Source organism: Chamaea fasciata, unplaced genomic scaffold, assembly GCF_029207755.1.
Source record: "Chamaea fasciata isolate MVZ Bird 193981 ecotype frontalis unplaced genomic scaffold, bChaFas1.0.hap1 SCAF_2, whole genome shotgun sequence".
In the NCBI taxonomy this organism is placed as follows: domain Eukaryota; kingdom Metazoa; phylum Chordata; class Aves; order Passeriformes; family Sylviidae; genus Chamaea; species Chamaea fasciata.
This window is the reverse complement of record NW_027094087.1, coordinates 90,480,692-90,624,870: the sequence shown is the minus strand read 5'-3', so window position 1 is coordinate 90,624,870 and position 144,179 is coordinate 90,480,692. Positions and strand designations below refer to the sequence as shown.

The 144,179-nt window shown below is 37.7% G+C and overlaps 2 protein-coding genes across 3 annotated transcripts; one reads left to right on the top strand and one right to left on the bottom strand.

Moving 5' to 3' along the window:
• Positions 1-25,675: 25,675 nt before the first annotated feature.
• Positions 25,676-26,410, bottom strand: LOC136285776 (bcl-2-binding component 3, isoforms 3/4-like). Its single transcript, XM_066177304.1, has one exon. The coding sequence runs from the start codon at positions 26,408-26,410 to the stop codon at positions 25,676-25,678; it is 735 nt and encodes a 244-aa protein (XP_066033401.1).
• Positions 26,006-143,878, top strand: ATP11A (ATPase phospholipid transporting 11A). 2 transcript variants are annotated; one of them, XM_066176749.1, is made up of 30 exons: positions 26,006-26,447; positions 83,349-83,471; positions 94,397-94,486; positions 95,597-95,677; positions 97,193-97,300; positions 100,079-100,207; positions 100,704-100,807; positions 103,455-103,505; positions 105,001-105,065; positions 105,450-105,531; positions 106,736-106,886; positions 108,070-108,267; positions 110,716-110,889; positions 112,267-112,430; positions 112,719-112,790; positions 114,268-114,341; positions 114,577-114,680; positions 116,395-116,576; positions 117,063-117,314; positions 119,161-119,335; positions 120,572-120,674; positions 120,935-121,080; positions 121,696-121,755; positions 123,355-123,482; positions 125,168-125,303; positions 131,013-131,078; positions 131,362-131,465; positions 132,934-133,099; positions 137,259-137,363; positions 139,643-139,729. In XM_066176749.1, exons 1-29 carry the CDS (start codon positions 26,409-26,411, stop codon positions 137,346-137,348), a joined length of 3,417 nt encoding a protein of 1,138 aa, XP_066032846.1. In that variant the 5' UTR covers positions 26,006-26,408; the 3' UTR covers positions 137,349-137,363; positions 139,643-139,729. The 2 variants fall into 2 exon arrangements, with proteins under 2 accessions (XP_066032846.1, XP_066032845.1); XM_066176748.1 differs by lacking the exon at positions 137,259-137,363 and having other exon boundaries at positions 139,643-143,878.
• Positions 143,879-144,179: the final 301 nt, after the last annotated feature.

Genomic DNA, 144,179 nt, shown 5'->3' with positions numbered 1-144,179 from the left:
ATCCAGTCAAGAAGCAAGTAGATAGCTTAGATGATTAGTTACATACACCAGCGAATGCACATCAAGATACAGAGTAAAATAATATTCATGTACTGAACACTGTTATTTAGAGAAAACAAAACACAAATACTAAACAATGTCTTTGATATAACAGCAAGCTGATCAGGAGCTTCCAGAGCTCATTACAGGAATGTACTAAACAACAGTTAGCTTTGTTTACTCTACAATACAGAAAACTGACGTTAATTTTGGATAGATGTTTTTCACCATTATTCACTCAACCAGATCATGCATTTTTGAAGGCATAAGCAGATTTAACTTGAACATTTCAAACAGAATTAAATGTAGATGTCACTTAACGAGTCCTTAAAACATCTTACGTCAGTGTAACAGATCAATTTTAGGTACAGCTGTCAGCTAAATTTAGGAAACAAAATTATTGACAGAGTTTACTTTGTAGTTCAAGTTCATTTTCTGTTGACTTTGTCATCATCTGTGCATGATTGCTGCTTCTTTTTTCCAGAATAGGACTGTTCTGTTCCAACGTCTTTTGTGCTCTAAGATGCCAGCGTAGAGCTTCAGTATTTGTTCCAGTAAACAGATTCCTCCAGCTCAATAACACTTTTCTCTTGGTTTGTTTGATGAGGCCGAGGTCAGGAAACAAAAGGATTTTGTTCTCTGGATACTGGATATTGCATTGCTAGAGTTGCTTTCAGCAGTCTATCGTGTTCTCCTATTTCAAACTTAGATGAAATAAAAACACTCCCACTGTTGCTCACAGTCACGTTCTCCTCTTTGGTATTCCACATCACTTTTCCCCATAAAATATGTTTTAACCCAATATCACTTCCCAGAAGTTCTGTTCGAGTTTAATAATATTTGAAATAGGATCTATCTGGCCTTGGCCTGTACCAGAGGGGGAACAAAGGTTCTGCACAACTCCAGACCTCTTTTGGTTTTCAGTTGCTTCCTCCCTTTTGTCTAGTGACACACATTTCACAAAGGAATACAGACACCCCAGACACCTTCTCTACCTGCAGCCCATGAAATTTTAAAGGCACTTTAAGGCTCCTTACTTCCCCTTATCATGGAAATACAAGCCCTCTGGAAAAAAAGTGGAACAGACATAAAGGGAGAGAAACTATTTAGCTATCTTACTATAATCTACCCACATCTAATGGTATCTGAACTCAGAGCTCCACAGTACGGGCACATGCTTCTGATACAGCCCAGACCACACCATGGAGTGGCCTCAGTATATACTTATTAGCTAACTCTTTGTGATGCCTGGTTTGCCAAGAACTTTCTCAGAAAGTATGTATCTGGAAGCAATTATTTTAATACCCTGAGTCTTTACCAAAAAACTGCCTGTTAGGATAGATAGAACCACACTTTCACTACAGCGATGCACAAAATTAAACCTATAATCATTCTAAACAGTACTTTAATGATATTTCCTATACTTAAAAGACATAACGCTAACTGAAAAAAACCACAAACACACAGTCAAAGGCAACCTCACCAACCAAAGCATTTGTACTTTGATTTTTTAAACACTTGACAATAAACAACCATCACAATTTTATATGTAGTTTCTCTTCACAAATACCATCTTCTTTTCCCATTACAGTTTGACAATGGATTGTCAAATGGACAAGTTTGACTTGTCTGCTGCAAGTAATCATTTACTATATTCTTACATCAGGTGATAGCAAGCAAACCCTTCCTTAAAATTCTTGACAGGATTTCTGTCCAAAGAAGCCTCTGTAGCAATGATGTCAGGTGTAGCTCTGTGCTAAGAAAACTGTGGAGAGTAGGCATTGCATGCACTGAGAAACAGCTACGGGCACACCATTAGAGTTCTCAGAGGGGTGTGGCTGCTCTGTCTCTGGACAGCACGGGAGTTATCCCAGGGAGTTTCAGCAACAACACTCCCCCTTCCCACAGGCTGAGCACTGCTCACATCCCAAACTGTCGACAGAGCTGAGGGCTCTGGACAGCAAACTTCCTTTGCATTCAACAAGCCTGCTACATATTTGGACAATCTGCTGTGTGTATGTTTCCGCTGCAATGTTCTGTTGTTCATTATGTGATCATGACAAAACAAATTTAAATGGATAGTTACAATAATCCATTGCCATTTATTTTCAGAAATTTTAGCAAATACGTGTTTTTGCATAGGCTTTTCATGACACAACAGATTCATAATCTTATGTTCCCCTGCAGGCAAAGGCTTTCTGGCTGAAAAACATCTCTGGCTTCCAACTGGAGAAGCAGGCAGAAAAGAAAGGAACATTTTAATTCCCTTTTGTAAAATGCTGTGTCCTTGTGTTAGTCTTGAGATCTACAAGGTACTTGGGGAATATGCCTTTTAGACATTCATCAACTTCTCTATCACAAGATTTATGGTCTCTCTCCTTAATCTCTACAATTGAGGTATGTTAATCTTTTACATACATCAGTATATAAAGGTGTGGATTGATTAATAATTTCTCGGAAATCAAAAAGGACAACAGCCTTTTGTCTTTCCCAGACTTTCCTTTTGACATGCATGCTGACCCATAGCATAAATGTCTCAGCATCCCACATCACTAGAAATGTACTTGTTCTCATGTGAATTTTCAGACTGTTGTGCTGAATAACATTGGTGAAATGTTATGTTAAGGTCCGAAATTTTCATGTTCTGAACAGCTATTGTGTGTATTCAGGAGAAGAAGAAAAAAAAATCTGACCAATAAAAATAACTTGCAGGTAAAAAGTTCAGGAAGGAATTATTTCTTCAGATTGTCTCTGTACAAATATGAATAGATTTTTCTGGATATGTATTACTCTATTATTTTAGCCATTTGTATATACTTGTTATGCTTCACTAATAGGAAAAGTAGGCAAAAATATGGACAAATTAAAAGACCTTTAATTAGAGGTCATGGACAGACCAGTTTTGATGACTCAGACACAAGATGAGCAAGTTTATTTACGGCTAGGAAGAGCTTCTCATCTGATTCACATAGTCAAAAGCCATCTTTATATATATATAAAGTCCTTGGCCATTTTCCTGGCAATGTACAACTGCTGCCACAAAGACTCTAGCTACGTACCACGCAAGTTGATTTAACATTTTATGGCACTGGGTCTCTACTTCATGTTGTTTCACAGTCTAATTTAATCCTGAATCAACTCCATGTGCTTCAGCATAGTTTTTATCTCTTGTGCAGAGGATGGATATGGGACATTTTGCTAGCTTAAAATTCTGCTGTGACCTAGTCCTCCTGAAAGGAATACCTCTTAAGACAGACAAGTGTCTGGGACTCTCTTCTTGCTTTCCTGTCCTTACAGACAAGTTGTCGTCTGCCAACTTGGCCCTTGCTGCTCACTGACAGCCCTGATTAGGGGCTGGTAGAACAACACCACAGTTGCTTCAAGGACAGTGAAAATGCTTGCAAAACTGATGGTTAATTATATGCTTGCATTTTCTAGGAATTCTTTAGAAAATAACCTCAGAGCAAGACATCCAACATTGTGAAAACAATAACACACAATGTCTACCACATATAAATGTATTTCTGGGATTCCTACAAACTGCTTAGCTGGTAAACTACAGTCATGCTTTTGTCTTTTCAGAGATAAGACAAGACTGAGTGAAGTACCATTAGGTTTAAATTGAAAATTAAAAATATTTGAGTAAATCAAGGCATTGCTATGGATAAGCTTTTACTGTCATGAAATGTTGTACAGTATTTTTTTTCCATCATCATGATGAAGGCTGACGGTACTAATGGGGTAGGCTATGAGAAGAAAAGATTTAGAAGTCCTTTAGCCCATCCCAATAAATCTATCTCTGACAGATATGAACAGACAATCTCTAACTTAAAGAATTAATAAAGCATGCTGTAAAAATGTTTATGTATTTATAACATGCCTGTTTGCATCTGCAAACTGAATAAAGTCAAATAATGATTCAAACTGCCAACAGAAGAACCTTTGCTTAAGTCTCATTTTGAAATATGTCTGAAAACAGTCAGTACCAGTTAGGATTTCTTAACTGCCAGGGGTGACAGGTATCTATTATTGATGGAAAAGATGAGCTGTGGCAGAGCCATCTCTTAATATGGAAACACTGATCCTCATTCTATTCATTTGGAATGAGAATTGCTCATAAAAAATGAAAATGTCCTGCTTCAGCCTCTACAAGTCTGAACCCAATAAGAAAGATATTGCATTAAATTAATTTTGAACACCTTCCCATGACTATTATTATATGACTTTGAAAGAACATATATCTATCCTATATATTTTGGAAGACAACATATTAAATCCTCTTCTGAACTATGTATTCCTTCCTGTCTTGGCCACATGAACACACACACCCACACTACTCTAGCACAGTTTCATTACTCAGAAATATTTATCTCAGTCTAAAAATAATCACAACAAGCCTCTCTGTGAGAATAACTGTATTTTATTATTAGAACCTAGAGGAAAATATAATGCATCTTACATGGTTCTTCTAACCTACCAGTGTTTAGTTTTCTTAAAACATAAACTAACAACAATTCTTAAATTTTCAATATTTTAGTATTGCAATTCATCAAGGTTAACTTAGCTTAACACCAGTACAATTCCACTTTCTGAATGACCTTATTTAACATCACTGTAAATGTGGTGAAAGAAGTTGTCAACTCAGCACAGATTACTTGTAAGACAAGGTGGAAATTCCTCAAAGGACCAGACTGTTCTTTTCCACTAAAGGAAAAATTCTGTCATGGGAGTCAGTACCTGCAGGACTTTCCCCAGGTTAAATACTTTATACCTTTTTCTGAAGGAATAGCAGGGTTCTAGCTCTCAGCTTCCACAGGAGTCTGTGGAAGCCCAGTGAGATTTCATAAGAGCCGTATGTCTTCTTGTTGCTTGTCTACTCCAACCTAGAAACACAGTAAAAGGACCAGCTGTCCACTACAGATTTGTGCATAACTGCATGTCTTTAAGAACTTCTCAGTGTGGAAAAGATATCAAAGGAAAAAAATACATCATATGGCAATTTTATGGACCACTCTGTACCAGGAACAAGGTAAAACACATTCTATTTTTCCTCTAAAACTATATTCTAATGATAAAAGTTTAGCAAAGTACAGATTAATTTGAGGAGATAATTTTGAAAAACTTGACTTTGAAACACTACATTTAATCACTTGTGCAAGTCTTGTCCAGTTAGCCCATCATAGTATCCTGAGATTCAGTTCTTTATCTAGGATCTAATTGTCGAAATATGAGTAGCAACGGATCCATGTTTCAAAAAAGAAAATCCACATATTCATTATACAGGATTGTTTGATTGTCTTACAATTTCATATCAGCATACTGAATGCACATCACTGAAGTGATTGAACTGAAATGAAGATGACCATAAGTGTTGTTAAGGTAACTCTTGCACCTAAAAGTTCTAACAAAGAGGAGAAAACCCCTTCTGGCCCTTTTTCCTTAGAAAGTCAACATTTCTTGCCCAGGATTTCTGATGCTGAAAAGTGCTATTTGAGTGCTCAAATTATGTTAATAAGATTTCTTCATGTATTAAACAGACAAAATATGCAAGAGGGGAAAAGAGAATCATATCATGTGCATATAAAATAATTAGCAGGCTTAGCTGTGGGTATCATTAGTAGCAGGTGTTAGATGGTTTCAAGTAGAGCTATGTCTTGAACATTTAATTTAATTCCTCCTCTACATTATATTTATGATTTCCTATTCACCTTCACTCAAAGGCATTGCAAAAGTCAGTTATGATGCTTCTGTGGCATGAGATGGATAGAACAGGTCTGCTATTATAACTCTAGCATGATTTGTGATCAACTTTAAATCAAGATTGCAATCACTTGCACTTAAAGGATATGTAGATATGGCACTTAGGAACATGGTTTAGTCATGTACTTGGCAGTGCTGAGTTAATGGTTGAAATCGATGGACTTTTTAAAGTGTCTTTTTGAACCTAAAAGATTCTGTGATTCTATGACTTGATTACAGCTAGTAGCATTCCAGAGTAGCACAGCCTTACCTCTAAGAGTTACAAGGATTTACAGAAATTTTCTTGGATTGTGTTACTGTTTAAGATTATCAAGATCGAAGGAGTTTCTCAGTGCAAGGAAATAAGAGTTGCCCTGGGATGTCATGAAGGTGCACTCACTCAGAGCATGAGTAGAATGCTTTAATCAGGGAGTAACTTGAAGTAGTTTAAACCAACTTTATGTATGTGACATACAAATATCTAGACCATAAAACTGTACGATGCAGCTTGGTACACAACCTATCTGTATGATAGGTAAACAAAATTTATATTAGGAAAAAGGTTAAAGTGGCAAATATCAGCTAAAACAACGGATGACACACTGACACTTAGCATAATTTAAATGCAAGATGATAAAATATTTCCTTGAAAGACAGCTAAAGCAGAGCAAATATTTGAAATTCTGTTCTATACAGTAGTCTCCTTTAAAGACTTAAATGGGTATTCATATAAATTAGAAGTAAAAATGAGTAATTAGTTAAAATACACAGTCAAATTGTCAGTTGTCATTACATCATTATATAAAATGCATTAGCAGGCTCCATTAAGTTTCACCATTTTGGCATAGCTTTCATAATTCCTAGATTTTTTTAACTGACACAGATGTCTATAGAATGCTATTCATGCTAGGCAGCAGTGTATAAGCTATAGTGGACAGAATAAAAAACGTACATGATTTTATTAAATTTTTGCATAAAATATTATTTTTGTATTAAAGTATTGTTTTTGTTGCCTTTGCCATTGTGTTGTCTTTTCAATGAGTATGACAAGTTCTAAAAATATATATCCTAGAAAAGAAAAATTTTCTCGTGGATGAAGAATTCAATCTTTTTCTTACTAAAACCAATATTCCAAATAACCATGTTTATTTGTCCCTAAAAACCCCACCATTCTCTCAAATGTCAACATATATTTGATAGTACAGGACAGATCTGACTTTACTGAATAATTGTATTTGATATTAGATACAAAACTAGTTGACATTACATAACAGTAGATGTGATTATTTCTTACTCTATTACATATAACATACTATGTATTTTCAAATGTAATACTTTTCAAATATTAGGAAAATAAACTGATCCATCTAAAATATGGTTGGTTTCAGTCTTTATAATGGCCCAGATTACACATTCCTATAGCAACAATATAAATGTTCTCTGTTTTTAAAAAATCAGAGTTAATATAGAAGATAAAATCAAGATGCCTTAGTCTAAGACTCTTCGGCAATTCCTTGTTATGCATATTATAGAGCTTCTATCACATGATTTTAAATACAATCTTCAGTGATCTAAATATCTATTGACTTCTTAAGTAAGTATAAAAATCAGTGCCAATGGCATGAAGTTACTTTGAAAATGGCTTTAACCTATAGTTACCCTGAAGGTTTATACTCATTTGAGATTCAGCTTCTTCTGAAGTAATGCCAGGAATGCAAATATGATAGACTTGGTCTTCTAATATCAGCCAGGCACACAACCCAGGGAATAACAGATTCTACATATTCCATAAATACATGTCTTCCATAACTGAAGACAGGGAACCCCATGTTCCTAGTGTTAACTGAAGACAGTACTTTCTCCTGTACCAAAATCTGTTGGACTTGATTGTGAGAGCAAGGATGCATTAATGTAAAAGTGCAGGAGGAAAAATAAAAGAATCTTATGAGAAATTTAAAAGTAGTATTTTTCACTCTCAGTAATTATGGCATCAATAACATTAATATCAATATCATTAGATACATTGTGGTCAAAGAATATTGGCCTAAAAAGCTCTGACCAAGGTTACATTTGTTGCACAGAGGATGCTGAGACAGGGTCACCTGCACAAAGTGTTATTGTCAGGGGCAATCACTCACAGCTGGTGGCTTGCAGTACTTCTGATGTTGAGCGTTACTTTTTTAGTAGAGGAGAGAGAAGGACAAAAGAGGAAAAAAAGAAAAGCCAACTGAGAAGAGGAGGGGTGGCAGATCCTCCGAAGAGCACCCTCCCCTGGGCAGCTGGTTCCGCCGCCATCCCGCTTTCCCTGCGGGGATGCCCTGGGTGGCCTCGGGACCTGCCCCAGCCCTGTGACATTGGTTGTTTCTGTGGACAATGTCAGCGCTGATTAGGGCGTGCAGGGAGTGCTCTGTGCCGACTGCTCTGTGCACTCCCTCGTGGGTCTCCTCGGGTCAGCCACACACCACAGCTGAGGGGGAGAGATAGGACAGGGAAGGGTCAGTCTCGGCCACTGCGGGTCACTCCTCAGGAGAACCACCACCACCCCAGCACCGTGTCTGCTGGGGCGAGCCTGTGGGAACAACAGCGTAAAAACAGCCACGTGGGGCCAGCGAGGGAAAAGGACTGAGGCTGTGGGACAGCCTGAGGGCAGGAGCACACAGCTGGGAGGAAAGGCAGCGTCCAGAAGGGCCAACAGAAGACCCTTGGCAATAGAGAGGGGAAGGTACCCAAGGTGCTATGCAACACTGGGGAACACAGATTATATAAAATAAGTCTATCTACACATTGCCGCACATTCTAAAGCTTTTTTTACATCCGCCTTACATGATATAACAGATATAAGCTAAACTGCATAAAACACCTGGGTGATCCTTGACTGCACGGAATTCGTACATTCCATCACAGCCATCTTTCCATACCCCTCCCAGCCTAAGTCAGAGGCATACCTTCTTTCTGTCTACCTGTGCTAAAACCAGCATACAATATGTTGTCTGTTTTTTCTAGACTGAGCAAATTTAGCACCTTTCCTCAGAGGCACAAAGTCCATTTAACACCACTCTGTCTCTTTTTTTGTGACATGTCAGTTCTCCTTAATAAAATGGCAGAATTCAAAATTATTTATTGTTCAATAAAAACAGATGTAAAGAGTTAACAGCTAGTTCAAATTTATTTCTGTATCTCACAGAAGTGTTTTAAATTAATGTACTTCAGAAAAATAAGAAATAATCATGAGACACTTTAAGATGGATTATTGAGGTGTAAAACATTAGCCTAAGATTTGGCATGTCACTGTTTATATTCTGCCTCAAAGACTTCCTCTATAACCTGTAATAATTCATGTGGAGACAAAATCCCAAAGAAGTTCAGTGCCTGACTCCCATGGGATCTGATCTGAATCATACTGTTTATATCCGTATTATCCCATAGGACAGAGGGTGAGATTACAGCCAGAATATTTCCTGACAGAGTTTTGTCCCTTATCTGCCTCACTCAGTAGCTGGTTCACGACCACCTTGCTCGAAGGATGAGGCTGCATGGGCTCCAGAGACCTACAGACCCCAGCTGCCTGTGCTACATGTGGTGTAGGGCCACTGCAACTTCCACACCAACCACACACTCCTTGGCTGACGTGTCCATTCTCCATCAGCCACAGGGCACACACCGAGAAGGGCTGTTGCTGAATATTGTCGTGGACTCAGCCAGGATGCAGAGGTATCAGCATATCCAGCTGCACTTGGGGTTCCCCCAGCTGGTGTCTGCAGTGGAAATGTCTGCATATAGACAGGTGACTGCAGGGAAACACATCCATCTGGTCATCTGAAAGCCTTCCTGAGCTCCCTGCCTGTGGTGGTCAGATCTTCATTGATTATAGCAGGAGTTCACTTCGTTCAGGTGAAAATTCTTGCAGTTCAGACACTGAAACATAAGTCAAATTGCACTCCTAGATTTCATGCCATGGTGTACACTTGCATTTGGAAAATCTGAACTAAAATCAAGACATAAAACAACACACAAAATGCATCACAGATGTGTGTTCTCAGTTCCCCTTGGCAAGTGAGGAGAAAAATACTTCTTCTGCCTCACAGTGCTGTTTTATTACAAGAAAGAAAAAATATGTTACAGGCAATGGTACAAAATAAAAATGTACTAATAAACTTCCTCTTTATAGATAGAAGGGACAAATATTTTTAGGAAGGCATTGAAATTGCTAGTATATTTTCTTAGTCCTTGCATGTTATGTAAAAATTTGTCTAATGCAGATTTGGATGAAAACAACTGGTTACCATTCATCGATTTTTCCAGTAGAAGTCTATTCTTAGGCAGCTATAGTAGAGCCTGAAATTACAGTCGCAGAGTCACAGAATGGGTCAGGTTGGAAAGGATCACAGTGGGTCATCTGGTCCAACCTCCCTGCTCAAGCAGGGTCATCCCAGAGCACAGGATTGTGTCCAGGCAGTTCTTGAATATCTCCAGTGAGGGACACTACACAGCTTCTCTGAGCAACCTGTTCCAGTGCATGGTCACTAGCACAGTGAAGAAGTTCTTTCTCATGTTCAGGGGGAACTCCTTGTGCCTCAGTTTCTGCCCATTGCCTCTTGTCCCCCTGCTTGGTAGAAGAGCCTGGTCCATCCTCTTGGCACCCTCCCTTCAGATATTGACAGAGATTGACAGAATCAGTTCTTCTCAAGGCTGAACAGTTCTGATGCTCTTGTTGACACTGCTAGGAGAGAAAAAGCTAAGCAGTCTAGACAATTTCAATGCATTCTGGATGGTATTTTTAGTATGATATCATGTGTTAATGCTGGTTGAACCTTTGATTACATCCTCTAGCCCATGCCCTTGTAACAAGATACTGAAGAAAAAGCGCTTTTTTGTTTTTTGCTTTCTTGCCTAACACCCACTGGAAAACACCAAGGTTCAGCATCTAAGGTTTTAAGATTTAATGTTTTAAGGTCTTACCCTGTTAGAAATTTAGTGCTGTTTCACTCCTGAAACTGTTCTACTTGTAAATCCAAAATACAAGAGTATGATACAAGTTTTTTGCTCAAGAAAATGCTCATTAAAATACTGAATATCTTGTTAGTTTAGAGGAAACCGTAAGCAAAATACACCTATTCTGAGCTCCATGTCATTTGAGGAGGTGGTTAAAAAAATCATATATTCTATTACACAGAAATATTTATCTTACTTCCCTGGGTCTTTCTCTTGATGGCTATCAATTTTAGAAAACAGTCTTTAAGGGAACTTTCAGACTTAATATTCAGATTCCCTAAGACTTCTAGTATCAACCAAAGGAAAAAGGCCTATGGCCTATAGTATTCAAAGGCCCTTTTATCCCAGTCCTTTCTACTCTGAATAATTTTGAAGATGAATTGTGAGAGACCTCATCACCATATCAAAGATGTCAATCAGAGGTTCTTCGGAATTTCACTAATGCAATATCGACCAAGAGATATAATTTCGGTGAGGAAAAAGATGTCTGGATTTTTTTTTTATCACTGTATCTTTTGCAGTTTTACCCATGTCTCTACTTAGGGTCCTCTCTGCCCTTCTCTAAGCTCTAAACAAATTCCCCAATTTCCCTTCAATAAATTCAAAGGTTTTAGGGGTCCCTTTGATCTTGCCAGCGCCTGGCTGAGCATAAAAGCGTGAATGCTTTGGATTCTAATTTGCATGTCAGCTATTCTGGCTTGATATATCAGGTAGTATCAAGCTCAGTCTGCCTTTGAAGCAACACTGTTTGATTTTCTTTCATAGTTTAGCTAGATATGAACTGACAAATTTAACTTAGCCACAGAAAGGCAATGGCTAGGACATAAATGTATTAGACCTCCTCTGCTTTGTGGAGTGTCTGGTTGATTTGCTTTAAAAATTCTTTCTAGTGAGGCCTTACTTGGATTAGTGTACAGAGGTGTGTCTGGTTTCCTTCTGTGTTATGTTGGAACTTTGCAGGAAATAGCAGATCCTGGTCCTGCTTGTTCAGGCAATCATTTACAGAATTACTCCTTCTGAACTGTCTGCAAGGGAACAGATAAAGAAAATGAGAGATTCTGGCTCTCACAAGTACTAGGTTAATTACAACTCTGACCTCTCCTGAGTACCTGTAGCCTTCACTGCTACAGTCCATGATTTTCCCTCTCTTTCTGTCTAGGCTTCAGGCTGTTGTTCCCATGCTCTATCTCAGTGACTTCGGCCTCTCTATACATATCTCATTCCTCCAGTTCCCTTTTCTTTGGATGATAACACAGCAGTGCACATCACCTTCAGCATTTATAAGTAATAGAGCATGGTGGGCAAGGAAGTATGTAAGAGAGACAGAATTTAAACTAATGAAGATTTTGCACAGGTCATAGTAGTTTCCCTATGTGTGGGGATCCTTCTGGTCTACGTATTTTCTACCTCTTTCAGACCCTCCTCCTGCTCTGTCTGGGCAACATAATCGGCTTCCTAGCACATAAACCAATTACCTCCCTATCAATGGAAATCAACAAGGCACTGGAAAAGCATTAACCCACAACGAGGTTAGTAATTGCATTAGTAGTTTTTTTGGTTTTATTTATTTAAACCAGGCATATTTAGCTATGGTAAAGAATCCTTGTTAAATTGTTACTTATTTAGGCCAAACTGCAAAGAGACATACAAATCTCATGAAATTCCAGGCAGGGATTGCTACCCTGACTTTCTTGAAGAGTTTCTATGCTGTATGACAGAAAACTGGTAAACATATAAAATCACACCCAACTGAGAGAGGAATGATCTCAAAAAGTCACAAAAGTTTAAATTACAGAAAAAAAAAGGAAAACCTCAGTAGTATGCAGAACAGTGAAGATACCCTCATTTTGCTGGTGATACAAGCATATTTTTAAATTGGTTTCATGAAACTGTAGTTTGGGTGAACGGGCAGAAATTTCTGAACTGAATTCAATGATCTAATTTTAGTCAAATATAGCTGAAACGCCATACATGGAGCACAACCAAAATTTGTGGGTTTGGTACATCTGGACTTGTGGACTCAACATGAAACACTAAAAAATGTTACCTTGAAGAAAGCAGTCCCTTAATAATCATAGAATCATAGAGCCATTTAAGTTGGAAAATACCTTTAAGATCATTGAGTCCAACAATTAACCCAGCACTGGCAACTTCACCACTAAGCTGTGTCCCAAATGCCACATCTGTGTGTCTTTTCAACACCCTGGGCAGCCTGTTCCAATGCTTGACAACCCCTTCAGTGAAGGAATTTTTTCTAATATCCAATCTAAACCTCCCCTGGTGCAACCTGAGGGCATTTCCTCTTGTCCTATCACTGGTTGCCTCGGAGGAGGTGACACCCACCTGACTACAGCCTCCTTTCAGGTTGTTGAAGAGAGTGGTAAGGTCCCCCCTGAGCCTCCTTTTGTCCAGGCTAAACAACCTCAGCTCCCGCAGATGTTCCTCATCAGACTTGTGCTCCAGACCCTCCCCCAGCTCTGTTGTCCTTCCCTGGACAGGCTCCAGGCTCACAGTGTCTTTCCTGTAGTGAGGAACCCAGAAATGAACACAGGATTTGAGGTGAGGCCTCATCAGTGCTGAGTACAGGGGGACAATCCCTGTCCTGCTCCTGCTGCCCACACTATTGCTGACACAGGCCAGGCTGCCATTGGCCTTCTTGGGCACCTGGGCACTGCTGGCTCATGTCACAAGCACCCCCAGGTCCTTTTCCACTGGGCAGCTTTCCAGCCATGATCTTTCTGCATTGGCAACAGCATGCAGGATTAATAAAATTCCATCAGTATTCCTAGAATATTATCATAAAGCTGACTCTTTCCTTTTTTATTGTCCCCACTATATAGATTCATTTTGGCCTCTTCCTTTCACATGAGAATCTTCACAAATTTAGCATCAGATTTTCCAGCATAATCAATCATGACAGCATCCTATAAATCATATTAACACAAAGAAAGATTTTTCCAGGGACTGAAGTGCCTACTAGATGCCAGAAAAATGTTCCTCCCTTCTTATTGTTTCCTTCCATCAGAGATTTACATTTGGTAAGTGATCCTGTAAATCTGGCCAAAAGTTTCATTGAGCTTGCAAACCTGGCTCTGTAATGCTTCTAAGGGCTGTGATCTCAAACCAAGAGCATCCTAGAAAGTCACTCCATTCCTCTCTCTACTGTGGAGACAGATTTTTGTTTATAATCCTTTTCCACAAATAGGACCAAAATGGTGTTTTGGGGCATTTCTGGGGTCTCCTTTCTTGTTATTTAACATTCCAGATTATTTTGCTGATACAAAAGATGACTTTTACTGGACAGATTTAGAGAAAACAAGCCATTTTGACATATCTGATTGCCCCTAACTTCCCCTCCCCCTCCCATTTCAGTTTACTATTGTAGTTTAGGACAGTCTAAGAATTTGTTCATCTGTTGAACAGAAGATAAAAAATAATTAGCATGGCATTTGGTATATTCTGCAGCTTCTACAACTGGAGTCCCCTTCCTCACCCTCGTCAGGTTGATGCTGAACCCTGCCCTGGAGCAGATCATAACAAAAGTAATCCAAATGTGATAGACACAAATGATGATATTGTTGATTCCTACCTGTCACAAAGAACACATGTTCAGTGTTCTAAATATGACATCTAAGTGAAAAGAGCATTATTATGTTACTTTACAGCTACTTGCCCCTTACCACTAAGCCAATGCTAAGTACCTGAAGCTTGCAGGGATATATCTCCTGTTTGCAATGTGCTGTGCAGTTCCAGGCTGGTTTGATTTTTTAGATATAAATGTCAAGGGCACAAAAACTCAAGCATGATAAATCGATTCCTTCATATGTGCCAGCATCAAATGTATGAACAATCCACTCAGGTCTGAGGGGTAACATGCCAAATTTTCCAGCTTTTAATAAAAAGCCGTGGCAGCCTATCAGCATAGGAAGAGTAACGTTTAAGCTTATTGAAAAAGGAAAGGATATTTCATCAGAAAGCACTTTTTTTACCTTAGTCATAGAGGAAAGTTCATTGTCTTTACCTTTTCCTGAGCAACATAACAGGCTACATAAAAAAGTGATATGTTAGGTTTTGTCAGCAGTGACTGAAACACCTGGAAACCCTATACAGTGCAGGACATTATGCAGAACCATATCATTATATCACAAAAGGAGCAAAATTGCAGGGCAAAAAGGAAGCACAGTTATGTTCTTCTCAGCAAAAATAATACTTGAGTAAAAGCTGCCATAAGTACTATCTATTTCAAGTAATAATGTTTATGTATTGGAATAAGAGCATCTTTGAAACTGTAATGGAAGTAGGGGGGAGGTTGTGTCACTATTTGCTCTTTCCTATTTTTCCACCAATTAATATTAAATAAACATCCAGGCTTCTAGACAAGGCTTTCTAGTGCATTTCTAAAACATATGCATATGCAGCACCTCAGTAGTTCCTTAGGCCTTTGAAGATGACAATAGTTTCATTACTAAATGTTCTTTTCTTGCAATATTTAGTTATTTTATAGCATTTTATTTATGCCATGAACACAAGAATAAGCCAAGTCAATATTCCTATTTCAAGCAGTTTCCAGTTTCATGCAGCAAAAATGCCCAACCATGCTTTCACTGTAAAATAAAGTTTCTTAAAAAATTTCCATCAGAGTACTTCACTGATTCTCACTGAAGTGCAATTACCTGTTTACTTTCTGTATAAACACAGCTAAATATATCCTGATACCAGCAGATGCACAAACGTGAGATAAAATGTTTGTTTGCTTTTAACATTTTTCTGAGTGTAACATAGTATTCCCACAGCCTTCTTTTGCTCGCTGGCTGAGACTGAATAGAAAGTCTATGACTTAACAAGTGCTTTTATTATCCAGGGTTTCAGTGCCATTAAGAGCTTTTCTAAAAACTACAGAGCTGTAATGGGGCTATCCAAATTCTCTTTAGGCTCGCTAGCATAAAGCATACTGGCAGCAGTCTACTCATGGAACTCAGACAACATATGCTGCTTCTTGACTAAAATTAGCTTTTATGTCCCATAACCGTAACACTTAAGGGATATGTAATACACTGTAGTAATACAGTTTCAGCTTCTGTATTCCAATTCCTTTTTAGCAGCAAGTTCATTTCTACAAATAGTGTAATTCATATGGATTTGCATTGCATCATTCTGTACGTGTGCTATATATACAAATATGTAATGCATCAGGCACGGGCTATGCATCATTAGAAAGGTGCCATGATTTTGTATTACTCGGACTATGTGTGTGAGTGTGTGTGTATACAGTGACTAGTACTAAAGGGCCTCACTGTAATCATGCTGTTAAACAGAAAAAAGGAGTTTGTATGCATGCGGCCATGTGGACATTAATAAATAATTATGTCAGGAATTAATTGATAAGAGCTACCCACCTTTGCTCTCTCTACTCCCTTCCCCTCATCTCTCTTCTCTCTGGCTAGCAGTTGCCCAAGACTTGGTCAAATTTTTTCGTAAGACTTTGTTTCTATCTTCGCTCTCACCACCCCTCAAGCTCAAAGTAGCTTTACAGAAATGCAAGAAGCCATTCAGATTGATTTGGTGTGATCACCATTAGGAGCAAATTCATCTGTTACCCACGTGCCAGTCCACCAACGTCAATGGGACTGCACAGTAGCAAGCAAAGATGGGAAGGCAGTCTAAGGGCTAAGTACTTTAAGGAAGGAATCCCTGACTCATGACCTTAAAGCATGGAAGCCTTCATAAATCACTTATCCCTCTACTGGGTTCTTAATATCTTGCCTTTGATGATTAACCTGAGCCACCTTCTCTTTCCAAAGGGGGAGGAAGGGCATAGCAGGGAAGAGTGGAAAAACTGACATTTCCCTTACTCCCCTCCCCAAGCAAGATGGAAAAATAAGGCAAAAATTTGAAATTTCTGTTTGCTCATGGGCTTCTCAGTATAGAGGAGGCAAAGTAGTTGCTAATTGTAGAACTCAATTCAATAGCACTATGAAAACACAAACAAACTCTTCCATATCCAACTATAAATCAATACCCACTATAGGACTCATTCTAGGAATGTCACACAGGCACATGCACTCCACAGTTCATTGCATCAGGGCAGGCCTGTGCCACTCAGGACAGAACTCCTACTTTATGTGGCTTTGAATCACAGCTCCATCTCCATGTAAAGGAAAATTCAGCTACATTCATCTTTCTGGCATATCACTATAGATCATTTATAATGGTGGCCTGATTTTAGGCAGTAAACTGCCAGTAAACAATTATTTGAGGAAGCAAAGGAAAGAGGCATACTCAAAAAGTCAGATGGTTTTTATTCTCTCCTTTCACCTGGGGATGTTAAAGCTCTAGTTGTAGAAGATACCAACCATGCACTTGTCACAGCTTGGCCCTTCCCTCCCAGCATCAGCCAGCTTTGCAGAAGCTGTAGCATCAACATGGGGCAAAGCAAAAGCAATCTTAACTGTCTTAAAATCAGTCAACACTGAATGGATGCTGCAGGACTGCCCTAGTAGACATGTCTATTTATAGAGTACCAAATAGTGTTGGTGGCACTTAATCATAGTACTTAGCTTACTACCGATACATCCGTCTTAAATGGTTTCTGGTCGTATTATCCATCTCCACTGTAAGTTCACTGCTATTAAAAACTATCAATTCCCCTGGATTAATTCCCAGCTAAGGATATTTTTTTTCTGTCCCACATTCTAGGCACTAGAAAGTTAAACCTTCTGTTAGAAGCTCCTGCCTGGGTCCAGCGGAGACTTTCAGCTGTTGGCAAGGTGGTAACTGATGTCCGTTGCCAGGACAGCCTACTCCAGCAAACAGGCTTTTCAGGTTAGAATACAAAGACAGGAAGAGCTTTGGTTTGCCTAACGAGAACTTAGGACCAGTTACATGGAAACATGAGTTTCCTCAGAACAAGCCACCTCAGTCTGCACAGACTGAACATCTCATGAAAGACTGCTGCTTTGCAAACTACACCCTCTTGATAAAATCTTTCCCTCACCAGCCTTTTCACCCTGTGTAGCTGTTGATTCCCTTTCCTTCCTACTCAGCTGTAAGTCAGGCAGGCCTCCTTTCAGAACTGATGGCTTTGGGAAGCATCATGACAAGGCATGGATGCCATCACTACTGTTTATTACTCCTTGTCTATTTAGCACACAGTCCTTATGCCCATTACATGAAATAAAGTGAGACAGAAAAAACCAAACTTGCAGGAGAGCAAAAGCACACAGTGTCTGTGGGCAAGCTACTTTCATAGTCACACAAATCTACCTCCACACTCTCAGCAAGTCACACAGATTTTGTCATGCCTAAAAAATTTATGCAGACCAGAGCTAGATTTGCCAGTTTATACATCTGTCCACAGAGAATATCAGCCTCTATAAAAGTCTGGCTCCCCTTCCTGCTCCCCTCTAGAGGATTTAAATGTGTGGAATATTAAAGGAGAGTATGGAATTGAAACTTCTGTAATTATATATAATATAGAGGTATTTTACAAGACAATAGGCTGTGCTCTGGAGAGGAAAGATAAGAAAATGAAAAAGCTAATATAATTTTTATTTTTGCCCTTTTATGCAACTAGTTTATATCTTTATAAGCCCTTTTGTAAAGATATAAAGATTTGTGATAGTACATCTCTGTCAGGAGGAAACATTCTTCCTGGAATTATTGCCTACTTAACTAAAGCAATTTTTCTTAATGTACAAATGTCAACTGGAACAAACTTGCAACAGCAACTATATTAAAATTACAGGCAAACTCTTACATGAAAAAAAAAAAAAGAGCAGCGGCTGTGGCCATTACGCATTTCGCAGCAAGTGACACGATGGAATTGAACGTTGTCATGGTTGAAAGCTTCAGGGATCTCACACACTTCATTGAATCCATCTACAAAATGCTAAGTCTCACCACGTTCCCCCACAGCAAGATTCCCAGGCCACAAAATGCTCATCATGCCCAGCCTCTGCAGTGCTCAAGGAGATGAGACAGACATAGCTGCAGTAAGGGAAAACATAGCAGAGTCTTAAAGAACTACTTCTCAATTGAATAAGCTGTCACCATAAAAGCACTTCTGATACTTGTTACAGGCAGATGAAAAAACCATGTATAGACCATTAATACTGAACACACGGCCAAAAATTACTTTGAAAATATGTACTGGAATACTGGGGTTTTTTGCTAATCTGAGAGGAAATACTGATGCTTTTTGGACAATGGAAATGAAAGAGGTGCAGTCTGTGTCACTGTCACCTGGGATTTACCTACAGAAAAAATAATGGACTGCAGCTATCCTACTTCCCTTCTACTGCCTGTGAGGGGTCATCAGGAGGGGTGAAGAAGTGAAGAAAGGACCCTATTTTGGACACTGCTGCCACCACCACTCTACTACCATGTCCACTCCCAGCCCTTGAGCATGCAGCTTCCAAGAATAATAAAGAGGGAAGGGAAGAGAGACGACACGAAGGCACATGGGCAGTGGGACAAGTCAGAATGCCCTAGGCCTGCAGTGCTGTGTCCCTTTCTCAGGAATTTGTCCTCCAGCTAGCTGTAACTTTCAAACTGGAAAATCTGATGACTGCATGACTGCATCATTATTATCTAAGTGAAAGGCTCGTTTTTGTAGTGTTTAATATTTCTGGTACTTTATGCATTGATTTGTAGTTACTCATGCTTCCTAAATAAACAGTTATAAAACAAATTGAACATTGTCAGGAGAAAAAGCAGATATTCTTTAGAAACCTGAACCACAGCTTTTTTGAAGCCCAGAATGCTGATATTGCTATATTTAGTGCCTTACTTGGTGGGAAAGAGCAAACCACTAAAAGATTTCTTCCAGCTTCGATTGAATGCTACAGCAAAACAAAAGTAATTTTACTGATGACATTAAAGTAGCCAGAAAGTGATATCCTTATTATTTACTACCCTTTTGGATGATCAGCTGCTTGCTTTTATGGCTATAAAGTATTGTCAAAAAGTATTTCCTAACCTGGAAGTGTGTTATGATAAATACTAGTTGTACTAATTAGTCCATCTGGTTATTACCATGGAATGTGTCAGGAATTTTCACACTTTTAAAAAAGTTATCTCTTTTTTCTTGATACTTGGTGGGGGGAAAGTAGCCTCAAGACATGCAATTTATTTGGAATTTGACAGTTTCATAGTGTAGAACTACTACACAGTTAGACTGTCTGACCAAAAATGTGTAGAAGGTGAAAAAAAATGTCTATAAAGGTGGGAACAAGACCTGTGAAGTGCTACCAAAATAAAATAGCAAATTAATGTCCTTGTCCCTTTAAGATACCAAAAATAAACCACAGTATTTTGCTCATCTAAATCCTGATGCTGCACTCAGTTCTACAGTCACAGGAGTCTGACTGTGGGGAGTTCTCTGCTGGATCGAAGCGCTGAGGTGTAAAACAGAGACATAAGACAAGACTAACATTAATGCAAATCCAAAGTGAAGAGAACACAAAGTTCACAAAGCAGCAAGGACAGAATACTATTGGAAAAACCCATAGATTCCCATAGCACTTTCCTTTCTTCTGTTTATTTGCCAACCATTTGTATCTTTTTTCTCTTTGATTGTGCATGGCTGCCCCTAATGACGTTTGTCACTATTCCAACAACAAATATCTCTGGAGGTACTTGTGCATGGTGTTTGAATGAGAAAGCAGGTGAGTGAACAAGGAAGTAAATGGAAAATCACATTAGTAACCATAGCAGCCAACAGCACTTCATCCCAGGAGCAGCTTCCTCTGGTGGAGGCTGGGCTTCCTCTTAATGAGTTTCATAGACCATTTCACAGTGATGGGGCAAGTCTTCCAAATGGTCCATGTGACTGTTCTGTGTCACTAGTAAGACCTTCCTGACTCCTGTGCCTTTCCTGATGAAGAGGTTTACTTTGCAGCAGCCAGGGACTGGATCTCTTTCATCAGGTAAGGCAGATGAACAAAGCCTGGCTGTAACTGCAGTTGACTGCCTGAGCTGGCAGAAGATGGCAGCCAAATTATTTTAACTGATGCACATTTGTTTGATTGCATCTGTTTAGAAGCCATACTCTGTTCTTTTAGAGGATTTTGTTTAGAAACTATTTAACAAAGGTCTTTGTTAGCAAGGATGTGGGAATTATATGTTGTCATAATGACAGTGCCTTTAGCTTTTGACTATAAGAGAAGTTATGCATAACTGCCAGAGGTTAGAAACAGAGAGGTCGAAGAGTCAGAAATGTCTCCTTCACGCATACATGTTTTCTGCGGAAAAAAAACCAGATCCAGACAAAAAAGTCAAGCAAGAATGAAGTGACCTTCAATGTCCAGTGCTTTTTTGAGTCTCCCTCTGTCCTTTGGGCTACTCCTACTAAAATCATCACCAGAGAGGTTTGATGCTGGTCATTTTATTTGCTTTGTCTTCAACTTCAGTTTGCTACCTGCCCTGGGCAGGTAAGTTGTCCAAGTACCACAGTAACTGTTAATTATATTCTTCAAATGAAGTACCTCTGTCACAAACTCCAGGCAATGAAACGTTTTTAACAAAAAGCATATTTGGTATTATTGTTGGTATCTCTTTTCACAAATTATTGTTGGTAATTATTGTTGGTATCTCTTTTCACAAACAATATTCAGAAGGATCTGAGAAAATACTATTTCAATAGATCAAAACACAATCATCTGTTCACTGAGGGAACAATTTCTCTTTAGTATAAATTAACTAGTTTAAATATATGGTGACTCAGGAATGAGAAGAAGTTGTTCTTTTCATTAACTTTTCAGAAATATGATAGATGGAGAGACACAATTAAGAAGTGATATATTTATAGGGGAAAAGCCAGGAACACTGCAGGATAAACAATTTCACTCAAAGCACATACCAATTTCAGAAGCAGATAAACTGCATACAATTAAGAGCTTTTCAATCTCTGCCATTTCCCATTCCTCACACTATTCTCACACATGCCCAAGCCAGTTCTTATCACCTGCATACAGTTTTTTCAAGAAGTATTTAGTAACTTTAGCCAGAACTACTAGAGATAAATAGTCACTACCATAATAGAAAGCAGGAACATACTGAAATCTAGAAAAAAATCCTCTGACATCTACTATGTTATCTATTAATACTGTATCACAAGCATGCCTGTGAGAACTGTAGCACTTAATTGGAGCCCACCCTTAAATCCTGCCTTTCCCACCTTTCAAAACCAGGGTGTGGACTAAACTGCAAAATATCTATTACTGCCTCAAGAAGAGTATCCAGCATGCAGTGAGCTGCTGCCCTTGGATCAGTCTCAGCATTTTCACTGCAATTATGAAAAGGAGTAACTCAATAAGGGCTGCAAAGTAACAGAAAATACAGCTGTATATAAGAAAAGCAACTCTTTTGCACACTAACTTATTCACCTTGATTTCTAATGCTATTTAAACAATGAGCAGGATGTTTCAAGCCGAGCTGTGGTGACAGTAAGTAAATCAGAAGGGGTGTGAGATTCTGTGTAGTAAGATCTAGAGAATGTAGTAATTCAGCTGGGCAGGTAGGAGAACCCTGAAAGGCTAGTAATGGACCACAAGGAATCAATCAGAATAGGAAGGAGAAAGACAGCAGTAACAGGAGGTCAAATCTGCAGTCAGAAAAGACACAAGAAATTTAGAAAATACAGCATGCAGGAAACTTTTAAAAATTTTAGGAACTTTTAAAATGAGAAATGAGGAGTGAAATAAATGTGATGGCATATTCAAAGATGATTAGTTTAATAAATTGCTTAAAGTAAAACATTGCATAATAGGCAGTACAGATCCATGACCAGTAAGATCAAGGCTCCTCATTTGGCTTGACTGCTAAGTCACAACGTGACCTTTAGCAGGTCACTTCAGGATAGATCCAATAAAAGACTCAGGCACCTTAAGCCCGACTTAGGCAGATTTGATGTACCTAAGTCTAAAAGTGTGACCTCAGCACCCTCCTCAGTTGCACACTGGAGAAGCTTGTCACTCCAAAAGTCAAATATATGTGCTGTGTAGTCCTCACATGCGAAGTTTGTCCTTCTGCACAAACACAGCTCAGGTGGCAAGGTCCTGTGCTAACTTTCAGTGTCCTACCAGGGCTCTCCTATGGGTTGCACATTTAGGCACCCTTTTTGTGGAAATACTGGCACAAAGGACTAATGTAGGCTGGGATTTCACCTCAGTATGTCTCCAGAACCCAGCTGTGCTCCTTTTCTCTCTTTTTCCTGGCAGTGTAGGGAAGGGCAGAAAAATGGCTCAGCTTTGCTTGAGCAGTAGCCTGGAAAGGGCTGTATCTGAGCATGTCTGCCCTGGACTGAGAGTCAGTGAGGACAGGAGCTTTGGTCCCCTTTTCACCTCAGGGAATGCAGCCAACCTACAAGTGGCTTCCAGGCTCTGGATCTGAGGAAAATGCTTCTTGCAGCCCCATCTTGGTCACCCAAGCTGAGGAGACAGCAAGGAGTTCAGAAATATCTTCATGATGGTCATGCTCAGAACAGAACCGTTGTTAACCGTTTCCAGCTCAGCAGGTGAACTTCCTTCCCTTCAGAGATGCTCTGTGAGGTGCACCAAGTAACGTGGGCATCACACAAAGGGACACCTAATGAACTGAAAAAAATATATTGTAGCATCTGGATGAAAGAAATGACTGAAAGTATGAAAAGAAAGAAAACTTTAGAAAGCAACTTTCTGCATAATTTGAAAATTTGCTTTCACTCCAAATCCAGGTAAGAAGCAATGTCATTAAAAAGATTGGACAGATTAAATGGTACTGTTTGAATAAAAGCGGAATGACTTGAAAAAATATTACAAAATGTGACTATTCCATAAGTTCTTTGATATTGGAATAGCTAGACAGAGAAGTATGCTAAAAAGCAATGTAAACAATTTCCTGTTACAGCTTTGCAATCTGTTTTGAAATTATCACTTTATGTTCATGAACTTCTGTAGTTTTTTTCTTGGTAATAAACTAGTTTCCTGAAGACTCGTGCACACAGAATATTATTTTAATATGTAACTGTTCTTGTAAATAAACAGAAGATAAAGCAGTTTTGTGTTAACTCATGCAGGATAGCTAATTTTGAGGAAAAAATCCTGTTTTTTCATGGATCTTTTTTTTATTTTCACCTTTCCATTTCAGTGATGATTTCTTGAAGCTCAAATGCAAGTACAGAAGCCTATGTCACAGAAGTGTGAGGTCTGTAAATAGGAGCAGGAAAATGGGAGGTGCTGCAAAATGAATATTAGTTGTAACCAAGATGAAAACTGGGGTTTAGACCAATGTCCCTTTAAAGTTTGAAGAGCAACATTAGCTTGACCACAGTGCATTTAGTGTGCATTAAATTATACATTTTGCAATGTAACCAGCAATAAAAACTGCTGAATTTATAAAATGCACCTACATTAAAGGTGACCTGTAAAGAAACAGTCACATGTTCTTTCTCTTAGTATTTATGTAATGATCTCAAATAGTTCAGTTTCTATTTTTTCTATGTGTTTGTTGTATTAGAAATTTGTGCATTTTTTGTGGTAGAATATTTGATGGTGTCCAGAGAACTACTTAATTGTGACAAAACAAAAACCAAAATAAACAAAAACTTCATGTTTTAGCCATGAACTAGACAATAAGGAACAGCTTACGTGACTGCTGCCAAAGAAGGGAATGGATTTTCAGAAGCATAAAATTCTGATTTTGTTAAAATCGACGTTTTTAGTAAAAGATTGAATTTTATAAAATTAGTAAGTTTCAATTAATTTTTGAGAAAGTATTTGATTCGGAGCCTTCATGTTATATTAAGTTGTACAGAGTAATCTGAGACTACATAGAAGATTCCTGCAAACTTGAGCGAGTTCCTCGGTATGAATGGCATGAAGAAAAAAACAGTTGCAGAAAAGAGAGGCCTAAATACCTAAGAGGTGTTGTCTCAGGCATTTAGGGTGGGGGAAAAAAAAAGGGGGGGGGGGCGGGGGAACGATGATACGCTTCTACTTCTCTTTCCTGCGCATTTTTTGCCGAGTGCTGCTTATCCCTTTACCCTCCACCAAGTAATTTCTACTGTTTGCGGGCTTAGCAGGGCTGTGATGTTTGGGGTAGCCACCGTTCAGAGGCTTCTTGATCTGTCTCTGCCGCGCTCTACAAGCGGGGTCGGTCCCACCTGTCGGCTCCGGGCTCCCCGCCCGCCGGGCCGGACGCGGGGCCGGGCGGAGCGGGGCTCGGACCCCGCGCGGCACCGGGAGCACTTCCTGCAGCCCGTCCCGCAGCGCGGGCGGGAGGAGGCACGCCGGGCTCCGCCGGACCCGCACGGCGGGGCAGCGTCCCGGGAGGCGCCGGGGCGGGCGGGGGTCGGCGCCGTCCCGCCGCCGGCACCTCCGCCCCGGAAGGGCGCGGCGGCCGCTCCCTCCTGCCCGGGGCGCGGAGCGGCGCAGGTAAAGGCGGGGCGCAGGGATTACCCACGACCACTCCCTGTCGCTCCACAGCGCTCCCAGCGCTCTCCATGTCCGCCCAGTATCACTCATTGTGTCCCCACATTGCTCCCAGTACTCCCAGTGTCACTTCCTAGCTCGCTCTAGTGCTCCCAGCAACATTCCCTGGCTCCACCCCCGTCCCCCCATGGTCCCCGTGCCCATGGCGGGGGGGCTGGAACGAGATCATCTTTAAGGTCCCTTCTAACCCAACCGAACCCATTTACAGTTATGAGTACTCCCAGCATCGTTTACTGACTCCCCTTAGTGTTCCCGCTTTACTCCCAGCATCACTTCTGGCTTCCGCTCGGTGCTCTCATGCCATCCCAGGTCTTCCAGTATCGCTTCGTGGCTACCCTCAGTGCTCCCAGTTCCCCTCCTACTACTCCCAGCGCCACTCCCTGGCTCTCCACCAGTGCTCCCAGTTCCCTCCCAACGCACCCAACATTAGTCTCTGGCTACTCCCTGTGTCTTCCCTTCCCTCCCAGTATCACTCTCTCCAGTGCTCCCAGTATAATGCACACTGGCTCACCCCAGTGTTCCGGCCCATTCCTAGGCACGGGCAGGTTTCCCGCCTCCCCCCGCCGGGAGCCGGCACCGGCCGCTCCGGGAGCCGCGCGCGGGACGGGACGGGACGGGGAGCGGGCACGGCCTGAAGCGCGCGCGTGCCCGCCCCGCGTGACGTGCGCGCCGCCGGGGCCGCCCGGCGAGATCAGAGCGGCGCGCGCCGGGCGGGGGCCGGGCCGGTACCGGGCGGGCCCGCGCGCGCGCGCGCCGAGCCCGGGGAAGGGCGGGGGGAGCGGCGCGGGGGCGGCCCCGGCCCCGCCCGCCGGATAAAGCCCTGGGCGGCGCGCGCGGCGGGCAGAGCGCAGCGGGCGGGGGGCGGGTGAGCTTTCCCGGCAGCGCAGTCCCCTCCGACCGCCCTCGGCGGGACTGTAGTGGCGGCGGCGGCAGCGGCAGCGGCGGCAGCGGCAGCGACGGGGGGCATGTGGGGCCGCGGGGCGCCGCGCCGCAGCGGCGGCGGCGAGCACATGGCATAGCCGGGGGACGGAGGCGAGCGCCGGGCCGGCGTCACAGCGGGTCCGGCGGGGCGAGCGCGGCTCTCTGCATGTGGCAAGTGAGGAGGCGAGCCAGGGAGCCCGGCGGCACCGGCGAGCACCCGGCGGCGCGGTCCTGAGCCGCCCGCCCGCCATGGATTGCAGCCTCCTGCGGACCCTCGTGAGCCGATACGTGAGTACCGCCGGTGCCGATCGCCCCCGGGAGCGGGGGGCAGCCGCCGCCGTGGCCCCGGGCTCGCAGGAAGGGCTCGGTCGGGAGTTGGGCGGTCCCGTGACCGGCTCGGCGGCCGGGGAGCCTCGGGGCCGCCGCACGTGATGCCCGGTGCGAGCGGGGATGCAGCAGCGGCGGCACCGGGTGTCGTGCGCTCCCCGCAGCCCGCCCGCCTCACGGGACTGACCTTCGCTGAACCTCAGCGGCTTGACCTGAGTTCAGAGCACTGTAATTTGCAGTGCACTGCGATACGTAGTTAGCAGGGCATATAAAACCTCTAGCTCTCCAGCTTTTTTTCTTTTATTATGTTTGCTTTTGATTTGGGTTTTTTTCCCTTTCTCTTCGCTATACCGTTTCAGTCAAGGGACTTTTTTGTCGAATTGTCCAATTTAAGTCTACTGACGAATGGTCGGAACGGTCCCAAGTTTTTGTAGGTGTGCGTAGTAAGATTCAAACACGCCAGACTTGAGAGTGCTCCAGGGCAAGAGGGCTCATGTGGCTTGTTGGTCAGCGTGGAAAACCCCACCCGCATCGCCCGAGAGAGCAACTCGGCAGCACATTAGAATGGGGGCCAAGTGTAGGCTGAGGTGCGTCAGTGAGTGTGGCTCCAGTTGCATGGAACCCCTAATAAATGCTCAGGATAATGGCTTAAACAGATTAGCAGAATGCCTGTAAGTATGGGGTTGTTCAGTGCAAGGCATGGGCACCGCAAATACCAGGAAATGGCAAATTAATGCTTTTGGGTATAGAAGTAATTTTAAAAAGATAGAGATAATAGGAATTTTCAAATACAAATAGCTTATCTTTCTATGCAGAAAGTACTTTTGCCTTGGTCAGAGCACTCAAGTTTTCTCACTTACAGTAAATACGCTTGGGTTTGTGTGTGCCAAGAGCTGTGTCCACCTAACACAGGCTGAAGTCTGTCTATTTGAAGTATAAACAAAGAAAAGTAGGAGAGATGAAAATTTATGCTCTTGTTTTCTTCCGGTTTACAATAAGATATATGTGGGATGAGGAGAGAGTGGAGAGGTGAGTATTGAAAGCAGCTATGTCTGTATGGGTCTTTAGAAAGTGGTCCTAAGAAAAGGAAGAGAATACTCCTAATAATGTGTAGCAACAATAAAAATGAGAAACAATAGTCTCTATTGATATAGAGACCAGGTGAGTTGTGCTGAGGTCTGTTTGGAAAGAGGTAGGATCACTTTGGGTGTAGAGTTCTGTCAGTCCTGATCTAACTGTTGGATTTAGTTGAAGATTTCTTTCTTTATGTGTGCTCACATCTGGAGCCTGTACAAATGGTGTGTTCATTTTGCACACAGCAAGCACACTGTTAAATCTCTTCTGCATAACGTCGTTGCTAACCTCTTCCAAGGCAGCCTTAAGCATCAAATGTGAAGGAAGTGGGCTTGAGAGCAGCTGCAGTAAAGATACATGAGAAACAGTATGTTGAAAGTAAGGGGCTTGTGCTCTTGTGTTGTGGACTGTCACCGCCCTCCTGCATTGCTGATGAGACTAACGCAGCAGTCTAAAAGATAAACTAAACATTTTTATGCCCCATGTGAAGAAGGCTGCCTATTGCCTAGGTCACACAGCCTTCTATACTGTTTGTATGCCGATAGGTTGTGCCTAGGTAATTGCCTAGGATGGTCCGTGCTGCCTTGTATATTTTCACCTGTTGCTTCTTGTTATTTTGCTTTTGCTCAGTGTCTTAACTTTGAAACCTTTCTTCCACAGAAAAGTGATTTTAAGGAAAAGGGGATGTAAGTAAATTTGTGTTCATTTCAGTGAGACTGTTGAGGTCTGGCAACCTTATGTCTGTGTTGTGTGGCTTTTCTCGTCTTTTTTTGTATCTCCATGGTTCAACTACTTTTGTACATCTGCAGCAATGTAAATGAAAAGTACTTGTTTGACCACTGGACCTGAAACTGACTGCTCTGCATGAGTAGCAGATGTACAAGTCAGGGGTATCACTCCCGAGTTGTTCACCAAAACTCTGTATGCACCAGCCAGGCACACAAATGCACAGGTGCTTGTCACTTTCCAAACTGCTTTTAGCAAGGGAGACAAGGCAGCAGCTCTTCTGTGGGAGATCTGGAGTGGATAGTTGTCTTGTGTTTATTCCAAAGTGAGCTCAAACTTGGGTTTAGTTAAAGTCGATATAAAAGCTTTTTATGATCAGGGTCTTAGAACTATGAATTTTTTGTTCAGCAAGGAACAAAATCTCCTGGACTTGTTCAGCTGCAGGTGTTTCCTAGAGGAGCTGGTCTCTGGATTATGCTGAGAACCTTGGCTGGTGCATCTGGAGATGCTGGGTTAGCTGGGAGCTCTTACGGTATGATCTCAGGAAAACAAATGGTTGTGATGTGATGTACTAATGGAGACTTCCAATAGGCTGGTTTCTAACAGTTCTGTGTCATTACTTTTCTTTCTCAGTCCTGTTTGTTGTAGGACATAAAGGCATAAGTTAAATACTAGGGGGTTTGCTGTGATTGGGAAGGTCCCTCCCATTCCTCTTTACTGTACAGTTTCTGTCCTGAAGTAGTGCAAAATCAGTGCATGTATTTCCAAGGTCCTGTGGAAGAATGGCATTGACTGGATGCTGTCAGCTTCCTGGTTAGCATTTTCAAATATTTACTGTTTTACCTGTATTGAGCATCCTTTTTATATCTTTGTGGCATTGAAGAGTTTAGTGATGTAGGTTGAATAAAATGTATGTTCAGCTTGCTAGTCATACTGTACTTCATATCTCTTCACCAAGAGATGATATCTTCTCTTAGGTTAGTGGGAATTGTCTTTGTCTTACTAAATTTTTAAATTGATGTTCTTTTGTATTGCCTCTCTAGATCATTCGGCAAATTTTGGGTTCTTTTGACTTCACCTCTTACTTCCTGTAACCATTACTGCAGCCATACTCAGTTTACAGGACTGATGGCAAAAAGTAACTTTTTTACAGAAGAAGTGCTTGTTTCACTGCAGTACAGCTGACATGAAGTTCAGTTTTCCAAATCCTGTGATCTTTCAAGCTGATAAACAGCATTGTAATTTTCTGATTTGTGTCTACTGAGGTTAATCTATATATTTCACTGCTTTAGGATGTGTATGAGCTATATTAGAGGCATCTTTTAAGTAACATAATAGAAACACCCTAATACACAGCTTTGCTTCTACATGGAATCATAGAAACTGAATCAGTCTTCTACATTAAGATAAATAAGATAAATTTTGACACCAAAATTTTTATTATTTTCCAAATAATAGAAATAATGGCTGTGTGTGAGTAGTATGAGTATTACTTGGTGGGACTACTTTTTGTCACATATTCTATAAAAATGTAACCTTTTTCATAGGTGTTGCTTTTGCATCAGACAAAACGCTTCCCTGTCTTCTCCTTGGATTCCCCAGAGGATATATGCTGCTCCAGGGAGGGCAGCTGCACAGCCAGAAAATACAGAATTAGCATGGGGTATCCTGTAAGTGTCATGCAGAACCTGCTTAGTAACAAGAGAAACTTGTTAGCTTAATATTAAGCAGTGCACTATTTAGGGGAAAAAACAAGATACGATGGCAATTAAAACTGCCTCCATACAAGATTAGCTTCTGTTTTGTAGTTAAATTATTTAGGACACTGTAGATATCACTAGGTCATCTGCTCTGCCTGTGTTAATGCAGCTGCTTTAATTTTCTTTGATCACTTTTTTTGGCTGGTGATAGAACTTCTGAAGTCTGTCCTCATCACAGTCAAAAGTTGGTTAATAATATTTAAACAGGTTTTGGTGACGTCTTTGAGAAAATAAACACTTTCCTTAATAAAACATAGCTGTATGTCTTTTGTAGCTGTTTATGGTTGAATGAATGGATTTGATGGTCCTGAATGTTGTTGATTTGAATAAATCTGGGCAATCTGGGAAGATGTTGCTTTTCAGCACACGCCTGTTTGGACAGTAAATGATTGCTGAACATCTTGTAGCCTGTAGTGATGGTCTTCTCTATATTTGTAAGACAGCTGGCCGTGGTCACTAAAAGCTCCTGCCCAGGTTGATGGCTTTAGGTTGTACAGTAAATGCTACCGGTCAGAGGTCTGTATTACTGAAGAGTTTTGCCTGTATTATGTAGTATATTTAGAGATCTTGCTACTTTACTGCTTCTCCTCTTTCAGGTTCTTCAGTTACTTTAAGATTACAAGTCTGGATCTTAAGTGTTTATTACCTGTGTAAGTGTTTCTAAATGCAGGTGGTAGCAGGTAAGATGTGTTTCCAAAAGGAAGAGTGGTTTACTACAGCTTAGGCCTTTGGGGAGCTGCTGGCCTATTAGTTGTGCAGGTATTTCTGAAAAATCTCTTTTTTGGGAGGCTGGAATAAATTGAGTTTACAAATGGATGCTCTATTTTTCACTTTTGTAGAAGTGGGTCAACTTTAATCGTAGTTTGAGAAGACATTTGACTAGCCTAATCAGGAAGTTATGGTAGGGATTTTTAACAAGTTCTTAACTAAGTTTCATGACAGCCTGTGACTTTTCATCATTGATTTAGATGGTTTTGTTGCTTTTGATTTGCGTTAAAGTTCTAAAGCTGTTATCTGATTACATTTCCTAAGTATTTTACTTGTGTCTGTAGTCTTAGTAGACCTAAATCAATATTGAACTTGAGTTCATTTATTTATTTATCTAGCTTTGATGCAGTAGAGGTTGATAACTGCTTTGACCTGAAAGTTGGTGAACTTGTAAGCCTTGGTGCTTTATAGTCATTTATGTCGTAAAGTACAATCCGTTTGTCAAGTGTTTCAGATGACCTGTTGTTTTGAATCGAAATTTAGTTAGTTCATTTGAAGGTGTTTGCTTCTGGCTTTTGCTTCTGAATTTATTCAGCCTCCTTTGCACTCTTGCAGATGAGTGTTAAACTGGTACTGTCTGTGTTTCTCAGTCAAGGTTCCTGTTAAACAGTTTTCTTCTTAGTCAAGTAAATTGAAAGCGTTATGTTTTGTTTTTAAGTTCAGAGGTATAATTTGACAAAATCTGAAGCTGTTTTAAACTGTATGTAAACACAGTTATAGGACTGACTTTGTCTGCTAGCTGTGTTGTGTGTACAAAAGATGCTCTTGGTAGGATCTGTATATGTATTCATGGGTCAACCATTAGTAACTTGCAGCTTTTAAGGATTTACATCTATTCCTGGTATGTAATCCATTTTTATCTCTTGTGCAAGTCTGTGTGTCACAATGTTTTTCTGAAACTTGAGACGCTTCCCATCTCTTAGCTCTGCTTTGCTGCAGGTACCAGTTCTTCCTGCTGTGGAGGGTTCAACAGAGGGCATCAAACTGCATGAGTAACTTTTGAATTCCTGTTTCCCCAAGCACCACTGCTTTGTTGTTTGCCTAATTGCCTTTTTCTCTTCTTTTTTGGGGGGCAGGTATCTGTGTGGAGTGTTTCCTGCTGACTTTACAGCAAGTTATTTTAAAAAGGCTAAGTTTCAAAGCTTTACTTAGAAATTAATTCTGTTGAATGTGGCTGACAGAATTCGTCACTCCTGCAAATTTATCTCTTCATACTGGTAATGAGTCTTGTGTTCATTCTGGTTTGTAATGTACTCTAAAGGTATTTCAGTATTATCTGGTGCCCCCAAAGCCCCTAGATACTCTCCCTTCCCCCATCAGTTATTTATTGCTGGAGGGCAATAAACACGGAGAATTGCATGAGCTCTATTTCCCCTACCCCCACCCCATCAATTAACTAATTTACACAAGGAAAACATGATTTCCTTTTTCTTTTGAGAATAAACAAATGAAAATAGGACATTGCATATGTAAAACAGTTAACTTACAGGAAGTCAGTGTACATATTACATGCTGGTTGCTATTGACTACAAAATATTACTCATCTGCACTCAGATGTTCTATGATGGTAGAAAACATTGCTTTTGGAGCATCTAAATTGTTAGAACTGTTTCAGTGACTTAAAATAGATCAAGAAGTTTTGATCTTTTTTTAGCATCAAAAACCCTGAGATGAGAACTGTATAGTTGCTTTTGTCTCTTGATAACATGTTGTTTGATTAAAAAAAACCTTCAGTATTGTTCCGCTTTTGTGCATTTTCTCAAGCACCACTGAGTATCAGTTCTGCAAGCCTTTGAAAAATTATTTCTGGGAATAGAAAGTACCACATAGCACATTTATAGCTTAACATTTCTGATCACCATTTCTCATTGATTTTTTTTTTTTCTGTCATACAGTAGTGTTTGAAACAAGAAAAGTGACAAGATGGAATGGGATTTTCTAATGCGTCTGCTTTTTAAATCCCCAACACTTGGAAAACAGTGACTGGGCTGACAAAAAGCATTCCGCAAATACTGTGGTGGGCTGCTGTTGATGGTGTTGAGATGGGCATAACAAAACATCTAACTAGGTTTAAGTGTGACTGGAAACCCATTGTGGTTTCTGAGGTGCTCCGATGGGATTTACTGTGGGATGCCTGCTGCATGCCATGTGCAGGTGTGTCAGGGAGCAGAAACAAGAGAAAACTGTGTTGCAGAGAAGACTGAGCAGATGCTTTAGAACCTGTTATGCAACTGGATTCAACTTTACTGGGTTTTTTGTTGGGCTTTTTTTTTTGGTTCTTGTTGGTTGAACAGAATAGTCTGCCTCTCCTCCTAGAAGTCTTTTGGACAGATGATATTTTTTCCAGAATTAATTCTGCTTATTCTAGTGACTTAGCACTACACAAAATATATATTATATTTATCTGTATAATTGTTGAGGGATATTTCAGCTGGAGTTCATCTTGAGCTGTGAAGCAAAATGACACTGGAATGCTATTATCTTCTCTGCTATAATTACCATGGCAACAGCTGCAGGTAGACAAGGCAAACCAGGGTTTCTTATTCTATATCATACGTACACAAGGTGTTTTTCTTCGCTCTCAGTAATGACTCTGTGAAGCCTGTGGCACGGACTCTTTGAGTCATCATTAAAAGTGTTTTGTTTGGGGTTTTTTTTCAATTAAACTTGGATTTTAATTTTGAAAGTTTTAAGTACTTGTGATACAATATTAAAAAATGCACTCTTTATAGGAAGAAACTGGCAGCCTAGCTTGGGTTGTTCTAGGAGACTGAGGAGGTGGGCCAGTGGCTCTGGATTTGTTTGGAAGATCACAGAAGACCACAGGCTGGTAAATCACCTAGATATCTTTGCAGATCTGAATGTTAATTTCTATTCTTGGGACAGGGATGAGAGTATTGTCCACCTTTTCCATAGCAAGAAGCTATAAGGGTATTTTAATGTTTCCAGGGACGAAAATTACTGTGTCACAGTAAGAGTGGGTGTGAACACAAGCCTATAATGACTGTGTGTTGGGGTTGGTTTTTTTCTTGTTACTTAAATGTTCTGTATTGCTTCTCCTGATACCACCTATTTCCCTCTTTATTCCTCCATCTGCATTCATATGAATTCATGTGCAGATGGGTGCACATGTGCTTCCATAAACTGTGTGCTATTCATTTAGCAATGTCAAAAATTATGCCAAGACTTACCAGGGATACAGATGTGTGTTGGTATTTAAAAAAAGGGTCTTCATATGAACTCTTTTCTGATTACTGAGGCGTACTGGGAAAGTGTGTTTTGGTATACTTCTTATTTTACTACTACCATGGAAGCTTAAGAACTTGGAGATTTGATAGAGACATTTTTCCATTTATTTTGTTCTTCCCTGTAGACTAATTTCCCTTTTTGAAATAGGAGAATCTGTTTCCTTCATTAATCATTAAACTCATCTAGATATGGGCCAGGGTGAGGGGGGAATAGTGTTTCTTTTTCCCAGTGACACTCACTAATCTCTTTGCTTCAGTCAAAAGAGGATTTCATCTAACCTATTTTGAATAGAGGATTAAGGACAATTAGGCTCTTCCTCTGCTTCACCATTAAGATGGGATGTTGTGAAATCCTCTGAAAAGAACATCTGCTGATGTGCCATTAAAGTTTTGCAAAATTTATGTTAATAGTCAAAATAGTTGTATGCAGAAGAAACCCCTTGTGTATGAAGTACTTGTCTGGAGATGATTGGATGGATGGATTGGGGAGAGGGAAGGAATACTGAACTGTTTGCCCAGTGTTTTTGTCTCTAATGCTTTGAACTTACAATGTGGAGTAGACATGCAAATGAACTGAAATAGATTTTTTGTTATCTGAATTGCATTAGTAACTTGCAGTTCATGCTTTGCATTTCACATAGTTCTTAGCTTTTTTTCAAAGTCCTATTAATGAGTGGTTTGCACCAATTATTGTAATGAAGTACAAACGCTATCCATTAGTTGTGCTTGTATAACTATTTTATGCTATTGTAAATAGCTTCTCTTGTGATCAGTCTGAATCAGCAGTGGCATTTGATGGCTAACATTGATACTTCTCTATTTGTCAAGAGGTTGTTAGAAAATAAAACTGGAAAATGCTACTGTTATTGGAACATATATGATGTGCATGAGACAGTATAAGGACTGCTGTGAAGGAAAAATGGCTGTGTATTTTTGAGAAGTTTGGGCTTACAATTTTATACTGTAAATGGTAGAACTTGGTTGCCTTCCATGAAGCATGGATAGTATCCTGTGAAGCTGCAAAGAAGATGGTTGAGTGATACTTGCCTCTGAGAAATTGCACTTGCAGTCTTAATTTCATTACTAGCAGTTGCAGGTAGGTTACTGAAACTCATTGTTTCTTTAGATTTATTTCCTGCAAAACACTATAGAGAGTTGACTCTAACCCTATTTTTGGGATGGTAGTATATCTGAAGAAGGGTTGTTGAGAAAAAGCTGGTCTGTTTACTTGGTCTTATTCTTGAGGTGACTGTGAGTTGAATAAACTGTGACTTCCCAGGCTGGCATTGTCCGTGGTTCATGAATGAGTGGGGTGTTTGGCTCTAGGATCCCAAAGCTCACTTCAAGGAGAATTGGGTTCTGTTAAAATATATCTGGTGTCTTTGGCTTGTGGCTGTTGTCATGGAGGGCATGCCTTTCACTGGATGAATTTTGGGAACGTGTAGGAAACATTGTTGGGGAATTTGACATCTACTTAGTGATTACTTTTTCAGAGGAGGAAGACATTATTTAGAATTTACCTGCATGAAAGTTCTTAAAAACCAGACTGCCATTTAGTCTTACTATGAAATGTGCCTCTGTAGAAATACACTCTTTTATTATGTGAAATACAATAGGTATGAAAGAGGTTGCTGTAAATGTAGGCTTAAAACAGTTTATTGACTGAGCTGTGGCGAAAAAAGTAAACTTTTGTGCTGGTATTTGCAGAAGTATAATGGAAGTAAGTTCAGGCTAGATCTTTTGCTTTGGTTGAAAAGACTCCTTACATTCTAAGCAGATTTTGATAGATTAATGTTAGTCCTTTAGTTTAATACTCAGCATTTTTTCTGTAAACATGGAATACACTTACATGCTGCTGTTATTTATTGGTGTGTTTTGTGTGTGTTACAGAACAGCTATAAACTACTTCCTGTTAAATTGTGTAGTTCATTTTTATTTGGGGTTTTTTTTTTGCATTTTTTGGTTTGGTTTTTTTTTGTGGAATTACACTAACGGTAACCGTGATGCTTAGAGTTACCTTAATCTTTCGTATTCTGACCTCCTCACCATCAGTATGAACTTTGGAAAGCTTAACTCTGATAAATCACACTTTTTGCTCACCTAGGCTAAAAAAAAAAAAATCAAAGATTTCTCAGGTAACCTTAAGTATTAAAAACATTATCAAGTTAATTTAGTATTTAAAATTCAGTATATAGATTTAAAACTGTCTTACACTGTTTCTTTTTAAAGAATATTTAGTATTTTTATGCTTTTTAACCAGAAATTTATCAGGCTTTCAATTCCTGACTGCCTTAAACAAGCAGCTTTCAGGGTTCTAAACAAATCCCCTATATCTCCGGATATTGTTGGTACAACAGATGCATAGTTGAATATATGGTTGGTGGTTAATATCATAGTGGGGAGGATGGGGGCAGGTGGGCTAAAGCTAGGCTAAGAAGTTTGTTTAATGACAATTATTGAGCACAACTACACAATTCCTTCACCTTCTGAGATTTAAAAAAAAAGGCACAAAACTAACCCACAGGGTTACTGTAACTTCACCTGCATGTTAATCTCCTGAACAATGTTAACTGACTGCTTGCTATTTACAGCTGTCAAGTGACCAGATGGCCTAATTTGGTAGGAGGTGCCTGTGGATTGGCACTAAGAGGGAAGAAATGAAGAGAAAAATAGAAAAAAGCTCTCTCCTTAGCCCAGAACAGCATGATTGCTTTAAGCTGATCCATGAATATGAATATGTTGACTTCTTGATGCTGTAAGCTTTTCTCTGACATAAGGAGGTTATGTTTCCATACTCGTTGGCTGTAATGACACAGAAGCAATAGGAAAGCTTCACATGCTTTTGTGAAGCAGTGCACAGTGAATGCAGGCAGGTATAAAGACGTGTTTATACAGGGCAGTCTGGATTGTGGTTTTGCATCTCCTGCCTCTTTGAGCCCAGGAGGTCTCAAATTTAAAAAGCTTACCTTTTTTTCTTAAAGGAGGTTCTTAAGCCTCTGACTTACTTCCTAAGAAGTGAAGAGGTTACCTTGAGCATTTTTATTCTGTTATTGATATTTGCTGTAACTTGTTTAAAGATCTTTTATGGCAGCATATATATAAAATAAGTCTTTTTAAAAATGGCTTGAGGCTAGACTTCTGCTGGGCATGTAGAATTAAAATACCAGTGTTACTTTGCTATTTTCTTGCAAACTAAGGTATTTTAAGATGAAAATAATAATGTCTTTCCACAGGCATTTGCTTTCTTAAATGTTAAAAATGGTGACAAAAACCAAACAAAGTTTGCTTGAGTTGTGGTAATAGTTGAGTCATTGAGAGAACTGCAAATACTTGCAGACTTTTATGGTTAGTAAGGCAGTGCTGTTGGCTTTTCTTGCTTTCTCCCTCTGCCTGCAGTCAGACCACTTAATTCTGCTTATAGTGACTATTTCTTGCTGCAGAATAGCAGCTGCTTGGTTATGTGGTTTGTGGCTGATCTTTGACAGGATATGATAAAGGGAAAAAGTGCTACTGCACTGTCAAATTCATAGTTATGTCTTGGAGATGTGGAATGGAAAAGGAGGAATGTAGGCTTTCCAGCCCTGTGGACTCCAGCCCAGGGAGCTTTCCACCTGGCACTGGGCAGTTAGGTCAGCACAGGAGTGAAAAAGCATGTTTGTGGGGCTGCTGGCTGCAGGCCACTGCATCTTGTCACTTCTTCCTTAAACTGATTAAAGGTGTGATCTGGACTTCCCTTCAGTTTCCTGCAGTATGTGGAAAAGACCAAAGCACAAGTATTAAGCGAGCTGCGACAGTGGTGGATAGCTCCTGGAGTCTTGCAAGAGCTGTCACAAGGGACTCTGGCTGCACAGACAGGTTTGTGCTTTTCTTTTCCTCTAGGGATGTGCTGTTGGCTCGTTCATAGAGACATCTGTTTCAGTTTGCTGAGTGACAAACCACTGGGCAGTGACGATGTGTGTGTGGGTGCATTCCTGGAGAGACAGCTCTGTTCCTCTGGATTTGAAACTGAAATGGGTGAAGCAGTAGCAAGTTTTGCTGAGAGGGAAGGAGTGCTGCCAAGTGCCAGAGTTCTAGGTAGTGCTTCTAGCTGGAATGAAGTGACATCCCAGAGTGCTGACTGATGAGTCAGGGGCTGATTTGGCAAGATGCTGACATCCATAGAACACTTCCCTGTTTTGTGAGTAGCAGCTGGCATCAGAAAAGAAGTAATTGGGAGAGGGGTGGGAGTTAACAGTTTGTGTAAATGTCAAGAAGCTTGGGGATTTATAGAATGAGAAGTATGTGGGGGGCTACATACTGGAGGGAATGTTTCTTAAAAATAAACCAACCGGAAAATAACTCCACCTTTTTCTCCCCAGACTAACTCTCTGATATGCATGCGCTTGCAGCACTTGTGTCATATGACTTGACCTTCCTGAGGTTCTAAGTGCAGTCAAAACATAGTGATGTGTGGGGGAAATGGAACAGCACTTAAATGCCTAATGTTTCCTCCTGTGTTTATGACACCGTGTTTTATTGAAAGAAGGATGCCAGTGCAGGAATACTGCAAGATTGTGAAAGTCTATAGCACAGGCAGCTGTGGGAGACTGGTATCTTTGGTTTAATGTGAAGACTAGTGTCAAATGCTTAAAAATCAAGGTTTTCTTTTCATGAAGACAAGGTATACACAATCTATTTTACTAATGATATTTGGAATTAATTAATTCTGAATAATTACTTAAATCAGCATTTCTAAAACAAGGAGCAAAAAATACTTGTTAATATCAGGCAAGTCTGAAAAAGCTTCATGGTTTTTACCTATTCCAATAAAAAGTGATGAGATGATCTGGAGAAATCCCTTCTAACCTGCATTGCTCTAATTCTAAAATAAGAACTAGTGACTTCTGCTTAATTTAAAGGAGAAAATACTCTTACCTCTTTTGCAGCCATCTTGGTTTTAATCTCTGAGCCTTTGGTAGTAATAAGACATTCTAAAGTTGAAAACAGACTCTGTGGATAAAGCTGCATAACACCCTTAAGTGATAACCCAGAGGCTCCACAGCAGTAATTAGACTGTGTGGTGCGTTTATTCATTTGTGTTTTAAGATCACTACAACAGAGGTTCACAACAACTTCCCTGTGTTTATCTGCTCAATAAAAACTACTGTAGGTGGAACTGAGGCCTTCATGGCTGTGCACCTGACCAGGGTAAGTTATTTCTCCTAGTTCCTCTTCTTCTAGTTAAAGACAAATGATTGCAGTCAGCCTATACATTGTTATTATCATCACCATTCCCTACTCTTTTTCACTCATATTACAAAACCTTTTTCCTTCAAAAATGGATTTTTCTCAAAGTAGTGAGTAATTTGTTAAGCTGTCTGATTCATGTGCCTTAATCCAGATGTTCATAATATCTAAGGAAGTCCTAGCCTGGAAAAGGATGGTAGCGAGTAGCTAGGCGGAGAGGGAGCGGTGGATGGGAAACTCTTTGAGAGCTACATGCATATAACTTACTTTGAAACCTGCTGTTGTGTAAGTGTGACCTGAGAGGCTGGAAAAGAAAAGCTACTAGACTTTAATTAGTAACAACTAGTGTGAAAATGTTTGTGCCCTTGAGACTTTAGCTGGCCTGTCTCAGCTTTCAGGACAAGATCGTTGTCACCGTGGATCACTGATGGGTGCATGTGCTCTGAGGAGTTACTCTGGAACTCCATCTAGGTGCTGAAACTAGGTGCTGTTTAGTTTGGAGAGTGTGGGAATGGTAAAATGAAGATAGAAAATAACATCAACTCTAGACAGTGTTATAGAGTTACTTATGCCATGCCATTAATATAGAAAAAATACTGGGTCATGGCAATGGGCATGTAAATAAGCTGTTCTTGAAAGACTTCTTACTGGGTCAAGAGATGACAAGTTTTGGAAAGGATCTCAGGCCTTAAGTTGAGGAAGAAGTGGTGAAGGGTATCTGACTCTTCAAAGCGTCAGGAAGGAAGGAAAGGAAAATATGAAAGTAAAACCGCCTTGATCTCAGTGTAGTTGACATGTTCTCTTCAAATAATTTGGGTTAATGCAATGAGTTTCTATGTCTGTTTTAAAATATCGAAGAGAGAAGAATGGTGAAAGAATATCCCATAGAAGAGTGGGAGTCCTTGGCTGAAAGAGAAACTTGAGTACTTGATATCATGTGCTTGAAGTCACGTGTTATAATGTGTCCTCCTGTGGTTTCTCAGCTGGTGGCTGAGGGAGAGCACGCTATAAATACTTCTCTGTTCTCCACTTATGTGGTCAGTTGAAGCTTGATCAAACTTTTATTTAGAACGTGACCACTAAGTTGGCAAATTAAGCCAACTTTCCTGCTTCTGATTTGAGTTTACTCTTAATAAAAAAAAGGCCAAGTGAATCTACCTGCTTGTGCTAAGTATTTAAAATTTGGATGCTCTCCTAAGAGGCATGTTCTAAGATGATCTGAAAGTTTGGTAGACTATTCCAGGAGGAAGATTGTTCTTCTTCTCTTTGGAGTAGACTTTTGAAGAATTAATGATACTCCTTTGGAAAGGCCGAGCCCAGTACAATCCATTTACATAAAACAGACTTTGCTAAAAATGTTTATTTTTATTAACAATGCGTTAAAACATCTGGTTTTATTTTGCACTGTTCATGGATATTTCCATTAGCCTTTAAAATACTGAAGACATTCCCGAAAAGGCTTAATTCTGAGCCTAAGGTCAGAATAGATACCAGAAAGTATACAACCCTTGCTCTGGAGGGCATCTAACAGCCTCGCTTGGCTTGCTAAAGCTCTTTTTGTCCACCTTTTGCTTTCTCTGCAGATAGTTCAGGATGCTCTGTTTTTCCATGCTATATGTCAGAATAATGAGTTAGTCTTTAAGGCCAGATGCATCCTATTCCAGTGCCTCAATTTCCCTTTAGTGCTGCCTCAGGTAATCTTACTGTGCTTCCTGTTTCTTCCATAAAGGCTTTCTTCAAGGTCTTTTTCTGCTCAGATTTCCTGGTTCATTGCTCCACAGTTTTTATCCTCCCTGAGCCCAGATTGTGCTAGGAGGGTGTCTCTGCAGTTCTTTGCCCTCCTTATCTATCTGCTTGTATTCATCTCTGTTGGGAAGTTACAGGAAACAACACAGTGAGCTCCAAATGAGTTCTCATGGCCTAACAGAAACATCGCCTCCCTCCTCCCACTGCTCTGGGACATCTGATCCCCAGCTGACCAGATCAGCTGTTGCTGTGTGGTGGAGCCTTAAACAGGAAGGATAAATTGACCCTTGCTTTCTTTGAAGATCCCGCTGCTTTGAGTATTTGGAAAACTACAGCCAACAAAGCCTGCTTTTGTTATCTCCCTCGAACTGAGCTGAAGTGTATGACTGAAAGGATTATGCCACGCTAGGTTTCTAAATATATTTTTGCACAACATTCTTACACTAAAAAGAAGAACACAATGATAGCTATCTCCAGTAATGACAGGAGTACCTTCTCTTAGTGGACATCAGTGCCAGAACTTTATTTTAGTACCTTTGAAGTCATTAGTACAGAAAACAGTGCTGCAGCTGTCTTGGCAGGCTCTACTAGGAAGAAGTGCAGTTCCTAATTTAGTGTGTATCTGATTGATGCATTTGAAAGTGGCAATTCAGCCTGGCAGCAAAAGAGGATTGAAAGCTGGTGCTGAGCACAGTAGGGTTTAGCTTATGGTAGCTCAGGGCTACTGCATTCTGTACGTAGGGGAAATGTTAGTGTGTTCACCCTGTGCCCTCAGAGAAATGGATTGTAGGCTGGTCAGTGTTGCAGCCTGGCTGCTAGTTGCTAGAAGGAGTTGGAAAATAAAGGTCTATTTTGAAATAGGTGCCTTGCTGTCTTTGAGGCTTTGGAACTTTGACTGACCTACTCTCTGCGAAGCAAGTTTTGTACCTGGGAGAACCACCTCAAGATGTTCCCAACCAGCATGTCCAGGTCTGGTTTAGATTTTGCATTATCTAAGTAATGATCTGATTCTTAGGCTGGGGAGCTTTTGTGAGGGCACTGGTTGCTTTTGGATCACTTCAAATAAAACTTAAAATCTGGAAGCTTTTTCTTACAGGTGCATTGTTTGCAGGAGCAGTGATACATAAAGCTGTCTTGTAGCAGTTTTATAGAGACAGCAAGAGCCTGAGGGAAGCATGTTCCTTTGGCTTCTTACTAGAGATTCACAGGGAAAAATGGTTGCATTGCAGTGTGTGCTGAGGCCTGCCAAACCCCAAGAATTGTGGTTATTGCAAGATGTATCTCTTGACTGCAATAAATCTGGAAGTTGCAGTGGGATTGCTGTCTAATCATTGTTCTGTGTGCCTGTTGCCTTGACATGTGGCTATATGACTACAGCCAGGACAACTGTGGAAAAAGCTTGGTGAAAAAACAGATTTAGTATACACTGAGGCTTTCCTTGGGTGACAGGGGTGTTGAGGAAAGTATATTAAATAAAGGCTCCTGCATTCTTCGTCTTATGGCTTTTTTTTTTTTTTTTTGTAGATGTAACACACGTAGTTAGTTTTGTTAGGTTTGCTATTCTGAAGATAGAAATGTTGCTGGCAGAGGAGGATAGATACACTTTCATTGCATGCATGGAGTTGGTAAACACTTGTGACCTTTCTAGGTTTGTAACATACACCAATGGGAAGCTTGGGAAAGCATTGGCTGTCTTTTTGCTTCACTAAAAATGTTTTCTTATTTTTTCTTTCAGGTAGTGACAAATGTCCATTTTATGGGAAACTCTTGGGTGCACATTGACCTTAAAGGAAAGGGTTAAGCTGTCTCACGAGGCTGCTTTTTGTCCTGGAAAGAATCAGCAGTGAAAGTTAGGCTGTCAGCTTTGTTTGCATTTCCCAGCTATTGTGCACTTGCCAGCAATGTTTTAAATGTAGCTTCTGTATTTTTCTAATGCATAATATTTGTTTGCAGTGGTTTTTGTGAGGATGCCAGAACAGCCATATAGTAAATATTTAATAAGAATAGTAAAGATTTCTTGTTCTCAACGGGCTAAGTTCTGATCTAAAGGAAGTGAATCTGCAATTTTAAATTATTTATGAAATGCTGCACATAAGGAGATATGGTTTGTTTGCTTTATTATATGTATATGGCAGGAGTAAAGGTCTCAGTTTAGTTAAGACATAAATGGTGTGGGTGGGTTTCAGGCATGACAAAACCCTAAGTAATCCTACTTTTATGGCTGTGAGGGATATATCCTCATCCAAGATAGTACCTGTCGTACAGGTTGGATGATGGAAATTCTTCTGTATCTCTCTACTTCAGCTGACTCAACTTTTGGAGACCTTGCTTTGTAATCCTTTGTCTGAGAAGCATGAACTGTTTGCTTGAAAGTCTTAATAATGAAACTGTCACTTGTGCTAAAAAATTATTTTTCAAGTATGGCAGACATGTCTATCAACTCTCATGGGAGCATGAATTTCCCTTGTGCTTTATTAGTATTAGTAGAGAAATGATTGTTGGTATATCTATAACTTTTAGAAAGGAAAGTGAAGCAGGTGTGGTTGATGCTTTGAGCATCTAACAGAACATACAAGAAGTATTCTTTCCTCTTTGTTCAAATGCTAAAGGGACTAGGGAAGAAGTGAACAGATGTAGTGAGGTGTTGAAGGTAAAGGAGACTAAAGTTGTTACCGAAGAAAAAATAAAAGAAACCAGTGCGGGTATCCATCTGTCCCGAGACATAAAGCTTCAAGTGCAAGTCCTTGGGTGTTTAGTCAGTTGAGACACCCTGTATGTGTCCCTTCTGCCCTCCCTCACCATTACTGTTTGATTTCTAATGTGTGGAGTGAAGAGTGTGAAAATAGAGGAGAAACGTGAAAATTTCTGAAGATTCTGAAGTAGGGGGTTACTGCGTTTTCACAGTAAGGGCCAAGTTTTTGCGGAGTTTCCTCTCTGGAAAGAGTGGGCTTGCTTTCAGTATTACCATTTTCACAGGTGTTTGGATGTTGGGTTTTTTGTTTGTTTTCCCTGGGGACCACAGCTCTTTTCAGGGATAATAAATATTTATTTCAAAATGGAGTCTGTGCTAATGGTGGGAGACATGTACTGAGATGGCCTTTACCCAGTTCACTATAGACCTTTAAATGTAATGCTGGTCTGGTGAGAGGCTCCTGTAGTATTTAGAGCATTAAAAAAAGAAAAAAAAAAAGAGCAAGATTGCCTGGCAAACAATTAAGGCCTGTACGTGAGAGGAGTATAATACTTCTTTAAAGTGAGAAGCTTAGACATGCTTTTTAACGTACCTCAGCTTTGCAGTTTACTTTTGATGTTGGAATTTTCTTTTACTTGCTGGTATTAATTTTCTCTTTTGCTTATTGTGCTCTGAACAAGAAACTGAGTTGTCTTTTATAAGATTGAGTGTATCTGAAATAAAAACACATTGTTGTATTTAAAAATACATGAGTATGTAATTCAATTTTTAATATAAATTATCCAAACTCACTTCTTTGCAAATGAGGAAACAGATTCAAAGTAGAAGCCATGGAAGTTAAGCTCCTTTAAAAAAAAAATCCAGTTCCTGCTTTTTTATTGAATCTCAGTGGGTTTGCAGTTCTCTCTTCCTCTGTTTTCTGTTAAAATAAACCCATTCTGAAGCCCTTAGTGTGTGCATATATCTGGCTGGCTGTCTTCCACTTCTATAGAGGGTGAGCTTTCAAAATAGTAGTTTAAGGCACCAACATTATATTTGTATTCAAATAATGCCACCTCTGAAAATGCTGATAAATACTCTGTTTTATGAATATGAGGGTGTTATTTTTTTAGTTTGGGCAAAATAGAGTAAATTCTTGCTATTGAGAATTTTTTTAAATTTTAGAGTATAAGGTAATCTTTATAAATAGACATGAATATTATCAAATACGTTATTGCAACATTACAAAGGCTTTAACGGTGGGGGTTTTTAAAATCACTAGGTTTGGCTTAAATCTACTGTGGTTTGCTTTAAAGTGTCTTGATGTCTTTGAGGGGTTTGAAATGGAGCCTGCGAGTTAACTTTCTGCAGTTGCTGTGCATGCTTTAATGAAAGACACAATAGTAGATGTGTGCACATTAGTATTAGTGGACCTGGAAAGAGCTACTGGACTTCCTGTGTTCTGAAACATTCTATGAACTAGAGTTGACAATTTACTTTACGCTGTTTCCTTTTGGGGCAATAAAGATGTAATTGTATACTGTGAGTTCATGGATGTGTGTATGCAAACATACACATATAAAACTTCTTGTGGAAACAAACTGCATGTTGTAGATACCAAGGATATAGGCGCTCAGAGGAGAAAATGAAATGTGGGAGCTGTTGCTATTGAAAGTCTCCGTAGTCCTCTTCGAAGTACCCCTTTCCAGTTCCCGTATTTGAATGCACCAGTTTTGCTTCTGAAATAATTTCTCTGTTTCCCAAATGATAAAATGTGTTTGGTGTTGTTTTGCATGCATTTTTTTAAAGTTGCTTCCCATGTCTAATGCAGAAAAATCAAACGGCTTTAACAAAAGAAACAGCCAATTTCTGACTCATGTCTGGTTGAGTCCACATTTGGGTTTTTCTGCTTCTGTGTCTGAGCTTCTGAGGAACCTGTTTCCCTCCTGGGTTTCATACTCAACAGTCTTTTATAGGCAAATGTTTGCAGTTCTGTGCTGTCCTTTCTTGTCTGAATTTTGAGACCTCTTCCTGGCTGTTAGCATGCTCCATTACTTTGATCCTTTTCTAGGAAGGTTTGTTATTTTCTCCAGTTTGGAGGAAAAGCCTGGCTCTTATGTAGGAGCCTTTCTGTTCAGGACTGCCTGAAAGCCTACTTATCACCTGGTAAACTAACAGCAGAAATTATCTGACTTAAATTGCTTGTGATTCTTCAAAGTGCCAAAATGGGTTCTCTTGTAGAAAATAAAGTCTTGAACCACTCATGATATTGAGCCAAACATAAATCCCACTAGTTTTGCTCTACTTATATGCAGAAAAACTTCAGAATATGCTCTTCTTTCAGTGGAACCTTTGGGGGTTTTTTGTTGGGTGTTTGTTGGTTTTTTGTTTGATTGTTTGTTTGTGATTTTTGTTAGTGTGAGTTTTTTTGGGTTTTCTGTATTTGTGTAAGGTGATGGTAAGAAAGGAACACTGGAGTAAAGTACTACTCTTGCTCAGTTTCCCCTCTTCTTATTTCAAGGAGTTAAAGTTACTAGCTTAGATAACTTTCTGATTAAAATAGCATCCTAGAGAAAGGGTAATAAAGTAGATTGTTCCAAAATGGTTGTCAGTAAACCATGCTTTCCAGCTATAAACAGTATTGTCCATTTAGCAAATGCTTTTCTTGTATGTCTTAGTACTCTTGAATATTTTTGCTTGACTAATTGCAGGTGCATGCAGGCTTGTATTGTCCTTGAGATGTCTACGTGCTTTCTGTGTTCTAATGTGGGTCATGTATTTACCAGTTCTGATATAATAAAAACAGTTGTCATGGAAAATTAGTAGGTAAGTGAAGACTTACACTTGGGTATGGGAGGGAGCCAAACCTTAAAAATAGTGCGAAAGAGTTGTTTGTCAGAGCATATAATGTCATGGACTTGGACTTCAATTTCATACTTCAACTGTTTAAAGTGTTGGAAGAATTAAATACCTGGCAGTGTTAATCAGCTTAAATGTACATTTATAAATTACACCTGAGAGAGTGCTTAGACCCAGTTCCATAGGTTCTTTGTTAGGACCCTTACTGAGAGATGCTGTTCCCTGCATGAAGAAAACTCTTTCTGAAACCGAGGAGTCTGGAGGGTATTGGGTCATCAGGAAGTGTGAGAAACTCGGGGAAGTAAGGATTGTTTTTCTGGTTGTCTCTGCAGAAGTCCCTGAAGGCTCCTGTTGCAGCGCAGTTAGTTTGAGGGATGCCTCCCTGATGTAAAGTGTTTTGTTCTCTTGATTAGCAATATTGCCATTTACCACAGTGCTAACATTAGACTACTACTACAGCGATATATGATAAAAGCCCAATCAGTAGAAGCAACTGCGTGGATAGTAATGACTCCTTCCTACAGTGCCATATTTATAACATTGACGACCTGGAGTAATGTGACTCTTGGACTGATATCGCTGCAGTAGAGATGGATATAAATGAGGAAGGAAGAAAGCGTTGCCTGCATAAAGAAAATTTTCTAAGATCGATACAAAGTTTCCACTCTTTTGTATTTTCCGAATTTGGTAGCACTGTGAGGTACCATGTCATTTGGTAGGAGGTACAAAGTTGCTAAAGTATAGTTAACTAAATTATTTGAGCTTAGAATAGAGCTTTGGTAACTTTCTTGGCAGTTACTGCCCTTTGTTCCACTTAGGAAAAAAACCCCATGTTTTAATCTTAGAGGATAAATCCCTCACAATGTATTGTGATAGTACATATAGATGTTACCCTACTTCTGTGCATTTAAAAAGAAAAAAAATCCCTTTTTACTGTCAAGGTTTCAGGATGTGCCTCTGATGTAATGTCTGCTTCTTGTGTGTGTGTGTTTGAAGCTTTTATATTGTGGTGCATCCTGTATGCTGCTGTTATGCATTGTGGAAAGTAACTTCACTTTCTCCATTACTGATGCAGCTTTCTAAAGTCTTTAGGAAGTGCCTTGCCTTTCTGTTCTCCAGCAGCGATACTGTCTGTGAAGCACCCTTCCTTTTAACTGGTATTACACACTGGGTGAGTCTGCTTCAAGGGAAAAAGTGTTGCTCTCATTTCTCCAGTCATCAGGCCTGTTACTGAGAAAGTGGAGCTTGACTAGTGTCTCCCAGTGGCAAGTAAACATTTGTTCATGGAAATTTTTGGGTCTGAATCTGAGTTGTTCTTAAATTTTGGGGGGTTTTGGGTTGGTTGGTTTTTTTTTTTTTTTTTTTTTTTGTTGTTGTTTTTTTTTTTTTTTTGTTGTTGTTGTTTTAGTTTTTTTTTGGTTTTTTTTTGGTTTTTTTTGGTTTTTTTTTGTTTTTTTTTTTTTTGTCTAAGACAAATCTAAGACACCAAAAATAAAGGAAGGACACTCAGTGGGGTCTAGCATGCAGGTTATACTTCTCAAGAACAAGTTTATACTGGTTTAAATCTTGAGAGTAAATGGCAAAAGCAAAGAGTGAGTTATTACATCAGGTCACCCGGGCATCTTAAAGCTGAAAATGGCATGCAACTAAGTAGCTTTACTTTCCCAAGAGACCTTGAAGAATAGAGTGACTAAAAGAATAAAACTGTTAAATATTTGGGTAGCAAGTGTTATTTTGTTATAAAACAAGATTATTAATATTTGTTTTGGTATTCTTACTGTGTCGAAGTTCGTAGTCTAAATTGTAGGAAGGCAGCTATTTAGCTGTTCATGCAGGGTTCGTAGGAGGATCAGCCATTATGTATACAGTTGGTATCAGATGAATTAAAGCTTTGTAGAAACAAACATGTGTGATGCCCCACCCCAGTCCAATATGTAAATCATTTAATGCATTCAAGGATTCTTGTAATTTTGACCTTGGGAGATTAGATAGGTCAGTACTGGGCATACTTGAAGATTTACCAAGGAAGTAAATGCTAGTGTACTGCTGTCTCTGTTTCCAGATCTGGTTGAGCTGGAGGAGTTTTTTTCATATGCAATGTGAACAGAGAGTCCTAGATGGGATAAAGAACTTAGCCAGGGGTCCCTCAAACCTAGTGGTAACAGTGAAAACTAGAATTTGTCCAGTGAATTCTCTCAGTCAGACTAGACTTTCTGATAAAACTGATAGCCTAAAATGGAGGTTTTAATCTTTCAGCACCATCTGTTGTGCAGGGCAGCAGCAGGTGGTCTGTCCGTGGAGAGGACTGGCAGAAGTGGTTGGGTGTGCTGCAGGGTGGGTGGAGCTCTGGTGGCAATGAAAGCACTGTGTGGTTATTTGCCTTCTACCACTTGATCCTTACCTGATTTCCATTCAACCACTATCCAGATGTTGGCATTGAGAAGTCTATATTTAGAAGACAAGCTAAGAAAAGATATCTTTGCCTAATGTTGTCAAATTATTTAGTGTGTTTGGGCTGAGATTTCAGATCAGCTGCAGGTATCTTAATTTCGCATTTTTACTACTGTCACTTTCTTTTAGAGGCTTAGGCAAGTAACGCAACTTAAGCATAGGATGTCTAGCTTTGATTTCCAAGATTTGCAAAGGTAAGTGGTATGATATTCTAATTGCTCATTGCACGTGCATCAATATATCAAAGTTACTACACCATTCTAGTCTCACATATGCTTTGTCTTCTTCAGTGGTTCTGGGATTATCTGCATGCAATACCTCTTGAGGTTGGTGATAAGGTGATGCGCAGCTCAGTTGGAACATCATGTGGGGAAAAAACTGAAAAAAGCAGAGAAAGCTTGTATGAAAAATAACTAAGATTTCCCTTCTCCAAAATCAAGTAGTTGATTTTAACTAACAAATGAAAGCAAATTCAAGCTACTACTTTTTAGCTGTTTGTATTTGGGGAGAGCAGCACATCTTTGGGCTTACAGATTTCCTTAAGGGACCTCCCTACTAGGTGAGCACCTGAGAGTCGTGCAATTCATTGTTTTAATTGAAGTGCCTACAGTAAAGGAGTCTGCACTGGATGGGGGAGCAGTCCTCTGCTGCTTCTGTGCACATGTTGTGCAAGGGTTGTTGAGCAGTCTCTGGCTTTACTCACCTTTTAGGTAGTGCTATTCAGATTTCACCTTTTTTTTCGTGTGACTGTTCATGATTTCACTGGCTCAAATGTAGGTTTTACGTGTTGGGGCATGCTGAAGTGTGTGTATCACCAACTATGCTTACAAAAGTGTTTTTTTCCATTGAAGAGGAAAGACATTGCTTTGAGCAAAGCAGAAACTGGCAGGGTTGAACAGTGTCAGAATAGCAGTGAAACTCCTCTAATTTTGAGGCTAAGGGTTCTGTTTGATTGCTTTCTATACCTTTAGATACTCTGGTATTTCTTCTAATCACTAGAGAGTTGAAATAGAACAAAAATGAAAAATTGTGGCTAAAAAATTTAGTTCTGTTTAACAGCATATTTATTCCAGGTAGTTTGCTAGTCATGATAGTTTTGAAAACGATAAAACCAAGTAGCCTTCAAACTCTCAGAAAAAAAAATCATGCTTAAAAAAATGGACAAAGACTCTAATTCTGTGTCCTTCTAGGAGCAATGACTATATAATCTGACAAAAAAATGAGCATACTGTAATCTAATATGTCATTTTTGGTGTAATAAGAAAGCTATTCCATGCTCTATTTCCTTTCATGCTATTAATAAGGGGCTGCCACATTATATTACTTTGTTCCTGAGCTGTGACTTAAATTTTTCACCCTTCAAGCAGGCTAAATGCAGTGATCTGATGCCAACTACATTTATTTCATATGCAAAGTCAGATGAAGTGACAGAATAGCTGCAGGTTATGAAACTTTGACATTTCAAGAGGATGCAACAAAAGGCATCAGACTTTGATAGCTAGTAAGCTAGATCAGAAATGTCTAACGGGATGTAAAGGTTGCACTGCAGTTTAATTTGATGTGTTAATAAATGGAATGCCAATCATTTGCTGTGTTCATTTTTAATTTGTTAAAGATTACCATTTTTAATGGAAGCATATATCTAAATATGTAGAAAGCATATCCCACCTAGAGAGCATCTGAGCCAAAATCAGTTTGAGACCATAAGTGAGGATTGCCATCTGCCATATTCTTGTTGAATTTTGGGCATTTGTTAACACCTGCTGTCAGTGTAGGTAGCTTTGTCTGCTGTTTTGTTTCAACCAAGTCTGATTTTCTCAGGACTATTATGATAAGATGTGAGATTATAGAATCATTTAGGCTGGAAAAGATCATAGAGTCCAGTGATTAACCTTACACTGCCAAATCCACTACTGTACTGTAGTAGAGTAGACCCCAAGAAGTTCATACAAACCAGTGTGCAGACAGGTGTCTCAGCTTGCCAATGAGAAGGGCTAAGCAATGATGATAGAAAAGGGGAGTTGAAAGAAGCTGATATTGGGCAAAAGACATGATTCAGGTGAGCGTCAAGCTTTTTGGGCATTCTCAAGAGCAGTCTAGTAGTGTCAGAGAAGATGAATGCAGAGTGCCTGGGTATGGTGAACTGGTGGTGATGCTGCAATGTTTTCATGGAACACATGGCTGAGAAGGGGCTGTCACAGGGCAGTGTTTGAGAAGCAGGATTGCTGAATGATGGTGTTGAACTGTTGGACCTCCCAGGAACTGGCAAAGCGGCTAAAGGTTTTCAGTGGAGAACTACTAGAGAGTGTAGAAATGAGCAGTGAATAGGCAGGTGAATTAAAAATGCAAGGATTCCGTTTTAGTCCCTAGGATTGGAGATGTACTCTGCCTGTTGTCAAAATCTGTAATGAAATTTGAAATTAGACTAGCTTTATTGTAATAAATTTTCATTCCTTATACTGAAGGCTGTAGAAGGAAAGGGGTTTTTATTGATAGTGTTTCACTGAGTGATGAAAGGCCAAGTAAAATGCTTCTGTCCTTTATTTCTTGTTGCCTCTTTTCTGAATTTTAACATATTGCTAAATTAAGTCCTCTTAAATAGTATATTAAATGGTATATAAAAATAGACAAGCTGATAAAGCAAGGCATCTTGTATGCCTTGACCAAAATGCTGTGTTCCTTTTGAAAAAGGTAGAAGACTGAAATAACTATTTTCAAATGAGCTTACTCATGCTATAAGTGTTTTGAGAGATTTGATGGGAGAGAGGGAAGCAAAGAGACTGCAGTATTTGGGTGTGAATATGTAGGAACTGCATTACAGATGAGTTGCTTTAGTAGAAGGATGCTATAAGATTTAGGAAAATAGGATAAAGTAAGATGTGTTAGTTTAAATAGATTGAAGTACATCTTAAAAGGAGAAGGGCATTAATACTGTTGCTATTTCGTTGACTGATTGTGTGTAGCTGTGCTGTTTATTCAATAATCAGAATATTGACAGTTATAAAAATGAAAAAAAAAAACAAAAGGAAGAAGTTCTGGTGAAAGTAGTACAGTTCATTTACTCAGGACAGAGGAGGAGAAGGAACAAATCTTACTACTGAATGTGATGGAGACAGTATTTACTTCAGCTGTCAAGGATGGTTTTTGATTGTCTACCTTGATGCACAAAGAGGAAATGTTAATGTTAGGCAATGCAGGAAGTCTGATTTGAGATGTTACTTGGCAGTTATCTTGAAAAAAGTTACCTGTGTTGTATTGGTTTATGGTGTTCCTGTATGAACAAAAATACTCTCAGTTTTTTAAAATAAGACTTATTCTTCCCCCTTCCAAAAACTAAGTCAAGCCTCAGACTCAGTGAATCCAAGAAGAAGTGAAGAGGTAGAGCTGTGAAGGTGAGTCTTGCATGTCAAAACAACAGATTGGAGACTTGGAAGTCACACGTGTCAAGAAATAAAAAACCAGTAAACCCAACAGGTTAAATAGAATGAAAAAAGCTGATGGTAGTAATCCTTCAATGAGCAGGACTGTTTAAAGAATGACAGGTTTAAAATTAAAACCCTAAGATAGTTACTGACATCACTGAGAATGGGAAGAATGTGAGGAGGGCTGTGGTCTGTTCAGTGGCTGGCACATCAGGGAATTCTTATGGAAGGTGCTATTACAGCAGACAAGCCACAGGAGTTTTTTGCAGAAGTGTTCACTGTTGGAGGACTGTACATGAATTCTCAGACTGAAGAATTTTTTACAGGCATGGTCAACAAGATCTTTTTAATTAATGTGTTGAGAGGCAATCAGCATAAATAAATAAGACATTGTGCAAACCAGTTAAAATTTACTCAAGGTGTAAAATACCTCAGATGTGTAAGTGTCTTAAGTTATTTGTCAGAAGTATGTAATCTATCACTTAAAACAGGCTGTGTGTGCCTGAGGAATGAAAGATGCAAGTGTGATACCATAGTGACCTAGGAAAGAGGTAGAACTGAGTTCTTCAAGAAAGTAGAGTACCATAAAAAAAATTTAAACACATCAAGTTAAAAAAAAAAAAAAGCCTTTTTTAGCTAGAAGTCATGCATCATAAAGCAGTTAGAATCCTTGGAGGGCACAGGGAGGGTGAGGAACAAGTGTATGGCTGGTGTAATGCACTTCGATTTATAAAAAGCTTTTGACAAGACCTCCTGCCAAAGGCTTTTAAAGAAAATCAGCTGCTGTGGATTAAGAGGAGCCACCTCCTGTTGTATTAATAACTGGCCAGAAAATGAGAAAAAGGTAAGACTAAATGATCAATTTCCACAGAGGTCTTTCCAATGGGATCTTCAAGGATATATGCCCTCAGCAAATTCATACATATTCTAGACAAAGGAACAAAGTGTGCTGACATTCAGCTAGGAATGCAAAATCACACAATCCAAAGTTAATTGTGAGATGTTAAGAAGAATTTCAAAATAGACAGTGGTTCCTTCCCAGGAGTAAAACCAGTAATGGTGACTGGGATAATTGCCGTGGCCTGGCTTTTGTTTGAGAGAAGGCTAAGCAGGATTGAGTGGTGGTAAGAGGAAAGTTTGTGGGTTAAACTTAAGCATGAGGTTTTTCTGGAAAAGGGACCCAAAGGATGTGCTTCTGTACCCTCCCCCCCCCCCCCTTCTCTAGCAAGTCCCACCACTTTATTGTAAGATAATTTCCATTATATGGATTACTGTATGATACTAAAAGATGTTTTGCAGAGGAGATTTTATAGAGGTCACAGAAACTCTTAAAGGAGAGTCCTGATCAGTTTAAGAATTAATGCTAATTTTTAAAAAAATAAAGCACTGCAAATATAGCTGACTTTTCAAGGCTGTCACGTAGAGTCTGTAATTCTGCTGAGTGGTTGTGTCCTGTGTAAAACTTAGGAAATTTGGGTTTCTATTAACTACATATAGGAATACAAAGGTGAACTAACTTGGGCACATGAACTTGAAACCTGAAAAACATCATTCTTAATACAGGCATTAATCACCTACAGCCCTGATTATCTACTTCAGGAGAAGCAGTAGTGAAAATTCTTTAAAACAGGAGCAGCTTAAATTTGGTCACCTTCCTCCAGGCCCAAAGTAACAGCTTTGGTCTTCTCTTCAGAGACCTTGGTGAGTGTTTCTGGGTCGGGTTAATGGCTACAGCACTGCGGCTTATGTGAAGAATGCAGGTGTTACAAATTCAGTTATGAAGATATTCCTGTGTGTCACCCTGAATGACTCACCTAATGGACTAGGAGAATAGTTGCCTCCCTGAGAGTTGTGGTGGTTGATGACCACCTACTGTAAATTGCTGTCAGGTATTATGGGTAGTAGAAGAAAAAAGCTGATCATCCAATGTAAGCTGCCAGGACTAATTTTCATTTTAAATTTGATGGAAAGGACTGAGGTTATTAACCCTTCCTTTCATTTTCCCAAATTGCTAATAGAAATTCCTGAACAGTTTTTAGTGAAGTGTTTAAAGGGAGATAAAATGGGGGTCACTTTTAAGTGGGGGGGAAAAGTTCCTAAGTAAGTTTTACTTTGTCAGAGACAGTCTAGCTATAACATTATGCTGGTTTTGCACATGGTTTGTTGGTGGTGGGGGTTGTTGTTGTTAAAATTTATGCTGAGGCACATACTACAAAATTACAAAGGGAAATCGATGCAAATTAAGAATTTTATTTACTGAGTAATAAATTCTATCACAAGAGGGTTGCTTTTGAAAGATTGTGGTTTTTCTCCTCAAATTAAAACCTGTGGGAAAAAAATGTAGCTGAGACTTCTGTTATGCTTGAATCTTCTAGAACTGAGTATCACCTCGAATTCAGTGAAATACTAGCTTTTCTCTGTGTAGAATGAATCATTTAGCAATAAAACCTAGATTTTTGATATTGCATTTTTAAAAAAATGTTAGTATAATTTCCTAACTTAACGTTGTTAAATTGGATGTCTGTTTATTGTTATAAACCTGTCTTTGCACTTAAATTTTTGTTGAACAGAGAGAATAGTCAAATTTTGTGTATGGAAATGAGAGTTGACTACCCTCTCCTCTTAATGGCTGATGCACTGGACTGTATATCTTAATAGTGAAAGTCACCTGAATATTAAGCAAGCTAAATACTACAGCTATCTCAAGTTAATTTTTTTGTGAACTCTTGTGGAGATTATCCTATATAAAGAAAGCAGCTTTTATAAAAGCCTATCAAATGTTTCCTGTTTCTAGTCATGGTTGGACTTTCAGAGCATTTTGAAGAACAGTACTGCCACAGCACTGCTCTTAAGCCTTTGAATATATAGAATGTCTTCAAGGCTTTCTGTAGAGAGGAATTTTTAAACTCCAGCGTGGAACAATCTAATTCATACCAGGTCCAGATTTTTTGGATTAAAATGAAGTTTTGTGATCTTAGTCCTGGTTGTTTTTATTGCAGAAAAGACTTATGAATATTTCTGGGTGTAAGTTCAAGAGTTCATTGTTATTCTGCAGTTACAACTTCAAAAATTATTCTTATAGGAAGATTTTGTTGGTTTGTGCAAGAATTTGTTTGGAAGTAAACTATTACAGGATTAGGTCTGCAGAGGGAAGAAACAGGTTCTCCTTTAGGGACTATAACTGTTGAAAGTAATTTCTCTTAAGGTAAAAATGTTTGACTTCATCTCCAATTTGTATGCACATGCCAGTCTTTTCTCTAGGCAAAATGCTCCATTTAATCAACCCCTGATAATTCCTCATTTGCTGGAAATGCTCAAGTCTGTTTAAATACTTAGAATTCATATTGTTTTATTTGCTAAATCTGACAGTATACTGAAACATGACCACTAAATTGCTTCTGTTCATTTTGTCTGTCGTTTTTTGTGGTTTACCATTTACATAGTAAGCTACTTAAGCCCTTTTTCTACTTAAGGATTGTTAAACCAGCTAATGCTGTGTAATGTGGGTCACTGGCTAAAATGATGTGTACTACTCAATTATCTGAACAGAAGGAATGATATGAAGAGAGGAAAATTGATATACTTTCTGAAAAGTAGGGGTTTGCCAGTTTTTGATTTCTTAATGCTTGAGATTTTTTTCCTTAAGACATTGCATGTATTCAACATTTGAGATTTAAACTTAAAATATCTTCCTGAAAGGACAAGCTTCAGACTTCTCTTTTTTTTTCTTTCTATAACTAAGGATAAGTCTTGGTGATTCTGTCAAGTTTAGGTGGCTCTGTTATTGGAGGAAGGAGGTTTGCACGATGCTTTGCTCATTCCAGTGCAGCAGAAATTGTCTAGAGAATTGTGTAGTTCATAGAAGGATTAGTATTTCCCAGTTAGAGAATATAGTCTCAAAGCTGAAATCACTACTCTCTAATGTGTGGAAAGAACATGGTTTCAGATTATTTGGGGAACTTCTGGGGCCTGTTTTTAAAATTAAGATACAGGAACATCTGTGCAAATGGATTGCAATATTTGTATCAGTGCTTATGAATGAAAAAGCTCTTCAATTGTGGCAGAAATCATATTACATGCTTATTTCCACAAAAGAGAAAATGGCCATGGAAAATGACAGATAATCTTAGAGATGCTTATGAAGAATGAAATAAATACCTCATCTCTGTATTGTTTGAGTGTCAATGCTGCTTAGCAATTTGCTAGTAGAGCACATCTGTCTTAAATGGATTTCTGTCAGGAACAGAATTCTCTATTTGTGTTGTATGTAGCTCCCTTCTCAGTGTGGAATCGTATTTACCAGGAACTTCATTTTAGTGACATTGAAGTGTGTCAGATTTATTTCAGAAGAGGCATGTTTTTTCAGAGGACTTCTGCCTATTTGCTGTTTTCATTTTCATCACTCCTCTTTTCCTTTAGTATTTTTTTTCCCTCTTCATTACAGCCTCTCTTGCTTCTTGTACTCTGTTATATGGTGCTATTTTGCAGATATTAGTGTTGCCTGGAAGGACTCAGGAGTTGCATGGGAAATGTGGATACACTGATTTTCTTATGCTCAGGGCATACTTCACCTCTTTGAGATTCTCTTCCTCGACATTAATGCTTTTGTCTCATTCTACTCGTGATGTATTTTTGTTCCTGTGCCCATGCTAACCTATTTTCTTTGCTCGGAACATATTTTGTTGAAGCTGGATTTGAATGTTATGGCTATTTCTTCTTGTTTCAGAAGAGCAAAATTCTTTCCTCTGATGTTTATCTCTGGTGAACAGTCATGTCTGAAGAGTTCTTTACAGTGCTAATAAAATCAGGCAGGATTTTGTGAACTTTTGTCTCAGCTGAGTACTAAATAAGCTTCTGTAGAAATGTATTGAGATAATTTTTATATTTATTGCCATGTCCTCACAGTAAATTTTGTGTGGTTTTGCTGTCTGCCCAGGTGCCTTTGTCATATGTGTTAGTACTATGCCAGGAGTCTGGGTGCCTTACATACATATGTTTGTGTTTGCAGTTAAGATAGAATTTAAAGCCTCATTTGCACTTCAAGACAAATTGTGACACAGCTGCTTTGCAGAGACTGTGTGCAGTCAGCCTCATGTTAGGTAATCCTTTGGTGTAAACTCACCTTTCTTAATCTCCTGTGCCTTTTGTCCCCTCATTTCCTATGACCTAAGAGTTGTCTGTCTTTCAGTGTTGAACACAGTTCAGCTTTGGCAGTATGGGGTTCATTATACCCAAGGAGCCATCAAGGATGCCTGGCTGTGATTCTGTTAGCAGTTACTGAGTGTGGTCCTGAAGTTTAGGGATCACTAAAACTTCAGCGCTTGCTGCCTGCAGCCACTAGATAGATGGTGTTTGGTCTGTGAGTCAAATACTGTTAGAAGCTGTGAAATAACTCAATGTGGCACTTAGTGCTGTGATCTGGTTGATAAGATGATGATCAAAGGTCTCTGACTCTGATCTTGGAGGTCCTTTCCAACCTTAAGGATTCTGTGATTGTGTTATTCTAAGCCAGCTATAAATATTTCTAGAACACTGGTTGTTTCTCTTGCTTACGGTTAGGCCATTATTATAGTGGAGACTTTTGTGAAAAGTTGAGTATGTTAATATTGATATGACAGCCTCCCATTTATGGGTCTATCCAAGGCTGAACTGGTTAGCTTTCTATTAGCCGCAGCTTAAGAAGTTTAGACAGCTGTGCCATTTTTTTGCTGTGGTTTCCTTCACCAGAATGACCTGTTATACATAAAAAATTCAGTGAGTAGAGCACACACCAAGTGCCTCTAAGAAGCACCATCACCTTCTGATTCCATAGGAGATATTTCTATGGAATTGCTCTCAGTTTCTTATTCCTTATCTGTATCTTCAGGCAGCAGCTGTGTAGTCAGAAGCAAGATCACTTTGGCTGTGCTGACACTATGACATAATGTTGACTTGATCATACTGAAGTGAGAACAGAAGTTGCTTCACTTTCCTGTGTTCAAGGCTGTGAATGCTCTTAGCAGGGAATTAGGAGGGAAGAACGGGTTGCCTTACAGACAGTGACGATTGTTTGCATGTTGCTTCTAGTTCGTCACCTTTTCAGGTCTAAATATGTTTTGTAGAAATCTGATTGCGAAACTAAGGTAATTACAGCGTAAGTGTAATTAAGGAAGATGTTTATGAGACTTCTGACATTATACATCATCCCAATATAATACTGTGGGGATACTCCCAGTTTCAGGCACTGTTTTCGTGGGCAGGAGTCCACTGGTACCTTATGGACAGGTTTTTGTTTAAACAAAGAGCAGCTGTGCCCTTGGACTTGTTTTTTTAACTCTGGGCTTCATTGTTCAGTTAAATACTGCCACTTAGCCAGGAACTTAAAAATAATTTCGATAAAAAGGTTAAATTTAGCTGTGGTGGCTCTTATCCCAGTAGAGTATCCTCAATGGTAGGCAGTGATATTTTAATGACTGTAGTTATTGTGCTGCAGCTTGAAAGCTTGAGCATTTTAGGATTGTACTATTCTTTTAATGTATTTTGCTGGTTTTGTTTCCAAAGCTGTTCCATAGCAATTAGAAAAGGCTATCCTATTTCTTAGTGTTGAGGTTTTGTTAATGTAGGTGTACTGATCTTCAGCTTTGAGGCTACAGACTGCTAGGCTTAGATAACTGAAATAAGCAAAGTCCGAGCTTCTTCCATTTGTTTGACAAGTGCATTAGTTTTCAGTTCAGACTATTGCCAGTTCTGTTGACTGCACAATACGTATATCCAGTAAATACACATCTACAGGTGTAGTCATCTGTCTTGTCATGTTTGTCAGCAGCAAGTCTTCTGGAGTGGAAGAACGTTTTAAGTATAGACTAGATAAGCAATTCAGTATGTTACAGTTGGTAGAAATTTTCTAGTAAAACAGACGGCAGGTGAGGTTTTTCTAAGCCCTGTTCTGAAGTGCTCTCTGTAGACTTATTTAATAAAATAAAGTCTCATATTCTTTCAAGTGAATATGTTTCTTTAATGAAAAATATTTTAGGACTTAACATATTTTGGTGGAATGTTAACACATTTTACAGTGGAAGAAATATGCAGATTGGTGGTGACGTAAAAAAAAAAAATTCTCAGTGGGAAATGATGTTTTTGTGAGCAAATGATGAGCAATACCTTCCCTCTCCCAGTTGCCTTTTGGGTTTTATTCTTTCATATAAAGTTCCATATTCCAGGCAGCCAGGCAGCATTTGTGTAATCAGTTTTCCAAGTTCAAGAGTTGTTTGAGCTTTTTTCCTCTGTTGGAAAGTTATTGTTATCCCTCTTCAAAAAAGAGCCTCTTCCAAGCAACCAGAATTTGACTACTTTGTTTGGAATCTTCATTTTCAGTCAAACTTTACAGACAATTTGTGTATATCTGTTCATAAACAAAATGTTTGTTTAGTTCTAATTCCTTTTTATTAATTTGTATTTTAGAGGAAAACACACATTTTTCACACTTCAATGTCATGGATTCCTAAGTTTTCCTCAACAAAGAAGGGTTAGTTTCTTCTCATCACAAAGGCAGTCTGATTATTGATACAGACCTGCTGTCTGCCTGGTTTAATTTGGATTGGTCTTTTTTAAAATAAGGAAGACCAGGATAGTACTTTTAATTACATGCCACCCATGCCCTGTAAGATGTTATCAGGACACTACTTTTTTCCTCTGGCCCTCTCCCAGCTGATGAACTGCCAGTTCATAGCCACAGCTTTTGCTTTTAGTCCTTAGAAGTGGTTCAGTTTATACTCTGTATGATTAAATTCTACTGTTTTTTTTAACTGCAGTTCTCAAGGTTTTCCAGTACAATATCCCAGTCCTCCTTTGGTGTCCAGTTTGTGTTGTCATCAAAATTTACCACTATTCTGTAAAATATTCTTGTGGTTGTTTCTGTACAATGATGTGGATGATCCTCACTTTGCCCAGCCTTAGTCCTGTTTAGTCCCCAGCTGTGGGTCTACTTTGCTTTACTGGCCAGTCTTGCATGCTTGCTGTGCTGGGTGTCATCCAGACACATCGCAGCTTCCATGCTTTCATTATCTGCCACTTCCCCACAAAAAAGCAGATTTGTTGTTCTACTCTGAATTTTATTTGGTTCCCTGTGGAGGGCAATGGAATCATAAAATGGTTCAAGTTAAAAATGACATCTGAGATTGTAAAGTCTGACATTAACCCAGCACCACATAATATTGTATATATGTATTTCTTTTGTTCTGGCTCAAATGAAAAGATAACAGACTTAGAATCTGTTTGTGGAATATAAACACCACCGTCACTACACACACACACACGGGCATTCCCCTACACACCAGCCCATGTAACATTCTTAATCATTTTTAGGGAACTATTACGGAAATAACACTTTGAGCTGCAGTGCAGTGTTGGTCCTGCTGCTGGGTTGATCTTGGACCTAGCTCATGGTTCTGTTGCTCTTTAATAAAGAATAGCCTAATAGCTACTTTTATGTTGACTCACACTGATCCCAAGCGGGAAGGTTCTCAAGGTAAGGTGTGTTTATGATCAGATTTTTGTTCTTTTGTTAGAATTGCATGTCAGCAAAGAACAGGATGAGCCAGCTTAGTTTTGAGAGCACGGTGTGAGACTTGATTTTTCAATGGAAGTCTTTTGTCAGTATGAATGTGGAAAAATCCTTTCCCAGGAGGAAGACAATAGAAAGCAACTTTTCATAGCTGAAATAGGTAATATAAACAGTGGAACAGGAGAGAAGGGTCTTATTAAAATGTTGATACATTTTAGGAAAAAGAGTTCTCATACATGGCAGCCTTGAGAGAACAAAACTTAGAGATGGAACTACAACAACTGTTTCAAGATCTTTTCATATGTCTTACAAAATAAACTCTTTTCTCTTAGATTATGGTGTTTGCTAGATTATGGTGTTTGCTTTATTTCCCCTTCTATATATCCGCGTTGTGGCAATTTAAACTATATTAAAGATGGAGCAAGGGACACATTGCATAAGAGGTTGCTGCTTGTTGTATTTCCTCTGGGTGACTTAACAGCTTATGCTATGACTTACTTTTCTTTCATGGAAGCGGAACCATTTTAATTAATAAAACATTTTTGTCTAGAATAATTCTGTATCATTCCCACCATAGTTGTTTTGATCATGTTCTTTTGAATACGGTTAAGAATAAGGCTGTATAGGAAATTCAAACCCTGATTTATTTTTTTTTAACTTGACAGTGTAGCACTATATTTAATATGATAATCTGAGTCAAGTTTTCCTTTGTGATGCCCTAGTGTAAAACCTGCAGTATTTGCAATTTGCAGATCAGTAGATTGCTTTTTCTCTTTTTGCCAATTTTTTAAAGGCTTTACTATTAGTGGATATTAGTAGATATCTTGTTTGTTCCAACAAGTCTTATTTTCTGGAACAGTTGGTGCATTGTTAACTTCTAATCTCTTATTAGCAGAACACAGAAACTGAAGTTTGTAATTCCAAGTACTTGGCTTTCCCAAGAGGAAAGAAGCCAGCATAGTCCCACAACAAAGCATATTTTTTTGTTTATGTTAACATGGAGTGAAAGGGTAGAAACTTTTTTAGTTTTCTAAATGAGCAATATTTAGGAAATAAACCTATGAACAATAAAATAGCACTGCACTTATCTTGAAATAGGACAGCGTCTTGTGCCTTTTGGGCTAAGAAGGCAAGCTGCGGTGTCGTGAGTGAAGGATGGTAGGGCATGGGCAAAGCTTCTCAGAAAGAACGTTGCTTTTTCCATAGTATTGTCATAAATATATGAAAGTCAGTTACTACACTGTAAACATTTTTGGTTATGAGCTTTATCTTCTTTACTGCTTCAGAGTTAGTAGTTTAACTGTTGAGGGAGGGAGGCATTTATTCTTGCATATAGCAAGAAAAGTCTGAGATGCAGATTGCTTTACATCAGTATGGGTAGGGTTAGGCACATTGAGAGAATCTTACAGGATTTTTTTCTTTTTGGTTGTTTATGCCATGTTTAAATGAAGATGGTTACAGTTAGGAGTAACCATGTGTTATGTAGAGAGAAGTAATGATAGGGGAAGTTGATGTGGTAATTGCTTATTTTCCACAAACAAATTGAGATGTGTAAGATTTCTGAAGCCCTTAAATACCTGACTTCAAGAGTGAAGTATTTTTGCTGATTGGTATGTGTCCTACATAAAAGGAAGGTTTTGGTGATGGTAAAGTGGTTGTCAAATCACTGTTTATCCTAAAATCACTTGATTTTTGTCTCTTTAGCTTATTAACTTAGGTGTGGTGCAAAAAACTTATCAGTTACATGGCTTGTTTTATGCCTTTCGTGATGTGCAGTGGAAAGTTGCCTATGCAGATTTGGTGTTACTTAGGTAAGTCACTCTGATGACTTCTGGTTCAGTGAGGAATGAGAATGAATATTGTGTCATTGACTGGCTTTACAGTAATTTTAAGTGAAGAACAGTATCAGATTTAATTTTGTCTAGTAGTATATAGATTCCTAGTAGAGGTTGGAAGCGATGCTGACAAGTGGAAGACAAAAATTCCTTCTGTGCTTGAGGCTTTTTGTGCCTTGGGCTTTTCTTTGCTGTTGATCTTTTCCTGGGTATAGTAACAAGCCAAATGCAAGGACTGAGGGAAGCATGACATAACATGCCCTTCCACCTACCTATGGTAGGTCTTTATTCTCAACAGGTCATGAGGAAGATTACCCACGTTTTGTCAACTTCAAATATGTTTATATGCCCAATGTGTTCAGAACCTTTAAAGCTTTACATAGAAATAGACATTGAGCAGACAGGATTTACCAGGCAGCATAGGACATAGCTTGACAAAATCCATTACCCTTCTGAATTTACAAGGTGTTAGCAGTGTTTCTGTAGAAATCTGTGACCAGACCACTTTTCCCCCTTTGCCTTTTTCTGATGGGTTTCTGTTTATGCTTGAAAGTTGGATATTGAAGATCTTCCGACCTTGGAAACTGGTCCACTTGAATTCTCTAGAGCCCAGGAACCTTTAGATCCTGCTCTGAGGTTTACTTGCTCAGCATGTGTAGTTCTCTTCCTGTTTTGTTTTGATTTTTCATTTCTCTTCAGTTGATTGTTTGGCTTTATGAAGGAAATGAAGGAACCATTTGTAATAGGCTGAGCTGAACAAGTTATTTGTTTGAAATGCCAGAAGCTGATATGCAGTCTTGGTTCTTGGCTCTGTCTGGGAGTGGGAGAAACACAGAGAAGTTCACTTCAGCAGATCTAAGTGATGATGATGAAATCGATGAGGTTTTTTCTTAGGATTAAAACAAGGTACCATGTGTTTGCCACTCTCACAGTAATTACTAAAGCTCAGAATTGGTGTTTAAATGATTGTAGAAAACACTTGTAAAGAATTACATTGTGTATTGGTCTAATTCTTAATTCTGAACAAACTGAAATACCTTATAGTGCGCTTTTTTTTTCCTGTTCCATTTCTCTGAAAGGAAAAAGCAGCAACAGCTTGTGTGTGAAAGCACCTTTGTTATTGTATTTGGCCCACAAGATGCAGTGCTGACCTGTAATCCTGGTATATTGGTATTGAATGTCATTCTAGGGATGTTTAAAGAAAAAGTTGAACATTTTTAGGGAGCTGGAACAAAGCAAGTGTCTGGAGAGAATGCAAGTTTTAAAATGTTGCAAAATAGACATCTGCTAATTGATTTTTCAATTTTGGGTCTTGGAAAAGTGGTAATAATCTCTTTAAAACAGCCTCATGTAGCTTTTATTTGATCTTATTAGCATCATTGGAAGTAATTATTGTAATTAGAGCTGTGATCTACTCTCTTATTGGCATACAGTAGAATGGGAAAAAATAATTAAAGTAATAGATTTGTTTTGATTTATTACTTGCTGTAACTTGAAGGAAAAGTATAGACCTTATTTATTTATTAATTCCAAGGAATTGCCAAGGTGATTTCTTTTCTTAGCCTGACCTTGTTCTATAGCCTAGAGAATTTTTGAACTAAGATGATGGGACAATCCAATACATTACATCATTTGACTGAATTTAATGTGGGCTCCCTGGAGTGGAACTTCTTAAATCAATAACATTAGTGCCACTCATTTATAAAGGAAATGGCACAAACCAATAATGACAAGCTAGCAATAAAAGAGGAATAGCCTTTTTGGAGGTATTTCAAAAGAATAAGCATGTTCTTTGATGTTCTGGTGTGTGATAATTTCAGAGACACTGGAACTACTTAGCTAATGTTGAAGAGACCAAATCAGAAAGCTGGACATATGTTGGCTCTGTATAAAATGGGAGAGATACAAGATGTTTGCAATATGATCAAAGATACTATCCACTGTTAAATGTATAGTACTTTAAAGTAACACACAATTCCAACCCACCTTCAAGCCTTAATTGAGGGAGTTCGTTAGCTTGTGGAAATGTGAGTACCAGTACAAAAAACAAAGACAGTTGAAGAATAGTATAAAGACATTTTAAAATGCTGTGAGTACAGAGTAAATGTATTGTTTTAAAAACACAAACCAAATTGTACAGTTGTCAGTTGACTTAACTGTGATTCTCCTTAAAGGAGAGGACTTTCAAAGTGTAGTAGTTGCTGATTTTCCCCCAGTTTTACCATAGGAAGTAAAAAATGGTTAAATCAGTGCAACAGCTATTATTGGCATTGTCTTTTTCAGATGCTGAGAGGAGGCTGCATTGTTTCCTGTTCTCTTTTACAGTACTGATAACTTAACTGATTCAGTGGTGTGAACTGGTCCACAATATTATAAACGCTTAGAACTAAAAACACTAATACATTAGGCAATTAACAAAGTAGCAGTAAGGGACTAGATTGTGTTTTGTCTGTCCTGTGTAACTTGATATAAACTCAGTTTTAACAGGATACATAATTTAGAGCAAATATGGTTCCAGAGATCAAGTCATTCCAGGAATTAGATACGGGAAAATTAGATACCTGTCTTCAGAAGATCAGAATAGCAAAGGAGAAGACACTTCTGTGTCTTTCAGCAGCAGGAGGTTGTTGTGACAATCATTCTACAAGACTGCATCCCCAGTGCAAATCAGTATTTTTTGTACAGGTTGTCTCACTAGGATTTTTTGTTCGTCACTAGATGAGACCTTCTCGGGTAGACGACTTTCCTATCTCCATGCCTATAAATAAAGTTTGAAATTCATTCTCTCTTCAGTGCTATATTTTTTTTAGAAATTCTTCATTTGCTTTCACAGCATCTTACAGAGATGTGGCAAAGAAGCTTTCTCAGCTGATACTAATCTTAATCTTACCAGGTATGCAATAAGCAGCTTGATTTGTGTTGCTCAACCCTCTCGGTGGTGATGGCAGTGCCATGTGGCCATTAGCTATAGAAAGGCCACTGAGGTGGCTCTGCTGTCACAGGGAGGAATTTTATCATGTGCCAGCAGTTCTGTATTTTCCATGTCTTTTTTTTTCCCCGAGAGAGACTTTATGAAATTAATGTGCCTGTACAGTGGCATCTGTCACATGTTTGAGGCAATGGTGACTAAGTCACTCGTGTGCTTGGGGCTGCCAAACAAGGATTAGATCTCCTGTAAGTGGGGTCAAGGCCAGGGTTTGGCAGACCCTGCCAAGTCATGGCCTTCTGACACTGTACAGCTGTGGCCACTGTGGTGGCCCCGGGGACTGGAAACTTCAGTGATGTTCCATTTTGTCTGTCAGGCCAAATTTTAGAAGCACATATTCTGCTAAACTGCCTGGCAGCTGTGTGGGTATGGCAGAGGTGGAACTTGCTGATTTTGCTAGACTTTCGAAATAAGTTGTTTGGAAAAATACATTTAACATAAGGAAATGGTGTATCATATGAATCAAATTCCTTCAACCACATGTGTACACTTCAAAAACTCTTCCGTCAGTGGAATGTGAGTGCTTTAGAGTGTGTGGATAGAGCTGGAGCCTTGTGAGGTTAGAGCTGGAATTGTTGGTTTGCTCGTTTGCCTCTGCAGCCATTTGAGAGCAAACCATCCCCTCTTTGTCCACATGCACTTGTGGTTTTATAGGGGGAGCCTGCTCGCTCAGGTGCTGCCTGGCCTTTGGGGCCGTCCCTGCGCGGGGCCTGGCGCTCCTGCCGCGCGTTTCCAGCCGAGCTCTGGCTCCCTCCTGGTGCTCCCACCGGGCCCCACAGGCAGGGCCTGGCCAGGGCCTGAGGGGCCGGCCCGGCACAGCCATGGCCAGCAGCCCCCTTGGTGCCCCGTGGCCCGAGCTTGATCTCCAGGTGGGTTTATCCTATTGCCCAGCCTCCTTCCGCCACTGCCTTGGCATGTTGCTTGTTTTCCACAGTGCTTTGGCCTGTACGGACTTCTCTGTGCTCCTTACCTTGTTTAATTTTTCTTTTTTTTTTTTTTAAGAGCTCCTGTCATCTAGAATTATTTTCATTTTATATTGTAAGTACAAGAGAGCATTATGGAGTTCAGTGTCTTTACAGATAGTGAAGGTTTTATGAGCTTTGGGTTTCTTTCCAGGGACGTGCAAAATATTTCTTGCCCCCTATTAAGTCAGTCTAACTCTTTCAATATATACCTCTCGGCTTGCTGGCTCTTCACCTATTTTACCAGACAGTCTTTGGTTTAATTTGTTTCGCAAATCCCATTGTGAATAAGTAAGAAATACGAAGTGTAGGTGATTCCTGGAGGGCTTGCAAGGGTCATGGTGTGGCCTTTGGTGTTCCTTCCTCAACAGGATGTACCTGAGGTACACCCAGCTTGTACCTCATAAGACATCAAGACAAAGCCATGTTTTTTTTTATGAGAGTATTCCTAACTATTGAATATTTGCTAAATCTAATGCTGTATTAAGCTTTATAATATTGAGAAATGCCTAGATTTTCACAGTGGAGACATTGATAAGGATGTTGATACTAAGGTAAGGCATTAAACGGGAAACAAAGCTGAAACCAAAATATTTAAGAGATGGAACGGTTGTGTTTTACCTATAAGGATTCCAGCTAACATTACTGGATTTGAGGAAAATCCTTCTCTGTGTGTCCAGTTTCATATCTGTGCAGATATATAAACAAAGCATGAAAAGATTTATAAATACTATTTCACTTACCGCAAGGATGTAAAATTAAAATGGAAACATTAGGAGTAGGCAGATTGCTGTACACCACTGAGAACAAAACCAGTAAGCTGTTTTTTCCTTGTTCTGGTTTCTACATTGTAAGAAATCTGGCTTTTTATTGCTTTCTCTCCAACACTGGAACAATGACAGTGTCTAAGAATTAGAAGTATTACTTTATGCTGATTAAATTGAGAGAAGCATAGAAAGGAGTATTTCATGCCATGGAACCATAGACAGCTGAAGCAATGCGAACTCCATATAATGGATAGCCAAAAGCAAGTTGTGTCACAGTGTTGACACTAGCAGAATTCATATGCCATCTCTAAATCTATATCTGCGTATTTTTTAGACATGTTCTGTGTTACTGTATTATGTTAAATACTTTCAGAGTTAAAAAACAAGCTTCAAAGTATTTGTTCTCTTTACTCTAAAGAGTGAATTTGAATATAGTTGTTCCTGGGTATTAAATCTGCTTTTCACTCTCATGACCAATGACAGGACTCAAGGAAACAGCATGAAGCTGAGTCAAGGGAGGTTTCAGTAGGATATCAGGAAAAGGTTTTTAGCCAGAGGGTGGTTGGGCACTAGAACAGGCTCCCCAGGGAAGTGGTCACAACATCAAGACTGGCAGAGTTCAAGAAGTGTTTGGACAATGCTCTCAGGCACATGGTGTGACTCCTGGGGCGACCTGACCAGGGCCAGGAGTTGGACTCCATCCTGATGGGTCCTTTCCAACTTGGCATATTCAATGATCCTGTGATTCTGCTCATATTAAAGTAGGGAGACCTTTAAAATGGTTAGCTGCATATAGCAACAAAGAGAGGGAGAATTACTTGCTTAAGCATTAATTGGAGGACATGGCTATTTGTTAGATGGTAGGGGTTTTCCAGCGCAAGTTGCTTTATGACACATTGTCCCTCCCATCTCCATGGGAGGGTCTCACATCCCTTTGCACACACACAAAGAGAAAGTGCTTTCTAAAGTTCATTGTATTTCAGTTCCCTGAGCAATGCAGAAGAGCTCTCTGAGAGGGTGATACTGTAGGGTTTTTCCTGCAATAAGACAGAAATAAGAGAAAGTAGAAAATGTGATCGTAACCTCTGTGCTCTCAGTAGAGCTGAAGCAAGCAGCTTCATCAGTTGGACACAACGCTGTTGTAGAGACATTGTATTTTTTTTTTTTGTTGGTCTTGAATGAAACACTAGTTATTTCTCAAGTACCAAAATCAAGATTTTCTAAACCAGCTAAGTTTGATACTAAATTTACAGACTTATAGCAAAGTGCCCTGTAAAAATAATTAATACTAAGGTAATCTAAGCAGCTTACAAAGAAAATTACTGCAGTTCATACAGGGGCACTAGATCGTTGTAATTTTTATATTTGTGAGTTAGCAAGCCTTTCTTTTCCCAATAGCTCCATTGGAATAAGTGAAAACATGCAATTTATTGTTTTGTTTTTCCTCCCCTTAACAGTGCAATGTTAGCATTGCTCGTTAGTTACAAGGACACACTTCTGGTTTTATGTAGAGCTGAGGCATCATTTTACGGTCTTTTTATAGTGTATATGGGAGGGATGATAGAAGTTCTCATACAGATGATTTAACATATGTACTCAGGTTTTATAGTACTTGCTTTGTTTTCACTCAAGATTTCAACTAATAAAAAATGAAGTGGTGGTTTGGGAAGTTTGTACCTTTGAAACAGAGTTTAGTACTATGAGTCGAGAGGATGCTGTGTATGTGTATGGTGTGTGTGCAAATGAAATCTGAATTTGTTTCCAGGGAGTTTTTTTATAGCATGTTAAGATTATTTGGAGGTGTAATTTTCTGATAGGACTTTTTTGTAGGATTTCAATACTTCTCATTGAAAGGATTTATGTGAAGTGGAAATACATTTTGGCATAGCATCTATACTTTTCCTTTTACTCTTTCTGTAAATGTAAATATTTACCCAAATTGCAAATAAAACCATTATCTGTTTAATAACCTCCTGCTAGTGTCCTCACAAATGCATCTGGAGGTTTTATTTCTAGAAGTTGGCAGTTGAATTCAGTTTTCTTCCTTCTGTAATGTTTTATCTTTACTGGAAAAAAAAAAACTCCAAACAACCAAAGCCAACAAAACAAACAAGAAAAAACCCTCACTCAAACCCCAGTGTCCTTGGCTATTTGAATATTGTCCATTATTTATCTCCTTAAAAGTGATAAACTTTCTTAACAATAGCAGATTTAACTGCCTTGTGATGAATTTGGTTCATAATATCCTTACTTCTTGCATGTGCCAGAGCTTGGCAAAGTGGTGTGAACCTTGCTTTCCTTCTGTTGGTGAGTCCGGTGCTATTTCCACCTCACAGTGCCCCCACTGACCAGAGGCTGTGGCTCAGCTGAAGTAAAAACCTTCCAGCTGCCACCGGGCAGCCTCTTGCATAAGCACATAATCAACTTACATTAAGAAACAAAGTAAGTCATTATCTCTTCTTATCAGAATACTTGCTCCATTTGAATTCAGCGTACAATGTGTATTTGACCCCTTAGGAGCCATGTGTACTTGGAAAAGAACTGACAGATTAACTGGTACACTCACGGTCTTGCTCTGCACTAGACCTGCAGTAGCTATTTGCTTCCAGGGGTATACCTAATGGTTATGGTAACTGGTATGTCTGCTATTGCAGGGCCTCAGATGCAGTCATATTCTAAAAAGTAAAAGAAATGTGAAAATATTTTCTGTGTATCTTGATTTTAGTCATAGCTGATTATTTATAAGAGAAAATGTTGGGTTTCCTCTTCTGTTTGTAGTGTGCTTCTTACGACGATTCAAGTTGGGATCTATGCCTGGTATTCCCTCTGTCTCTATTAAATGTAGTTGTATTTTATTTCTAAGGAATTGTGTAATAGAATGCCTCATTGAAAGCAAAGATTGTATCTAGGTGGCAAAAGTAAGTTACTTTCCCCTCCTGAAACTGTCTCGCGTACGGATTGTAGCTTCTTACATTTAGAGGAGGGGAAAAAAGGGAAGTATTAGGAAGTGGACAAAAATAACTTCTGTAAGACATTGTCTACCAACCAGGGCACTGCCAAGGATTACTTAACTCGTTTGTAGTAATACTCCTTGGGCTGTCACCTGAAGTTTTATTTTTGGCACTATGCGTTTGGTATCTTGCCCCATTTTTGTTGCCTACAGGACAACTGATCCTGCCTGTAGGATACATGTCCTGAAGAGTGCCCCATGTCGTCAAAACACGTTTGGAAATGTGGATTTTACAAAACTGGTCATGTGCTCTTCTGCAGGAATCAAACATACCTCCTTCATTAGGAGTCTGTAGTCTATGGGTGAAGTGGGATTTCTAGAATCTTGTTATTTTACTGCCTTTTGGGGGGAGCAAAGAAGTTAGTCTAGAACAAAGATTTCTGATTTGATTTAGGGATTGCCTTTGGCTTTCAGCGTTTTTAAAGGTGTAAGGTAAAGAATTACCTGATAGAATAAATGTCATGAATGGTTAGACTTTTGTTTATAAACACAGTTGTTATTGAAATTGGCCAGATAATCAATAAACTCATGTTAGCTGGTTTAGGGAGTGTACAGAATTGCCTCTCCTAAAATCACTGAATTCAAGGTGTTTGTCCGTCAGTTTATGCAACCAGCTGATAATGGGGAAGTTGTTGGATCTAAACCTCTGCTGAGAATATGGACAGTTTTACAGTTCACTGAACTTTGAAGTCAGCCAAATCTGATTCACTCTTCCCTATTTGTAGATGGTACCAAATGATTACAAAGTACAGAACTGTTGTGTACTTTTGAAAGAATAGATGTTACAGTATAATAACAGTATTGGATATTCACTTTATACTTAATTCTTATTTCCTTCACAGAGATGTAAAAAAAAACCCAACACAGCATGACAAGCTAGTTCAAAAGTCCTCTTTGCTTTTCCTAACCCAATTTTGCAACAACTGAGAATTTTTCAGTTTAGGTGTTTTTTGTTGTTTTTTTTTTTTCACTTGGACCGATTATAGGAATTTCTACTCCAACAGGAAAAGACACATGACGAGGGCATGCTGTTTTCTGGGAATTAGTTTTATTAAGCATGAAAGCTGAAACTTTAAAAGAACATTTGTCTATTGGACTTTCTGAAAAAAGAACAGTAGGGAAAATCTATTAAAATATTTTCTTTGCTTTTGTAATAACTCCATTTTTTAAGTAGGTGTATTCATTTGAAGCAGAGAAAAAATTGTTAGCAAATGTGCTTTTTGTGATTATCTAGCTATTTCACTTCACAAGTTCTTTAGCCTGTTATACACAGCAGATTAATATAGATAATCCTGATGATTCTGGTGCAGTAGTTTTTTTGATACTTGTTCAGTTGGAGTAATATCAACTTCTCAGGAGTCATTCTTCTATTACAGATGTGGATTGTTTGTTTCTTGGGGTTTTTTTCTAAGATAATCTGTCTTAGAGGCTGTCCAAAAGCCGGGTATACTCAGCTTGGTTTCTGAAGGATCTACCTGTGTTGCCCTTAAGTATGTGTGCTTTTTCAAATTTGATAGAGGTCTTTCCTGCCAACATGTACTGGGAGCTTACTTCTACTTGTGTTTCCCAAAATGTGGGGTGCGGAGACTCATTTTATTGAGAAGAAAATGTGGTTAGATTTTTTTCCTTGTTTTTTTTCCTTTGCTTATCATTAAAAAGGGAAGGAATGGCCAATCAGCCTTTGAAGTCTGAGAAACATTTCTTCAGGGAGATTTTTAAAGATGTAGGTTGATGTTGTGTAGTATGTTAGTCTCGGGGGAAAAAATGGTGATTTTTCTTAGATTTGAGAGTCCTGAGAGAGTTTTATGGCAAAAAGCAACTATGCCATCACAAGTTTTTAGGGGATGATGTATTGTAACTACTTGCCTGCAATCCTTCCCACATCAAAGAAGTCACAGCAGTAAATCAAAGCCTAAAAGTCAGTGACTCCTCTTATGTTTTTATGTATGCTTTTGCTGCTGCATAGAAACCAGCAGCATCAAAAGGTTGTTAAACCTCTTCTCTGTATCACTGAATGGCAGACATGTGAAGGTTGAGATTACACTTATCATCTCATCCCAGACAAACCTGCATAAACTCCTTCGCCTTTATTATCAAAATCATTGCAAGTCAGAATATATTAATCTCAGCCTACAGTACAGTTCTAGACTTGATAGAAAAATCTTTCTTTAAAAATGCCTTTCCTTTTCTGCATGAAGGACACAGAACAGTTTGAAATATTGAAGTGCAGTGTGGACATTTTGTCTTCCACATATAAATAAAAGGAGGCATATGGATCACCTAAAGCTTAAAATAACATCCCCCATATTGTATAATTATACTGATACAAATCTCACAGTAACATTTTAAAATGGGAGGTAGCTACAGTTCTGCTAAAATAAAACAGTTTGAACCATCCTTGCTTTTGACCCAGAGATGGTCTTTCATACCATACTTATTATACTGGAGCTTGTCTTAGATGTGTTGGGCGTACCATGCTGACATTGACTTCTCTGGCTATTATTAATGATTTATTAGTAGTAATTTACAAGTATGAAATGTTTACTCAGGTTGGCTGTTCTTTGTAGATCAACTTGTAGTACTTTGCAGGTGACTGACTATATTTTGAGAAAGTGTTTTATTTAAGCATTCCTCACCTTTGCTGTATCAGAAGTTTCCTCTGAATTATTAATGATGTCTTGGTTCAAAATTCACAGTGTCTTCACGGAACTGTTTAAGATGATAAAAACTGAAAAGTCTGTCCTTGTGTTCTGGTGTCCTGCATGTTCAGGGATTAGTTAGATACTGGAATTTCTCTGACTTCAGTTCCCAAAGAGTTTACTTAAAACCTTCATTTTCACTGTTTTAGATGCTAAACATTGACTATTTTGATTTCTAGAGTTTATGATTTAATTATTTGTATTAACAGGTGTTCAGGACTTTCTAGCTTTTTTATTTTTGACTAGCAATTGGTGTTTAGCTTCTAACTAAGCAGCCAATATCTTGTATTGTAATGAGTTTTTAAAAATGTTACATATCTTATTCTGTATGTGACTGTATATGACAAAGGAAATACCTCTAATGTAAAATAGTGATTTTGTATGAATATCTCAATTTTAAAGCACAGCTAATAGCAAATGCTGGTAAAGTTTATTTTTTGTAAATATTTGACTGATTACTGTAGAAGTTCTTGAAGTCTTTTGATATTTGTAAAAGTACAAAGTTGTGAAATATTTATTGTACCTCAGATTGTTCAGTTGCAAATCTTTAAATCTGTTCTTTGAGAGTAAAAGTAAATATTAAAAAGTTCACTGCATCCAAAGAATGGTAATGTTTAATCTTAATGGAATTCACATTTCTTAAGTGCAGTGAAAACAAAAGGGATTCTAAAATCTTGTGGTTACTGGTATAAACTTCTTATGCATCATGAGTAGATTTACTCATACTCCTGACGTGAACACTCAAAGCTATTGAATGTCCTTTATGTCATTGTATAAGTTTAAAATTCTTGTCTTTCATCAGTGTAGACTTTATCTGAACTCAGATTTATGATCCTGATGCCTGCTGTTTTTGGAAAATTTTAAAGATCTTCACTATTATACGTGAGGATTGAATGTGGCATTTAATCAGCAACACCCATGTGTTAGTAGGTAAAACTGTAAAATACAGTTTGTGACCTTTTACCTGAATCAACATATGGCTTTTTCCCCTGAAATGCTTCAACACGTGGCATTGCTTTGCAGGGCAGGAAGTAGTAATAGCTTAAAATTTTATATTCCTTGAATGTTGCAGAACTGTACTTGAATATTATTGTATATGTAAGAGTTAGAAGTGTGTTGAAAGTTTTTCAAATAGCTCCAGATAAATGCTTCATTAACCTTATAGCCATCTGTAATTAGGGTCCTTCCTTCTATCAAAGTGTCTGTGTTCACCAAGCTGAATTTGCATAATATCAGATTTGGTGCTGATGTGCAACAAAAGGCATGGAGCTGAAGGAAAATGCTAGGTAGCTTCTAATGCTCCATAATTAGTCCATTATTCTAAACAGCCAAGTTATTTGTGAACTACAAGATTTCTTCAAGATGAAGTGTAGGGATGCAGGGGTTATGTTGTGACTCTTCAACTAGCACTCAAAACCAGTTGCATATAAGAGAGAATTTGCATGTTACAGTGCAGGGAGTATGGCAAAATATAAATGCTAATAGAAGGAAATTTGGCTATTAGTATTGTCATCTTGACTTATACCAGGCTGTTGATAAATTTACCAGTAATGCAGGGGGAGCTTGGTACTTGTACGATACCCTTCTACTTTTGTGCATAGGTCTGAAGACTAATATTGTCTTGGCCTTAGGGGGGAGTAAGTTCAGGACCAGCCTACATGAGCAAGATCTTAATTTGAAAAATTGCCAAAATGTGACACCTGCCAATTTTACTGAGGATTTAGGTTTCTCCTTATAGGTGTGGAAAACTAACAGGTAGCAATTGCTTTAGTAGTACAGCATTCAGTAGCACCCACGTGATAGTTTTTCTCTCTCAATTTTATCTTGGATTATTTACTTCTGATAAGGTTTTCAGCCTGACCTCAAGTATGTGTGGTAGCAAAGCTACAGATGTATGCTGGAGACTTTTTTAAAAGTAATCTTTGTGTAGCAAAAACAACCACTAAAAGGCGTTAGAGTTCTTTAAGAAACTGTAGTTCACTATCAAGTAAGTATAAATAACTAGATATGTAAAGGTATATAGAGATATGAGTTTACAGTAAATATTTTGGTGATTCTCCAGTACAAGTAGGTAAGTAGCTTTAGATTATTATGGATGGAACAGTTTGTGTAATAGTATTAGGACATTCTTTGGTCGCTGACTTGGTGGCCTGCAAGACCAGCATTTTACAAGCTGTTGGTTTTGTAGTATCTTCATATAACACAAGAAGGATGCCCCACCTTCTGTCTGCTAGAGTCATAGCTTCACTAGATCTGTATCCACTTAGGAATGAAAATCCTTTTGAAGTCTAACAGGCACTGACCGTTAGGATAGTGAGTAGTTGCTGCTTGTCAGTGAACTTGTTTTACATATTTAAATGTGATGACAAGGGTTAACGATGGGGCAAGGTGTTTTTTGTAGTAAAAGTAGGAATAAAGGTCTGCTGCTTGGCTGTGTCAATAGGCTGCAGAGTGCAATAGTTAACTATCCTTTCCCCCCCCCCCCCCCCCCCCGTAGGTTACTTGAACTTGAACAATTTAAAGACCAGCAAACATGTAGATGAGGCATTTTCACAGCCCTTGTACTAAGTATAAAGAAAAATACAGAAGTCCATATATTTTAATTTTCTTTGTCCTAGAATTCAGAAGGGAAATTTGACTCTTCCCCTTTTCTTTGCTAAAATCCTAGTGGAAGGTGGTGTCAGTCTTGCCAGTTCTGATCATGTCTAATGGTAGAGTAATTTACTGTTCTAAATATAAAGCATATTTTTAGAATGCATTCCCTTTTGAATAATCTGAAGCTCCTATAAGAATACCGTGTAGGAATGGATTTGGTTGCATCTGATCTCGTAAATCTTGCCAGTGCATACTGTCTCCATATGCATTGTGTTGTTCCTTGGAAAAGATTCACAACAGGTATGCTTGCTTGATTTTTCTTAATTTAATAATAATGCTAATTTAAAAGAAAACAGCTAGTGTGGCATATCTGTGGGTTTATTACTTATTTTTGAATGAATGAAAACAGTCTCCTGCTTGCTTTCCTCCATCCTTCTGTTTCTTTAGGATCTGTAAATATAACTTTAAAAAAATTCCATTTTCTGCCCTGAAAATTTTGATAGCTTTAGATTTTTTTCTTCTTGGATTACTGCAAACAGAAATAGTTGTTGGCAACTAAGAATAAAAAAAAATCTCTGCATTCTGAAATACCTATACAACTCTCTTGGAAATATCTTTGTAGGTACTCTGAGTGACTGGCACTGCATATAGACCTTAGTGGCCTTTAGTTGCCTTAATGGAATTGCTTTTCTTTTACTGATCTTCTTGGCACATAAGGAAGCGGTAAATTTCCTCTGCAAACCTGAATTTCGGTACTCCTTTTGGTCTGGAGCTATGTAGAAATAAACTTGATTTTTAATTAATTTAAGTACTAACACTGTCAAATATACTGTGTCTTATGTGACAATTTCCCTTCTAGTTTCTCTTACTACTGCACTTTGCAGTGTAGTTTTTTTTCTCATTTGCCTTTCTAATTGCAAGTGAGACTCTTGAAAGGATTTCCATGTAGAGGAGTCCTTGACTGGACCTGAGCAGAGAAGCAGGAGGCACACGGTGTCCCTGTGTCCCACTGGCAACAGGGGCCAAAATGTGTCAGAACTGGTACATTGAGAGGAAGGAAAAGTGTAGCAAAAGCATTTTTCCAGATGCCCAGTAATTCACATACATCACAGATCTATTTTCTTACGGTCATTGCAGTGTTTCCATGAAAATAGATGAAGATTACATATGTAGAATAGGAGACTATTATCTCTGTCACTTTTATTGTTAGTACTCAGTAACAATAGGAAATAAACAGGGAAACTAAAGATTTGCCTGAAGAGAAAGCACAGACATCAGAAATAGCTATACCTAATGGGCCACTGTGTCAGCCGTATTTGGAATTCAAATTGACTGCTTAGAAAATATCTCCATCTTCTGTGAATAACTGAGGTGAACTTTTATGTACGTGAAATAAAGAATTATTGTAACGCTTTTTGGGAGGAGCACAGATCACTGGCTTTGTCATCCAGGAGGTCAAATTATTCAACCATTCAAAGTACAGAGTATGGGGAATTCAGCTAAAAATTATGTTCCAAAGTGGAAATCAGAAAGGAGAATTAGACTGTCTTCAAAGTGCTATATTGCAGTGTCCCATTGCCAGCTCTTGTGACACAACTGGAATCTAGTTTTATTAGGATAGCTTCAGGAATGTTTTACTCTTAAGTACAGTGCTCAAGGAGGCATGAACTGGAAGGCTGAAATAGAATTTATATTAAGGACACATATAGTAGTGTTAGGTATTTTACAGAAACTAGAACATTTGCTGTTGTGACAATGTTTATTCTAACAGCTGTGAATTACAGAACTTCGCATCATTTCATCATCATACTTTTCCATTTCCTCTTCACAAATGTCACAAAAACTTATTTCAGTCTATTGCTATAAATCCTTTTCCCCTTCTGTCTGCATGCAGAAGACCTTTGCAAGAGGTGGAAAGAAGAATCAGAAAATCAGGATGCACCAACTAGTAGAAAATATGGCTTGGTTGGGAAACTTGTGGGCCTGGCACCATTTTCTGTAGTTAAGGTGTACCTGCTTTTGTTTCTTTTTTTGCATCTTTTCCCAGAGAGTCATAAATAAAATAATCTACTTGCAGTTAAAGAATATTAATATCTTTTTTTTTTCCCTCTGCATACACTTACATCCAATATTCTGTGATTTTTAGGCAATTGATTGGGGAGAGTTTTGATTTCAAATGTTACTTCTGACAAAAATCATCATCCAGTGATTTAAAATTCATTTGCTGAAATGAAATGTGGTAATATTCTGTGGCAACAGATCCCATTGTGGGTGACCCATAGCAAATGTGTTAATTAGTCATAGAAGTTTCTGGGAGAGAGTTGTTCTGGGTTTTTTTTTTTTTTTTGATTGTTTTTTTGTGCTTTTGGGGTTTGTTTTTTTGGTTTGTGGTTGGTTTTGTTTGGTTGGTTTTTGTTTTTTGGGGTTTTTTTGTGGTTGCCTCTGAAGAGATGCATTTTGTTATTCCATTAAAGTAGTTATTTAATGGCATATGTCCATGACTCGTAGGTGAATGAAGTAATTTACTTTCTGTTTACAATGTCTCATATTGAGGTAGTACTTTTTCAGAATATTAAACCTGACAGGGTATTTATCTGATAACTACATGAATTCCTTTATCTGTGCTCTTCTATATTCATACGAAACATGACAATCTGAACAGCTTTCAAAGTTGTCCTCTTCATTCTTGGCAAATTCATATGAAGGGCTGGCATAATGCTGTGAACAAAATGTAAAGCTTAAATGCACTCTCTATTGGTATTTGAGTTGGTCTATCATTTGAAATCTAACTAAGATCCTTTAAATGGATGGTATTTTCACCCTTTACCTCCACAAATACATACATACAAATTAGAGATTTTTTTTTTTTTTTGCAAAATTGGACTATTTAAAGGCTTAATCTATTTTACTGGTTAGCAATTTTAGGAAATGTAGATTTAAAAATTATTATTTCTTTAGGTGGATTTTTGATTATAGATCAACTCTACCCTTAAAAGGACTGGATTTGGAAAGATGAGGTAAAAAAATCTGCATTCTGTGCCCATGTTTGCAGAGGGAGATGGCTGCGCCTACTCCTGCAGAGTGGTGTCAAGTGTAAAAAAGCAGGTACTCAGTACATTTGACAAATGAAGACAAAAATGAGATTATATAATCTCATGGTTTGGTAAATAGTGCATGATAAAGACGGTTTCCTTACAGTCTTAGAAAGGAGAACAACTTCTTTTTTTTTCTCTTCTCTTTAATGAATTGCAGCTTTGAGATATTCAAGTTGTTTCTCTTCATTGAATGAAAAATTGGAAGTCGAGAGGCTTTAGTGCAGAGCTGTTGTAATGCGTGAATTTTTTTTTCACACTGTGCACTATTAGTTCATCCTGGAGATTCTGAGTGATAATGGCTTGTCAGTGTCTGCTATCCTAAAACTCCAAAGTGGTTGAGCAGCTGTGTGTTCAATGTGCAGTTATAACAGTGGTGCTAATTGCTTAATTGACATCAAATAGTCGTGATTCAGTAAAACATCAGGCTGTTAGGAAAGCCAGCCTCTGTTGGTGTAAAGTACTTCTGTGTGGAGGAATGGAGTCACAGCCTGGGTGAACAAGGCTATAGCTGGTGCTGAGAATTTGTTGCTGTCAAATCTGTGGTTAGAGTACACTGTCCCTTTTAATCAAGAAGCATTTCGAAAATAATGGAAGAGAGTACTGTTCAATGGAATGTACTTAGGGCCTGGCCAGGGCAGATTGATTGTTTTCAGCTGTACTTAGTGCATATTAACTTATTTGGGTAGTGTTTGTATTTATATTATTTGGACAGAAAATATAATATTGAATTGAAGATTGTTGCTGGTAATTATGATGGAATTCATAGTTCAAGTGGAGAGTCAGGAAATGTCATTCAGTATTTCCACTGATTTCAAAATCATACATTAAATCTCTTTACTAAAAATGTGTGCAAAGACTTGGAATCTTTCAAAGTCAGTTACTTTTCCAGCAATTACCACTAGCATCTTCCTATCGTCCTTTTGCTGTCACCCATTGAATACCAAGCCCCTTATCTTTTCAGAAAATACATTTGTTTAAATTAAATCCAGGTAAAAATTACCAGAGTAGCGTGAAGATGAATCTCAGGTAGTTTCAGTTTTATTTTTTTGATCAGAAAAAAATAAGCTGCAGAACTACTTAAACTCCTAAGGTAAAAATCCTGTTAACTGTCTCTGTCTCTGTGCCTTAGTCATTTGCTGGTCTTTGCTTTCATGGTTGCTGACGCTGCTTGAAAGAGTAAAAGGTATGTAACATTTCATTGATGTGCCAATAAAACTAGGTCTCAGTAAACTGAGCTTTACACTATAAATAGAAGCAGATAATGCTAAGGTATATTTATGGTTTCTTGGACAAAGTCTTAATGGGCATAAGCAATGGAACTTAAAAAAAAAGTGGATATAGTTCATTGTTCTGGCAGGGGTATTAAATTGCTTTTATCAGTGACTCTGCTGTCATTCTGTAAGTTGTAATAGCAGAACACAAAAAGAACTGTCAGATCAGGGTGTTTGGCTTTGGAGGTTGGCATTACAGGACATTCAGTTGCTGTAGTTTGATTTCCCTACGTGGCCCATGTCCTGAGTTACAGTGCTGTTTTTCTAGAAGTATCTTTTTCTGCTTTACACAAGTGAGTGGCCTTGTTGCCATGTTGAACAGTGCATGTGACTTTACATTGCACTTCTACCTCATTGGCAAAGAGAGCCTTACTCTCTTCCATGCTTAGTTTTTTACACTTGGACTGTGAGTGGTTTGGAGGTTTGAAGTTGTTGAATTAGGTTGGTAAAGTGCATTTGTTTTCTAGAACCTATTAACATAGTGAGAAATAAAAAATATCCTGTGCTAGCAGATAGCTAGTTAGATATGTTTTATATATATGTGATAAATTTATCAATTTGTGATAAAACCAGATGAAACTGAGTTAATAGAAGAGATTGTCTTTATTTTATATTGATACTTTAAGTAATGCCTTGCTTTAGAGATACAAATTCCATAATGGTTGGTTTACTTAGTGTTGACACAGTCCTCCAGGACTATCAGACCTGTAAATACTGGCAGTAATGCAGGAGGGCGCTGCTTAGAGCTCTGTCTTCCCAGGTTCATAGGTAATTTGAGAGGCCTGTTTTAACTGAGTCATGATAAAGACTCAGTGAAACTTTAAAAAGTGCTTTTTCGGGCTAAGAGCGTTGTCAAGCTGTGTTGGACTGGCTCATAATAATTGTGAGATAAATTGTCAATCTGGGTATCTGTAGAGGAAAGTAGAAGCTGAGGGATTTCTTCTTGGTTTTCGAAGTTTGTGTGGCATTCCCATTAGCCCTTTATGCAATCAACTCTGAACTTAGGCACTTCACTTACCAGGAGTAATCTCTGTGTTGCTTTTATGTCTGGAATGCCCTTCCTAATGAAAAAAAAACTAAAAAAATGTTGTACAATTTGATGTATTATACAGGAATATCTCACATTTCCTTGCATTTCTAGGAGTATTAAGTAGTGTGTCAGTAGATAATTTGTGTACCTTTAGTACACTGACAAGATAAAAAAAGTATTGTATGCTGATAAAGTGGTGAAAGATACCGTGTTTAGTTATTGCCATAGAAGTAAGGAGGAATATGGAAATATTGTCATGCTTTCCTTCCTTCCAAAATGTTTTGGCCTGCTCAGAGAATGTTACCTGGCCTTCAGAAATGGGCTGGCTGAATGACACTTTGCTTTTTGACAAGTCCACTTGGTGGTAAGGGAGTAGGAATCAAGTAATGATTTTGGATCCTTTGTGTCTGCTTCTAGTATCTACTTCTGGGATGGCAGGAGTCGCATTTCTTTAATCCTTCTACTTCACTTTACATTTTACTTGATGACTGCTGCTCAGCTATTTGTGGTTAATAGTCTGAGTCCAATAGGTTTTCATTTTATATTTTTGATGTTCTCTCCAACCTCAAGAAAGTCATGCACATCACAGAGATAATTGTTTTATTAACTTAACTGCTCCAAATCTGCCGAGCATTGCAAGATTTTATACATCTATTCCCAATAAATTATGTGGAAAGTGATCTTTGGCTGTGTTGTGCTTAAGGGCGGTGGAAAAATCACATAGATGGGAATTGATGAAGAAAATGCTAGGGTGAATGTTTTTTAAGTTTGAGAACTAAATTTTGTTTTAGGCTTACTAGCCAATGTGTACTAGTAAAGTAATTTGACCTATGACTATTGACATTAAGACTAACTGGAAAAGAAGGCGCCATGCCTGTATGATTAAATTCTGTCCAGAACTGCGCAGGTAGGTACATCCAGCTGCTTTGGGGAATGGTGCTTTGGCTGTGTAAATGACCAAAGTCACACTATTTGTTTGGGCTGGTTTGCTCAGTGTCAGTCTGACAGTTCACCCATAGAGGCACACAGGCACCAGTGCTCAGGAGCACCTTCAGGACATATTTAATGTACTAAGTAAATGTAGCTGTTGAAGATGCAGAAAAGAAGCTTCCCTCTAGTATGCTTAATTCAAGTATGTGTAAATGCATCAGTGCAACATAAAGCAGAGGTTTTGAGTTTAAATTATGACGTATTTAAATTACTCCAGGTTTGACTGTATGATGATGTTAAAGTTGCTGATGCCTGGGCTTGTCCAAGTGTTAGGAATGTGTTCTGTGCTTCAAAAATGTTTTTCATAAGGTAGATGTGAATTAGACTGTTGCCTAAGGGATGGTCATTTTATAATCCATGTCCCCCCCCAAAAATTAACTTCTAAATTTAAAAAAAATGGTTATTTTGGTTTTGTGTGAATACTTTTCTACAGTGATTTGTACTTTCTTTTGAAGTTAATAGAACACAGAAATACTAATTTTGGGGAAGCTGTGTGTGTTGTGGAGTTTGATGATGTGAATGTGAAAATTTGGCACAACTGCTTTTTTTTCCACAGCTTTCACAGAAGAGGAAGTGCTCTGAGTTGAGAAGCTGAGATGTTTTCCTGGCAACCTAGGAGTCTCTAAGCTTGTTCATGTGTGGAGAAATGATTACTATTAGTATTTCAGGAGAACAGAGTTTCACTTTTCTGCAAATGAAGTTCTGAGTTATGGCTGACTAGTCTCAAAAATGCAAAGTATTTGTCATATATTAAAACATAATAATTAGCACAGATTTTTCAGTGGTGAAAAGAGTAACAAACATAAATACTTAGTAAATACCTAATTTGACTGAGAGTCTTAAACCGTTTGCCCTTTTTTCAGTTATAAACAAAAAGGTCAGAATAGTGATTTTCATGGATGCTCTTTCATTGTGTTATGGGAAAGGGAAGTGCAGTTAAGGCAGAGTTTTGACATTTGACTTGGCTTTAGGTGTTTTGGTGATCTTGAGCTGATACAGAAAAGCGAGGGGTCATGTGCTGGTGGCTGTGTTGATGGTCAGGCATGTGATTAGTTAATTCAGTGTGTGACTCATGTTACTGCAGAAATACTGAGTGAACTGACAGCATAACTCTTTATTTCCCCCACAGTGTGCTGGAGAAGAGAATTGGGTGGACAGTCGGACTATTTATGTTGGGCATCGTGAACCTCCTCCAGGCGCTGAAGCGTACATTCCACAGAGATTTCCAGATAATAGAATAGTATCATCAAAGGTACCAGTATTTTCTCTCATTCATTTAGATAAATCAGCTGAAGTTATTCTGTTTATTTCTTTCAAGATTTTTCCTAGGCTTCCTGTGTATTTTTCCTTTCCACAACCAGCAGAGGTAAATTGAAAATATCTCAGATTTCTTCTAGAGATACTAGTTGCTAAGTTGCCTCTAAAATGAACAGAAATAAAATAATTTCTCTCATGTTTACTGTAGTGCCTAGTGTAGTACAGTCTTTGAGTAATAAAGAGCTTTTCAACAAAGAAAAAAGCAATTTTCATTTGAGGCAATCCTGGAGTAAAATAGAATCTTCCTAAAGGAAGACTGCATCCTTTGTACTCAAAAGCAATACCTCAGAAAATACTAGAAATAATTTAATTTGTTGTGCACTTAGATTCATCATGCTCTCTCCACCATAAAGGTGTCCCTCCCTTCAAAAGCTCCTATTGTTTCTGTGGGGTTTTGTCAGCAGTCTTTGTTATTCACATGAAAGTGCATCATACTTGAAGTCTTGGTAGTGTAATACATTTGTGCTGTTTAGAAACCTTCCAGTTGTCCCTTACCTCTATTAGTAAGTTTTAACTTCCATAAATTCCAACAGCTTTTTGTGAGCAGTTGGGATGGTGGTATTTTCCAGCTGGCTTGCTTTAGCCAAAGGTTTATACTACAGTGGCATAGAAATTTGAATGCTTGCAGGTAATTTATGGCTAACAACTCAGTAACTCGCAAGTTTGCAGTATACTTAGATTTTAATCTTCATGAGCTCACACCTTCAGCTAATATGAAGTAATCAATTCAAAATAATCTCATTTACTCAAAATTTATTTTTGAGTAGTGTCTCAAATCCCCAGCCATTTTAAGAACCTTGGTAGCATTGTGATCTCAAGGAACTGAATAATAATCGTAATGGACCTGAACACTTACCAGCCATTAACCTAATGAAAGCCAGACTTTTCACAAATGGTGTGTCTGTTCTCATGCGAGATTTTCTATTTACTACCTTCTTACCATACTTCATTCAAAGAAAGTGTACTAAGATGCAGCGTAGTATTTAGGCATCTTTCATTAGATAGAATGCTTGAAAGGTAAGGCAGATGAAGTGCAGTCAGACTGGTACGGTGGGAAATCTTGTGCTCTATGCATTGATTTGTATTGCCTTTTGAATTATGGCAGAGTAAACACATTTAATGCAAATTTTTGTACTCCTGCAACATTTTTCCTTTCTTTTTAATCTCGTCTGAGATTAAAGAGGAGGTTTTTTAGTCTCATCTGAGATGTATGTAAATAAAGCCATTGAAGGTACTGCTGATACTTCTCTTGAAATAAAAACACCCTGCTCAACTATGTTTTGACATCTTTTTGTGATTATTAAGTTAGTGGAAGTAGCAAGTTGCTTTGCTTTGCAGAGTGAGATTTTTAAAGTATCACTTAAATGTGCATTGAACTAGGAAATCCCTGCCAGCAATTAGTAAATGTGAATGACTTCCACCAGTTCAGCACAGGGACTTCACTATGTTTTTATTTGGATATAAAGCATATTCAGTTAAATGTTTTAAATTTTAAACTATTTATCTGTCAACTGTATCTGTTTCCGTAAATAGCCTTTCATAAACAAAAAGTATTAGTGAAAAGGTATGTATTTTATATATACATCATGTTTCTCAGTTTTTCTGTTTATTGGTTAAACTTACCTCATTTAAAAAATAAAACGTAGGTTGTCTTTGTAGAAGTAAATACAGTGGTAGTATTTCAGCAGGGAACAAAATTCATGTAAATGCTTTATAATATTGAACAGTCCCTTAGACTGCTGAAAGCTGTTTTGATGACTGTTGTTGCCTGTATATGAGTACTTCCCATGCTGTCCCTTTCAAGTAAACTCGATTATTCCCATGCTCCATCCCAGACAGGATGAATAAAGCACCATTGTGGCTCAGTAGCACTTGTTCTGGTTCTGTGAGCTGCTGCCTCTTGTCCTTTCAACCCACCCTTGTCCCTTACTTATGAACCCTCTGGAGGGGGGCACCTATTACAGCATACAGAACACAGGGGTGAATTTCCTACTAAAGCTCAAATGTGCAAAAGTAAGATGGCAAATCCATAATTGTTAGAGTAGGTAAAGGTACACGCTCTCAAGCACACTGTATAATGTTCCATCAACCGTGAAGGATACTTCCTTCATCTTTCATCGGCGAGACAGTAACTTTCAGCTGGGCTTTTATAGGTGTTTAGTGCTTATGTAAGGTGCATAATTGCTCTTCAAGGATGAGGAACTCTAAACTTCCAAGTAGAGACTTTACCAATTTAAGACAAAGTTTCTAAAAAGGGTAGTTGAAAAGCATGAGGAAATGTCATCAATTAGTCTTTCTGTATGCTTCTTTACTAAAAAATGTCAATGCTCTGGAAATGACTTCAGCTTGCAGTAATATGAACCTTAGACTTTACTGGTCCTTCCAAGGGTACAGTTTGCTGTGCTTCAGCAGAGGCTTCCTGGTGTCTCAGCAAGGTAATACTTTGATTCAAGTGCAGAGGGATATTTCATGTACATTGCAGTGTCACTGTGGAATGTGGTTAATGCTCTGAATGCTTAATGATACATTCCTGATTGTGAAAAATGATACAGGGACAGACCTTGGCTAGACAGAAGTATTCTATTGATTTGATGTGTTAATTCAATTATGATATTAACAATATATTGCAAAAGGTATATGTTGAAGTAGTAAAAGACAAAAAAACTGCCTTTTGGATTGTACACGCAGTTCCTTTTACACTCTAGAGTCAGTGACCTTTGTACCATGTATCCTTTTGTTGATTTAACTTTTAGCTACTTCAGTTGTCTTGGGTGTTGGCCTTTGAAGTGGCTTTTATGTGCCCTTGATTGAGTCTATCACATGATAGTGCTGCAGCATGGAAAAATATCAGCTGGTAGAAAAACCCCAGTGTTTTAAGCATAGAAGAAAGAAAGCAATGGAATTGGCAGGGAGGTGGCTTGCTTTTTTCAGGAGAAAATTATACGCATTTTGATACTATTTACTTTTTGGTAGAATTTACAGATTAGAAGGAAACTAAGTAAAATAGGCATTCATAGCAGCTACTAAATTTTGGTGAGAAACAACCTCTTTTCCTTCTGAAACAGGATTTTTACTTTTTGAAAAAACTGATAAATTATAAAATAACTTGTTTATGCAGAATTTCCTTAAGGTTCAGGCTTCATATTTTTGTGCTGTGAGTATGATTTTGTATTTAGTAGTCTTTAATGGATTTCTTCTCTGTGAGTTCCTTCAATACCTTTTAAGCCCATGTAAATTCTCAGCAGTTCAACTGTAGAAATGTTTGCCAAAAGAAACTATGAGATCTCATTTTAAAACTTCCTGCTAATTTGAGTTCATATTCCAAATCCTTGAATCTGACAATGACTGTTATCCCCTGTTGATAATCTTGTTTCTGTTGGTGGTGTTCCACCATATTCTTTTCCAGGAGGAATAGCCTTAGCCTGTTAAATAATTGTTTGTGTGAAAGATGCTCCATGCCTTTGCTCAGGTTTGGTCTGTACCTTTTCCCAAGCCAGTGGAATCATGCACAAATCGTTCATTACATAGCCAGCTATAGATTTATGTAGTGGCATGATGATGGTTTTAACTTGTTATTAATTTAACATTTTTCAATATCCAAACTCCCTTTTCCTGAAGTTAATCTAATACCCTTACAGAATTGCTCTGCTTCGAGGAGCTCATTTGTTGACAAAGTAGGGATCTCCACTTCTTATTCTACCTGAATCTATGAATTGAAGACTGATTGAATGTGCACATTTCTCTTGAACAGAGGGAAAAGTTGTACTTAAAATGAAATCTTTTTTGAGGCAACAACATGGAGTTTATAGGAACAGGTTTAGTTCCAGCTGCTTATGGCTTTTGGAAAAAATTCCTTGAAGAAAGAACCACAAGAAAGAGCCAGAATTTCCTGGACAGGAGTAGACTGTTTAATGAGAACCGAGAGAATTTCCGGTGTGTCAGAGACACCTAGCAAAATTAGAAAATCCATGAACTTCAGGCAGGAGAACAGATTTATTATTTTTTTTCCCCCCATACCGCTCATAGGGGAAGTTGGGTTAAGGAGACTTACAAAGGCTTTGGCTCTTCATTTCAGTTTGTGGGTAATCAACACACAGTATTTTTCCTTGGTGGTCCTGTCTAGCTGCAAGCTTTTACTGTCATAATTTAATAAAGAGAAATTTTACAGCTACAGAACCCACTTATTACCTGGGTCACCAATAGGACTGCAGACAGCAAGGATTATGCTCCTGGAAAATGATTCTGAAGAGTAGTGGGATATGACTCTTGCACAAAATTCAAGATTGACTCTACAGTGGATGCAGAACTATTACTTGAAGAATTTGCCCTAAAGAGATGTCACTAGAATTAAATTATACATGAAATTACAAAGTGCTCATTTGTGCTGTAGCTTTATTTCGTGTTCTTCCTTATAGAAAAGCAGTAAGTTGAACTCAGATGGGAGAACAGTACCACTGTTATTCCTACTTTGTAATGCTGTATGCTATATTCATGGATCAGAAGTAATCCTGGTTTTATTGCACAAATGATGCAGTCTTCTGTTTTCTGCCTATGTCCTTAGGACTTTTCATTAAATTCGGATCCAAACATTGATTTCTATGATAGTGGGCTGAGACAATAATGCTGTGTGTTGGGAATCCTATACATTGCGAGGGAAACCTTAGCTACCTTCAGTGCTAATCTGATTGAGATGACTCACAATTAATCTCAGTGACTAATAGTTTAATAAAGTTAAGTTGTTCTGACATGTTTCAGCAGATGTTGTTGAAATATTCCTTTCTTCCAGCAGAAATACATGCCCTTGTGCTGTACCTCTTCCCTGCAGCACTCGCTCATAGGGCTGTTATAAACACACGGAGACTGGATCTGCTCTGATTTCTCATTTTGTGGCCACATTTCTTCTAAATGTTAATACTGAAGCTTAAGGAAACACTAAACCACCTCTATCTCTATCAAGATGAGCCGCCTGGAACCCAGCAGTGACCTAGACGCTCTCACACTTTCCAAGGCGATGCTTCACAACTGGAAGGCTTTGTCTGGGCTCTCTAGGGCCATGACATAGCAGTTTCAAGATGAGGAGTTCAAACACAGCCCTGAGCAATGGTATTTGGAAGTCAGAAAAGCATCCAAAGCCCACAGTGGAAAGAGGCATGGTCATGTGTTTTTGAAGTCAATGTATAATTGTGTAGCATACTCTGGGGGGAGGCAGCGAGGATGGGTAGACAGAAATGTGTATGGGACAGGGACTAATGCAGGGAGTGTTGTGTCTGCTTTTTACTGATCTGCTCTGAAAGCAGCTGTAACACAGAGCTCTCCATTTCTGCCGGGGTGATCTCCTGCCTCCCAGCCACACTGGGGGAAGCAGGAGGTCAGATCCCATGCCACAAGGGCTGAAGAGTCAGGTGTGCCCAGCCCTGCCAGTGACTCAGTGGGGCAGGAGCTGTTAGAGATGGAAAGGGTAAATGGACTTGGCTGGCAGTAAAGCTTAAATGCTTCTGAATCAATTGAACTCTCAAAGGGGCCAGCTCAGGGATCTCGATACCTGAGCAGTGATGGGAGTGCATGAGTGTGCATTTCTTCCAGGCACAATAATACAATTTCCCTCTGGGGATAACTGTCAGTGCCTGGAGAGAGAAGGAAAAGCTCTTCTTTGCTCTTGATCCTGCTCAGCATGGGATTTCCAGGTCAGAGGCTCTTTGCAACCTCCCTTGTGTTCCCAGGAGAAGCCATTTACCCTTCTCATGGCTCAATCCAGGGTTATTTGCAGTATTTTGTTGTGCTGGTACTGCCCCTAACAGAGCCTTTTAAGTGTTTTGTATCAGTGTGAAGTCCTCATGCAGTGAAAGAGAAGCAGAAGAATGAAGGAAAACAACAGGTCCAAACCTAAGGTCAGGGAAGACAGGTGTAATTCTCTCTTTACAAGTAAGAAAGTGAAGCTTACTTGCTCTCAAATGCTCTTCTTCTGTTTTCCTAGTATTCTCTGTGACTTCTGTCTTCAATCAGTCATCCTTGCTGTAAAGTTTTTTTTTCTTTTTTAAAATTATAATTCCGTAATTAAAGATGATGGGGGATTCCTTTGTCAGAGGAGTTTCTGTAGTTCATAGCCTCTGTTTGATAAGACTTGAGAGTTGCTGAACAGGGACTACGAAAGATAGACTTGTTTGTAAGAGAAATCCTGTTTTATCAGCAACTGTTTTTAAGAAATCCTATGCAAAAACGTGTGGTTTTGTTCATCAAGTGTACCACTTGGTCTAACTTCCCCAAATCAGTTTCATTTTTGCACTTTCTCTGTACATGGTGGTGGTTGTTACTCACTTGTAAAAGCCCTACATGTAGCAGAGCTTTCTCTGATCCCTGTGTTGTGGATGACCTTGTGATGTGGAGAAACAGGAGTCCCTCCCTCAGTGGAGTAATAAACACTGTGCAGATGGTGCTTATGTTAATACTTCTATTAAAATACTGTCTTTCTACATTCATTCCAAATTGTCTTAAATATGGCACAACACTTTCCAAAATATTTGAATTCTATTGAGTAGCCTATAAGCACAGAAGTCTGAATTTTTTTGCTTCGAGTCAAAGACTTTTTATTAGTTTAATGCATTAAAGAATATAGGTGAGTTCTGCTATAAACTTCCTATATGTTTATAAGCATGTCACCTGAGTTAGACAAGGCACACTCTCAACTCACTTCTTATGATTTCAGATAATTATCGCTTTCCTTTTTTTTATACCCTTTGCTATGGTTTTCTCTACCAGTTCTCTTTAGAGATAGACAAATTGTGTTTCGAAAAAGCAATATATTTATAAATAAAACCACCTTTAAAGAAACTCTGAAACTTTTGATCAGACCTTTTCAGCTATTCTATTAAAGAGAGCTATCTATATGTATATATGTAATATTTATATTGTTTTAATAACATAATACTGTATAAGGTGGTGTTTTATATAAAGCCTTAAATCCAGTACCTAAAAGTAGATATGAAAAAGCTGGAGAGGGACTTTTTACCAGGGACTTAAATGAAAGGACAAGGGAGAAGAATTTGAAGCTGAAAGAACGTTGATTTAGATTTAGCTTGAGGAGGGTAAGGCACTGAAACAGGTTATCCAGAGATTATGTAGATGCTGCATCTCTGGAAGCATTCAAGGTTGTTTTGGATGAGGCTTGGAGCAGCCTGGTCAGGTGGAAGATGTCCCTGCCCATGGGTTGGCACTAGATGCTTGAGAAGATCTTGAATGTCCTGTTCCACCTAAACTGTTCTGTGATCTGCACACATGCCTGCACTATAATTTTTAAACTGCAGCTTTAAGAATGCATTGTTTCTTGGTGATTGATATAAAAATCTGTGCATTGAAAATATTGAAGTCACCATGTACACAAATGACTGCAGGATCAGCTTTTCTCTATACTATCCTGATTTTATTATCTTCAGGATGGGGTTTGTTTTTCAGAAGGGATGAAAATCATCACAGGAAGATGTCTATGAACCAGGGCTAAGCCAATATAATAGATATTTTTGTTGTAATAGTTTTAAGCATTTAGAAGGAACAGTCAAAAAGGTTGAGTGAAAAGTGAAATCAGGGTGCGTTAGAAGAGAGGTGGTGACTATTTAAAACAAATAATCTGTAAGAAACTGAGGTGTTGACAAAACTCAGTATGAAGTGCTTTCTCTTACAGCTTCAGCTTTTGATGTAAAGTGATTACTCAAGAAACTCTCTTAAGAAAATATCTCCCTCTTAAGGTGGAACGAGAAGCTTGAAACATGAGCCAGAACTCTGGCATGTAGATACCAAACAAAAAGGTCAAAATACAGTGTCAAGGACAGTGTATTTAATATTTTTGAATTTGTGTTACTGGCTGTAACAAGGTGTTGTAGCTGAAAGCAAGATGGTATCAGTAAAGAGCAAGATGGAGCCAGAGGCATGGGCAGCAATACTGTGGACGTGCTCAAGAGTGCAGAAATACTCCAGCACTGCAGGTACTACTGCAAGTATAAATGGGAAGAAAATCTATTTGAATGATGGTGTTTTGACACCAGATTGGTCTTACAGACTCTTGCACAGTGCTTCAGATGCATCTGTTGGCACCATGTGCTCTTTTGGCTGAGTGCATTAATTAGTACTACTTGGTGTCTGATGTGTTACCTCCCATATGCAAAAAGCACCTGTAGGTCTTTTGCAGCATTTGGAAAAGATCAATTAAGCCATCTCCAACTTGAAATTTTATCTAAATAGTGTGTAACTGTTTGGATAAACTTATATCCTTCAAGTAGATTATAGTGTAGAAAAAGGTAGTTTAATATACATAAACTACTTTTCAGGACTTTGCAAAAAGCATGACTAGAAATTATCTGAAGAAGAGAGATTATATTAGTAACTCCTGGCACAGTAATCTGATGGATTTAATATCATCGGTTTTAATGCCTTTCCTTTATAAATTTTTGTTTTGTTTCTGTCTAGCTAGGGTAGAGAATCTGCCTTGAATGCAGCAGTCATGAGATAAATCTTGTTCTGAGTGCTTCTCTGGAGAGTGATTATGTTGATTAAACATTACTTGCCCATTTGTAGATGCTGTTCTGAGCTACTGATGGCTTGGGTAGGGAAAGGTCTGTCTAGACATCTTAGTGTTCTTTCTTGCCTAAACTGCAAAAATTATTACTTCTCTGTTGAAGATGAATGGGCAGAATAAACACATGCATAGTGTGCCTGAAACCCAGAGTCATAAAGTGCTAAAATTTTTCAGATTGAAAATAAAGTTTTAAGAAGTGGTCTATGTTAAAGAAGCATCCATTTTAGGATGCACTTTTCAACCATAAAAGTGATTTGTTCCTGTGTTATTCACTTTTATTCACCCGAGAGAGTTGCTGATCAAAGGTGGATCTGTGGTAGACTACAGCTTGGCAGGGAAAGCAGTGAACTAAGTCTGGAATATGAGGCAGATAGGATACTAAGGGTAAAGGTGAACAGCCTTTTTATGGGTTGTTGTTTTAATTGATTTACTTGCTTCCTCAGTCAGATATTTTAGGTATCTAGTCCAACAATGAAATGCTATTGCCAGACGTTTAGTCAAATAATCCTCTAGAAGATTTAAAGTGGAAATTATTACATAAGAGATTACATTTTTATTTAATGAATGGTGATTTGGGGGATTTGAGTAAATCATCAAACTTTTAATGATCAAAGACCCTTTGCCATGGAAAAAAATAGTATTTCTATCAAAAGAGCTAAACAGAAAAATGGAAACAAATGTTTTTCACTTTTCTTTCTCAGCAGGCAGAGATTCTTAAAAAATAAATGGATAAAATTAGAAAACCAAGATAACTTACCTGAAAATATGCAGTTATTGCCACTGAATAGAATACGTATGGTCATCTATCATAAGAGCAGTTTTGAATGGTCAGCATTGTTGTGCAAGGAAAAATAATCAAGTCTAACTCATTCTCTTTGAAAATTCCTCATAGCTGGATAATGGGTAGTGCAAACTGCATTCCTGTCTGATGAAAAATGTTCTGATTGCAAGACTAGAACAGGATTTTCTAGCTGTTGCATGTCTGCCTGCCTGAGTTTTGGCTTGCTCCCAGGTGATTTAATACTGAACTAGCTATTATGCAGGATTAAGTGGTAACTTAGGGCATATTTAGGATAGATACTGATTTTTGGGACATGATACAAGAAAAACATTTCATTCCTATGTCTTACACATGTTCAGGCTTTAACATCCAAGAAGTAAAAAGATTGCTCTATATAGTAGCGTTTCATATGCATTTGAAGCATATTTCTCATGGATACTTTTTGTCTTCAGATGTAATAGAAGTACTTTTCTTCTGGAGCTCTGTCTGTCTTTGCCTTCGGGGCCCAATTCAGAAGATGTCTAGCTCATGGAATAATTTGGTTATCAGCAAGTATAAGTGCAATGTGCCAAGTGGAGACAGGGCACATTTGTAACAGAGCAAATAAATTAGGATAAGCTTCTTAGCCCATCTCGTTTGAAATGAAAGTTTTATTGGAGCTGTCATTTTATTATGTGTCAAAGGATAATTTGGATAATAAGATGATGCAGTGCTAGTTTTCTCAAGCCGTTTTTCAAACCTTTTCACACAGTTCTAGCTCACATTTTCTACATGTGTTCCAATAAGCAGTCCTTGCAATGTTTTCCTGGAGCTACAGAGTGAACTGTGTAGTTGAACCTGCTGCAGGGCAGGGGATGGGGACTAGATATTGTTAAGGTCCTTTATCACTTTTACAGAACTTCTTAAATTTGAAGTTTTTACATTTCCAGTTTGCGGCTTTATGTACTGTTTCTTATGTCATTTTACAACACTTGTGGTAATTTGCAAGATCAGTACAGATTTATGCAGCCACTTACTCGTATTCACCACTATAGTTTATCTTGAGTATTTTTCTGTCCCTACCAAGGAACAAAAGACGGGCTGACAGCTTTTATTTGGCTGTCTTGCTATTACTGTGTAGTTGACTCTGAATGCCACCTGTCTCACGTCATGAACACAACATAAAAGTGAATTAAAAGTACTCTTTCAAATTACTAAGGTGCTTCTAAAATCCATTAATGGCTTGAAATAAACCATTCCTTAACTAACTAACTCTGGATGCTAACTCTAGACAAGTAGTGTTGCTAGTTAAAAATTATTACAGTCCCTAGTACAAGGATTATCAGAACTCAGAAAAATGATACTTCTATGAGAATATGATTGTCAATTAAGATTCAAATTCAGTAAATTATTAAACTAAGTAACAAAAACACTCCTGCCTCTTGCTTGGTTTTATCTTGTCATGTGAGGTAAAAAATTGAATGTGAATAATATTTCCTTCGCAAACACTCATAATCTGTGCGTTTGTTTTCAGTACACGTTTTGGAACTTTATACCAAAAAATTTGTTTGAGCAATTCAGAAGAATAGCTAACTTCTATTTTCTCATCATTTTCCTTGTTCAGGTAAGCTATCCCTACTTTCCAGTAAGTTCTGTGCTCTTTCTAAAAGAGGGAGAAGTTGAAAAAGGTTTTAAAGTTAACTGATTTTGAGCACCGTGGAGGTAAATGGTTGAGCCTAGAAAGCCTTTTTACACTGATGATGTGACAAAAGGTTTCCAGGTTGTCATTGTGAATTTAATCTGAAAAGAATTTGACAGCATGGCTAGTTGGATGGAAAGACATGTCTTGAAAAAATTGAAAAGAATGTCTGTAATTTTTATTTTGTAATAAACATTCAGATTAGTAAAACTGTTACTATGAATTTTGTTGATTACAAGGTTTTTTTGTTTTGCAAAGATTTTATTTTATAACAAAATAAAGTCTCGATAGCAGTTTTCCAAGTGTACTGTGATCAAAGCCTGTGAGAACTGAAATAGGTACTGATATGATGCTTTCTTAGGGAGGTATATGCATACTTATTTTTGAAATGAGTTCCAGGAATACCTAGTGTGCTGCTTTCTACATTTCTTAATTCTGAACCTGTCGCAGTCACTTAATGCATTAAATAATAAAAATCTTACTGGGTGAAAAGCTGTATTACTTTGCAGACTAGGTTCTGTAGAAAGAAAGCAGCGCAGATACCCAGGACAACTTAGATTTTGTCATTTGCACTCCCTCTGTGAATTCTGCCTCTTTGTTTATATTTGCAGAAGCCCCAGCTCAATATTTCAGAATTTACTTTTTGTGTGCATAAGAATAGCTCTATTGTATAACATGTAAAGCCAGTCCCACGCTAATTTCTAATGGTGCTCCATAATTTTGCTTCCAAAGCTGCAGCTTTCCAGTCTAATACCTTCTAAAAGTCTTGCTAGCAAATATTTTTACAAGGCATTAATATCTGATGTTAATGTGATCTAACTACAGTGTTGTATCTCCTTATAGAATTCAGTTTTCAAGTTTTTATCAGTATAGTGTACATTCTTAAAGTTGTATTGAAGCCTTGGGTTTTTTTCAGTTAAAATTCCTTGATGCCCTCTTCATACTGATGAAATTACTTGAAAAATCTTACTTGAAAGATTGACTGCTTACATTCACAAAAACATAACCAGAAAATATTTGTTCTTTTTGTTGCAGTTAATTATTGATACACCTACCAGTCCAGTTACAAGTGGACTTCCGCTTTTGTTTGTCATCACTGTCACAGCTATCAAACAGGTGAGTAATGTAGTGAACAAAAGTAAAACTAAAGAGACAGTTGGGTCAGTTTGGGTCTGCTGTCAAAGGAATGCCCTCTCCCAGCCTCTTGCCCACCCCCAGCCTACTGGTCTGCTGTGGGAGAAGGTTGAAGAGAAAGCCTCGATACTGCCACTCTTCAGTAGTAGCCAAAACACTGGGATATAACCAAGACTGGGTTTAGCCCCAGGTACAAAGCACAGCAGCACAGGACTGCTGTGAAGAAAGTTAACTCCACCCCAGACAGACCCAAAACAGAGTATGATTTCGGTTGTCCCTTAATAGATAACTTATTACCTTTACAGTCTTTATGCTAAATGCAGACTTTTCCTTCATGAGTCTTCAAAACAGCTGTGGAGAGTTGTGTTTCTCTTTCTTTACAGTGGTAACTATGCATAATTGAGTATATTCTATAGTTAAATTCAGCACTTCTTGTTGAGCAAAAGTTGTGATACATGCAAGAGCTAGTATTTTAGTGTGGCTCTCCCAGTCTTAACATCTTAAATGTCACACTTTAAAGTCTTACTGTTCGTAGTAACCTACCAAAGCCTGGGTTATGACGTGCTGTGCCTGCTACTGCAGTTCTGTATTTCCTTGATTTTTCTTCCTGACATCTTGTGTAGATTTTGAGACCTTCTTAAGGAGCTGTACCAACCCCTGGAAGTATATTACACTAAAGTTATAAAGTCTCTGTTCCCAGATTATTTTTGAGAGCATCCAAGGTAGTGATACTTTTGTTCTGTATTGAATTTTCAAACGTGTTCAAGAACATTGGATCTAAAAATGCTATGGACTACAAGTGGTATTTTCAACTCTTGACCACAGATGACTTTGTCAGTCCCAATCTTTGTCATGTGGCAGGACCTTTTCAGTAGAAAGGTGCAGATTCCCTATCCTCTAGTTTGTGTGCTTTTATAAAACACAAATCCATAGGGTAATTGAGCACCAAAAATAGGGTACTCTGCAAAGTCTCTTGAAACAAAATTCTTCACAACTATGAATTGTATATAAGGTTAAAAGATTTAGCTTAATTGTATGATGGTCATCAAATATGACAACCTTTTGTCATGTCATCTCTTTCTCATCTTGCAGGATAAAGTCCTATTCTTCCAAAATATATTGCCTACACTTCTACCTTCTGTCAACTGCTTTTACAAGTACTGTGCACTTACTCAAGTCAACAGAGCATGAGCAAGAGATGATCGCTTAAATACCAGGAACTGTTCTACACTTTCGAAGCCCTTATTCATCCAAATGTCTTCATTAAAATACATGGCTTTGTTTGACTAATTGTAACCATGAATGCTCTTTTTTATAGATGTCCAGCACAACTCTAGTACTGACATGTATCACAATTTCATTTGTTATAGTGAGAATATTTTTTTCCTTCCTGTGATCAAGGATAATTCTTAAACTTTTTCTTTACAAGCTAGAGCTATTCTGTGTCTTTTTAGCCAAACGTGCATCACTACATCATTCCATTTCACTGTTTTCTAGGGTTATGAAGATTGGCTGCGACACAAAGCTGACAATGCAATAAATCATTGCCCTGTTCATTTCATTCAGCACGGTAAACTGGTTAGAAAGCAAAGCCGAAAATTAAGAGTAAGTAACTATGACTTAACAGGTTTTGTGAGTCAGACTTCAACCTTCTTGTACACTTCACACATTAAACAAGTTACACAGAAGTGTAGTATGTTGATGTAGCATTTATTGCATTGAATGATTAGACCTACAATATACTAATTTTTAGTTTCATGTCTCTGAATAAAATATTTTTATAAAATTAAACTCCTAATTAGTTAAACAGTATAATGAGATTAGATAAATCTCATTTATTATCATCATTCTAAAATTTTATTTTTAGATTTTATCAGGCTGTTTTACTTAACTGGAATTAACTGATTCCTTCTGTAAATGTCACTTTCATTTTCTATTTTTAACTTGGAATTTCTGTCATGATTTATTTTTTCTCTATTTCCTGTCCACTGTGATTATCACAGAATCATAGAATGCTTTGGATTGGTAGGGACCTAAAAGTTCATCTAGTTCCAATCCTTGTGCCATGGGCAGGGACACCTGACACTAGACCGGGTTGTTCGGAGCCTTATTTCACCTGGGATGAGCTATAATGACTATTATGCACATTAATTTATTTACACCTGATGGTGATAGTCAGTGCTGTGTATAGAGACACATGCATATGTGCAGAAACAATACATTCTAAATATTTTCTCAAAACCCATCAAATCACAGTCTCTTCATTGACCTTGTGAATGCTACTACGTTCTCTTTTTGGTATATTTTCAGAAATTAGTTTTTGCTGCTTTTTTTTTTTTTTGTGAGCAGATGAACTTCTTAATGTTCTTTTCTTTAGAACTCAGAAAATTTAATAGATATTTGTTTGGAATTTTCTTATTTTAATATGTTTGTTTGGATATCTTTTTCTGCTCTGCTGTTTTTGGACATAAGTGTATCAACAGTGTTCACAGCCTTTCTGCTGTGACCTTCCATTTGAGTGTGATAGCTTCTGCCTAGGGGCTTCCTGGTAATAAAAAAAATCAGGACCTCACATGCTAGAGAATTCCAGGTGTGTTAACTCAGCAGTTAAATATTCCAAACAAAAATAGTCGAGTACCATGCAACTAGATTTTGCATTTTAGTGGTTAATCTGTTGCCCATATTTTCTTAATTTCTCTCATTTATTGCTTTTCAGAAGGTGTATATTGAGTGACTAAATGATAGGAGACAGACCTTGAAAATTCTTGCATAGAAAGGGATATCCGTGTGTATTTGTAGATGGGTAAAATTCTCCGATCTATATTACATGAGAAAACAGACTAGATTGTATAAAGGAAATCCCTCTGCAGCTAAAGCCTGCGGACACTTGATTAAAGAAAAAAAAAAAAATTGCTAAAAGTGGAGTTCTTTTTCACACAATCAGAGAATGGTTGAGGTTGTCAGGCATCTCTGGAGGTTTTCTGATCCAGCCCCCAGCTCTAGCAGGGCCACCAAGAGCTGTTTGCTCAGGACCCCATCTAGACAGGTTTTAAGTCTCTCCAAGGATGGAGAGACTCTACTGCCTCCTTTGGGCAACTGTTCCAGCCCTCAGTCACCAGCATGATGACCCTCCTATGTTCCAGGTTGTGTCCACTGCCACAGGTCCTGTCCCTTTCCACCAGAAGGAACCTGTCCCTGTCCTCTTTGCATCCTTAGCTGACATAGTGGCAAATGCTGGAACACCTTTTAAATTTTATGAAGATGCTATGTACTAGTACCTTTATTTGATTTGGGTAGAGGAAAATGAGAATTGCATACCTTATTGTTGCAGGTATGCTCAGAGTTTGTGTTCTCCTGTGCCGTGTGTACAATCTGCAATTTTTCATTGCTGTTGTTAAGAAAAAAAAAGCCCTTTTCATATCTACAATTAGATAGATCTTATTTTTTATAATCATTCTAAAATTTTATTTTTAGATGTTACTATTGCTGATTTTTATCAGGCTGTTTTGCCTAAATGGAATTAAGTGACTCATGCCAACTGCTAAGGATAGTGGAATTTAGCTTTATAAGCATATAACAAGAACAATGATTAAGCTGAGTCTTATTATAATAAATTATGACATAAAAATGTATTGAACAGATGTTGACCTACATGAAAAATTGCAAAAAATTATGTCTTTTTGATGGGATTTTTATTAAAACCCTGATATTCTTAGAACATGGAGTATGTCTTTGCCACTTATTTAACCTCCAAAAATGTAGAAAAACTCCTTTTCCTTGAATGATTTGCAAGAATATTTTGAATTTGTAATTGGTTGGACATTCTAACCTGCTGTAAAATATTGCCTATGTTTCAATGAATAAAAATTATTTTGCTTACATTTAAATATAGATAAAAATAGGATGGATTTCTAGTCAAAAATTTTGAATGTGTCCTGTTTTCATCAGGAGATGAAGTTGTTAGATTTTTCAGCTGTGTCTAAGAGCAACTCACATCTCCTGGTGGTTTTGAAACAGTTTTGTTGTATTAAGTCTTAAAACAAGGATAATATCTTCCATCTCTCAAATAATAGATTTGAGATTTGATTATTTTGATTGATTAAATTGATTATTTGGAATTAATCTTGCAAAACTTAATGAGACAGGGCTTGCAAGATGGTTGTCCTGAGAAGAAAGCCAGAAACAGTAGATCTCAGTCATTCCACAAGACATAAGTCAGTTTTCCAGAGGTATCACTGTATCTTTACTCTCGTGGTAAAATCCTGGTGTAAATAAAAATCATTGAATTTTCAAAATATTTGTGTTAATCTAGGTTTTTATTTTGAAATCTGAAGTTGGGCTGCTACATACCTGCATTTTATTTTCTTGTGTTTTTTTCCTTAGGTTGGAGATATTGTAATGGTAAAAGAAGATGAAAAATTCCCATGTGATTTAATATTCCTATCAAGTAGTAGAGGAGATGGAACGTGTTTTGTTACAACAACTAGTTTGGATGGTGAATCCAGTCACAAAGTAATTAAATATTCTACATTTTGTTTTTAAGGCAAACTTTGTTTTTAATTTTTGACACAGATCACAATATGACTTCATGCTTATATGTGTAATCAGCTACACTAATTGGTGAAATTTATGTTTCTACCATCTTAATTTCTCTAAAAGTAATACTATTTTATGAAAAGTTTTAAGACAATTATTTGTGGTTTTGTCTGTGTCCAGTATAGGCATGCAAATTAGTGGTGATATATTAACTTTTTGTACTTACTTGGTTACATGGTGACCTGATTTATGAGTACACTGCAAGGTGCTTGCACATAACTGTAGAATCATTAAAAAAAAGAGATTGGAAAACACCATATAAGATGATGCCCAAATAGGAACATTTAGAGATGCTTATTTGAGTTACGAGCTCTTACATAAAAGTTAGTAAATTTCATGCTGAACTGCAGTGTATGTACAGATTAATGTCTTATATATCTGTTCTTTATTTACATGTTTTTATTAATTCCAGACTTACTATGCTGTTCAAGACACAAAGGCATTTCACAATGAACAAGAAATCGATGCACTGCATGCTACCATTGAATGTGAACAACCTCAGCCTGACCTTTATAAGTAAGGCTTATAGATAATTCTTACCTGTTTCATCTAAGGTACCTGAGCACTAAATCATAAAAATATCATAATGAAAAGATACTGGCTGCATCTTTGGTTAGAGTGAGCCCCAGAGTGAGCTTGAAGTCAGGTAGGTCTTCCATCCACACTCCTTTTGTGCAGGTTGCTCCCTAGGTGTGCTCTGGGGTAGTGATTTCCAAAGGGGGATGGCGCAAAGCAGTTCACTGAGGAATGTGGCAAAAGTTTTAGAACTTCGGTTTCTTCTTTCTTAATACAAAAATAATAAAGAAAATAAGCTTTACTAATACTTAGTATACTTCTTGATATTGGCATCCATATCCTCTCTGTATGTCACATACAGTTCGTGAGGTTCTTTAGAGGAAGAGGGTGTTCCACAATGTGGAGAGCTTGCCTGTGGCACTCACTCGTTTACTTTCAGTTTATTGTGAAATATTGTCATTTATAATGGATTTACAGATTATATTATCTAGTTTTAACTAAAATAACACTCACAAAATGCTGAAGTGGCTTAAAAAGACTCTTGCAAAGGTATTGCAGATTGAAGATAATAGTAACATTCTAGCATAAATGAACAATAAGTAATTGGCAAGCACTTCTAGTCCTGGTAGAGAGCTTCATCACTCACATTACAAAGTAAAGCCACTGTCAGTCTAATCAGATCTGAAAGGATGTCACCCAGAAAAAATTTAAATTGTCAAGACTATTTGAAATACAGATTTTCATCTGCTGTTGTTAACCATGAGCCTCACACCACAGGCTTTGAAATACCGGCTAGTATACAGCATGAAGCCATCGTGATTAGGAAAACATTTTAATGCAGAACATGAAGAAAAATGTCTACAGTTGTATTAAGTCATACAATACTCAATATTTTACAAAAGAACTATACACTGTTCCGCAAAACCTGATGAGAAATCTTGAAAAGCGTCTTTTGAGGTTCCTTTCTAAACAGTAATACAGAAAGTCCTATACCATTGAGATTACACTTTTTTTTTTCTGCCACAGTAAAAAATAGCTGAAATAATACACTGAAAACAATATGATGTCAAGCTAAAATGCACTCTTTTGTCAGCAAATACTCTTGGAAGATGCAGAAAAACATGGCTTATTTCTGAGGTGTGAAGGCATCTCTTTTCTGTGATCTTGCTGATTAAGAAGCTGGTTTAGAAATCTGCTTGAGAACAGGTTTTTTAGAGCATCAAGCCCATTGCTTGATCCTTTTTTAAAATACTTAGCTCTCAAAGTGAATGACTGCAAGTTGAAACTCATGCTAGTATAGCTGGTGAAAATCTTTGGGACAGCTGTTGATGCACAAATAATGAAAATGTTTATTGGTAGTCAGCTTGTATCTGCAGATTTTTACTTGAAACTTTACATCTCAACAAAACACAGTGGTGAATCTTTTTTTCCAAAGGCACATGGTTATTTTGTATCGTGATCCATCATAACCAACTGTACATTACTGTCTTCAGATGTGGCCCTACCATGTTGTGTGTTCTCGAAGCAGACAGGTTACCACTCCTCTGAGCCCCAGGGGTTTTCTTTCAGGGTAACAGGCCCACCAGCTCACCACAGTTTCCTCTACCACTGAGAAGCCTAATGTCCAGCTTAATCCCCTTTGCATTAGGTTATCCACTTGGACAGTGGTATTGCAAATACAGTGTACTAAGTCTGGCAGAAATGAAGTCAGTTTTCACTAACTGTGAAGAATACCCAGTGTAGTGTAGTGTTGTTGCTGTGAGACTGAAACAGCATTAATTGCACACCATGATTTTAACTGTTATTGCCAAATTTTTACATAGCGTCAAATTCTTTATTCCTCATTTTGCCCCTCCAGCAAATAGGCTGGGGCTGGGCAGGAGGCTGGGGATGGACACAACCAGGATGGCTGACCTCAGCTGACCCGAGGATCTGTGCCATATAGTGTCATGCTCAGCAATAAAACCAGGGGGCAGGGGGCAGTCTTCCAAAGCAGCTGTTGCTTGGAGACTGGCTGGATATCGGCAGGCTCATGGAAGGTGGTGAGTGGTTGCCTTTGTGTCACTTGGATTTTTTTTTTCCCTTCACTTATTAAACTGTCAAGATCTTGCTTTTGCTCTTTCAATTCTCTTCCCTGTCCTGCTGGGGAGGGAAGCAGCAAGAGGCTGATGGGTGCTTAGCTGCTATCCAAGGTCAAGCCACCACATACACAGATAAAATGTACTGACAGACATTCAGAGGAAGAATTACTTACTAGCTCTGTGCTTTGGTTTGCTTTGGTTTTAATTTAGTTGTAGGCTTTAGATGTTGTAAAAGATAGTAATTGCACTGACTTATGTTGGGTAGTTTAGGAAATAAAACTTTCTATTTCTTGTTCATGGGTCGACTTAGAAGATTTATCCCATATTTTATAATCTCTTACACTTCTTTATAAGCAAAATTTATGTCAAGTTACCATTCTGTGTATTTTTGTATCTACATGTTTTAAGTGTATATCTATATGTATCTCTTATGTTTGTGTTCATGTTCTGCATAATTGGAGCCTGTTCAGTTGGAAAATGGTCTCTGTGATACGTACTTTCTAGAAAATATTTCTTAAAAAATCTATTAGCAGTACTGTTAAACTACTTGTATATTTCCCTTTCAGATTTGTTGGTCGAATAAATGTTTACCATGATAGGAATGAGCCTATTGCAAGGTGGGGAAATCCAGAGTTTCTACACATTTAAATATTTCATAGTTGAATAAGTATCAATAATGAGAATTACCTTTGGTTCATCAACGTTGTGCTGCTTTGTTTTAGTGATAGAATATTTTTCTCTTAGAAGATTCCAGATTTCTTTTTCCAAAATAATTGATTTTTCATCTTCTAAGCATATTTTTCTTCTTTAGTATTTTAATGTCTTTATTCAACTTCAGTTTTATCTGAAATGTATTTACTTTGTAACTGATGTTGATAGGATTTTGACAGCACTTGTACAATACTGCCCCATTAGTGTGAGATCTTGGTGGTGCCCTAAACCATATAAATAGTGTCAATTGTGTATTTAATTTTTCTTAGATTTTCAAGGGTTTGAACATGGCAAGTAATTTTTTTTGTGTTTAATTTTACTGAGTGTATTTGTACTTCTGTCTAAAATGTCCATAGTGCTGTGTGTTCAAGAAAGGCAACATCCACCTAGCTGTACCTGATTTTATTCTGATTCTTGCCACAGAGGCAAAGCATTAGGAGGGAAAAGCTGCTTGCTGGGGTGATATCCTAGATCCCAGCATGTGGGGAGTTGCTCAGTACTGGCTAAGTGCCTTCCTAACCTCCGTGTGTCCTAGATACATTGTTTTCTGTCACAGTCTGCTATGGAAACTGTCCTTTGGTCTGGGTCATTCACGTAACATTGTTCCACTAGTTTCTTGAAACTAGTTTCAGGTTTTACATCAGAATTGTGGCCCTGTTTGTTTGGAGATTCTTGATTTTGGGGGGAGTTTCATACCACAAGTGCACTTTGAATAACATTTAAAAACACTGAATGAATTTCTTGGGTGGTTTTTTTTGTTTGTTTGTTTGTTTGGGGTTTTTTTTATTGCTATATAGATAGAATCTGACAGTTCTGCACACGGGCTGTCTGTAAAGTAGTCCTTGGTTTTGAACTCAGATGATGATTAGTGTACATATCGTGTTCCAAAATATTATTTAAATTTCATTGAGGTCCTTACATTAACTCTTGTTCTCCTCAATAAATTATTTTACCTATATTTATTGGCATTTTTAAAAATGTTTACAGTAAGTATCAAAAATATCTTGTATACCATTTATAGTTAAAATAAAATGTATGAGTATATTGTCCTTTAGTAGCTCTAACATACAGGCCACTATAGTTTATATAACCCTAAAAAATAATAGAATTAATATTTTTACAAATAAGTAATGTGCAATTAGGATGTTGAGTCTTTATTTGGGTACCTCCCTATGTGGGGTTTAGGTGCATTGGTTTAAGGCTTGAGCTGTGAAATTGTGAGCTTAATTTTAGGCATCAGTTTATCTATTTTTAATTTTCACTTTAAAATTTTAAGTATGCCTTGTAACTTGTTAAAATAAAAGGATTTTAGTAAAACTAATTTCCTCTTTTATATGACTTCCACTAAGGTCTGATGGTTTTCTCTAAATGTTTACATTTTATAATACTTGCCTTTTGCAGGCCATTAGGATCTGAAAATCTGCTTCTTAGAGGAGCCACATTAAAGAACACAGAAAAAATCTTTGGTAAATATTTCTATTGATTATTTTTATGGAGCCTGAAGTAATAAGCAAACACCAAACAAAGTTACAAGCCTACAGTTTCTACTGGGCTTATGATTTCTATTGGGTCACTTGTTTTACAACTTTGTAGTAAGTTTTAATGTTGTTACATAGAAACACTTTAGCAATTGGAAACTGTGACTGGAATGGGATGTAAATGGTGCTTAAAATTTCTAAGTACCAAGATAATAAAGCCATTTCTAATTTTGAGTTATCATCCAAATCTGTGGTTTCTTTCTTCAGAGTAAAGAATTAAAGAAATAACAGAGTAAAATAATCTAATGGATTGTGCTCTTTTGAAGTTACTGCACTGTGCAATCTTCAGTAAAACAAGTTGTCTTATTTCAGGTGTTGCTATCTACACTGGCATGGAGACTAAGATGGCATTAAATTACCAATCAAAATCACAGAAGCGATCTGCTGTAGAGAAGTAAAATTTCTAATACTTACTTTGGGGGTTGAAAGCTGCATTTTTGAATGATGCAAATCGGGTTTTTTCCCCTCTGAAAGTGTATGTTTCATTGACTTAAATGAAAAAAAAGGAGGTAGAGGGACTTAAAATTTGCTTCTTTTTAAATAATTTTTTACTTACAATGTAAGTCATATAACACCATATAAATGAGGTTCTCACTACTGAATTATTCTTGGTAGATGTTTAAAAAATAAAGCCATTTTGATTTAATGCTTAGCTCTTTAATGTATAGTGTTTTTTATTATCCTAGCTTTCATGCTTTTTATTGCAATTAAAATTTGCAATTGCAAAATTTTATTGCAATTTTAATTCAGTAAAAGTAACTTTTTTAATGCACTTCACTTTGGATCAGCTGCAGTAACAGTGCTTGTCTGTGGCATGTTTTCCATGATTTAGCTAAAATGAACAAGTTCTATCCAGACATATATGATGGGAAAGTAAGGCAATGCTATCCTTAAGGAATGAGCTGACATTGGTTGCTTACTGCTTTTAAAATACTATTTTCTATTTCTACTCTGCTATCTGAAATCATCAGCTCGAAATAAGGTGGCCAGCCTTGTGAAAAACAAGATGTCATTGACTGAGGCATGATGTACTGACCAGCTGACACCCTTTCACTTATACAGTGACTGAGCAATGATGATGTGTCTCTTTCTATTGTTATTGATGTGTTTTAGTTCATGCCCATCATTAATGAAAATATAATCTTAAATGCAAAATGTTCTTGCGCTTTTTTTAGATCTGTCTAGAGTTAAAACATTACAGCTGTGTAGCAAAATGTTCTTTTTTGGTTTTATATTTCTATAAAAGTACTAATGGGAGTGATTATATTGATTCAGGGAAGTGGCATGAGAAGGTCTGCAGATACAAGCCCGGTTATTCTGTTATGATTCTATCTATGCTTTTGTTTTCACTAATATACTAGTTTTGTTAACTTGTCACACACATTTTGGAAACAGTTATAAAAATAGAAATTAAAAATAGAAAATAATGTCAATAATGTTTTTCTTCATTGGAAAAGCACTTTGGAAGAGTTCTTTAACATCTTAGCACTGTTAGACTTGCAGCAAATATTAGACTGATGAAGAAGTATAACATTATCTAATAAACTGTAGTTTATATGGTAATGGGATTCTTATCTTGCCTTTTTTTTTTTTTTTAGATCAATGAATGTATTTCTTATTGTATACCTCTGTATTCTCGTCAGTAAAGCACTAATAAATACTGTTCTGAAGTATGCCTGGCAGAGTGAACCATTTCGTGATGAGCCATGGTATAATCAGAAAACAGAGCCTGAAAAGAAAAGAAATTTGGTATGGAAATAAATTATAATACCAAGAAAGTTTCCCGTAGCCCTTAATTTATAGACATTCTACTGAAAAGTATATACAGCCCGCTTTACTTAACACTCAGGCTTTTTTGCTGACAGTGGTGATAATGTATTTATAGAAAGCTTGTATGTTAAATTTTTGCCCTTAAATTGTATGTGAATTTAACTGATGAGAATGTCTGGTTTAGTATAAAAATCTTCATGAAAGTGTTTTGGAGCTGCCTGTTATTTATATAAATTACTGAAGAATTGACCTCTTGCAGAGAAATACAAGGGCTGGAAGGAATCCCACATCTATTGGCAGTCCTGTAAGAGACATGTTCAAAATAATCCACTGTAGGAATCTCCATTAAAATGCCCCTTAAAAGCTTAATTTCGTATTTCTCTGTTATGAGCACTCACAGCATCAGAGCGCATCAGTCACCAGTGCCAGATGTTCCTACAGGAACAAGGACATTTTCCTGAATGGATACCCAGAGGGTCCAGAGCAGTGAACTGAAACCCTGCCCTACAGAAAGCACAATATTTATTTCACTAAATCATCCCAATCAGACTAGGAGAAAATTTGCTTTCTTACCCTAAATCATGAGGAGCACATGCTAGGCAGGCATTCTAGAGTTCTCATTACCACCAGTAGCGCTCTCAACCTGCTCAGCGGGTTGGTTGTAGCTCCAGCAAGTCTCCACCACTGCAAAATTGAGCCAGATGATGTGCATATGTTCTGCTTCTGTTGAGAGAGGGAAAGGAAACCCTTTATTTATTTATGAAGTGCTGCCTGGAAGTTATGTAATTCGGTGATCCTTGAAGGAGTTGCTGTTTAACTGTGCTATTTTTTCTGGTAGTTTTTGAATGCACCTGTTCCCCAAAAAGTCTTCACCATGTTTATTAGTTGCTCTAGAACTTTACAATAATGCTATGTAACAGTATTCTGCACCTGTAAATCTGTAAAGAAAAATGCAAATTTTTTTAAAAAAAAATCTGTTGCATGCCTCTTGTGATGTTATAAATCATGAAGGTTTACATCCTGTGCTGAGCTGAGAGCTATGAAAGGCATTGTTTACTGTTCAAAAGTTATTTGAAAAACCAGTTTGTAAATACTTGTAGTAATCTTGCAGTCTTTATTGGTATGTTGAAAAATCAGTATTTTCATCTTGTTTCTTTGGCAGTTTCTTCAAGCTTTTACAGACTTCCTTGCATTCATGGTTCTTTTCAACTACATTATTCCTGTATCCATGTATGTCACTGTGGAAATGCAGAAATTTCTTGGTTCTTACTTCATTGCATGGGATGAGGAAATGTTTGATGAGGATACAGGTGAAGGACCACTGGTGAACACTTCTGACCTCAATGAAGAGTTGGGACAGGTAAATTTCATTAAATGATAGGGGTTTTTTTGTCTACTGTAGGTTTTTATTTTAAAATTGATTCTTCAAGGTTTTTTTGTTTTGTGTTATTTTGAGGTGGTTTTTTTGCAGCTACATGTGCATTTTCTTTAGTGCTGTTTAATTTTAAAAATAAAATCTGAGATTTTTATTTTCAGAATCAAAAATTCTGATTTCTCACCCAGTCAGTGGAATTCAATTAGTATTACTATAGTATTAAGGGATTAATGCATCCTCTCCATTGATCATAGTGGGAAATTATGTAAGCATCTAGCTTCCTTAGATGGAAAAGTTAGATGGGAAAAAAACCCTTTTTGTCTGACTAGACTGGGACCGCATTTCCAGTGCCACATCTCAGGTTTCATCCATTAAAACGATCAATTGTCAGTCTCATTTTTGAAAAGAAATCCTGTTCTGTGTTAAGAAAATCATCACGCTGAGACAGATAAATTTTGTTTGAGAAAATATTTAAGATCTCAGTTGAAAATGTTTTCATAGATTTTTCAAATAAACAAGACACTGTATTTCTTTCTATTTTTAGTCAAACTGATAATAAAGCTTTTAAGGATACATATCTTTTGGTTTAAGGGTGATACCAGGTATTTCATTATTATGGCAGACAGTTGACATTGTCTCCAATGAGATCCTCGAAGAGGATCTGCTGAATTACAACCTGGAGGAGCAGACAGTGAGGTGGATTGAAAAAGTGGTGAACAGCCAGGGTGGAGGTCAGCAGTGCACAGTGGGAGGCCAGTATCTAGCAGTGTACACTGGGGGTCAGTGCTGGCTCCCATCCTGATCATTGATGATTTGGATGACTGGAGGCCACCCAGCTGAAAAGCAGCTTTGCGGAAAAGGACCCAGGAGTTCTGATGGAAATGAAGTTCAGCATGAGCCAGCAGTGTGTCCTTATGGCAAAGAGGGCCAGTGGTATCATGGCCTGCATTAGGCAAAGTGTTGCCAACAGGTCTAGGGCAGTGATGCTGCCCCTCTCCAGGCCTCACCTGGAGTGCTGTGTCCGGTTCTGGGCTCCCCAGTACAGACACATGGGCATACTGGAGGGAGCCTAGTGAAGGACCACAAGGACAGCCAGGGGACTGGGCTTTACGTGGCTCATGCAAAGACAGGCAGAGGGAGCTGGGACTGTCCAGCCTGGAGTGAAGAAGGTTCAGGGAAGATCTTACCAATGTATACATATACCTAAATGGGAGGGTACTAAGAGGATAGAGCTAGGATTTTCTCAGTGGTGCCCAGTGACAGGACCAAAGGCAGTGATCTGATGAACTGGAGGAACAACCTGATGAAACTGGAGGGTCTGTCTGAACATGACGAATCCCTGTGACAAAGCAACACACTGAATGACTTAAAGACCTCTTTGATTGATAGCATTTTGTAACTTTGATGATGAAACTGAATATAGAGGTTGAGATGAAAACAATCTGTATAGATACTATCCACTCTGAAAAAAGTTTAATTGTGGATATTTTGTCCACAGATAAAAAGGCACTGGAAAATTTGGCATTTGCCTTTTCAGATTAGTGAATATTATAAAAGTCAATCTCAGTGGAAAGTGTACATAATTAATGATGTTTTTGAAGACCGAGCAAAAATTTATTTGGCTTTTAGTTTGTTCAATACTCTGCATAAATAGGGAAGTTTGATAAACAATGTGATGAATTTTAAATAATAGCTTTATTTTCACTGTTTAGTTCCTTACCTTACTTCATTCTCTTAGTTTTTCAAATATGACATGCAGTATGTGTACAATACCTACATCCAAGATCCAAAATTGAGCTAATCTAGTTTTTCTAGTTGATAGTTCAGATTTTGGTTTTATTTTTAATGTTGTTAGACTTAAGCGCTGGAGCTCATTGTAACAGATAAAGTTTATGAAAAATTCAATATTGAGACAAGATGAGTGTTTCCAGGTCAATTACAGAGCCCATGTGTACAACTGTATGTGTCTACAATCCTCATTTAAACTAAAGCAGTTGTAGTGGGGAGTTCTGATACTACCCTAAAGATTGTTCTGACAATAACTGATGCAAATCCAGGCATGCACATTAAATAATAATCCCTGGGAAATGAAATTTGTATGCATTTTGTTTCTATAAATACCTGTCTTGCGGCAAGAAAGGCATTAAAAACTAAAAAGGACCTAGAGAGAAGAGTGGAAGTAGGTTAAACGCATCATTTGCATCGATTATGAGGCAGAAGAGAGCGTTGTTTGATACTCTTGTAGGATAAAATCTTTCAGGGCCTATATTTCTATGAAGATAGTTGCCAAAATAAATTGTCATCTTCCTTTTCTGAAAGAGCATAAGGATTTTCAAAGGAAGGTGTAACCCCGTATTAAACTCGGTTTTTTTCTGAGACATTGGAAAATCTCTGTTCACATTCCTGCTGTTTTTATCTTGTGTTCATTTGCAGATTGAGTATGTCTTCACAGATAAAACAGGAACATTAACTGAGAACAATATGGAATTCGTAGAATGTTGCATTGAAGGGCATGTTTATGTACCGCATGTTATCTGCAATGGACAAATCCTCCATGATTGTACAGGCATTGATATGATTGATTCATCTCCAGGAAGTAGTGGAAAGGTATGATAACTCCTTCTGTGTTCTTGATTTTTTTACAATGAAACACGAAAATTGAACTGTACTGATGAATTAATATTAGAAATTCAACATTCTTGAATTTTACTAATCAAACTAGATAACTGCATAGATATTTTCGTTTCCTAGTTAAGACTTGAAGGCTTAACAGAAAGTTTCTCATTTTAATGCAGTTGTAAATCTGACTTAAAACCCAAAATATAGAACTTTCTCTGGTTAATAGCTGCAGACACAGATAATTGGTTTCTATTTAACCTTAGCTACAACAGGGAAAGCAAGAAAAAAACAAGAAAATCCTTAAAGGGAAAATGGGGCCTTAGTGCAGGCACTTTTTTAGTCATCACTGAGTGAAAATGTGGCCAGAGAATGGTTTATGGTCAAATTAAATTACTTTAAAATGTAACTTAATTTAGCCCCATCTGAAGTGTGCTACCTACAGCAATGTATGTATTGTGGCTATTTGCTGTGTAAAGCAAAATTAGTTGAAAGTTCAGGAGTCTTCACTTGTCAACAGGTGAACAGGGTGTATATGAGCAGGATAGTCACAGCCAAAGTACAATGTATTTTTTATTTAATCAGTTAAGTATCATATCGTTCACACTCGCTTCATATCATGCCCTTCACTGTGACAAAATGAGGTCTCTTAAAATATGTTGGTGTAATTCAGCAGCCTTATGTCTCTCACCCGTGGCCCTCAGATGTGATCCCAAGTTATGCTGAGTTTTTATCTTGGAATCACAATGGCACAGACAGTTTGTATTTGACAGCACAGAAGAATAGGTTTCAGACACAAAGATATAACACAGACAGGTATCCGTGAAACAGGAATCTCTTTCTGGTGCCAGGAGCTGTCATTACCAAACCATCTGAAATGTTATAGGAAGTGGTTGGATGGGGCAGCCAAAGTATGTGCACTTCAGTAATTTATTTAGTTCTGAGAGGTGTTCAAGCTGCTCAAGAGAATGAAATCTGTAAGGTCTGCTAAAACCTGTGCTCCAGGTACTACATCCTTCTGTGTGAACTCAGGACTTCTAAATAATACCTTGACTGGTATTTAGTTAATGCAAGTTGTTAAAGTTTAAGCAAAAGTAAAGAAAGAACACCTTTGGCCACATCTAGGCACTCAGAGGAGGTAGAAGATGCACTCTGGCTGGAGGGGTTTGCATTATTAGCTTGATGTGTATGCAGTCCTAAGGGTACAAACAGCTGTGACACAATTGTGTGGCTACCACAGGGGAAGACTGGGTTCTCCCACAAGGAGCCTGCCTTTGTCTGATTAATAATCAGTGATATCGATCACCTCCCAAAAGAAAAGTTTTCAAGCGATAACACGTAATGACAACTGTCCCTTTTATTTTTCAGGAGAGAGAGGAATTATTTTTCCGAGCTCTTTGTCTTTGCCACACTGTTCAGGTAAAAGATGATGACAGTGTAGATGGTTTGAAGAAAAACCAGGGATCAAGAAGATCTTGTATATACATATCATCATCACCTGATGAAGTTGCTTTAGTTGAAGGAATACAGAGGTAAGTGTGTACGTAGGTATTATATTTTTTCTAAACTACAGATCTAATCACTGAAGCTCAAAATTGTTTTCAGAACAAAAATTATAATAACAAACACCAAGTTATCTGCAACTGATTGCTTTCTTAAGATGAATTAATGAATATTCATAGCCTAAAATCAACTAAAAACAGTTTGAGGTTTTGGTGTTGGTTTGTTGTGGACTCAGTCTTAAATCGTTACGACATACTTAAACCAGCTAATTATATATTTAGTGCATTCATTCTCTTGTTTTTTGTTTCATTTTACAGACTTGGTTACACCTATCTAAGGCTGAAAGACAATTATATGGAGATCTTAAATCGGGAAAATAACATAGAAAAGTGAGTGGTTAAAAATATATCAAAATAGATTGATGACAAGTTTTTGATATGTTTAATAAGCCATTGTTTCCTTACATGTGAGTTTTTAAGTCAGAAAAGCCAGGAACCCTGCAGTTTAGTAGAAAAATAAGGGAAATTCAGTAATTTTAATTACTTTAACTTTTTTGACATTATAGGCAGTATAAAATACTGATATGACAATGAAGGTGTGGTGTGGGATTCATGACCTAATCTAATAGTTCCTGATGGTTTTATATATGATAAATAATATATTATTAACAGAAAATGCTGTGTACCCAATTGGCTGTTCACAAATAATCCATGGAATTTACAGGAGGGTAATATCTGTAGAATAAATTTTGTGGGCCATAGTATGAGTCAAATTTTCAAGAACATTGAAATAGTACAGCTGTTCTGTCATATACACATAGCCTTGAAAATTCACCTTACACTTCTTTAGATGTTTGCTGGTTAAGTCTGTTTTGTATCTGGATCTTCCTGCTTGGGTACTCTGCTAACTACACAAGGACTCTTGGACACAAATATAGGAACCCTGCTGTTACTTTACCCCCTTTTAGGATAATATGGAGAATTTTGCCCCAAGGCTACTTCTGACTTTTTTGGTTCAGCTCATAAGAACTGGTGTCAGTATCATTAGGTGACTCAGAAGAAAGCACTATAATCACTGAGAATTTTCTCCCAAATGCATCTCAGTTTGTAGACATGGGCCTCATGTAGCTTTGCACAGGTCTGAGTTCTAGGGTGTTAAAAGGACTTAGGACTGAAGGATGTAATTAAACAAGCAGATCTGGACAGAGACAAATCCTGAAAAATTTGGAATTAATGATTGGATTGCTTATGCTTGTGCTGGAAAGAGAGGCTCTCTTAAATTAACAGAAATAGGTAGGAGAGTAAATGATAGAAGTGTACAAACTGATGAAACCAAAACAGTGCAACAGGGGCTTGTGATCATTTTTCCTCTTAGAAAGGAAAGGAACGTGATAAAATCAAACCATAGAAACATGGCAGTTATAAAACCAGTAAATAGAAGTTCAGGGTTTTTTTCATTTGAATAAATTGTCAATATTTGAGCAAGATTATGGAATTAGGTTGACACTTCTGGGAGATTAGGAATAGTAAAAATTAGAAAAAATATAAAATAAAGACTTGTGTGTAAGCATGCATTTCAAGTTCTAAGGCTATGTCTAAGTAGTATACATCGAAGATTACTTTATAATCAGTATGGTGCTCTGCAAGGTTTCAAATCTTCTACTTAAATAAGTTAGATTGACTATACATCAAGTATGACTATACATACATCACAAGTTCTAGTTCAAGTAATTAGGAGCTAAGGGCTTTCCTTATTTATTATTTGCAACTGTCTGTTTCATTGTGTACTAGTTCCGTATTTCATAGCACTCAACATAATCTTCCATGTTAAAAGTAATGTTTAATTTAAATGCTTGATCTGTTTCAGGTTTGAATTACTGGAGGTTTTCAGTTTTGATTCTGTGAGACGGCGAATGAGTGTAATCGTTAAGTCTTCAACAGGTAGGGCTGTCACTTTCTGTTAGATGTTTTTGTTTCACTTGAATTTGTTTCAGATTTATCAGAGTTAAACATTAAACAGTCTCTGTGCCTTTCTTTATAAAATAAGGGGCCAGGTACTAGCATTAGTACAAATATAAAGAAGTTGGATGAAAACATTTTGAAGGCTTATTAATCTGGATGTTTTTTGAAGAAAGTATATTTGGTCATTTTGAATTCCATATGTTGTCTCTTTTAGGTGATATATTTCTGTTTTGTAAGGGAGCAGATTCCTCCATATTTCCTAGGGTTAAAGAAGGTAAAATTGACCAAGTACGATCCCGAGTAGAACGCAATGCAGTGGTAAGATTCCATTTTATTGATCTCTTCACATTATATCAGTGTCAAAAAGGAATTAAGTGTTCTGACCACCTACTTTATCTGCTAACAGGTTTGTCTTTACAGGCACCAAGGTTATTCTGTGCCAAGGTTCACTCAGGCTTTGTGGGTAGCAGTCCGTGTAACTCCCTTACTTGCATCTGTCCTCCATCTCATCTTCCAAATGTCAGTTGTGGTGCATTGGATATGCACAACTGTATGTTAAACTCCTGAAATGTTAAAGCAGAGGTCATCAGTTAGCTTGTTAGTGTGGCATTTTCACAATTGTGGTTTGAATCAATTTTTGACTAGAAGAAAAGTGAAAAACTGTAAATCTCTGTAAAAACTATTGCTAGTTTCAGTCCCCAGCCCTAGCAAATGTGATTTGCTGCCGTTGATTGCTTTACAAGCTCTGGGGAAACAGTGCAGTGATCATCCATGTCTTATATTTTTGCTTGCTGAAAATCAGCGATGAGCTGGCTGATCACCTTTAAAAGTAATTCAGAACTTGGTTTTACCTAAAAGTAGTATTTGAATTTTGTTGTGTCCAAAAATACACAGAACTCATTGCAATGTAGGACAATTGCCAGTCTTACATAGCATATAATTTGCTGGCATCCAGTACTCAAACTGAAAACAAAGTATTATTACAGGTATGTGGGAAAAAAACCCCTACAGTGTCACCTGCTTTTGTTTTGAAGCAAAAAACTCTCAAAGTGCTTTACTAAGCTTCATTATATGGGACAGCTGTCTGATAATTACAAGTAAAAGAAGCTAATGGAATTGAAAAGTATTTACATATCATATCCATTCAATGTCTGTCAAGAAAGAAATCCAGACCAACACAAATTTTTTCATCCTGCATAATTGGAAATAGGACTGGGTCCGACGCACAGAAGCCTCTCAAAGAAAATACCTGGATCCTGCTTTTGTCAATATCAAGAGACAGGGAAGTATTTTAGTAGTTCTCATTCTTGGTTTGGTAATAGGTGACTATACAAAGACCTACTGGATGGATGAAAGTTAAGGAAGCTGAAGTGCCATTTAAATGGTGTTGTGAGAAGCAATAGATAACTCAGGTGGCAAAACTTAACTGTGTTATAATGGCTTCTCCCCACCTTACGCAATCTATATACTCCCTTTCTTACTTATCACACAGTCCAGAAGTTTGATGCAGTCTGAACACCCACAGCTAAATTCTAGTTTTCACTTGACTAAAATGGTACAGTTGGATTTTCACTTTCAGTTCTCTTTGTGATGTTTGGTCCCTTTCTGTGGATGTGCTGCAACACAGCATCAAAATCTGTATTCCTCTTGTATATAATGTACACTTATATATAGTAGCTGCAGAGCTACTATTTATATTACTATTATTTATTCTGACTCATCCTGCCTAATTATACACATAGGGAAGGAAGTCTTTACCTTGACCTTGCCTTCTCTTGTCATCTCATATATCCAGTTGGATCACTGAGCTGTTTGTCTTCTGGGAGATTGAGGTTGGTCCATCAGGTTGTAACTGCGTCCAGAGCAGAACAGAATTAACCTGAACCATATCCTAGTCTATACTATACTGTTCCAGTCCATATTTACTCACTTCATGACGTTCCTTTTTCAAATCCTTCAGCATAAACACCAGCAAGGAGTCTAAAAAGAGTTTTGTAAAATGCATTTTGTTTCTTTTGATTGCGTTCTTTAGGAGGGTCTGCGAACATTGTGTGTTGCATATAAAAAGCTCACAGCAGAAGAATATAGCAAGGTACAGAAGCTGCTTCAGAGTGCAAAGTTGGCCCTTCAGGACCGGGAAAAGAAATTGGCAGAAGTGTATGAGAAGATAGAAAGAGATTTTATATTACTTGGTGCTACAGCTGTTGAAGATCGGTTAGTTAGTACATTTCTTAGTTTCTTATGTTCAGTGATGGTGACAAAGTAATTGAACTTTTTCTGCATTAGAGATTTATTTGGGAAACCCCTTATTTGAATCAATTCCACACCCTTAGCTTACTAAAGTTACACATGGGAACTTTATAGCCTAGAAAGCAAGTGATGATAGTTAAGTGTACAAAAATCAGTGTATTTGAACCATTGACATGCATGTAATAATTTATTGATCCAGTTATAGGAAAAGGTTTTGGAGGAAAGGACTAAAAAATGGGTATTTAGGAAATGAAGGAAGAATCTTTAGGTCTCAAAGAGATTCAAAAGCGAATACTAGTTCCCTACACATTTTTGGAGTCAGTTTTTGGGGAAAACTCTCAGATCTGTTAAGTTCTGTTGAAATTTTTATTTGTTTAGGAAAATCTTTCAGTAAAGACCTTTTTCATTTCCAAGCAATCCATCAATTTATGTTGTCAATTGACTTTACAGACTACAAGAAAAAGCTGCTGACACTATTGAAGCACTCCAGAAAGCAGGAATTAAAGTTTGGGTACTGACAGGAGACAAAATGGAGACTGCTGCAGCTACTTGCTACGCTTGCAAACTCTTCCGAAGAAATACACAAATACTTGAGCTAACCACAAAGAAAATTGAGGAGCAGAGTTTACACGATGTGCTTTTTGACCTAAACAAAACTGTCATAAGACAAAATGGCAGCTTAACCAGGGATACCTTCTCAGGGTAAGGAAAAAGTTGGATTTTCAGGCCAGAAATAGACTTCTGGGCATTTTGCAAACAATGAAATTATGACCGATTACCTTAAGAACAGCAGTGTGTTTCAGTTTTTGTTGCTGATGTGTGAATTATTGTATGGTGATTATGTATAAGCTTGTTTAGATAAATTTAGGTTTTCAGTCATGTTCTTTATCTCATTTCTGGTACTGCTTTGACTATATTAAAAGAAAAATCACAACTGACACTGTAATAATTTTTCCACTATTTTAGCAGAGATTTTCCATAACTCTTAGCCTTACAGCTTAAATCTCTGGACCAGATAGTTTTTCTTAGCTCTCCTTACACTTCATACCCCACTAGTCTAATCAATAACATTTGTATATTCAATTAAATAAATCATTTTTCTTCATGTCTTCTGTACCATTTTGTGTAAGTCCCACAGGCTTTACAAAGTGTGATCAAACGTGTTTAACTTTTTTGTGCAATGCCAATTTCCTACCTGTTAAAACTCTTGGGATTTTTGTTTTTGCCTTTATCTCCAAAGCTGGAGAATAGCACTAAGATAGTAACAGCAGAATTCTGCCTGTATGTTCAAATTCCGGCTAAAAGTATTTCACTCTAATGCACCAAACATGCAGTACATTGCTTGAACTTCATAATGATACATTTTCTTTTGATATCACTGTACACCAATGGCCTTATCCTATTTGTGCCAACAGTAGCAAGGTGGTGAAAATATCTGGGAACCGTTATTAAATGGAGTTTACAGAATTTTATCGTATTTGCGAAAAATAGCTTGTGTTCTAGAAAAAAAGATGGAGATACCTAAAATACATATTAAGAAATACGGTGTTTTTCTCAACACTGATCTTGGTGAAACCATGTTTGTTGAAACCCCATGCACAGTAGTGCATAACCTTGGAACACTGAAAAGAGAATAAAAATACCTCAGTGTGTACATTTATACAACATTCACTGTTGACCTGAAGCCTGAGGCTGCTGTGTAATGCAGGCAGATGCAAGGGTGCTCTGAAATAACTTGTTTGGATGCTGCAGAAAATGGTTCTTGCAGTCCAGACCATCTTACCTCCCCCATTGTTCAGTTTATGAAAAAGTGGTGAATAAACTACTTCCTGTGACTGTGACTTTCTGTGGTTACACTTCTAGTAATGCTCAAATTACTACAGGCATACTGCTAATAGATTCTTATGGATGAGAATATATTGTAATATTATAGGAAACATAAATAATTATTTTATTTTAGTATTATAAATAAAAGTAAACCTGTATTTTACTTAGTCACTACTCTAAAGGCAAAATATCCATACTCCAGATGTCAACTGTGGCCTTATCCATCTGGGCCAGGTTTTTTTTAGGCATTTCCTTTAAGGCACAATTTACTTTTGTCAATGTAGACATTTGGAAAAAAAAAATTTCCTCATCAGAGTACCAAAGGCCTTTCCCTTTAACTTATTTTTCCTGAGTGTTATGGAATGTGCCACAAAATTAACTTTAGTCCTGCAGCTTGGCTTACCTCACTGCAGTTCTTGGAACCTTTTCAAACCGAACTGAAAAGTTATTAATTATACACTTATACTCACTGGTGAAGTCACTGAGGTATCAGATATATGTATTCAAACCGGTGAAGCACTGAATATTTTCAACATAATCCAGAATTTTAAAAGGTTGTAAATATCAGTCTACAAGGAATTTCTTTTAGAAGTGTATTAAATTTGTGGTATTCTATACTCATTATTTTTTGTTAATTAATTTTCACATAATTCTTATTGCCAGATTTTAAATGTCTGAGAATTTTACAGTGACACTTAGTTTATATTTTATCCCCAAACAGACTTTCAACTGATACGCAAGATTATGGTTTAATTATTGATGGAGCAGCATTATCATTAATAATGAAACCAAGACAGGATGGGAGCTCTGGTAACTACAGAGAGATCTTTCTTAATATTTGCAGAAACTGCAGTGCAGTGTTATGCTGTCGAATGGCACCTCTGCAAAAAGCACAGGTTTGTATTTAATTTCATAATTGCTTGTTAGCTATGCACATGTGTTAATATTAAAGGTTAATACTCTGTGTGATTTACTATGGTAACTTAAGACACTACCATAAATTTTTGTATCTTCCAAAATGGAAAAAGTAACAGAAAAAAAAAAAAAGAGAGGAGAGAATTTCTGCTGGCAAGCAATTTAGATAATGATATGCTAAAACAGCACCCAGCTGTGCACCTGAATTTGATTTAGGTACATACTGTTCAAATTTTATGATTGGTATATGCTAATAAGAACCTATTTAATAAATGAACTAACTGCTCTTCTTTTAACCTAAGAAGCTTTGTACTCTTTTGACACTACAAGAACCTGTGTTACTTATTACTGCAGAATGATATTTTTTCTCTGTTTTTAACGTAAGTGGAAAGCCACGAAGAATGCAGGCAAAAAATGTGTGTATGATCATGTTTAAGTATACCTACACTGTTGCGTTTGTCATTTGTATCAAGTAAAAAGTTATCCTTCCATTACTGAAACCTCTCAAGTTAGCTGAAGAACTTTGAAAGGAAAGAAGTACTGGAGTACACATTTCTTTTTTCTTTCAGGTTTTCATGTCATTTTCTCAGTGCACAGGTACAGCATATGTAACCCCTATTCACATTAACAAATGTGTTTAGCCAGCACTGTAACTATCTGGAAGTTTGTAGAAGTTTTTAGTTGCAGCTGACTTGGTACCAAATTTACAGAGGTGATTATTTGTAATGGAGAGATTTGAAGTCAATTTTTTTGACATTTTATACGTCAGTAGTTTTTATGTGTATACAGAGTCCAATATATTTTCTTAAATGTAAGAAAAAGTTCAACACCCATGAGAAAGTACAAGTTTTTAGTCTTTCATTTCAGGATTTCTTTGAAGTTGTGCACTCTGTCTCTGGAACACTCTTAATTTATTGATGCACTGACGCAGCATTAAGCAATCTCGACAACATCTTCCATTATTCGGCTCTTCCTTCCTTCTGTCCCATCTCTCTCAAAGTACTTCAGAAGTGTTTAAAAAATGTTTGGAACAAATACTATGTAATATGAAGAAACTGTGATATTCATGCATAGCTGTTGGATTGAGTAATGCTGGTTTTGTGTTCCTTCGGAGAATTTCCTATAAAACTGTCTTGGTAATTTTTATTTCATGTTACACTTACGGAAAGTAAGCAAAGCATTACAGAGGAGAGTTTCTAACACTATTTTTTTTCCAGATTGTAAAGTTGATTAAGTTATCAAAAGAACATCCTATCACATTAGCAATTGGTGATGGAGCAAATGATGTCAGTATGATTCTAGAGGCGCATGTTGGTATAGGTAAGCCTGCTCCTTAGTATATTATTTCAAGTGAAATGAAAAAAAACTTACATTTTTCTAAAACAGGCAGTCTTAAAGAATCAGGCTATATGCGTTATAGACAACTGTTAGTGCGTTTATCCTAGGAATTGTATGAGATGCAGTCGTGATCTCCCATTAGATCAGTACCATAGTATTATTATATAATTTTGCAATTAATGATATCTTTTTAGTAGTTCTTTAGTTATTAAATACCTTCACCTCTTTTTTGCTTTCTAAAGGAATCATTGGCAAAGAAGGTCGTCAAGCAGCAAGAAACAGTGACTATGCAATACCTAAATTTAAACATTTGAAAAAAATGTTGCTTGTTCATGGGCATTTTTATTACATTAGGATATCTGAACTTGTGCAATACTTCTTTTATAAGGTAGGAGAATGCTTATTCTAATTACATAAACCTCAAAAACTTAAATGGTAATATCTAACTATGTACAGTTTTTGAAGCTAATGGTACAAACTAGCAACAATTGCATGAAGAGATTTTCTTGAGTACCAGATGCAGTGCTGAAATGGGATTATTGTTTTTATTCTGGACATGAAGAGAAAGAGCTTTTATATAGACAGATTCTGTAATAGATGTTAGATTTAAAGCCAAACTTTTTATCTTATTTTTTCATATCCTACGAATACTGTCTCGGACTGGTCTTTTTATTTTCAGTACCTTCCAGGTTGTCTCTATAGTGAACCTCTAATTCACACTGGAAATAGTATTTGAAAACTTAGACATTACTGCAAATTAAGTTGTGCTAAATTCATTAGGATAGTGTAGGTATACAAGATGGTTTTGAAAATATTTTAAGTGTTTTTTTCTAACAGTATTACTGCAAGATGTGACTGTTAGGGTTTCATATATGTAGTTTTTTCTATTGTTCCTGCAATGCTCAGTATTGTTAGTGTTATAAAACTATGATATTTGTATCTATAACATTGTATATAAATTAGTTCTTCTATATTGCTTGACAACAGTAATTTTGTTTTTCAGAATGTCTGCTTCATTTTTCCTCAGTTTTTATATCAGTTCTTCTGTGGGTTTTCACAACAGGTTAGTTGATCTTTTTCCATCAATGTCATGTTCTCTTTTGCTTTTTTTAACAAAAAAAAAAGGATCTTCCTGAGAATTTAGCGTTAATTTACACAAAGAAGAGCATCACATTTGATTCATATGGTATTCAGTGGCAACTGCATTTAAGTTACAGAAGTCAGTTTTATGAATTATCATAAAAGGAATGTTAAAGTCAAGGAATACAGAAATACAATATTTGGAAATTGCAGTGCAAAGTGAAATGTCTGTGTGAAATGTACAGTCAGTTAGATTTAAGCCTACTGGACATGAATAGAGGAAATCCTGAAAGATGAGTAATGGAGTCAGTTGTTCATTTTTAGAATCCGGAGTGAAAATGAGAGAATGAATTAGTCTTCTCTAGCATGAACAGGTATGAATTACAAATTTCAAGTGAATAGCAGCATTTAATTAGTTGAAAAGAAAATACAAAAACTTAAAAATAGAGGAAAAATGAACTGTTGCTCGCCAGAAAAGTGCCGTCATTCGGGAGATGATCCAGTATTTGCTTTCCTAAATTTTTGTTTATTTTCTCCTCTCCCTTCTTATCTAATTGTGTAGAAAGTATCTATGTCTTCTTTCTTCTGAATGAGAGAGCAAAAAAACAAAGGAATGAGTGACTGAAGTTAGACAAAAAGGGTTTATATTTTCCATATGAAATTGAGGGAGAATTGGATTTAATTGGGGAAAAATAGTACTATTGCTTTGAATTCATTGAAAGAAAGCCCCAGAAGGAGTTAAAATGGCAAAACTATTTTTTCTGTTTTGATTTCCATTTCAAACAATGACTGAAAATTTGTAGGTTTTTATAAAGCATTATTAGCACTTAGATATGAAAGCATGGGTTATGAAAATTTAGCTGAATTTTTATCCTTTTAAGTGATAAAACATAGTTTTGAATCGAAAAGGGGATTTTGATAGCAATTTTTTCCAGAATAAATGATCACCAAATAGGTTTTGGGACATAAATAGCTCTTTTTGTGGAGTGACAGGGTAGGACTTGAGGGTACACTTGATGATACATACATGAGAAAACATCTCAGTGAGAAGAATTAAAGACACATTGGGATGTTTCTTTGTGAAGCTCATTGCAGTCATGCAGAGCTGAAAAACTTCTGGAGTTCTGAATATCTCCAAGTTTCTCAATAGTATTTCCAAGTATCTCAATAGACATTGAGGAGATTAAAGGGGAAGGAGATACATGGATGTTGTGTCAGAGAAGAATTTCTGCCTCTACAGGAATTTGCTGTTTGGTTTGGGTACTTAGGAGTTGGTATTACAGCTGAAATAATAGGAGGAGCCAGTATGTGGACCAGACTGGTCCATGAAATGGATTTTTTAGCTGATCTTTTTCCTCCAGGTAAATGAGATACAAGTGGAGAGTTGTGTCCTATATCAGTTAGGAGTATTTACCTGTATCTGTTCAGGGATATTTGCCTCCATTCTGTAGGAATATAACTTTGGTTTCCTGCAGAAGTTCACACATTTTTTTTAAATCAAGTCTCATGCAGAGGATTTAATTTTAAAGTAAGATTTAATTTTAAATTAAAAGTAATTGATCTAATTCTTTTCCATCTACAGACTTTATATGATACTGCGTATCTAACACTGTACAATATCAGCTTCACCTCCCTTCCTATCCTCTTGTACAGTCTGATGGAACAACATGTCAGTCCAGACACACTCAAGAGAGAGCCTTCTTTGTACAGGTAAAATTATAACAGTGTACCCCAAAGTTTGACTGTTCAGTTATGGGATCTGTGTCTGTTACAGTGGAAATCCTCAGGATTTCTGTACCACAAGGATACCGTAGAAAATCAGATACATAGCAACAGAAGTGTTGAAGACCATGTGCATGGCCTACAAATTACAATAGCTAAACATGTATTTTTGCATGCCAACCACACCATGCATTTGCTGCAAAGGGAGTGAGAGCAAAATAGAAATCACTGTTTAACAAAATCAAATTAGGAGATTTATTTTAGTACTCTTTATTTCCTCCAACCATGGGGAGGAAACATGGGGAATAGAAGCATCCTAAAAGAAGAAAACATACTGGTTTTTTCTATATACATGTTTATTCTGAAAGAAAAGACGACTGAGTGTTAGAGTGTATCAGAGGATATATTCTGTGTCCTGTCCAGCATTGTCCTCTGCATATTGTTGACTCACTTCTAGGCATTGGAATTGACTTGTTTAGGTTCTTAGCCACTTGAAATACAGTTCTTGCCAATTAGCTGCATTTGGCCATCTAAATTAGGAACAGTGCCCAGTTTAGATACGTGTAGCTGCAAAGCCATTACATTTCAGGGAGGGGTAATAGTTGGATAATCTAAGGAAAAACATGCTTTGAAAGAAGTAATATTAATCGGTGTAGTGATATGTTTTTACCAATGAAATTGAAGAGGAATATGAGAGATTACTGTTGAGTTCCAACAGTAATGTTTTTATTTTCTCTGTGATGTTTTGAATGTTTTTAATTTTGAAATGGTAATTTAGAAGCCTTTTTTGGTTTATGAAAGCTAGTCATTTGTCAGGAACTTGTGGGTTTTGATACCTAACAGAACCTATTGCTAAGCTGTTTTGGGCAATAGTGGTTGTTCTGGGCCAGATGAGGTTATTGTTCGCCACATACAGGTTTGCACTCTATATTGTTAATCGCTGGGGAGAAATGACTTTATGTGGTCATCAGACAGTCTTTTAAGTTCACATGGTGGAAGTACTGGTTGGTAGTAAATTTTTCTGTAACGTAGTTTTCATTTAACTGTGTCCTGAAATACTCTGATACGTTCTGTACTCTTTGCCAAGTTGATACATACCTCTTCTGTGGACAAGAACTGAAGTTGTAACACTTAAAAGTTTTTGTAGTAAGAAAATGCGTGCTAGTGAAGAGTTCTGTTGTTGACAAATCCCTGTATGTTTTTGTGGAAAAACATTCAAGAAACTCTATTTGACCTGAAGCTTCAAGTCTTGTTTCACATTCCAAAATAAAATTAATGTTTTATTTTGTTACAGTAGTCTGTATCCTAAGGGAAATAAAGCAAAATCTCCAGAGACCCCTAGTGTTTCCATTTAATATCTGCAGTGGATCATGACACGCACAGCAAGCACTGGAAAAGAGATACCTGTTGTTAAAAGATTGAAAAGTAAATGGGTACAGCACAGGGAGTTTGCCATTGTTGAAATAAGCAGAATTAAAGAGAGCAGTAAAAAGGGTTTAGTAAGAATTAAATAAAAATAAATAAAGAGGGTGTTTTGAGGAAGGAGTTAGATTTAAAGTGGTAGGCAGTTGTAATGTGGAAATGCGGTGGTTTTCAAGAAACAATATGAATTATCTCATTTATCTGGAATTTTCAAACTTGCTGATAATGAACACGTTTCTTGTTTCACACAGAGATGTTGCCAAGAATGCTTTGCTGCGCTGGCGTGCATTTATTTATTGGACATTCCTAGGAGTGTTTGATGCTGTGGTATTTTTCTTTGGTGCCTATTTATTGTTAGACAACACAGTTGTGACCAGCAATGGACAGGTTAGTGTTGGATTTCATCAGTCAATGGTAATTTTTTTTAATGCCAATTGCGAAATGAACATAGTTGTAATTTTTTTCTTCAATATTTCATGCAAGATGATAACTTTTTATGAGTTACAGTGAGATAGATGGGTTATCTGTTTAACAAAATCTGAACTATGCAATGAAACATATTGTGCATTAGTAAACAGAACCATAGAATTGAATACTAACTAGGAAAAATATATAGCATAAATTATTTCTGAATTTATACAGTAACTTTTCAGTTTCATCCTTAACATTCATCTAATGAATATCTGTTTGACATATCAAAAGACTCTAGGTAGAGTAGTTATGAATGATCATAAAAGATCTTAAATATAACAAGCTTTTTAATAGTTTAATTATTTTTGACATATAGCAGCTTAAAATAATCTATCTCTACTTGCTTTGCAGTCACGTGAATGCAAATTTTATAAACTTTTGCATTTTATTTATTTTATCCATTGATATTTTGGTCTGTTTTATTTGTGTGCTTTTTTTCTTTTTGCTACTTGCTTCTCTTCCTATCCTCAGCTAATGACAACCAGCACTCACATGGTAAGACTATTGTGGATTTGTCATGATATCCATTTCATCTTTCACTGTTCTTAAATTAAACTGTTAAAGAGCAGTAAAATATCATTTAAGCCTATAGTTAGAAATGTTCTTTATAGCTACTCTATAAGCACTTAAAAGGAACTTTATACAAAGGATATTGAGGAATATGAGGTGTGGTAAAGAACCATGAACTTTAAAAAAGCTTTTTGCTTCCTTGCATTTTGTTATTCTGTTGTATGTTTTTCTGTAACCTACATTTTGTTGCTGATTCTCTGCTATAGAATTTTTTTTACAGTTTATGCTATAATGTGCTTTAATGGGCTTAGAAAACATCCTCAGAGTGAGACAGAAAATAAACTCTACACAATTTTGTTGCCTGCATGCAACATACACATTTGCTAGAAATGCAGTGTTCAGATATCATTAAAAACCACCTTTGACATCTGTCAGGGAAATGAACTTCTGGTGTGGGAGAGAACACTTGTTAAAAAGCATTTTATCTAAGGACAGAATGAACTCCCGCTAGACAGAACTGTACACTACTCTACAGCTTTTTTTGGTACCATTATGCTCTCTGTTAGATGTCCAAAACTGTTCATCACCATATACTTATGGTGCTGAAAATTAGATTTATCATACCTGTACTAATCTTGTAAACAGTTTGTGTTGCAAATATTCTGACTCAATTCCTTTCTGAAATTCTAGTTGTCTTCCATTGCACACATTCAATCTAATTCTAAGGCTCTAAAGCCAGATTAATACCTAATTCTCAAATTTCAAATGTTGAAGTCTACAGCTAGATACCCATGTTAACACTTGAAGATAATGTGTTGCTTAAGGAGACATTCTGAGTCTTGAGTGTCTGCGTTTGAAAATTTGTCTTTATTGAGGATGCATGCCTGTGTTTATGTATAAGACTTGAGAGATACTGAGCTGCAATTTTAGATTTAAAGGCTTGAAAATTTCAAGTGTTCAGGAGTAGTCAGAGACTCTTATGTGAGTTTATACACACGTGAATGCTAATAGGTGTTGGTAGTTATTTCCCAGTTTTAAAATTATGCTTTCATCTGGAAAAAGTCAGTGAAGAATTTTAAGGTTTGAAAGGTTTGCTACTGCAACAAATATGTTATCACTGAACAGGGAAAAGGTAGAAAGCAGTAAAGAACATAAAAGAGTTGACAGTAACACTAATGCCATAAGTGATATGTACTGATACAAGTCAGGTTCCAGATTGTTAAAATAGGTACTGAAGCAAAAAATTTGAATCTTTTTCCCCACAAATGAACTAATCACTATTAGCACAAAACCAGTAAAAAATGAACAAAGTCAATATCTTTTCCATACAATGATGCCTGTCAGACTAAAATGAACGTACCATTAAGCTTGCCTCCACACACAATTTCTCCCCAAATGTTTCTCAGTGTTTTGAAATTAGTTTGAAACTATTTGCTTCCTGTAGTGAGATAGTACTAGGATGATGGAAAAGTATACTTCAGATTACTGAGATCTACTTCATAAATGCTTCCACTGGTCATTTTCTAGTAAGCAAAACTAAGATGCCAAAGATTTGTCTCCTATCAATTGTTATTAATTTGCAATACTGCTTTGTGTGTATGATGTTCCACTATGGATAGGACATCAAGGCTGGTGTTGCAAAAACCATCTAGTTAGAAACCAGCTACAGAAGAAAGGTAAGAAGAAAGGGAGGCACTGTAGAAGTCATTGCAGATTGCAAATGTCATCTTACTTCACCCATATAATAAATGTATTTCCTGGGTGATTTTCTTTATTTTGACATTTGATACAGAGTACATTAAATGCAATTAAGCTTGGTTGACAGAGACCAAGTAAAAAGAAATAACAGAATGAGAAGCGCAAAACAACAGGAAGGAAGATAGGTGAGCAGAATGCTGAATGGAACATGGAAAATCAACAAATGGAGTCACAGGAGGAGGAAGGGAATTCTTGGATAGGCTGGGAGCAGAACATAGGAAAATACTTGTTAATAAACTAGATGTTTACAGACTTAGGAAAGAATGATTCATTGCCTGAAGACATGAGTAGTATCTTGAGACATTCAATGCTAAAAAGACAGTGTGAATTTTTGTAATTTACACCTTCCCATATTGCTTCACTTACCTTTCTCTGTGCTAAAGTAGCAGCTTTATGGATCTTGTCCCTGTGCTGGGACTTCACTTTCTGAGTCAATAAGATGGGTGGATAAGGGGTTTGGTTGCAGACCAGTGTTTTCTATCTAGCCTAAAAGACAGGGAAAGGTTGTTTCAAAATCTTTATTTCATCTAGCAGCTTTTATTGCAAATATGGACAAATCGGTTCAGTATGCAGAAACTTAGACTCACAGTAGGGTCTCTGAGAGCTTATGACACCAGAAAATTGTAAAATTTAACTGCAAGAAGCAAGCTGGTGAACAGCATGATTGGTAGTTTCTGATCCAGATTCCTGTCTGGTGTTAACTACACAAGTTTTTATAGGGCACAGAAAATAGAATGATGGCATGAGCCTATTACACATCAAAGTAAAAGATGAAAATGCTGAAGGTTTTCTGAATTTTATCTAGTTAGTGTTCAGTAGACTTGGTCACACAGTAAGTAGTTTTAGAAGTGTGAAATGATTACTTAGAATAATGAATCTTTTGGCCAGTAATCTGTTTATTTTAATTTTTCTGTCCTTTCACAGTTGATTGCATTATCTTAGCCTAGCTTCCTACTGATTTGTGTCATGTGGCTGGCTGTGGTCTTCATTCACAATTTTTCACACAACAGCTTATTTGTGTGATCAACTTCCCACATGGATACCCTGTCACGTAATATTGGGTGAGCTCATACAGAAAATGGTAGATTGGACATGATCCAGTTCAACTCACTGCTCTGTGCAGAGCTAATTAAAATCAATTTGCTGAAGGCTTTGTCTAGTCTTTTTCATGTTTTCAGTGTCTCTGAAGATCCAGATTCCATAACCTTCCAGGGCAACCTATTCCAGTGTTTTTCTGTCTTCACGGTGGAAAAACTTCTCACAATACCTAAGCAGAGTATTTCTTGTTGTTGAAGAGGGATTTGATCCAGTTCTTCATCTTTGTAGTTCTTCAGATATTTGTGGGCAGCTGCTAGATTGTTCCTCAGCCTTCCCTTCACCAGACTAAGCACTGCACCCCTCTTTGCAGAAGAGCTATAGGCTGCTGAGCACCTTGGTTGCCTGCCGCTGTTCATTTCCTATTTTTCACACATCACACATGAACTGAGAGGCCCAAAATCGAGCATGGTGTTCCAGGTTCAACCTCACTGTAGCTGAGTAGATGGGAATAAAACCCTTTCTTCAGTGGCCATGTTCCTCCCAGCTGCTGTGCTGTTTACCTTCTGCATAGAGAGGACACAATACAGACTTGTATTCAGCCTGGAGTCCACATAACCCCACTGTAACTTCCTTTTCAGCAGGGCCATTGCATTGCCAGTCAGTTGCTGGATTGCTACTCCATTGTAGGTGTAAATCTTTGCACTTCTCCTTATTTAATTCCATAAAGTATCCTTTAGCCTGCATCTCAAATCAGCAGAGGTCCCTCTAGATTGAAACTCTGTCATTCATTATTTCAGCTATTCTCTATTTTTATACCACCTGGTAGTTTGTTCATGATATCCTGTCATCATCCAGCTACTGTCAGGGATATTCCACAATTTCCAGCCCAGTTTGCTGTTCATAGTGTGGTTTACTGATTAACAGAAGCCAACCATCCATCAGGGACTTTGGAATCCTGTGGTTCAACCGGTTTTCAACTGTACTAATAGTCTGTTTAGCCAGCCCCTGCTTCCTTATTGTCCAAGTGTCAAATGCCTTGCTAAATTCAAAATATGTTACATCCACTGCTTTTCCTCCTTAAGAGCAACTCAACCTGTTGGTCCCAAACTGTTGCCTGCTCCTTTCCTTCCCAAGCTTTACTGCTAAATGCAAGGAGCAGGTTTTGCTTGCAAAGACTACTAACATCCAGAGTATTGAGTAATCAGCATTTTCTTTGAAGCCTTCCACTAGGTTGTCTTACCACTCCATCAGTGGACTGGCATTCTTCCTTTGAAGCAAGAATATCTGTAAATACCCTTTTTGTCCCCCTCAACAATCCTAGTTAGAGCTGAGTTTTGTCTGAGATTTGTTCCTCTGCTTTTATGCTGTATGCTGCCTGCCCACACTGTCATCTCTTGAATGTTCCCATTTTGCCTTTTTGTCCATGCAGTAACTTCCTACTTTGCCAGCTGCATCTTCTGCTGAAATTCCGTGCCTGCATGGAAGTTGTCTCATTCTTGAAGTTGTAACTGCAGAAGGGAGTTCATGAGATCTCAACAGTTATCTTTCAAAGTAATTCAGATCTCTTGGACACTTTCATGGGTGCAATACCCTGAATCAAACACAGTCTCGTCTAAAATACAGTGTCCTGACTATTGCTTACTTTCCCAGTATTTCTCTGGATCCTGAACCTGGTCATCTGGTAGCTGTTGAAGTCCAAGCTATCCTCTGTGACAGTATTCACCACTAGTTCTTCCCTGCATCAGCATTAATGGTCATTTCTGCCCACTTGAAAAGCTGAAGTGTTTTTATGTCATTATGCAAGCGGGGAGAAAACGAACACAAGTTAAAAGTGGTTTATCTTAAAACATATGTGGACATTTTTGTACTTGTATGGTTATAACATTCTTATGCTTATCTGTATAACATACTGTTGAACCTCTAAGAAATTGTTGGATGCTAAGGACATCCAACAGAGAAAGGAAGTCAGAAAAAAGATGACATCCAAGAAGATTGATGAAATGACTGCAGTTTGTTTTTCAATCTCAGTGATTTGTTAATTGTGCTACCCTTGATTCTTACTAGGAAATATACTCTGTGTGAACTTCAGGTTCAGAGCATTGGTTATGGTCTTTTTCTGGCTGTCTGAAATCTGAGGTGTGTACACACAGAGCAAGAAACCAGAACACTTTGCACTGGATAGATCATGTAGGAGTTCAGTTTTTGCTCAAGTATCAGTTCATGATACAAATAAATACTAAGCTTTAAGTTGTTTACTCTGAACAATTCACAGCACAGCGGACAATATTGCCTATAACTGCTTTGGACCATTTTTTATAGATGTTTGGAACTTGGACCTTTGGAACAGTGGTGTTCACTGTGCTTGTATTCACGGTTACATTTAAGGTAAGGTATGCTGTATTTTATCCACTGAAACCTTCTTAAAACTTGTTTTTTAATTGTTGCTTTCTTATATTGATTTCTTTCTATCACCATGCATTGTTTTATTACTTTAAGTAAAGAGTTTGCTATCTGTGCCTTCTTAACTGTGCTCAGACTTCAAAGATATTTTTAACTAATTCTATGTAGAATTCTTCCCTATTTTCAAAAAGTATAATTCTATTTTATCTCCTGCAATTCTTGTTGCATCTAGATAGTAATAATATCATATAATATCTTTTTTTCCCAGCTTGCACTAGATACACACTATTGGACGTGGATAAATCACTTCATGATCTGGGGATCACTGGTATTCTACATTGTCTTTTCTCTGCTCTGGGGAGGAATTATTTGGTATGAACCCTAATATTAATTGCATTGCAAAAGTTGTTTCAGAAAAATAAAGTTGCTAATATTTCACCTTTTTGTCACAGAATTAAATTTAGCCTTTATTCAATGCAGAACTCTATTTTACACACATAATAATTGCTAACTGGAGAGTGCTCAGCTCTTCTATCAATGAATGTCTGCTAAAATCTTCTTAAAGAAGAATACAAGGAGAATATCAGACTCCAGATTACCACTGGTTTTATCTCAGTAGTGTCAGTCAAAAGCAGTCCAAGGGTTGGTTCAAGGAGCTGATGTTGCTTTTCTGAGTCAAAATGTCACAGAATAGGTCATGTCTGTGCAGTCGGTGACTACCCACCTACCTCCTGCTTGTCTTGGAAGCTAGCTGTAGCAGTCAAAACTAGAGACAGGGAGTGGAACTCAATATTGAAGTGATGTGGACATCCAAGGGTTCTGTGTCTGAGCTCATTGTTTTGCCTCCTTACTTAGTAAAGTGGTGTACTGTAGGTGTCTGATTGCCTACTCCTTCATGTTGGTAAGAAGCTTTGTAGGAATTAGTATAATTCTTGTGCATAGCCAATTTAAAGTATAGGAGGTTTTTGCTATTAAAAGCTCTGTACTTTTCAGTACTTGAAACTGATTTTTTTTTAAAAACTACTGCTGGAGTCATTCTACTTTGTATTCACAATATTTTGAGGGACTCGAGGAGGAGGGCTACCTATTGCTTGGTCATTAAGATGCCATTTAATTTAGAGAAAGGATTTGTATTTAGTGTGTCTCTTGCAAATGAGTAACTACCTCTTAACTCCTTGGATATTTAGCTGCCTCTTCTTTCTTCTACTAAGATCATATCTGAATTTCTTCAGCATCTGGCCTCTGGTTCCCAGTAACATACAGTGATAGCATTTTAATGATCATGCAACTGCATGGGATACAGGGAGATAGTGAAGAGAAGGTATTAATAGTGTGGTTGGATTAACTATGTGGTGAATAGGATGGGGAGCATGAAAGCATTAGAGAGTCTTAGGGGAGCCTGAGAGGTATGAAAATGAGTGTGGTTAATGAGCCTTACTCTGAGGATACATACAAAGCAGTGTGCCTTAGCAAAGACCAGGGGAATGGTGGGTGGGACACTAAGAAGAAGGGTAGAAAATACCTGGGGCAAGATGAGGGTACATGGAAGAGCATAAACACATTAAGAATGAACTTAATTTAACTTTGCAAGGGAGAGACACTATGACAGGGAGAGGACAGCATGATATTTCCTGCAGTCGGGAAGACAAAAGGAAGGTAGTTGTCTCCAGATGATACTTGTTTAGCTCTCCCTTTGAGAAGACTGGGATGGATGAACTCCCACAAACTGGGAAACTGAACCTGAAGTAATTCCTCACTACCATAATTCTTGTATTTAATACTATCAGCTTTTCTTTTGTGTACAGAGGTGTAATAATTATTTTATCTTTTTTCCTCCCAGGCCTTTTCTCAATTATCAGAGGATGTATTACGTGTTCATGCAAATGCTGTCCAGTGGTCCTGCATGGCTGGGTATAATTCTGCTCATAACTGTCAGCCTTCTTCCAGATGTTCTGAAGAAGGTCTTATGCAGGCAGTTGTGGCCTACAGCAACAGAAAGAATCCAGGTAAATAATCTTTTTCATTGCGAGGTTAGGGGTTTTTTTGTATTACAAATGTCTAACCATCTAGGCCAAGGTCAGAGATTAGAGCAGAGGTTCCCCATCTGTGGTGTCTGAACAATATGGTGAAAGATGCTGCCTGTTATTTACATGGTGGCATTAACCTGAATCCTGGGGCAACACTTGTGTGTCCATACCAGCAACTACAGGGAAATCAGCTGCTGAGGATGGTGGGAGACAGCTACATGGCTCAATGTGATTTTTGATTTGAGGAAATAAGAAGAGCAAGGGGATTGGGATCTCCATAAGGGTAGATAAGAGGCACTTACATCTGGTAACTTACTGATGCCTGTTACAAAAACACATGTATTAAAACTTACTCATATCCTATTAATAGTTTTTTCTTCCTTTAAATTTCAACTTATATTTTGCCTGTTCTGATCCATTATTTGTACATAAATGTGCCTTGCTGTGCCAATGGGACGAGGATTTAAAAATCTTTTCTCTCCTTTCATCTGATCAGCCCAAAAGGAGAAATGACTGTGTAAATACAGGCCAGCTCTTCTAAGGCTGGAGAGGAAGCCAGGTTCTGCGGGAAGGACATGAATAGAAAATGTTTCCTGTATTTTAACCACAGTAAATTTTATATATTATATATGTTAGAATGTGAAGGACAATAGAGGTGCTGAACTTTAAATCTAATGTTACTGCCCTTGCCCTTTTCAGCCCATCAGCTGCCCACCAGTAGGTTAAAAGAAAGAGTTACCAACAGCGGAAGGGATTAGGTAGGATTTTGATGTTTAATTGAGAAGGTACTTTGCATTAAGAGGAAAGGAATAAAGGAACTCTGCTACCATGGAAAAAAAATATCCCTGTGGCAAATGTAAAATCCTTTGCCACTGTTTTGTATTCCTAGAATATATGGGTGTAATAATGCCTCACTTCAGGAAAGAATAAAGAATAGCAGGAAACATTCCCAGGCAGATCAGTATTTAATGTTTTTTTTTTCATTTGGAGATCTTAGATATCTCTTTGCCGTATATACTACTTCTGGAAGGAGTTGACCTCAGTATAGATTCTGAATAGTTAATTTAAAAGTCTAAAGAGAGTGAATAAGCAAGGGTTAAGGTAAAGAAACAAGCTAGTAAATAAAAACCCCTAACAAAAGTATCATAGCATTTCTTACAGACATTGTGTATTGATACTGGAAAATGAATCTATAGTAAAGCAGACTTTGGGCTCAACACTGGCAATTTTTTAATATTTAGTCAAAGATCTGTGATTTTAACCAGTTATATTGCTTGTCTTTTTCTTCTTTCCTCTCTTTGTTTCTTCCTGTCTTCCAATCTGCTTTCTCTAAATAACTGCTACCTTGCTTTAAACATAAATGATGTGCTCGGTTGCTTTCTACAATCTTCTGGGGAAATCAGACTAAACATCAGTGCCTTTCTGTTGAGCAGTCCACCATCTTTATGCTTTCTCAGACTTCAAGCAGTCTAAGTTTCTAATGGAACAAAAGGTGACTTTTTTCTGCCTTTCTGCATGCTTGGCCATTTCATTCAAAGGACATTATAAAGTTTATCATCAGAAGTTATTTACCATACTCAGTATCTCCATTTGTGATTCATGTCAACTATATTTTGAGGAATACTTTTTAGTATAGTTTTTTCCTTCTGTGTATCTCAAGGATTGTATGAATTGTTGTCACAGTCCATCGCTGTCACTATCAATTTTTGTCACTGTTCTTGCTGCAATTTACAGAATATTTCTGTCTCAGGAATCTATGACTCTTACACCCTCATTTTAATCATTGGTCTCTCTGTAGATGAATGCATGTTGTGTTTCCACTGTACCTGAATAAGTAGGATAATGGCCACATAAACAAGTGATAATTCTGATTAGGCTGATGTTGCTAACATCATATGGAAAATGTGGTACTGGAAACCACTTAAACAGTCTTTGGAATATATTAATGTATCTTCTCTGCTGCTAGAAAATGCAGCTTTTTCTCTTTTTCGAGAATGCATTTTGAAACTGAGCTTTCCTTATATTCCCTTTTATGAAATTCTGTGCTCTTTCTAGAAAGAAAACAGCTCAAGATCGGAAAGTTTATGACATTATTTAATATAAAAGTAGAAGAAATGCTAGTAAATCTTGTTTCCTCTACAGTCTGCAAGAAAACTGTTTTGTACTTAATATTCAAAGACTGCTGGTTTCCATTGCAGATTTTAAATCTTTCTTTCTTAAGTGGTTAAGATAAAAAAGGTATTTCCTCCTTCTTTCTTCCCCAGAAATATATAGTCAATGAAATTTACTGTAATTATATAAATTAGAGGAAAAATACATTTTTTTCACTATCAACAATTCTGACTAAAATTTCCTCTTAAGTGCCTTAGGATTGGTTTGAACTGAGCTTATAAATAATTATTTTAAATGTACTGCTTTCCTAAAAGTGATACTACTTTCTTTATAACAAGAAGGCTTCAGGAAGAATTGAAAAGATTAACATAGGATTAGTGATCATTTCCCAGGTTGCTTTTCCCAGGTTAGCCTTTGATGCAGTTTTTATACTTCTAAATTTTTCAGTTATTTGAGAGTCACTCCAGTGTGTGGTGAGCGATTGTTTACCATCATTAACATCTGGATGTTTTTAAACATACCACATATAACTCTGGGGTTTTTCCAGAGAGCTTTCCTGAGGTGTGTAGATATATATATATATATATAGAGAGAGAGAGAGAGATAGATATATATATATACACATACATACAGACATATATGTGTATAGACATACATATATGTACATATATAAACATATATATATGTACATATATATGTATATATATGTGTGTGCATGTATATTGATATTTATATGCATATATACATATGAACTGTTTTCTTGGGCTAAAACATTACTTCTGCAAAAGCTTTGGAGGAATCTGTTGCTTTTTGGTAATTTTGGTCAAAATCTACCTATTTCTTATATATGTAGTCTCTGCAACTCTGGCTCAGTGACACGTTGAATTTTGTGCTTTAGCTGGTGATTGTGCAACTGTGAGGTTTCTTTCAGCTTTTACTTTTATAAAGTAATAAGGTTTTTTTTTTAATATATCAAATCTACTTCGATTATATTTTCTTTTTCTTTAGTCTTCTTTTGTTAGTAGAATTTCAGCCACTCCGTTGGCAAAAATATAAATTCAATTTAAATTATCCGATTTCCATTTTTAAAATTTTCACTTTGACTGACAGTGTTTCAGCAATTCCAAGTATTTGGTAGCTGAAATACCAGGTGTTTCGTTTCTGAACTGTAAATTACTTCTGTACTTTCATCCCTTTGTAAGAAATATTTTCTTTTTCTCTTTGTTTTTGACTGATTTCTTAGTTTGCTTTCACTTGATCAGAAGCTTGGGCCATCAGCCATGTTATGGGATCTTTACCCTTTGCTGCACCTGGGGAGACCCAAGGTGGTCCTTTTGCCTGGGGAAGCTTCTCTGGGGATTCATCATTCTTCTGTTCTGCAGTGGGCTTAGCTGCTGTCGAACAGCTGCACTGGGCGCTCTGAAAAGTGTTCACCAGCAAACTGCTGCCTTTGTCACGTGTTGGCTCCTCCTCTGCGGAAACAAAGCAATGGATCTTGCTGTTGCAATATTTGAATGCTGTGAAAGAAGTTTCCTTGGCAACTCTTGGGCCCTCTCTGCCCATAGTGTAAAGACTAAGCTGTAAGTCAGCCTTCATTAGCACCGCCCCATCACCTCCGTGTGGGGCACTCCCTTCAGCTGCCAGTTGTTCTGGGGAGTAGTGGAGCGGGATGTCCACTCCTTAATGTAAGATTGATTTGGCCTCGTGGTAGCAAAGGCACCTCTCCCATTCAGTGCAGGTTATTGTTAGAGGGGCAGGACACACAGCCCAAAGTGCTTGGTCGGTTTAGTGCTTTTGAGAGTAATTTTTAACAGAGTTTGAAATGGAATTAAAAACACCCTCAAATGATTAAGCTCAGGATCCAGAAATAGAAACCTTGTTTTATACTGGATAACCTTTCCTTTTTAAATCTATCAGAAAATCCATCACTTTTACAGGACTTTGCTATAACAGTTACCAAATGGTACAATTCATTCACATTTCTTGTATTCAGCAAGAGTCTCACTGTTTTTCCTCATCCTTGCAGAAGAGTATGAGACATAAAACAGCCCAAAATGCACTGACGAACTGCGATGGGCCACTTCTTGAAGGAAATCTTTCACCTTCCGAGCCATAATTAGATCAAAGCTAGGTAACAGTACTGTATGTGTTGCCAATTTGGATTAATTTCTATTGGTGCTATTTACAAATCAACTGTTTCCTCCAGAGTTTTTGATTTACTTTATCAGTATTGATACAAAATCATTATGTTTTACTTGGAGAGCCTAGTTTTTGCAAGAGATGTTCCATGCCACAGGTAAGATCTTTTTGTCTCAGAAATTTAATCATGTAAAGCAAACCAATAAATCGATATTTCCATATTCTTGTCCTATAAATTGTATTATGTATAGGTGTTGTGTAATATTTCTTCTATAAGAACTGCGGTCATCATTGCAGTGTGTACTCACATTACACCACAATGTAAAATACATAAAGTCAGAGAGAATTCTTACCCATCATCTTTCATGTTCTTGAATAGATATATAGACTAAAAGCAGATGGTAACATGTGAAGATAATCATAGTGAGTTACTTGTGATTAGGACCTTGGGTCAGAAGACTGGGGCTGTGCATCTGACAGTGTCTGCCACAGTGGTCTGTTGTGTACACACCAGGGCATTGCCTCAGATCAAGAGAGGAGTGTGATAATTCGGCTGAATATCTGAGACAGCAGCATGAGTGGTGAACTGAATTCCCCAAACATAAGGCCAGCAGAATGAAAGTCTTTGCTTTATGTCATCTCTTTGCTATGCCACTGCTTACACAAACGAGTGAGAAGTACACACTTCATTCTAATGATTCCCACCTGGATACCATGACTGCTCCAGTCCCTTCATGCTCTCCTGACCCCAAAAGCAGCATATGAGGAACTAAGTGAAAGTGCAAAGTTAGCAGTATGTGAAAAGGACAAATGTCATGTCCTCTCTGTTCTGTAGAAGTTTAAAGTAGCTGAAGGTAACTAAAATAGCTGATTTACTTTTAATGACTGTTACACAAGTAATAGTAGGAGACACCAACTTCCTTGACTAGCTTCAGGCGGAGCCATGTGTAGAAAAAAGGATTTTATTTTTAGAACTATCTATGGTAACTTAAATGCTTCACTTTCTAGCTGAAAGAATAGGAAAATTAATTACCAAACTGTATGACTACACCCTCTTACATTTCCGAAGCAAATTTGCAAATCAGTTACCTGATTCTTATGTAGTAATGTTGCTATTTGGTCTATATGTGTTTAAAAGAACCCAGGCCTCACTGTGGTGAGCAGTTTAGGATATCTTTGTGACCTTTCCAAGAGTGTCTTTTTTAAGAGAGCTTTCAGATTGCTCTAGGTTATGCAAGAGTAATGTTTCAAGCTTGTGATTGGCATTAGTGTCATGTTACATTGCAGCCAAAGTTTTATAAGCCACATCATTAATATTTATGTTGTGATTTTGTCCTTCTGCTACTGGGTTCTGATTAACAGGGAAGAAGGGGAAGAATAGAAGATTTAGTGGTTCATATAGCATTAATGGAGAGATTGATGAATAACATTGCTTTGAACCATGTTTATAATGCATTTATATGTTAGATACCTCTTTACCTGAAAATTATATGTGCATTTAGTGAAAAGAATTTTATAAACTCATTGGGGAAAGGGCTGTGCTAGTTTTATTTCAGTTTGTGCACATGTCCAGACTCCTGTCATACAGCTGTGGTGTTCTGTAGTCCTGAGCATTTCCTGAGTGGACATGCTGATTCTGCCAGAGTGTGGAGTGATTATGTAAGAAAGATAAATTCTAATGGGCAATTAGACCAAGAGCACTGAGACGTACAGTGTAAATTGCCTGTATAGATGCTATACATAACCTATGCAAGTCTAAAATTCAATACTGCTTAGAAGTACAAAGCAAGTGCATTAAACTCTGGAAGCTTCATCTGTTAGCACAAACTGACTGTAAAGGACTTCCTCTCTTTGTAGGTACAGGGCAAAGTACTTGAACCTGTCTTAAAATTCCCCATAAGAAATTCAGGGATAAAACGAGGGGAAATTCCAAAATGAATCATAACCTTAACTTAAAACACTTCCATTTGAAGGCAGGCCTCTGTGTTTTCATCTCTTCTCTGAAGAGTCCATTATCATGTTTAGAAGTCAAGTATAGAATCATGCCTGGTTCTGTAGGTCTTAATATAAAACTAATCATGTTGAAACTGGTTGATTGCAAAGCAACACGAGATTGTGCTTTCACATGAAACAAATAGCCAGAGTGGTGATTTAGGTAAAGGTATTGTTATACCAAGGGGAAGTGGTCTTATGAAAGAAAACAATTATATACTTTTGGTTCCAAGATTGTCTATTTACTATGTATTGGTTTCTTTTTTTTCCTTTTAACAGAATGCATCGAGGCACTGTCAGGAGCACATCTCAGAATTCACACCTCTTGCCTGTCTGAAAAGCCCAAGATACAGGAGCAGTGACTGCAGCAATTCCCCAGCAAGAAGGTCTAATTCTCATTCTAAAAAAGTGATGTTTACGCAGTGGAGAGGCGTTGATTATTCAGTACTTCCATCTGTCTTTGGCTATTCAAATAAGCGTTGCCGTTCCAGTGCAGGCTACCACTACAGTGGGTCAGGTTTGGAAACGTCCATATGACAGAACACCAAGTCAAGCCTTTAAAAACTGTGGTTTTGTTTATTTATATTTTCAGGAAACAGACGTGTTACAGAAACATATTAAACTATATGTGGCTTTTGCTGTCTGAGGTAGTGTTGAGACAAACAGGATCAAGAGCTAGAAGTATGAACCCTTACAGGCCAATAGGCCTCCTTTTATGTTTTGAACTACTGAAGCAATGAACAATCTGCACAGTCTGGTACTGTGAGACTGGTAGCACTAAAAATTCTCTTCATCCTATGTCAAGACTTCCGTGTATTTACTACTTCTGTCATCTTCAGTGATTTTCTTTGTTACTTGAAGTGCATAGTTTCAGTCAGTGACCTACATTTTGAGATCAACAGTTTTAATTTTCAGCCAGGAGCAATTGTCTCAGTTATCTCAAATGAAATTCTCCTAAAGCATATTTAACAAACGCTGTTTCTGATTTTCCTCTGTCCTTTTTTCTTTCTTTGCTCTTTCTGTAGAACAAACTGGTGTTTCCTCTGTGCAAATCTGCTTTCAAGAAACACTCTCTAATGTTCACTTCCTTGTAAGTGGCCAAATCAGGGCTATGTATGGTTTTGGTTAGTTTTCCCCTGTAGAAAGATAGGCAGAACAATCCTTGTGTAGAGTATGCACACACAATATGAAGTCAAGTTGGCTGTTAAATAGGTAAATATCACCAGTGTCAGTATCTACTTATAAACTGAATGTAAGCATTTTGCCTAAAACATCTTTGAATTTGTCAAAGATGCACATTCTCTGGTGTTCTCACTTCTTATCCCTATGATTGTAAAATACATATAGCAGAAAGTACTACATATTAAGCTTCTTTTGACACGGTTTAATGGATTTTTTTCTTAAAAGAAGAAAAGCTGGTTTTTGGATGAGTATCTTTTACTGTCTCGATTCATCCTCTTAATTCTATTTTTTTTTGTGTGCGTGTGTGGTTAGATACTGGCTAGGGGGCTTGGTAGATACATTACAAAGCACACAGCTGTTAGCTTTTGCAAGCAAACCACGAGGTGGCACACAACTGTTGACTAACAGTTGAACCACAGTTGGGATATAGAAACTTATCTGTAGAAACAGTTTCTATCTATAGAAACAAAGGATTCTGTTTGAATTCCCTTAAGAATGACAGCCAACTTGCACTTCAGTTTTCTCTGCTACATTTGTTACCTTGCAGTAATTCAACTATTAGCTGCATCTTTGTGCTGTTTCTTTAGTCCAGTGTTTTATTTTGGGGTGCAAAGATATCTGAAGGAGTAATCCGATTTCAGTCAATTTCAGCTTGGTGGTTACAGCTGGTTAACAGCCATCCTTATTCAATACCTCTGTGAGGACATTACTTAAAAATTTATTTCAGTATGAAAACAAAATATTTGGAATCAGACCTGCAGCACTTACTGGAAGACCTGGCCAAGACATTGGTTAGTTGTCTTTCGCATGGACAAGGGTGGCAAAGAAAAATTATTTCCTTTTTTGTGTTTTAACAAGAAAAAACAGAGGCAAAAGAAGTTTACTTACTAGTTTACTTTTTAATTAAAGAAAAATTAACAGAGAAGGAAATGTTCCTCGCAGTATTCTGAGTAGTTTTCATATTAAACAGTGATTTGTTATTAAAATGCCCTGGGTCAAGCAGAGATTGTAAAGTGAGTTATGAAATCTTCAGTATACCAAAGATAACAGAATTTTACAAAGTCTAACAGTGAGCACCACAGATAAAGGTTTTTTATCATTTAACATATAGCACTTTTAAGTTTCAAAGAATGTCCTTATAGCAGTAGCATTATGAAATACATACACATGTGTGGATGTGTGTACATATACTTGCCATTGCAGACTTGAATGTTGGTCAGTTAGAGCCATCCCCTACATAAAACACTGGTGTATATATTTTTAAGAAGTTAATATGGGTATACATTTTATACCAGTAGCAGTGACAAATTTCTTGTGTGTAGTTAACAAATTATTTGTAATGTATTTTTTAGAAATCTTAAAATTGCCTTTGCACTGAAATATTTTTCATACTGTAGCTATTTATAAATCTGTTTTACGCATACATTTGTTAACACACCATTTCTATTTTTTTTAAGTATATGTTTTGAAGGCTTTTTTTTATAACTATGAGTTTTGGCCACTTAAATTTAGCTTAGAGTGGAGTTGTGGCTGAATGTTAAAATTCTAATGAATGTGAAATTAGAAATACAGGTCTGTTGCTCTATGAGTCTCACCCAAATTATTGATGTTCTGTTGGGATTTGTGGTAGCAGCGATTAGAGTGCTGTACTTGCAGTGCTATATAATAACTGCTAGCTTTTTTACTCTATAAAGCCTCCTGCTTTTTTACTTTGTGAGTTCTATCTTTTAGCCTTAAATAAGGAAATTTTTGCTTGATGTTTTTGAAAATGCTGCATTCCTCTTCTGCCTACTAACAAAGCAGTTCATTGCAAACTTCATGTAGCCCTGCGCTTAGATATTGTTGACAACATTGTTCAGGCTGAAACACCTGTATACACGTTTGAGAAATTTTAGTTCAACATGTCATTTTTTGGAGGAGAAAGAATGCTTGAATTAAAGTGGAAGTTCCTGTTTTGATTTAGCAATACTTTCACCTTTAAAAGTTGGTGCTGTTTGTTTGTTAAAATAGACTGTTTAATGAAATGAACATAAAACATCAACTTGGCTTCACTTGATGTGTTTTTGCGTCAGTCCCTCTTACTATTGCCATTGTAAACCTAGTCCACTGCGGCAGGTGTTAACCTGGGAGTTTTACTGCAAAAGATAAAAAGATGAAAAAGTAGAAATTAGGTCAAAATGCATTAGAGTCTTTGATTATGGGTGGGACACTGAAAGGATACAGATTTTTATGTGTGAAGAAAAAAAAGAAAGAGGAAAAGTCTAAAAATCTATGTAACCTTCTAACTTGCCTCGTTTAAATTGTTGCAGCTTTAACAGCATAATGTCTCCATAACTGCTTCTATAAATGACTTGAAACTGGTAAGCGCTAACCAAATGTACGTGAAGACTTAGTATTTCAAGCTTTTTGGCCACTGAAGCTCATATATTCCTGCAGTGGCTTGTGGCAAAAGATCTTTTTTGTTTTACCATGTACAATAATTGTTTGTTCAGCCACTTAATGTAAAAGCTTACAGTTTACTTTCTTGCTTGCATTAGCCTGTTTGTCGTGACCCAACTGGCTTGCAAAAATAAGAGGAAAAAATAGCTTAATTGAGGAACTGCACTACTTTTCTTTTGGAAGCCAGTGGGATCCTTGTGCTCATGCTACTGTCTCTGTTAAAAAGCTTTAATGGAAATTTGTGGAAGTATTACAAAAGAACATACATGATTCTACTTTGCAGAATAATCAAAAAATCAGTTTATATAGCTTTAATTTTTTACCTTATGAAAATTCACAGGATTTCAATCTGCATTGTCTTGGACATAAATTCTGTGCTATGTACACTTTGCATTTTAGAGGTTCTTTCATGATCTAATGTAAAGTAGAATCTGCGAAAGTTGCTGTATGGGCCTGGGGGTAGTTATCTGTGCTTTAAACATTAAAGATGTCTGTAGTCATCAGCACCAAATACTGACACTTATTTTTAATTGAACAATTTTAGGTGCATTTATTTGAAAATAAATCAGCCTTCAAATCTAATATTCAGATTATCCTATACTACTTCATTTATTTGATTTGAAGAGTCATTGTGTGAATACATTACTGTAAAATTTCTTTTCAGTACTATTTTTAACTTTTATTTCTGTAGACAACCAAATATAACTTGTTTATATTCAGCCACAGTTTGGATCGTTATGTAGAATATATAAGCAGGAGATACAAATCTGCTTGCAATAAATATAAACATTCAAGACTGGTTTAAGTTTGCTCACAAGTAATTACAGTAATTCTAGTATGAATATGAGATGGTTTCATATTCGTCTGTAATAAAATGTAAGTATATAAAGAAAACAGAATGAGTATTTGATTATTGAATTTGTTTGTAGTCACGTTCATTTTTCATGCTGAAGAGGGTCCAGTGGACCACCAGATAAATGATTAAGGGGACTGGAGCATCTCTCTTATGAGACCCTGCAGGAGCTGGGCCTGTTTAGTCTAGAGGAGAAAAGACTGAGAGGGAATCTCATCCATGCATATACATATCTCAGTGGTGGGTGCCAAGAGGATGGTACCAGGCTCTTCAGCAGTGCCCAGCGACAGGACAAGGAGAATTGGTCTTAAACAAAAACACAGGAAGTTTCACTTCAACCTG

What these genes read in the sequence shown, in the direction of transcription:
- ATP11A (XM_066176748.1), top strand. Translation starts at nt 26,409, where the DNA reads ATGGATTGCAGCCTCCTGCGGACCCTCGTGAGCCGATAC. An exon ending in CTGTCACAGCTATCAAACAG is followed by an intron (nt 95,678 to 97,192) that starts GTGAGTAATGTA and finishes ACTGTTTTCTAG; the next exon opens with GGTTATGAAGATTGGCTGCG. An exon ending in AAGCGATCTGCTGTAGAGAA is followed by an intron (nt 105,532 to 106,735) that starts GTAAAATTTCTA and finishes TTTTTTTTTTAG; the next exon opens with ATCAATGAATGTATTTCTTA.
- LOC136285776 (XM_066177304.1), bottom strand. Translation starts at nt 26,410, where the DNA reads ATGGCGGGCGGGCGGCTCAGGACCGCGCCGCCGGGTGCTCGCCGGTGC.